Raw genomic sequence first — 144,179 nt, 5'->3', positions numbered from 1 at the left:
ATAAAAATATTTTTTTAATAATCATGGTTTTGAATTTCGGTTTTGATCATTTTAAAACATGACATTTATTATAAAATAATAATGACATTATAACGATTTTATAACTTTTTAATGGAAATTCCAAAAACAAAAATTGTGAACATTCAATTGTCAGAATGTTGAACATATTTCATTGTCTCTGTCAGGTCCATATTGGGTAGACATTAACAGAAAAATAGGACATTACTATGAAGTAATAAAGTATTTCAGTTGTGTATATTACTTAGTTTTTATTTGATTATTTATTATTTTTCATTCCTTAAAATAATCATCTCATCTCTCCTCAGACAGTAGCAGTCAGCCAGCCAGCCAAGCCATCTAACGTTATGTGCTCCCCACACTGTACTGTCTTTAGTCATCCTAATTAGCTAGCCTGCCTAAGTATGCTGCAGAGCTGTCTGACAACATCAATTTACTAGTTCTTCAAAGTAGATAAGGTATACAGTGCCTTGCAAAAGTATTCACCCCCTTGCCGTTTTTCCTATTTTGTTGCATTACAACCTGTAATTTAAATTGATTTTTATTTGGATTTCATGCAATGGACATACACAAAATAGTCCAAATTGGTGAAGTTAAATGTAAAAAAAATATTATTATTTTTTTAAATGGAAAAGTGGTGCGTGCATACAGTATGTATTCACCCCCTTTGCTTTGAAGCCCCTAAATAAGATCTGGTGCAACCAATTACCTTCAGAAGTCACATAATTAGATAAATAAAGTCCACCTGTGTGCAATCTAAGTGTCACATGATCTGTCACCTGATCTCAGTATATATATACACCTGTTCTGAAAGACCCCAGAGTCTGCAACACCACTAAGCAATGGGCACCACCAAGCAAGCGGCACTGCGAAGACCAAGGAGCTCTCCAAAAAGGTAAGAGACAAAGTTGTGGAGAAGTACAGATCAGGGTTGGGTTATAAAAAATATCAGAAACTTTGAACATTCCATGGAGCACCATTAAATCCATTATTAAAAAATGGAAAGAATATGGCACCACAACAAACCTGCGATGAGAGAGCCACCCACCAAAACTCACAGACCAGGTAAGGAGGGCAACAAAGAGACCAAAGATAACACTGAAGGAGCTGCAAAGCTCCACAGCGGAGCTTTGGAGTATCTGTTCATAGGACCACTTTAAGCCGTACCCTCACAGAGCTGGGCTTTACGGAAGAGTGGCCAGAAAAAAAGCCATTGCTTAAAGAACAAAATAAGCAAAAACATTTGGTGTTTGCCAAAAGGCATGTGGGAGACTCCCCAAACATGTGGATGAAGGTACTCTGGTCAGATGAGACTAAAATTGAGCTTTTTTGGCCATCAAGGAAAATGCTATGTCTGGTGCAAACCCAACACCTCTCATCACCCTGAGAACACCATCCCCACAGTGAAGTATGGTGGTGGCAGCATCATGCTGTGGGGGTGTTCTTCATCGGCAGGGACTGGAAAGCTGGTCAGAATTGAAGGAATGATGGATGGCACTATATACAGGGACATTTTTGAGGGAAACCTGTTTCAGTCTTCAAGAGATTTGAGACTGGGACGGAGGTTCACCTTCCTGTAGGACAATGACCCTAAGCATACTGCTAAAGCAACACAAGTGGTTTAAGGGGAAACATTTAAATGTCTTGGAATGGCCTAGTCAATGCCCAGATCTAAATCCAATTGAGAATCTGTGGTATAATTTAAAGATTGCTGTACACCAGCGGAACCCATCCAGCTTGAAGGAGGTGGAGCAGTTTTGCCTTGAAGAATGGGCAAAAATCCCAGTGGCTGGATGTGCCAAGCTTATAGAGACATACCCCAAGAGACTTGTAGCTGTAATTGCTGCAAAAGGTGTCTATACAAATTAGAGGGGGGGGGAAATAGTTATTCATGCTCAAGTTTTCTGTTTTTTTGTCTTATTTCTTGTTTGTTTCACAATTTGTAATGTTTTTTGCATCTTCAAAGTGGTAGGCATGTGTAAATCAAATGATACAAACCCCCCCAAAATCTATTTTAATTCCAGGTTGTAAGGCAACAAAATAGGAAAAATGCCAAGAGATTTGAATACTTTCGCAAGCCACTGTACTTTTACAAACTGTTTCTGTCCCTCTAATCGTTGGGTTGTGTAGGCCTACATTCCTCTCTCATGTGGTCAATGTGGTCTCAATGACGAGATGCTCATGTCTATGCCCTAACAATGGGAGTTGTTGTCTGAAAGGCGGGAAGGCAGGCGACATGATTAGGTCCAATATAAGCCCATAGAAATGCATTGGGCTTATTTTGGACCGATTTTGGTAAGAGTGAAATGTCTCGCTTCACCTCTTCGTCTCTGAGCCGGAAAATAATGGCACAATGGATTATGGTCATTGTAGTTAATTACCACGTTTCTGCACTGAACTAGGTTGAATATTTGCCTAATAAAAACTACAACTCCCTTCAGCCCAGCATCCCACATAGTTCTTGACTTGATTTCTCTCGCGAATTATTCAATTTCTCTCTATAGAAACGATATGTTGGGCGCACAAAAAAACAAACTAAATGGAATTCAAGTCATTGAAAGGTCATGGAATTTAAATGTTGGTTCATCACTCAGCAGTACCGCACGATAAAATAGCCTCCCAGCTAGCGCATTTGGTTCCTTTTGAAGTTGGGGTAACATACATTTTTAATTTCCCATTAGTTTTAGGAACGAAGCCATAAGTTTCCTGACACGTAAAACGGAAAGTTTTTTTAATTTGCAGTGAGATTCTGAGAATGTTTTACTATGGTTCCCAAAAAGTTTTCCTGGGAGGTTTTATTAACATTCTGAGAACGGACATTAGAAGTTATTTGAAGGTAACAAAATAACATTCTGAGAACATGTTTCAGTAAGACTTTTAATAACACTGCTAGCTTAGTTTGGGATAAATGTTTTGAACTCCAAGCACAGATAGGACACATGCAAATGAATTTGCTTAGGCATTAATCATGCAAACACATTTCTTTTTTATTGTGGCACATCGTCAGTGATATGATCTTCTGTTCTCTTTCCATGGAATTAGTCCACTGTGCCACCAGGATGGCACTAGCACACCATGTTTTTTAATTCACACAAAGCTGTTCATTTTAGTCTATTTTATACAGACCCCATTTCAAAGGAAACAATCACTCATTAAGATCAGGTGTGGCCAAATAGTGGGCACAGCCAACACACCTGAACATACTTAGCAAGATAGAGGATAGAGAGAGTTTTGTTGATGCTGAGAACAGATTGTATTTGATTTAAAATAACATTCTTAGAAGGTTCTCTGTGCGTTACTAAAGTTTTCTTGTGGTTTTTATGGAAAGTATTCTTATTGTTCTGAGAACCGAATGTATGTTTTTAAATGACTTTCTGAGAACCGAATGTATGTTTTTAAATTACTTTCTTAGACTTTCTAAACATTACAGACGTTTTCGGGTGGTTATTATGGAAAGTTTTAACGCTCTCGGAACAATTTGAGAGCATTACTTTAAATAGAACCATGAGGAAACGATACTGAAAATCTCAAATAAGTACGTTGTTTCTTAACATTCTCAGAACAATGTGAGAACATGACTTTAAATAAAACCATTGTAGTGGAAAAATGAAAGAAGGTGATACTCGCGAATAACGACTTGCAGGCAGGCGCCAAGGCCCAACATGATGACTCAATCACAATTTATGACATTGTTTGGATGGCTGTCCATTTGTGGGCTATCACAGGGGCCAAACACACCTTATCTGTGGGTTTTTTCCTGGGAGGGACGTTCCCACAGAACCCTGGGAGCACGGACACCATTGGAGGTGTGAAGACAGATGACAACATGAATCGAATAAATTATTATGTGAATTCAAATGTAATGTTTGGATTGTTTTAAGAGTTCATAAAGAGCTATAAATGTTGATGTGTTTTATTGTACTGTAAGTGCTATGGATTTACAGGGAAATTGTGTTATTTTGTTCAGCAGACATCAGACAGTTTAAAAAAAATAGCAACACTGGTGCGCTTTTATCATTTAAATTGAGTTGATTAGAATCTGGGTGTGTTTTCCGGTCTTTTGTTTTTACTAGCAAAGTGCAAAGAAATGTTCATTCAGGTTGGGGGTGAGTTTCTGCTTGAATTTGATTAAAAGGACAGTGAATTTGTTCGTACTTTGAGAACTTGCTACCAAGCTCCTGTCTGTATTACGCACATCATTTTTTTTCTCTTCAAGATCTTTCTGAATTGAAGAAAGGTGTAACCACGTTAAGTCTTAGCCTATTGGTGATCCTTTACTCTGAGTAGTCTGTAATGTATCATGTATTTCATGCATACTGTAATTGTTTGTGTTAATTATATAGTTGAATTGAGTAAATGCATTCCTCATTTTACAGAGTAATTCTTTGATTGACTATGCGTTCATAATTTAGTAGGTCTATTGGTAGTTGTTCTATAAACTACACATGCTTGGGTACCACCTTGACATCTCTGATCTGCTTGCCTCAATAAATTAATGCTAGAACATTGGTCGTAAGGATGACCATTTTGTATCTAGTCTTTTGCATAACGGTGAAAGTTAGACACATGTTCATTACAATCATACTGAGAGGTGAGCAAGGCTCCCTACCTTGACTAGATTCCTCCAGAGACACACAGGGCCGGTTGCATTTATTCACATAATAATGGGGTCAGGTTGATAAATGTAGTTTATTATTATATTTAACATAATGTCTACACCCCTACACATTGAGCAAACCTGTAGGAAAAACGTTATGCTGAAGTACTGAAATTCCCACAGAAGCACGCTATTTCTTAACGTTCTCAGAACAATGTGAGAACATAACTTTAAATAGAACCATGAGGAAACCTGTAGGAAGTACTGGAATTCCCAAAGAAGAACATTGTTTCTTAAAATATTTTACTGCACTGGGCTAAATCAGCATCACACCGAGTGTTTCTTGGTAGTCTTAAATAAATCTGCTTTGAAACTAACGTATACAGATCACACACATGGTTATGGGCTTACAAAAAAGAAGACAGCTGTACCATGTCAGATGTAGAGTTGTAAATGTATTCATTTTTGAGTTTGCATCCCAATATTACACTTTATATACATCACAGAAGACTGAAATACCATTTGACATAGAAATGTCAGATTTTCGGTGGTTAAGAAAAATTACTGTTTATTAAATAGGATTATTTTTTAAATAGCATTCCACCCATGAGGCCACTAGGTCATTTGACTGTAGGAAAGGGCTACCTACAGTGCCTTGCGAAAGTATTCGGCCCCCTTGAACTTTGCGACCTTTTGCCACATTTCAAGCTTGGGAAATCTTTTTGTATCCAAATCCGGCTTTAAACTTCTTCACAACAGTATCTCGGACCTGCCTGGTGTGTTCCTTGTTCTTCATGATGCTCTCTGCGCTTTTAACGGACCTCTGAGACTATCACAGTGCAGGTGCATTTATACGGAGACTTGATTACACACAGGAGGATTGTATTTATCATCATTAGTCATTTAGGTCAACATTGGATCATTCAGAGATCCTCACTGAACTTCTGGAGAGAGTTTGCTGCACTGAAAGTAAAGGGGCTGAATAATTTTGCACGCCCAATTTTTCAGTTTTTGATTTGTTAAAAAAGTTTGAAATATCCAATAAATGTCGTTCCACTTCATGATTGTGTCCCACTTGTTGTTGATTCTTCACAAAAAAATAAAGTTTTATATCTTTATGTTTGAAGCCTGAAATGTGGCAAAAGGTCGCAAAGTTCAAGGGGGCCGAATACTTTCGCAAGGCACTGTATTTGAGAACATTCCCAATTTCAAACCAGTTGGAGAATGTTCCTAGAACATTAACTAAGTTTAAATGAAATGCAACCATGTTTGAACTTTTAGGAAACGTTCTGCTCAAGTAATGAAATACCAAGAAAATAATGGTTTTTTTTCAAGCTCCTTAAATGTGCTGAGTATGTTCCAAAGCCAAGCAACTATCCTGCACCATTCCCACCAAGCTCTAAGAAACATAGTACATAACATTCTGAGAACACTATCTGGGCTACCACCAACTGGCACTCTCCCAAGGTGCACTGAACAAGTGTGGACCCTGGACAGGACAGCAGCAGAGGACCCTGGGAGAGAGAATATTGAGGCGGCCACTGTGGTGCCTGCAACTGATTAACTCCATTTCAGGAGTCATTAACATTCCTCCCGGATCATCACACGCACACTTGTTGATGAAAATCACTACTGACAAGTCTATAATTATGGGACACTTTGGAATTGGCCTGGCCGACCGCCTCCTTTCAGACTGGGGCCGAGAAAGAGAACCAGTGGCTCAACAAAGAAAGAACAAAAATGACATTACAGACGTAGGCCAATTTGCATTGATTGCTTGTCAACACATAATCTCAATGTGATATTGGAAGAGGAAGGTCGTACATCTGTGAAGGCCCGCAGGGAAATCTCAGAAATGTAGGTAGCGTAGGCGACCACCACAGAAACGTAATGACGGAGGGAACACAGCCTTTTTCTCTCCGCTCTTCCTGGTCCTTACTCCAGTGCCCTTGTCTTCGCCTCTTTTCCCTCAGCCTTTCAGCATGGCCCACTTTCACAGTGGGCAAGATTCACCCGTTTTTAAATGAGGAGAGAGCACTCTCACTGAGATGAAGGCTATTTATTTCCCCCCTTCAGTGCGTGGCAGATTGAGAGCTTGATATACAGGTTATCAGTGGTGTATCTAGGTTTCCTCCTTTGAGGCTCACAGCCGCATACTGTACTCTAGCCCAGTTCTAGCCGGGGGTTGCACTGCCTGGCTACACACCACCATACATGTGACTTGTAAAGTTCTCTCTCTCTCTCTCTCTCTCTCTCTCTCTCTCTCGTCTATTTGTCTATTTGTAGAGGTAAAAAACACAAGTTGAGTGGTTGCATGTGAGAGGCAAGGGAAGAGTAAAACACAATGTCAAACTAGGAAATGTCCCACTGGGCACAGATGTTAATTCAATATCTATTCCACGTTGGTTCAACGTAATTTCATTGAAATGACGTGGAAACAACGTTGATTCAACCAGTGTGTGCCCAGTGGGATTTGTCTGAGTATGACTGGAATATGTGAAGAAGCTATTCCAGCCAGCTACAGATAGTCTCTTTGGAATTACCATTCATGTCAAGTGGGAAAGAGATGCCGTTCATTTGGGAAACCTTGACTAACAGATGTCCACTCTGACTCCCAGGCATGAGCTGGAGGATGAAACAGATGCCCTGGACCTTGTCTCACATTGGGCACTCTGAACTGTGGCAAGCTCACACATCCTGTGTGAATTTAGCACATGCACAACCTACAACCTACAGCTAACAGCCACTGTTGGAGTCAACCATTGGATAAGGCTGTTTGAATTCGAATCTACATAACCCTGACACAACTTGACAGAATATCAATCCTTTCTGCCCGTGAGAGATAATAGCAACTCTTAACTGAGATTTGGCTTGAGGTTTCTTTGTATTCAGAGCAGTGACTGTTTCTGCTTTAGCTCATCCAAGCTCTCCGTGAGTGAGCTGGCATCACCCAGAGAACACAAAGCCAGACACCAATCAGCAGAAAGCGCCATAACAATATCCACTACAGACACTTACAAAGCTCAAAGGAGGGGAAAACACACTTCATTTGGAGTGTGATCTGGGCAGTGTCATGAGAAAACCTAGCTGTGACTGAGAATTAAGATTCATTTTCAAACAAATGGATTACAGACATACCAGCGTTTCTGGATATATTCTTAGAGGCATTATAGATATAGGAAGACAGAAATGTTCCAGTCTTCTGAATAGTGTGATTTGTAACTGATAATAAAGACGGTTGGGAGGTCTATAGTACCTGGCAACAGAGAGGACAGTTTTATAAGAGGAAGTAAATCTTTGTGATGATGGAGAACTCAGTTGTGGGTGGCTGGAGTGGAAGCCTTGGGGAGATTCTGTATTTTGCCTGGATCTACACAGTGTGGAAAGACAGAAATAGGAATGACATCAGTCGTTGTGTGATGTATCGTATTAATGCAGCACCTTAATGCATCACTCTGTGGCCCTCTGGGCTGGACCGCTGCCCAGAACAAAGTGATTGAAAGTCATTTGGATCCAGGGTGCGAAGCAGAACTTATATGAAATGAATGCTGGCAACTGCACCATCCATGAATACTAATGAGGAAGACCCAGAAGTGCTGTTGAAGGTGGAGAGAAGATGCACAGAGTCGTTCTTTTGGAACTGCAGCTGTGATTGGGTGTCGATGCATTCTGTCTCTTTCTGTGATGTGTGTCCGGTACGGTGCACCAGTAATAACAATATAGAGACAGACTACTGTACTGTACTGTATGTGTCAGATTTGTTAACAGTGTGAAATGGACCAGAGACACTGTACACAGTGGGCTTTTATCTCTCTCTTACTCTTGGTGTGTTTGGCAAACTAACAAATGTTTCTGTGCTAATTGAATGTTGTCCTCTGATAGATGTCTAAAATAATGAGGCCTATTTTACTCTCATTTTCTCCCTGTGGAAGGATCCTCTCTTCCACTTTGGTCCACATCAAAGCACCTTATCGGCATGGAATCTGGGTCTGAGGCAATTATTGATCACACTGAGTGCCCAGGCCTCCATTTTTTCCAGCCCTGCACTGTGTGACATTATGTTGATGTGGACAAAAGTGACTGGACCACAGGGATACTCTCATCTAAGCTAATTCAAGGTACCATCAGGGATCTATTACATCACAGGAGTCATAATAGTCAGTGCAAAGAGAGTAAATAGACTCAAGTAGAGACTGGTAGTCTCTGTTTGTGACACTTATTTTTTTAATCAACAGTGAAAGGAGCAGAAATTCAAAATTAGTTTAAATAAGCCCTTGACAATAAGGCCAATAACAGTTGACCTTATGATTGTTGTCACGTTCTGACCTTTATTTCCTTTGTTTTGTCATTATTTAGTATGGTCAGGGCGTGAGTTGGGGTGGGCAGGCTATGTTTGTTTTTCTATGATTTGGGTATTTCTATGTTTCGGCCTAGTATGGTTCTCAATCAGAGGCAGATGTCATTAGTTGTCTCTGATTGAGAATCATACTTAGGTAGCCTGGGTTTCACTGTGTGTTTGTGGGTGATTGTTCCTGTCTCTGTGTTTGCACCAGATAGGGCTGTTTTGGTTTTTCATGTTTCTTGTTTTGTTAGTTTGTTCATGTGTAGTTGCTTTATTAAAGAACCATGAATAACAACCACGCTGCGTTTTGGTCCGCCTCTCCTTCACCTCAAGAAATGCTGTCTTGAGAATGATCAGCACCCTAAAATGACTTTGCTTTACGGCACATGGCTTTCTTAGAGTTTTGCAATACTACTTTTTTAAAAATGTTACTATACGTCATTACTTGATTCTGTTTAATATTTTAGCTAATTTGTTCATATTTACAGACTGCTGTTACCAACGTTGTTGCAAGGACAAATAGCTGGTGAGGGAGAGTAGAGAGCAGGTCAACACTCATGTTCCTGGTGGATCTGGAGCCTCAGCCTGGTCTGTTGGTGTCTGTTAGCTCAGGCAGGGAGGGAGGATGGCAAAGATCGCAAACTCTGGGGTAATGACCTATTTAGTGTGACTCACCTAAAACCCCATAATGAGACTGATGGATGATTTACTGGGGCCACAACTATGATCTTCTGATGTAATTTATGTGCATGGGGTATTACTCTCTGAAATAGATGTAAATAGTAATTGAGCAGGCCCTTGACATACGGAGTTATGGAAATGTAATTGTTTTTAGATGATGAGCTACCTGGAAGCAGATCTCTGGCTGGGTGATACAGAAAGCAAATGTAGTCAACTAAATGGGATGGGGACTCTCCAAATAGGTTTATATAGGTTGATAGTGTTAGCACTACAGGATCAATAATGAGACACTAACACTTCGGGTAAAATGATCTGCTCGTAAATTCCCAGCATAAAAAGCTAGTTAAAATTACTTCATTACAACCTGTTTACAATCTTGTCACCCGGTTGGGTTTTGGCTGGCTAAATAGCCATAGCGTCATAGTGAAGTCGAAGAACGAACAATGAAAAAGCCAAATGCTAGCAGACAGAGATCATGGTAGAGGGCACAGAGATTGACAAAATAGGACAACACAGGCTGGAAAGAGCAAGGGACTAATTACGGCCATGCAGAATAGGCCTATAAATAGCTCTGAAGTCAAGTCAAAACCAGTATGACGCAGGTAGACATGAAGGAGGCGCAATGGAATGCATTAATGAGTAAGTGGAGTTTCTGAGCACCCAATAACACAGACTTTGTATCTCCTATATTCCAACCCATTTCACCATAATCTAAGCCATCCCGAATGGCGCAGCGGTCCAAGGCACTGCATCTCAGTGCTAGAGGTATCACTACAGACCCTGGTTCGATTCCAGGCTGTATCACAATTGGCTGTGATTGTCCCATAGAGCAGCGCACAATTGGCCCAGCATCGTTTGGCCGGGGTAGTCTGTCATTGTAAATAAGAATTTGTTCTGAACTGACTTGCCAAGTGAAATAATTTGTAAAAATTAATTCTGGCCCAAATCACTCACTGTGTTTGGCTATAGCTGGCTGTGGAGCCCCTTCAGTGTTTTTGGGACGTCAGTAGAAAACCGCAGCTAATCAATGCAGTCCATTTGGAGCAGAATGTCAACCACTGCTCTGCCGTCTCCCAATACTCTGTCTAAGTGTATTGTTGTACACCCAGGACACAAGGGGCTTACACCTTGACAAATAACCCTTATGCATTAGCCTTAAAACTTGAGAAATGTACCTGTCAGAACCTAGGGTACCGAGTGGCTCACATCAAAGAGTACATTTACCAAAATGCACAATGAAATGTGTGACGTTTTAGAGCAGGAGTAAATATCTTAGTATGCTGATCCATTAGTTATATTTAGCTGTGTTCTGTTGTCTTACCCAATCCCAAAACATTTGCTTCGGTCAGCACCAATGCATCGTCCTTTCAGTCTTATTCAGTCATACTCAGGGACAGCATCTTTCATGTGCTGTTGTGTGATTGTTGATTACCTTTCCCTCTCACTGAGATAACTCTCGCACTGCAGAGAACGGAAGCTGTTATTGAAGGGAAATGGAAGTCAGCCACTAGAGAGAGAAAAGTATAGAAAATCAAGTAGATGTCTGCAAAGATGCCGCTGAACTTTTTAAAAGTAATTCATTCAGCAGACAGGAGCTGAACAAGATTGATGTTCATATTTCACCCATCAATGGTTTTCATAATTCAGTACACTGGTGCGTTGGGCACAGTCAGAGCTTGTCATCAACTATACCAAGTAGATTGAATAGCTGGCTTATTGACAGCCAGATGATACAAATAAACATGCCTAGTGGCATCAGCTCAAGATCAGGATAAAACCTCTGGCCTGGTGGACATGGGGGCCTTGGATCAGTGTCTAAAAAGGACATGATGTGATATCCACGCTAGCTGACAATGCTAGAGCTGTTTTCTCCACTATCATGTATAACCCACAGATACAGGCCCAGGACACAGGCCTCTGCTACCCACAGATACAGGCCAGGGATACAGGCCTCTGCTACCCACAGATACAGGCCCGGGACACAGGCCTCTGCTACCCACAGATACAGGCCTGGGATACAGGCCTCTGCTACCCACAGATACAGGCATGGGATACAGGCCTCTGCTACCCACAGATACAGTCCAGTGAGCTCCTTCTGTCAGTGGAGGTAGAGCATGAACTGCTATCCACTGATACAGGATGCTTCTTACGCCAAGAGGTAGAGCACCACCGTCATCCAAGATTATCATCCAGCTTTTCACAATCTCTGCTTGCAGGTCAATTGTTCAGGTAATGATGAATTCCAAAACTATGGAAATTAGTTCCGCTTTTTGATTTGCATTTATTTGAAAATGTACTTATTGGCACACGGTAGACTGTTTGTACTAACCACCCACAGTGCATCTCCCAGAAATAAATATCTAAATAATAATCATTCAAATGCAAGGGAGCTCAGGACAGTCAGTTAATATTTAATGAGCAATACGCAGCCTCGCTCAGAAGAAAATGGAATTATTGATGGAATTACTTTCTCTCTCTTAATATTTTCCTGAATGACAAAGAGGACATGGTGTGCAGTAAACTTTCCTAAACAAAACCTTAATGTTTTAAATATGAAAAAAAGTTTCTCGGAAGTAGTACTTTCTAGAAGGACTCAGAAATGTCAAAGGTCAGCAGCAAAGCGAGTCCTCAGTGTTTTGGCATTGTCACAAAGCCTGTCTGGAGAGCGTGTCACATGCTTGCCAGCCTGTTTTTGCAGTTGTCTCCTTTTGTAGAGTCCAGCAGGGTTCTGTCTAACTGGGGCTTCTGGAACAACTCGTGTCATCTCTTTGTCTCTCTTTTCAAACATTCTTTTCAGCTTGTGGACAATTAATTGCCCAACCAATGCCAATAATTTGTCAATATATATTTTTTTATCATAAAAAGCCTTCTCACATCAAATATGCAAATGCCACAATATTAGCTTTTTCCAGTTATGTTCAGGCCTGTCAACTCCTCTCTATTCAACCCTGAGATGCCATTACATGTGGATGGTTCAGGCGATTTATCACTTTCCACAAGTTCCAGTTGTTCAAATCTCTTAATGGTTTTGTTGAATGGATGTGCGTATAAGACAAATGATAACAAATTACTGGCACCAAAACTGAATATCTATATTCTTGGCAACTACTTCCACTTCTGTGGAACTCATACCAATACATTTAGCTTAATTGTCTCTGACATAATTTCACCTCCTTTCGGAGATAAATGACAGTATACGTTCACGTCTTGCCAGTTATAGTATTCGGCAGTGAAAATACTTGGACCTGCTGTCTCTATTTAGATATATACTTCTGTTACACCCCAAATGGGCCACTGCTGATTTGCTTACCAGTAAATCTCTCCATGCCGTCAATCTTACTGCAAGTTTGTTTTTTATATATATTTTATCCTAGGCAACCATCGTAATTACGATACATATCTAATTCACTTAATCTTCTCAGTGCCTAAATGACAGCCTATCTGGAGAAAGTATCCTTAGGTAGACAACTTATGAGTATCCAAGATTGTGGAATTATACCAGACCGTGCAAAGAAACCAAACTTTTTCTTAATGAGGAGAGAAGGCCACTCAGGGCAGAGCTTTAGTGTGAAACCCAGGGAGGGAGGAGAGGAACTACTGGTGCATGCAGCAGCATGGTGGTCTAGTGTCTCCAGGGCTGTGCAGTCTGCGTGCCTCCTATCCAAGGATCACTGGATGCAGCTTAGTGGGGCCCATCTGTATCTGCTGAAATTAATTTGACGTTCCAGATCATGATATACTGTAGAGCCGCTTTCACATCTGTGAGACTGTCATGAACTTTAAAAGGGAGTAGTGTACATTTACAACTGGCAAGGTATCACTACTATGTTACAGGATGTCAATACTGTCCTGTTACTGTATATCCCTTTCATACACAGACCAAAATCCCACAAATGTATCACGTCTGCTTTTTTGATACCAGATTTTTTTCATAAGGGGTAGGTAAAAAACTTGATCAATTAAAACATGCCTTAGGGAGACCGTTGTGGTGGAGTACTGAGTAGGCAGACAAGATGCTGCCAGTGCAATGCCCAGGATGAGGGTGAAGGAGAAGCTGACTGTACACTATATATACATAGCACAGGAGGTTGGTAACACCTTAATTGGAGAGGATGGGCTTGTGGTAATGATCAAGAGAAGAAAAAGCCTGGGAGGAGGAGAGATGACTAGAAATGATTCGGTTGACCTTTTTAAGTGTGGATTCATTGGCGGAGTAGAGGACCTTCTGCATTTCAGGTAAAATAACAACTCAATGTTTATATCCCAGGACAAATTGGCTAGCAAGTGCAAGCTAGCTAGCTAAATTGCCATAAATGTTTCATGCTTTCGACCTGTCCCCAAATTAATATAATTGGTTCAGAGTTTGTTTTGGTATTTTACCCAGCGTGTCGTGATCACGTTTGGTATGGGGGGACAAATTACATTTATGCACGATGGCGCACGATGTCGAACATACGCAGCCATTTTGGGTTCCGTGTCAGGCTGAAAAATCTAAACAAACCCATCAGAGAGAAAGCAAAAACATTAGGTGTGGCCAAATCAACTATTTGGTACATTCTAAAAAATAAAGAACGCACTGGTGAGCTCAGGAACAACAAAATCCTCGGAAGACCATGGAAAACAACTGTGGTGGATGACAGAATAATTATGCCCCTGGTGATGAAAAACCACCTCGCAACAGTTGTCCAGATCAAGAACAACCTCCAGGAGGTAGGCATGTCTGTGTCAAAGTCAACATTCAAGAGAAGACTTCATGAGAGTAAGTACAGAGGGTTTACTACAAGATGTAAACAATTGGTAAGCCTCAAAAACAGGAAGACCAGATTAGAGTTAGCCAAAAAAAACATATTGAAAAGCCTGTACATTTCTGGAACAAAATTATATGGACAGATGAGACAAAGATCAACTTGTACCAGAATGATGGAAAGTGAAGAGTATGGAGAAGGGAAGGAACTGCTCATGATCCGAAGCATACCACCTCATCTGTGAAGCATGGTGGAGGTAGTGTTATGATGTGGGCATGTATGGCTGCCAATGGAACTGGTTCACTTGTATTTATTGATGATGTGACTGCTGACAAAAGCAGCAGGATGAATTTTGAAGTGTTTAGGGCTATATTATCTGCTCAGATTCAGCCATATGCTTCAAAACTCATTTGACGGTGCTTCACAGTCCAGATGGACAATGACCCGAAGCATACTGCGAAAGCAACCCAATACTTTTTTAAGGCAAATAAGTGGAATGTTCTGGAATGGCCAAGTCCATCACCTGACCTGAATTCAATTGAGCATGCATTTCACTTGCTGAAGACATAACTGAAGGCAAAATGCCCCAAGAACAAGCAGGAACTGAAGACAGCTGCAGTAAAGGCCTGGCAGAGCATCACCAGTGAAGAAACCCAGCATCTGAGGATGTCTATGGGTTCCAGACTTCAGGCAGTGATTGACTGCAAAGGATTTGCAACTAAGTATTAAAACTCACAATTTAATGTATGATTATGTTAGTTTGTCCAATTACTTTTAAGCCTCTAAAATTGGGGGTCTGTGTATAAAAATGGTTGTAATTCCTACACGGTTCATACAAACATTTTGACAAAACCCTTAAATTAAAGACGCAAGTCTACAATTAAAGCACATCTTGATTGTTTTATTTAAAATCCATTGTGGTCGCATACAGAGCCTAAATGATGCAAATTGTGTCACTGTCCAAATACTTATGGACCTGACTGTATGTACAAAACAAAAATAACAAACATTGCATAGATTGAGACAGGAACGAAACTGGAATGGAGAATAACTGAAAGTAGGCCTAAGTCCAATAATAAGTTGGGCTCAAAATAGCCAGGCCTCAATCATGGCTGTAACTGGCAGCACGCCAACCTTACCCTGACTCACAAAGGCCTCAATTTAAAAATACTGATATTAACCAATCATTAATTAACAAGTTCAAATAAGGCATGAAAGTACAAATAACATATTCAGGCAATTATCAGAAATATACACATTCTCAATAATAGTGTTCAACCCTGCTTTAAGCAGTAAGTCAACCAGGGAACACATTTATCTCCTTCTTCGGATTAAGCAACATTGCATTAACCATACAGGATAGTTCAGCCCCCCCCCCCTCACCCACTCATTCCTTTTGGATTGACAAAAGGATTGATTAGAAGAGCTAATGGGCGTGTTTAAGCGGATACATTTTGTAAAGTCGTTGACAAAGTCAGTAGCATTACGACGGAATTAACTTTACAAAAAACATGATAAAAGGTTATCAATTGCACCATGCAGCCATCACCTGCATTTTGGGAGCCACTATTTGTCAACCAATCTTTAGGGTGTTTTTGGTTGGCCCACACGAATGTGACCAAAGAAATGACTGAAACAGGAACCAACTTTGCCGCATTTCTAAAGCTATAGGGGATACAAATGAAAGTGATACTTGAGAGCTCTCTCTAACCAATTAATTGTACAGGCGTTATGCGTTCAGTTTAAAAATATATATTTTTATTTCACCTTTATTTAACCATGTAGGCTAGTTGAGAACATGTTCTCATTTAGAACTGCGACCTGGCCAAGATAAAGCACAGCAGTTCGACACATACAACAACACAGAATTACACATGGAATAAACAAACATACAGTCAATAATACAGTAGAAAAATAAAAATCTATATACAGTGAGTGCAAATGAGGTAAGATAAGGGAGGTAAGGCAATAAATAGGCCATGGTGGCGAAGTATTTACAATATAGAAATTAGATACTGGAATGGTAGATGTGCTGAAGATGAATGTGCAAGTAGAGATACTGGGGTGCGAAGGAGCAATATAAATAAATACAGTATGGGGATGAGGTAGTTGGATGGGCTGATTACAGATGGGCTATGTACATGTGCAATGATCTGTGAGCTGCTCTGACAGCTGGTGCTTAAAGCTGTGGGTGCTGCTATGGTGACCAGTGAGCTGAGATAAGGCGGGGCTTTACCTAGCAGAGACTTGTAGATGACCTGGAGCCAGTGGGTTTGGCGACAAGTATGAAGCAATTGCCAGCCAACGAGAGCGTACAGGTCGCAGTGGTGGGTAATATATGGGGCTTTGGTGACAAAATGGAAGGCACTGTGATAGACTGCATCCAATTTGTTGAGTAGAGTGCTATTTTATAGATGACATCGCCAAAGTCGAGGATCGGTAGGATGGTCAGTTTTACGAGGGTATGTTTGGCAGCATGAGTGAAGGATGCTTTGTTGCGAAATAGGAAGCCGATTCTAGATTGAATTTTGGATTGGAGATGCTTAATGTGAGTCTGGAAGGAGAGTTTTGTAGTTGTCCACATACAGTATTCTAAGGCGTTCGGCGGTCGACGTCACCAGTCGTCTAGCCATTGCCGATTCACCTTTCCTTTTCCATTTTGTTTTGTCTTGTTTTCCCACACACCTGGTTTACATTCCCTCATTACTTGTCGTGTATTTATCCCTCTGTTCCCCCCCATGTCTGTCACGTTCACTGTCTTCAAACTCCCTGTCATAAATGAGCCAAGGTGCAGCGTTCATGTAATTCCACATCTTAAATCGAATTGAAACTTTCATAAAAAAACATGTAAACAGAACCCGAACGTGACGCAACCGTGGCACACACAAACACACACAGAAAATAAATAATTACCCACAAACACAGGTGGGAAAAAAGGCTGCCTAAGTATGATTTCCAATCAGAGACAACAGCTGCCTCTGATTGTGAACCTTACCCGGCCAACAAAGAAACAGACAAACTAGAATGCAAATCACACCCTGACCTAACCAAATAGAGAAATTAAAAGGCTCTCTAAAGTCAGGGCTGTTGTAAAGTGCTTGTGCACTCTGACTGGTTCACAACAGGTTATTTTATACCCATATATTTTTTTTTACATTTTAAAAATTTGACCCCTTTTCATGGTATCCAATTGTTTTTTAGTATCTACTATCTTGTCTCATCACTACAACTCCCATGCGTCACCCCATGGACCTCCCGGTTGAAGCCGGTTATGACAGAGCCTGGGCGCGAACCCAGAGTCTCTGATGGCACAGCTGGCGCTGCAGTACAGCGCCCTTAACCACTGCGCCATCCTCCTCCGTGTCGTTTGAGATTCCCAAAGATTGGAAAGCAGCTGCGGTCATCCCCCTCTTCAAAGGGGGGGACACTCTTGACCCAAACTGCTACAGACCTATATTTATCCTACCCTGCCTTTCTAAAGTCTTCGAAAAGCCAATTCAACAAACAGATTACCGACCATTTCGAATCCCACCATCCCTTCTCCGCTATGCAATCTGGTTTCAGAACTGGATATGGGTGCACCTCAGCCACGCTCAAGGTCCTAAACGATATCTTAATCGCCATCGATAAGAAGCAATACTGTGCAGCCGTATTCATTGACCTGGCCAAGGCTTTCAGCTCTGTCAATCACCACATCCTCATCGGCAGACTCGACAGCCTTGGTTTCTCAAATGATTGCCTCGCCTGGTTCACCAACTACTTCTCTGATAGAGTTCAGTGTGTCAAATCGGAGAGTCTGTTGTCTGGGCCTCTGGCAGTCTCTATGGGGGTGCCACAGGGTTCAATTCTTGGACCGAATCTCTTTTCTGTATACATCAATGATGTTGCTCTTGCTGCTGGTGAGTCTCTGATCCACCTCTACGCAGATTACACCATTCTGTATACTTCTGGCCCTTCTTTGGACACTGTGTTAACAAGCTCCAATGCCATACAACTCCCCTTCCGTGGCCTCCAATTGCTCTTAAATACAAGTAAAACTAAATGCATGCTCTTCAACCGATCGCTGCCTGCACCTGGCCGCCTGTCCAACATCACTACTCTGGACGGTTCTGAGTTAGAATATGTGGACAACTACAAATACCTAGGTGTCTGGTTAGACTGTAAACTCTCCTTCCAGACTCACATCAAACATCTCCAATCCAAAGTTAAATCTAGATTTGGCTTCCTATTTCGCAACAAAGCATCCTTCACTTATGCTGCCAAACAAACCCTTGTAAAACTGACCATCCTACCAGTCCTCATTTACAAAATAGCCTCCAATACCCTACTCAATAAATTGGATGCAGTTTATCACAGTGCCATCCATATATTACCACCACTGCGACCTGTACGCTCTCGTTGGCTGGCCCTCGCTTCATACTCGTCGCCAAACCCACTGGCTCCATGTCATCTGCAAGACCCTGCTAGGTAAAACCCCCTTATCTCAGCTCGCTGGTCACCATAGCAGCACCCACCTGTAGCACACGCTCCAGCAGGTATATCTCCCTGGTCACCCCCAAAACAAATTCCTCCTTTGGCCGCCTCTCCTTCCAGTTCTCTGCTGCCAATGACTGGAACGATCTACAAAAATCTCTGAAACTGGAAACACTTATCTCCCTCACTAGCTTTAAGCACCAGCTGTCAGAGCAGCTCGCAGATTACTGCACCTGTATATAGCCCATCTAGAATTTAGCCCAAACAACTACCTCTTTCCATACTGTATTTATTTATTTTGCTTCTTTGCACCCCATTATTTCTATCTCTACTTTGCACATTCTCCCACTGCAAATCAACCATTCCAGTGTTTTACTTGCTATATTGTCTAAACTTCGCCACCATGGCTTTTTTTGCCTTTACCTCCCTTATCTCACCTCACTTGCTCACATTGTACATATACTTATTTTTCTACTGTATTATTGACTGTATATTTGTTTTACTCCATGTGTAACTCTGTGTTGTTGTATGTGTCGAACTGCTTTGCTTTATCTTGGCCAGGTCGCAAATGTAAATGAGAACTTGTTCTCAACTTGCATACCTGCTTAAATAAAGGTGAAATAAAAAAATAAAAAAATCTGGTTCACTGTCTGTGCTAGGCCTAAATCAAATCAAATGTATTTATATAGCCCTTCTTACATATGCTGATAACTCAAAGTGCTGTACAGAAACCCAGCCTAAAACCCCAAACAGCAAGCAATGCAGGTGTAGAAGCACGGTGGCTAGGAAAAACTCCCTAGAAAGGCCAAAACCTAGGAAGAAACCAGGCTATGAGGGCTGGCCAGTCCTCTTCTGGCTGTGCCGGGTGGAGATTATAACAGAACATGGCCAAGATGTTCAAATATTCATAAATGACCAACATGGTCATCATGTATCAGGTTCACTGTCTGTGCTAGGCCTAGTATCATCATTATCTGGTTCACTGTCTGTGATAGGCCTAGTATCTTCATTGTCTGGTTCACTGTCTGTGCTAGGTCTAGTATCATCCTATCATTTTACTAGGCAAGTCAGTTGAGAACAAATTCTTATTTTCAATGATTGCTTAAGAACAGTGGGTTAACTGTCTTATTCAGGGGCATACCGACAGATTTGTACCTGGTCAGCTCGGGGATTCAATCTAGCAACCTTTCGGTTACTAGTCCAACGCTCTAACCACTAGGCTACCTGCCGCCCCAGTACTATCCTAGTATCATCCACTCGTCCCTGAGCTGTCTCTGCTAAGCATAATTTCTCACAGTACTGATACCAGAACACCAGGGGACCACACTGCCTGTACTGAGCCCAGCAACATCCTAGTTGTGAAAGAATAAATACGTTAATTTGATTTTTTAAATGCCTTAAAGATCAAGTGTTCTCAAAGTGTGGGTCGCAAGGTTTTGGAGGGTCAGTGTGCAACTGAAACAATTTAACAAATCACTATTATTATTATTTTTTAAGAGGCTACATACCCTACATTACTCATCTCATATGTATATGTACAGTGGGGAGAACAGGTATTTGATACACTGCCGATTTTGCAGGTTTTCCTACTTACAAAGCTTGTAGAGGTCTGTAATTTTTATCATAGGTACACTTCAACTGTGATAGACGGAATCTAAAACAAAATCCAGAAAATCAAATTGTATGATTTTTAAGTAATTAATTTGCATTTTATTGCATGACATAAGTATCACCTACCAACCAGTAAGAATTCCCGCTCTCACAGACCTGTTAGTTTTTCTTTAAGAAGCTCTCCTGTTCTCCACTCATTACCTGTATTAACTGCACCTGTTTGGACTCGTTACCTGTATAAAAGACACCTGTCCACACACTCAATCAAACAGACTCCAACCTCTCCACAATGGCCAAGACCAGACAGCTGTGTAAGGAAATCAGGGATAAAATGGTAGGCCTGCTCAAGGCTGGGATGGGCTACAGGACAATAGGCAAGCAGCTTAGTGAGAAGGCAACAACTGTTGGCGCAATTATTAGAAAATGGAAGAAGTTCAAGATGACGGAAAATCACCCTCGGTCTGGGGCTCTATGCAAGATCTCACCTCGTGAGGCATCAATGATCATGAGGAAGGTGAGGGATCAGGCCAGAACTACACGGCAGGACCTGGTCAATGACCTGAAGAGAGCTGGGACCACAGTCTCAAAGAAAACCATTAGTAACACACTACGCCGTCATGATTAAAATTCTGCAGCGCACGCAGGGTCCCCCTGCTCAAGCCAGCGCATGTCCAGGCCCGTCTGAAGTTTGCCAATCACCATCTGGATGATCCAGAGGAGGAATGGGAGAAGGCCATGTGGTCAATAGAGCTTTTTGGTCTAAACTCCACTTGCCGTGTTTGGAGGAAGAAGAAGGATGAGTACAACCCCAAGAACACCATCCCAACCATGAAGCATGGAGGTGGAAACAACATTTTTTGGGGATGCTTTTCTGCAAAGGGGACAGGACGACTGCACCGTATTGAGGGGAGGGTGGATGGGGCCATGTATCGCGAGATCTTGGCCAATAGCCTCCTTCCCTCAGTAAGAGCATTGAAGATGGGTTGTGGCTGGGTCTTCCAGCATGACAACGACCCGAAACACACAGCCAGGGCAACTATGGAGTGGCTCCGTAAGAAGCATCTCAAGGTCCTGGAGTGGCCTAGCCAGTCTCCAGACCTGAACCCAATAGAAAATCTTTGGAGGGAGCTGAAAGTCTGTATTGCCCAGCGACAGCCCCGAAACCTGAAGGATCTGGAGAAGGTCTGTATGGAGGAGTGGGCCAAAATCCCTGCTGCAGTGTGTGCAAACCTGATTAAGAACTACAGGAAACGTATGATCTCTGTAATTGCAAACAAAGGTTTCTGTACCAAATATTAGGTTCTGCTTTTCTAATGTATCAAAGACTTAAGTCATGCAATAAAATGCAAATGAATTACTTGAAATTAGATTCCGCCTCTCACAGTTGAAGTGTATCTATGATAGTGTACCTATGATAAAAATTACAGACCTCTACATGCTTTGTAAGTAGGAAAACCTGCAAAATCGGCAGTGAAACTAATACTTGTTCTCCCCACTGTATATCCTACAATTTGTATGTCATAGTTACACCTTTGCCTATTCAATCTGGTCACTAACATAGGCCTACGGCATTGCACCAAATTCTTGTCTCCAAAACACCTAATCTGTGCTTCAGAACCAAAACATTGCAACCTGACTGTTAACCAATGACCAGTCATCAGTATTGGTGTGCAAAGGCAGTACATGTACAGATTTGTGACCAGAAAGCACTTGTTTAATTTTCTCATGTTTTGCCTGCTCAACTGAGGGACATTACAGATAATTGTATGTGTGGGGTACAGAGATGAGGTAGTCATTCAAAAATCATGTTATACACTATTATTGCACAAGTCCATGTGACTTGTTAATTACATTTTTACTCCTGAACTTATTTAGGCTTGCCATAACAAAGGGGTTGAATTCTTGTTGACTCAAACGTTTCACCTTTTCTATTTTAATTGATTTGTAAACATTTCTAAAACCATGATTCCACTTTGACATTATGGGGTATTGTGTGTCGGCCAGTTGCACAGAATCTCAATTTAATCCATTTGAAATTCAGGCTGTAACACAACAAAATGTAGAAAAATTCAAGGGCTGTGAATACTTTCTGAGTGTGCTGTATACACCGAAGGACACGTGTATACACCCACTCGATCTAACAAGTATGACAGTAATGCTGTCTTGCTTGTTCAGTTAATGCTTCATAGTTACAGTATAATGATTCATGCTTCCTGTAAAGAATAACCATTGTATTAGCCCTGTTTTTTCAGCCCATGCTTTTCATGCTCCTAATTAAAGTGCATAGTGTTCCACTGCATTGTCTTCTATTGTCTTCCATTACTTTTACATTCTTGGTTTTTCTTCCTTTCTGATTCAATACTAGTTTGATTGACAGTTTCTTGAAAGCATCAGAATCTTGGGATTTATTTTGTATATATATATATATATATATATATATATATATATATAGAGAGAGAGAGATAATGTGACATAGAAAGGGTCAAAGCTAAATGAGTAATTCATTATGAAATGTTGCTCCTCATGAAAGGATCTCAGTCTTCCTGTGTCCTCTGGATGTGTGGTGTCATGAAGTACTCAAAGGAAAATCCCATTGTTAATATAGTGTTTGGCGCCGGAGGATTCCTCTTTATTTCTTTATACTTAAACATTTATCTCTGTGCCTTTGTGTCTGCTCCAAGCTGCATAGACTTTGCCCAGCATCGCAAATGGCGAGATAACAGTCTAGCTCTACACATGAATGCAAAACTGGAATAGAGGTAAATCCCAAGTTTCTGCTGCCTTCAAGAAACTGTCAATCAAACTGGTATCGAATAAGAAAGGAAGAAAAACCAAGAATGTAAAAGTAATGGAAGACAATAGAAAACAATACAGTGGAACTTATAGAGATATGCACTTTAATTAGGAGCATGAAAAGCATGGGCTGAAAAAGCAGGGCTAATACAATGGTTATTCTTTACAGGCTAACCTGTACAGGAAGCATGAATCATTATACTGTAACTATGAAGCATTAACTGAACAAGCAAGACAGCATTACTGTCATGCTTGTTAGATCGAGTGGTTGTATAAATTAAATCACATTTTATTTGTCACATACACATGGTTAGCAGATGTTAATTTGAGTGTAGCGAAATGCTTCTGCTTCTAGTTGCAACAGTCCAGTAATATCTAACAAGTAATCTAACACATTCACAACAACTACCTTATACACACAAATGTAAAGGGATGGAATAAGAATATGTACATATAAATATATGTATGAGCGATGGCCGTGCGGCATAGGCAAGATGCAATAGACCGTATAAAATACAATATATATACACATATGAGATGAGTAATGTAGGATATGTAAACATTATTAAAGTGGCATTATTTAAAGTGACTAGTGATACCTTTATTAAATCCATTCATTATGTTTACACGTGTCCTTCAGTGTAAATGTATTGCAATTATTTTTAGCCACTATTTCATCCTTGTCTACAGTTGGTTGATGTAGAGTATGTGCATACAGTGTTACATTCCTTATAGATATATACAGTATCTCACTTTTTTTCACCTTTATTTAACCAGGTAGGCTAGTTGAGAACAAGTTCTCATTTGCAACTGCGACCTGGCCAAGATAAAGCGTAGCAATTCGACACATACAACAACACAGACTTACACATGGAATAAACAAAACATACAGTCAATAATACAGTAGAACAAAAGAAAACAAAAAGTCTATATACAGTGAGTGCAAATGAGGTAAGTTAAGGAAATAAATAGGCCATGGTGGCGAAGTAATTACAATATACAGTGGGGCAAAAAAGTATTTAGTCAGCCACCAATTTTGCAAGTTCTCCCACTTAAAAAGATGAGAGAGGCCTGTAATTTTCATCATAGGTACACTTCAACTATGACAGACAAAATGAGAAAAAAAATCCAGAAAATCACATTGTAGGATTTTTTATGAATTTATTTGCAAATTACGGTGGAAAATAAGTATTTGGTCACCTACAAACAAGCAAGATTTCTAGATCTCACAGACCTGTAACTTCTTCTTTAAGAGGCTCCTCTGTCCTCCACTCGTTACCTGTATTAATGGCACCTGTTTGAACTTGTTATCAGTATAAACGACACCTGTCCACAACCTCAAACAGTCACACTCCTAACTCCACTATGGCCAAGACCAAAGAGCTGTCAAAGGACACCAGAAACAAAACAGTAGACCTGCACCAGGCTGGGAAGACTGAATCTGCAATAGGTAAGCAGCTTGGTTTGAAGAAATCAACTGTGGGAGCAATTATTAGGAAATGGAAGACATACAAGACCACTGATAATCTCCCTCGATCTGGGGCTCCACGCAAGATCTCACCCCGTGGGGCCAAAATTATCACAAGAATGGTGAGCAAAAATCCCAGAACCACACGGGGGGACCTAGTGAATGACCTGCGGAGAGCTGGGACCAAAGTAACAAAGCCTACCATCAGTAACACACTACGCCGCCAGGGACTCAAATCCTGCAGTGCCAGACGTGTCCCCCTGCTTAAGCCAGTACATGGCCAGGCCCGTGTGAAGTTTGCTAGAGAGCATTTGGATGATCCAGAAGAAGATTGGGAGAATGTCATATGGTCAGATGAAACTAAAATATAACTTTTTGGTAAAAACTCAACTCGTCGTGTTTGGAGGACAAAGAATGCTGAGTTGCATCCAAAGAACACCATACCTACTGTGAAGCATGGGGGTGGAAACATCATGCTTTGGGGCTGTTTTTCTGCAAAGGGACCAGGACGACTGATCCGTGTAAAGGAAAGAATGAATGGGGCCATGTATCATGAGATTTTGAGTGAAAACCTCCTTCCATCAGTAAGGGCATTGAAGATGAAACGTGGCTGGGTCTTTCAGCATGACAATGATCCCAAACACACCGCCCGGGCAATGAAGGAGTGGCTTCGTAAGAAGCATTTCAAGGTCCTGGAGTGGTCTAGCCAGTCTCAAGATCTCAACCCCATAGAAAATCTTTGGAGGGAGTTGAAAGTCTGTGTTGCCCAGCAACAGCCCCAAAGCATCACTGCTCTAGAGAAGATCTGCATGGAGGAATGGGCCAAAATACCAGCAACAGTATGTGAAAACCTTGTGAAGACTTATAGAAAACGTTTGACCTCTGTCATTGCCAACAAAGGGTAGATAACAAAGTATTGAGATAAACTTTTATTATTGACCAAATACTTATTTTCCACCATAATTTGCAAATAAATTCATTAAAAATCCTACAATGTGATTATCTGGATTTTTTTTTTCTCATTTTGTTAAGTCTCATCTTTTTAAGTGGGACAACTTGGTGGCCGACTAAATACTTGTTTGCCCCACTGTAGCAATTAAACACTGGAATGGTAGATTGGCAGAAGATGAATATGCAGGTAGAGATACTGGGGTGCAAAGGAGCAAAATAAATAAATACCAGTATAGTGATGAGGTAGGTAGATAGATGGGCTGTTTACAGATGGGCTATGTAAAGTTGCAGTGATCTGTAAGCTGCTCTGACAGCTTGTGCTTAAAGATAGTGAGGGAGATGTGAGTCTCCAGCCTCAGAGATTTTTGCAATTCCTTCCAGTCATGGGCAGCAGAGAACTGGAAGGAAAGACGACCAAAGGAGGAATTGGTTTTGGGGGTGACCAGTGAGATGCTACGAGTGGGTGCTGCTATGGTGACCAGGGAGCTGAGATAAGGCGGGGCTTTACCTAGCAGAGACTGGTAGATAACCTGTAGCCAGTGGATTTGGCGACGAGTATGAAGCGAGGGCCAACCAATGAGAGCGTACAGGTCGCAATGGTGGGTAGTGTATGGGGCTTTGGTGACAAAACAGAGGGCACTGTGATAGACTGCATCCAGTTTGTTGAGTAGAGAGTTGGAGGCTATTTTATAGATGACATCACGGAAGTCGAGGATCGGTAGGATGGTCAGTTTTACGAGGGTATGTTTGGCAGCATGAGTGAAGGATGCTTTGTTGCGATATAGGAAGCCGATTATAGGTTTAATTTTGGATTGGAGATGATTAATGTGAGTCTGGAAGGAGAGTTTACAGTCTAACCAGACACTCAGGTATTTATAGTTGTCCACGTATTCTAAACCAGAGCCGTCCAGAGTAGTGATGCTGGACGGGCGGGCAGGTGCGGGCAGTGATCGATTGAATAGCATTCATTTAGTTTTATTTGCGTTTAAGAGCAGTTGTATTGAAGCTCGTCTGGAGGTAAGTTAACACAGTGTCCAAGGAGGGGCCAGAAGTATACAGAATGGTGTTGTCTGCGTAGAGGTGGATCAGAGAATCACCAGCAGCAAGAGCAACATCATTGATGTATACAGAAAAGAGAGTCGGACCGAGAATTGAACCCATAGAGACTGTCAGAGGACCGGACAACAGTCCCTACGATTTGACACACTGAACTCTATCAGAGAAGTAGTTGGTAAACCAGGCGAGGCAATCATTTGAGAAACCAAGGCTGTCGAGTCTGCCAATAAGAATGTTGTGATTGACAGAGTCGAAAGCCTTGGCCAGGTCGATGAATACGGCTGCACAGTAATGTCTCTTATCGATGGCGGTTATGATGTCGTTTAGAACCTTGAGCGTGGCTGAGGTGCACCCATGACCATCTCTGAAACCAGATTGCATAGCGGAGAAGGGATGGTGGGATTCGAAATGGTCAGTAATCTGTTTGCTAACTTGGCTTTTGAAGACCTTAGAAAGACAGGGTTGGATAGATATAGGTCTGCAAATTTCTGTTTGAAAAACCTTGCCTTAGCTTTTCTAACTGCCTGTGTATATTTGTTCCTAACTTCCCTGAAAAGTTGCATATCACGGGGGCTATTCGATGCTAATGCAGAACGCCACAGGATGTTTTTGTGCTGGTCAAGGGCAGTCAGGTCTGGAGTGAACTAAGGACTATATCTATTCCTAGTTCAATTTTTTTTAGAGGGGCATGCTTATTTAAGATGGTGAGGAAGGCACTTTTAAAGAATAGCCAGGCATCATCTACTGACGGGATGAGGTCAATGTCATTCCAGGATACCCCGGCCAGGTCGATTAGAAAGGCCTTGATCACCACATTCTTTTGGAGAGATTGGAAACCCAAATTGGTCTACACGGACAAGTTCTGGCCTGGTTTAGATCTTATCTGTCGGAAAGATATCAGTTTGTCTCTGTGAATGGTTTGTCCTCTGACAAATAAATTGTACATTTCGGTGTTCCTCAAGGTTCCGTTTTAGGACCACTATTGTTTTCACTATATATTTTACCCCTTGAGGATGTCATTCAAAAACATAATGTTAACTTTCACTGCTATGCGGATGACACACAGCTGTACATTTCAATTAAACATGGTGAAGCCCAAAAAATTGCCCTCGCTAGAAGCATGTGTTTCAGACATAAGAAGTGGATGTCTGCAAACGTTCTACTTTTAAACTCTGACAAAACCGAGATGCTTGTTCTAGGTCCCAAGAAACAAAGAGATCTTCTGTTGAATCTGACAATTAATCTTAATGGTTGTACAGTCGTCTCAAATAAAACTGTCAAGGACCCCTGGACCCTGATCTCTCTTTTAAAGAACAAATCAAGACTGTTTCAAGGACAGCTTTTTTCCATCTACGTAACATTGCAAAAATCAGAAACTTTCTGTCCAAAAATGATGCAGAAAAATTAATCCATGCTTTTGTCACTTCTAGGTTAGACTACTGCAATGCTCTACTTTCCGGCTACCCGGATAAATCACTAAATAAACTTCAGTTAGTGCTAAATACGGCTGCTAAACTCCTGACTAGAACCAAAACATTTGATCATATTACTCCAGTGCTAGCCTCCCTACACTAGCTTCATGTCAAGGCAAGGGCTGATTTCAAGGTTGTACTGCTAACCTACAAAGCATTACATGGGCTTGCTCCTACCTATCTCTCTGATTTGGTCCTGCCATACATACCTACACGTACGCTACGGTCACAAGATGCAGGCCTCCTAATTGTCCCTAGTTTTTCTAAGCAAACAGCTGGAGGCAGGGCTTTCTCCTATAGAGCACAATTTTTATGGAATGGTCTGCCTACCCATGTGAGAGACGCAAACTCGGTCTCAACCTTTAAGTCTTTACTGAAGACTCATCTCTTCAGTGGGTCATATGATTGAGTGTAGTCTGGCCCAGGAGTGTGAAGTTGAACGGAAAGGCTCTGGAGCAACGAACAGCCCTTGCTGTCTCTGCCTGGCCAGTTCCCATCTTTCCACTTGGATTCTCTGACTCTAACCCTATTACAGGGGCTGAGTCACTGGCTTACTAGGGCTCTTTCATACCGTCCCTAGGAGGGGTGCGTCACTTGAGTGGGTTGAGTCACTGATGTGATCTTCCTGTCTGGGTTGGCGCCCCCGCTTGGGTTGTGCCGTGGCAGAGATCTTTGTGGGCTATACTCGGCCTCGTTGGTGGTTGAAGATATCCCTCTAGTGGTGTGGGGGCTGCTTTGGCAAAGTGGGTGGGGTTATATCCTTCCTGTTTGGCCCTGTACGGGAGTGTCATCGGATGGGGCCACAGTGTCTCCTGACCTCTCCTGTCTCAGCCTCCAGTATTTATGCTGCAGTAGTTTATGTGTCGGGGGGCTAGGGTCAGTTTGTTATATCTGGAGTACTTCTCCTGTCCTATCCAGTGTCCTGTGTGAATTTAAGTATGCTCTCTCTAATTCTCTCTTTCTTTCTCTCTCTCGGAGGACCTGAGCCCTAGGACCATGTCTCAGGACTACCGGGCATGATGACTCCTTGCTGTCCCCAGTCCACCTGGCCGTGCTGCTGATCCAGTTTCAACTGTTCTGCCTGTGATTATTATTATTTGACCATGCTGGTCATTTATGAACATTTGAACATCTTGACCATGTTCTGTTATAATCTCCACCCGGCACAGCCAGAAGAGGACTGGCCACCCCACATAGCCTGGTTTCTCTCTAGGTTTCTTCCTAGGTTTTGGCCTTTCTAGGAAGTTTTTCCTAGCCACCGTGCTTCTACACCTGCATTGCTTGCTGTTTGGGGTTTTAGGCTTGGTTTCTGTACAGCACTTTGAGATATCAGCTTATGTACGAAGGGCTATATCAATAAATTTGTTTTGATTTGATATCATTGCATATGTAGGAGGTGGAACAACATGATTGGTTAAGGCATATTGAGCAGGGCTAGAGGCTCTACAGTGAAATAAGACAGTAATCACTAACCAGGACAGTAATGGACAAGGTATATTGATATTAGAGAGAGGCATGCGTAGCCAAGTGAACATCTGGGTCCAGTGAGTGGTTGGGCTGGCTGGGGACACAGCGATTCAGACAGTTAGCAGGCCGATGCTAACAAGCTAACTGTTTGTAGGCCAGGGCTAAACAAGCTAGCAGCGAGTAGACCGGGGCAAGCTAGCAGTTAGCAGGCCGGGTTAGCAAGCAAGCAGTTAGCATGGGCTAGCAGTTACAGACCGGGCAGGTAAGCTAGCAGTTAGCAGGCCGGGGCCGGAAACTAGCACTTAGTAGACCGGGGCAAGCTAGCAGTTAGCAGGCCGGGTTAGCAAGCAGTTAGCAGGGGCTAGCAGTTAGCAGACCGGGTTAGCAAGCAAGCCGTTAGCAGGGGCTAGAAAGTTAGCCTTTGGGGGACGTCGCAATGGGGGTAAGTCTATTTTTTCCTCTTCGTGCGGTGACGTCGATAGACTAGTCATGGAATTAGTAGGGTTCTAAGTAGATCTAGGTAGCTAGCAGGCCTAGCTGGTGAGCATAATGGACCTTCAGCGGGCGTCGCGCCTAAGGGGCCTGTTGGGAGTCCTCGGGCAGATTATGTAGGTATTCCAGTCGTAGGGGATCTGCGGGGTTCCATGCCCTGTACCGGCTGTAGAAGGGGTCCGGATATTGTAGCCCAGGAGTATACTTCGGTGGTAGCCCAGGAGTATACTTCGGTGGTAGCACAAGATCCCTGGCTAGCTTCAAGCTAATTTGTGCTTGCTCTGGGATGGAAACGCTAGCCAGGAGTAGTCATCCGGGATTGCGGTTAGCTAGTTGTGAAGATCCAGATGAAAATGTTCAGTTTACGGTAGGAATCCGGGGATAAAAATAACAGGTCCGTTATGCTCTGGTTAGAGTCACGTTGTTCGAACTGACGATAGCTTTCCGAGCTGAAGGTTAGCTGATGACCGCTGGCAATGGTTTGCTGACTGATAGCTGGTAGTTAGCTGGCTAGCTTCAGTTGAGGGTATTCCAGATCCGAAGTAAATATAAATACTTTAGGAAAAAAAAAGCAGATCCACGCCACATTGGGTGAGGCGGGTTGCAGGAGAGTATTTAGATGTTGAGGTTAAGCTAAATATTTTAAAGGATATCGGACAAAAAAGATGTAAAACGATATATACAAGGGACACGACAGGACAAAGACGTCTGACTGCTACATCATCTTGGATTGCAAAATGTATTCAATACAAATGTATCGAATGCTCCCTTAGCTCTATTCCACCATTTATGTGTTCAGTCTATGGGAAACTGCCCTTCAAAGTTCTCCTGGGGTAAAACTGAGAATGTATGCAGTTGATAAAGACAGTGGGCTATTGCACTTCTCCTCCACACCGTCACAGCAGTGCTTCTTGTTGCAGAGATAAGGAGGTGGTTGCCTTGTGGGATCAGACGCCTTCAAATCACAGATCAGGAAGAGGCTGTCGAGCAGGAAGAGGAAGACAGGAGGCAGGGAGTGTGTGTGTGTGTGTGTGTGTGTGTGTGTGTGTGTGTGTGTGCTTGTGTGTGTGTGTGTGTGTGTGTGTGTGTGTGTGTGTGTGTGAGTGTGTGTGTGTGTGTGTGTGTGTGTGTGTGTGTGTGTGTGTGTGTGTGTGTGTGTGTGTGTGTGTGTGTGTGTGTGTGTGTGTGTGTGTGTGTGTGTGTGTGTGTGTGTGTGTGTGTGTGTGTGTGTGTGTGTCTGTGTGATGTGTGTGGTGTGTGTGTGTGGTGCTTGTGTGGTGTTTGTGTGGTGTTTGTGTGTCTGTGAGTGTGTGTGAGTATTCACTCTTGTAATCATGAAGAGACAGACCTATTGATAAGCTGCTGTCCTTGTCCACCGACACTGAACATCTGGCCTGACCTAGTATCCCCCAGCTAAGTGAACAGGGCTGAATGATAATCATATTTTAACAGCCTCCCCACCCACATTAACCTTTATGAACAGGTGTTTGTACAGACCTCTGTTTGTTTGTCTACCCTTCTGCATTTTCGCTAACATTGTTCTATGAGGTCTAACTGCTACCTGGGGGCATTTTTTAGTACGTACTGTGACTATTAAACTCTCATACCTAGTGAGGATGAATGGAATTGTAGTACTTAAATAGGATATACAAGTAAAGTGGAAATAGTTGTAAAATATGATCTTCTCTGTTGTTTTTCATGATGCAGGATGTTGAAACAGACAGAATGGGCCAGAACAGGAGCACCTGTAACTTGGCAGCCATGGAGGAGAGATTTAAAACAGGAGGATGAACTGGATGTCCTGGTTATGCCAGCCTAACAGTGACGAACAGCTACATTAATCAACCCTGTCCAGCAGACAAGGGTTGAGTCAAAAATGAACACTTCACCATATTTAGCCGCTACTGAAAGGTTGCTTCCGCCTCCCCAGGAATACCCTGGCCCACTTCTCCCTCTCCCTCCATATGTCTCCCCCTGCACTTCTCCCTCTCCCTCCATATGTCTCCCCCTGCACTTCTCCCTCTCCCTCCATATGTCTCCCCCTGTACTTCTCCCTCTCCCTCCATGTCTCCCCCTGCACTTCTCCCTCTCCCTCCATATGTCTCCCCCTGTACTTCTCCCTCTCCCTCCATGTCTCCCCTGCACTTCTCCCTCTCCCTCCATATGTCTCCCCCTGCACTTTTCCCTCTCCCTCCATGTGTCTCCCCCTGTACTTCTCCCTCTCCCTCCATGTCTCCCCCTGCACTTCTCCCTCTCCCTCCATATGTCTTCCCCTGCACTTCTCCCTCTCCCTCCATGTCTCCCCCTGCACTCTCCCTCTCCCTCCATATGTCTCCCCCTGCACTCACCCTCTCCCTCCATGTGTCTCCCCCTGCACTCTCCCTCTCCCTTCATATGTCTCCCCCTGCACTCTCCCTCTCCCTCCATGTGTCTCCCCCTGCACTCTCCCTCTCCCTCCATATGTCTCCCCTGCACTTCTCCCTCTCCCTCCATGTGTCTCCCCCTGCACTCTCCCTCTCCCTCCATATGTCTCCCACCGGAACTCTCCCTCTCCCTCCATGTGTCCCCCCCTGCACACTCCCTCTCCCTCCATATGTCTCCCCTGCACTTCTCCCTCTCCCTCCATATGTCTCCCCCTGCACTTTTCCCTCTCCCTCCATGTGTCTCCCCCTGTACTTCTCCCTCTCCCTCCATGTGTCTCCCCCTGCACTTCTCCCTCTCCCTCCATATGTCTCCCCCTGCACTTCTCCCTCTTGTGGTTGGATTGATTACACAATCTAGGCTACTTTGCATTGCTGCTTGTCATATCGAAATAATAGAGCCTACATTGTCATGGTCAAAATACATAATCTGTAAACAAGTGTATAGAAGAAGAGGATCTGATGCACCAATAGGATACCATTTACAGTGTAAACACATTGCAGCACCAAACCTACCCAGAATCTCCCTTTAGGGAAACTGGCTCCAGAGTGACCAATAGGATTCCATTTACAGTGTAAACACACTGCAGCACCAAACCTACCCAGAGCCTGGCTGCAGAGTGATGGGCCTGATTGTTCTGGGGAGATAAGACTCAGGCCTCTCTGATGTAGACAGCTTCCTTTCACACAAAGACACAAAGAAGCGGACTGCATTGATTTAGAATCGATTCAAGGACCCAGACTTTGGAGATCTCTCCAGTTAGTTCTCGTCTAGCTGGGAGTGTGTTGAAGGAAGCAGATAATATTGTGAGAGAGGTGAGACAGCCAGATAACATAGTTAGAAAGCAATAGAGAGGAATTATATTATTGTGGAGCTATGATTTCCTCGCCCATCTAAAGGCTCCTGGTAGCGTCCCAATGGCCAATGAGATGTAATTTTGTCACGGTAGAATGAGCACCTGTCTGTTGAGCCTACAGGCTGCTGGTGGCCCGTTAGTTATGGTGAGAGAGAGTATGGCCATTTATCAGCTTGGGCGGTTTCTTAAATGAGGACATATTGGGACAGGTGACAGAGCAGCACGAGAGGAGATTAGGTCTGTAAATCGGCTGTAGCCAGAGAGCCGAAGTGACAGCAGGCATCTCCCCTGGATCTAATAGGAGCTAGGCTGTCTGTGGGCTCCTACTGCACATGGTCTGTTCCACTATTCACAGTCAATTCCGGGGGCAATGGAGAGCAAGGTGCTGGTATCACGTTCTGAGGTATGACCCAGGTGCAGACAGTGTTGAAGAAACAAAAGCTTATTCTTTAAACAGGGGCAGGAAAACGACAAGTCAAGGCAGGCAGGGGTCAATAATCCAGAGAAGGTGTAAAGCACCGGAACAGCAGGCGGGCTCAGGGTCAGGTCAGGCAGAGGTCAGTAATCCAGAGTAGTGGGGCAAAGGTACAGGACGACAGGCAGGGTCAGGGCAGGCAGAACAGTCAGAACCGGGAAACTAGAAAACAGGAGCAAGGAACAGGCGGGAGCAGGGAAACAGAACGCTGGTACGTTCTACAAAACAAAACGAATTGGCAACAGACAAACAGAGAACACAGGTATAAATACACAGGGGATAATGGAGAAGATGGGCGACACCTGGAGGGGGCCAGAGATGAGTACAAAGACAGGTGAAACAAATCTGGGCGTGACAGCTGGAGTACCTACAGTATCCACGATAGGGAAGAACTGGGGACAGAAGGAATGGAGTTGTCGCTGTTGTAATAATGGCATGCATGAAGGGGCCCTAGCAGAATTTTTGTCATGGTTTCTAATGCTAAATCAGAACAAGGGAAACAGACAGTCCATCATGACAATGACCCAAATGTAGAAACTTAAATTCCGCACAAATGTGAACTTGGAATTCAGAGAACTGTGTATCCCTAAAAACAAATGCAAAAACAGGAACCTCATTGTACAATGGATGTTTTCATATTGCCAGATTTGTGACTGTGTCTGTTTACAGATGATAAATCCCACACTTGTATTTTGAGTATGACTGCAGTCAGCCTGTTATTAATTGACGTAGGTTTTGCTAAATGGGGTTACTTGAAGAACAGCACAGCCTTGGCCATGCAGAGCATGAGAGATGTGACAAGGCCACTGATTCATTTAAAACAATAGAGTCGACCAAGGAAAGAGGATCATATAATAAGTCATACAGACATGATAAGTATGGGGGATCAATTATATTTGCCGCAGATACAAAGTTTGATGGATTATGGCTGTTCCCAAACAGTACATTAAAATGCAGTATATTTACCTCTCCAAGTGCCTCTTCTGCAAATATATGTGATTGGGGCAGTCAGCAGGACGGAATTATAAGTGTCTTTGGCGGTTGGTTAAGATTCATTAAAGAGTTCTATAGTTGAGATCCTACTGAGTCTGTGTGCTTCTGAATAGCCCAGAAAATAAATATTGTGTTTCACCCATAATTTTTTCTCTCCTAGGGATTTATATTAAAGAGAAAGTGGGCGTGCGGCAATCAGCTAATGGCTAGGCTGGTCGCAAGCTGAAGGCTATTAGCTGTGGTGTTGCACGGCAATTAGCTTGTGATTGCAAGAGACAGCTGAGACATGGCTGGTTTTCTCTGTGGACGATCTACTGTAGCGTTCCACTTAATGGGATGTTACTTAAAATGTTTCCCTATATTTTTACTACTAAAACTTTCCCAAACGTCATAACATGGACAAAATGTATATTCCTTCACAGTTCAAAGGGACATTTGCAGATCTCTTTCACAAAACAGCTATGAATTGGCAGTAATCATTTAGAACTGAAAAAACATTCCCTGATAATAGTATGCTGTTGACCTCCAATGGATCGTCATGACTCTGTCATCCATATGGGTCATTCATGTTCACTACTCTCCATTCTACCCCCTCTCTCCTTCTCTATGCCTCTGAACATAACATGTTCTCTGCCATCGAGCTGTCACCACTCAACTGTAACCATGAAACATTGCAATTTCTGCCTTTTAGAAACATGTGCAAGCTGTTTAAAATATATATGTATGTATATGTATTGTCGTGTCTTTGGCTATGCCGGATTAAGTGATATGACATGCTATTCTATGAAATAATTTCTCCGTAATTAATATTACCTGATTGAGCTAATCATGTAAATGTAATTAACTAGAGAGTCGGGGCCCCACAAAATAATATTTATAGAGCTGTTATCTTCCGAATAAACTCCTAGTAATATTTTACATCAATAGCAGTCAATATTAATCGTCATCTTAATTCATCTGAAAGTTGTCCATTCTTGGTTATCTGCACGAACCCTGGCTAACAAGTTGAATCAGCAATACAAAATTGGGTTTAATTATTTATTTACTAAATACCTAACTAATCACACAGAATTACACATACACATAATTAATCAACTTGATTACATACTACGTCCCTTGCGGGCGGAAAACGTCCCTTGCGGGCGGAACAGATATGACTGCTGGTTACACAAACAAAAAGGGGCTGGGTTTGAGTGAAAGAGCGGGAAGACTGAGGGACAAAGGCCGAAGCTGTGCTATCGTAAATACAGTATCTTATGCATTCTAAATTACCGGCCATTTGGAAAAGGAAAACTCTGAGCTGTGCTTTGGTAGGTTGGTGGTAGATGGAAGACCGTGTTGCCAAACCGAGTCCTTTGTCCTTTGAAGAATGTCTCTGGTGGTCAATTGGATACGTTGTAGTAACGTCGTTGTGTGATAGACGGGATACTCTGTCTGTTCCTTCCTAACCCTCGTTTGCCGTTGCTGTTGCAAACTCAACGGCTAGGAGGTATCACTTCTGTAGTGAATAAGAGTTCAAAGTTCATACCATTCGCAACCAAAGCTCACACTGATGTTGGCTTCATTCTGTAGTTATTATCTGAACCATTCTGACATCGGACCGTCGTCCTCACATCCTCGGAACAGGAGGTTATATTGTCGTCAAGGCTTTATATAGGAAGGGAGAGGAGGGCGTGTTTGAAATGTTTTATAGCCCATGTCCCTTCACAGGGGTGGGCCACTGATTGAGCAGAGTATTATGAAAACCTTATGAAAACCCTAATCTCACATTTTAGAAGCTAAAATCACATTTCATCCCATCACGAATAATTTCATATTCAAACATTTAAATTGAACAACAATTCCATGTGAATCCGATAACTCTGATGTGTAGAATTTTTTAACTTACGTAAGTTAGGATCAACAATTTATTTTAAGAATGTGAAATCTCAGAATAATAGTAGAGAGAATGATTTATTTCAGCTTTTATTTCTTTCATCGCGTTCCCAGTGGGTCAGAAGTTTTCATACACTCAATTAGTATTTGGTAGCATTGCCTTTAAATTGTTTAACTTGGGTCAAACGTTTTGGGTAGCCTTCCTCAAGCGTCCCACAATAAGTTGGGTGAATTTTGGCCCATCCCTCCTGACAGAGCTGGTGTAACTGAGTCAGGTTAGTAGGCCTCCTTACTCGCACAAGCTTTTTCATTTCTGCCCACAAATTTTCCATAGGATTGAGGTCAGGGCTTTGTGATGGCCACTCCAATACCTTGACTTTGTTGTCCTTAAGCCATTTTGCCACAACTTTGGAAGTATACTTGGGGTCATTGTCCATTTGGAAGACCCATTTGCGACCAAGCTTTAACTTCCTGACTGATGTTGCTTCAATATATCCACATAATTTTCCTCTCTCATGATGCCGTCTATTTTGTGGAGTGCACCAGTCCCTTCTGCAGCAAAGCACCCCCACAACAGTGCTTCACGGTTGGGATGGTGTCTTCGGCTTGCAAGCCTTCCATTTTTTCCTCCAAACATAACGATGGTCATTATGGCCAAACAGTTCTATTTTTGTTTCATCAGACCAGAGGACATTTCTCTAAAAAGTACAATCTTTGTCCCCATGTGCAGTTGCAAACCGTAGTCTGGCCTTTTTTATGGCGGTTTTGGAGCAGTGGCGTCTTCCTTGCTGAGCAGCCTTTCAGGTTATGTTATGTTACTGTGGATATAGATACTTTTGTACCTGTTTCCTCCAGCATCCTCACAAGGTCCTTTGCTGTTGTTCAGGGATTTATTTGCACTTTTCGCACCAAAGTACGTTATTCTCTAGGAGACATAATGCGTCTCCCTCCTGAGCAGTATGACGGCTGTGTGGTCCCATGGAGTTTATACTTGCATACTATTGTTTGTACAGATTGACGTGGTACCTTCCGGCGTTTGGAAATTTCTCCCAAGGATGAACCAGACTCTGATGTACCAACATAACTGTAGTGGAGGGACCAGGGCTCTTATGTACCAACAGTACTGTAGTGGAGGGACCAGAGCTCTGATGTACCAACAGTACTGTAGTGGAGAGACCAGGGCTCTGATGTACCAACAGTACTGTAGTGGCGGGATCAGGGCTCTGATGTACCAACAGTACTGTAGAGAAGGGACCAGGGCTCTGATGTACCAACAGTACTGTAGCGAAAGGACCAGGGCTCTGATGTACCAACAGTACTGTATTGAAGGGACCGGGGCTCTGATGTACCAACAGTACTGTAGTGGAGGGACCAGAGCTCTGATGTACCAACTTAACTATAGTGGAGGGACCAGGGCTCTGATGTACCAACATAACTGTAGTAGAGGGACCAGGGCTCTGATGTACCAAGAGTACTGTAGTGAAGGGACCAGGGCTCTGATGTACCAACATAACTGTAGTAGAGGGACCAGGGCTCTGGTGTACCAACAGTACTGTAGTGGAGGGACCAGGGCTCTGATGTACCAACAGTACTGTAGTGAAGGGACCAGGGCTCCAATGTACCAACAGTACTGTAGTGAATGGACCAGGGCTCCAATTTACCAACAGTACTGTCGAGAAGGGACCAGGGCTCTGATGTACCAACAGTACTGTATAGAGAAGGGACCAGGGCTCCTATGTACCAACAGTACTGTAGAGAAAGGACCAGGGCTCCGATGTACCAACAGTACTGTAGAGAAGGGACCAGGGCTCCGATGTACCAACAGTACTGTAGAGAATGGACCAGGGCTCTGATGTACCAACAGTACTGTAGAGAAGGGACCAGGGCTCCGATGTACTAACAGTACTGTAGATCAGGGACCAGGGCTCCGATGTACCAACAGTACTGTAGATCAGGGACCAGGGCTCCGATGTACCAACAGTACTGTAGAGAAGGGACCAGGGCTCTGATGTACCAACAGTACTGTAGAGGAGGGACCAGGGCTCTGATGTACCAACAGTACTGTAAAGAAGGGACCAGGGCTCTGATGTACCAACAGTACTGTAGTGGAGGGACCAGGGCTCTGATGTACCAACAGTACTGTAGAGAAGGGACCAGGGCTCTGATGTACCAACAGTACTGTAGAGAAGGGACCAGGGCTCTGATGTACCAACATAATTGTACTGAAGGGACCAGGGAAATCAAGTCTTCCTGTTTTATCTCCAACAACTAACTTAGCTTCAAAGATAATCTTGAGCTGAATGCAAAGAGTCCAAATTAATACTCTTCTTGAAGCTATCATATAAAGCCCTCAAAGCATTAAGTCATGGTTTGATTAAGTCATTTAGATATTAGAAGTACATGAGATTTTGTCTTGATGATAATCCGTGGTCTCTGTGTAAATGCATTTTTTCTTGTTAAAGAAGTTTAACTCTTTCCAGTGACTAGAAAATGACCACCTCTACCTGAACTTTCTCTTAATCTATTTTCCAATTTCACAGTGACTGGTGATACCTCAATATTGTATTATAAATCATGCTATATAGGCTTAATCTTTTATGGGTATCAAACATTCACTAACACAAGCACACAAATATAAGTGTATGTACTGTGTAAGGTAACTCATTATTCATTTAACTGCTTTGTTACATCTTTCCCCTCACGGCTGCCCCACGCCATTCTGTTCTTAATGTAACCTGAAATGTACACTCTTAGAGAAAAGGGTTCCAAAAGGGTTCTTTGGCTGTCCCCTTAGGAGAACCCTTTTTGGTTCCATGGAGAACCCTTTCTGGTTACACATAAACCCCTTTGGGTTCCATTTAGAACCCTCTGTGGAAAGGGTCCTACATGGAACCCAAAATGGTTCCTCAAAGGATTCTTCTACGGGGACAGCCGCAGAGTCATTTTAGGCTCTAGATAGCATATTTTTTTCTGAGAATGTACAAGCCCTTTGATGTTACATGGTCTGATTGATTGAGTCATGTAGGCTGCGTTTAGACAGGCAATTTAGCTATTTTTTTCACTAATTGGTCTTTTGACCAATCCGGTCAGCTCGGAAAAAGATCTGATGTTAAAATATTTGATGTGATTTATGAGAAAACCAGTTGTCACGTCCTGACCTTAGTTCCTTTTGTATGTTTCTATTTTAGGTTGGTCAGGGCGTGAGTTGGGGTGGGCATTCAATGTTTTTGTTCTATGTTTGGTATTTCTATGTGTTTGGCCCGGTATGGTTCCCAATCAGAGGCAGCTGTCAATTGTTGTCTCTGATTGAGAACCATACTTAGGTAGCCTGTTTTCCCACTCTTGTTTGTGGGTGGTTGTTTTCGCAGCTGTATAGACCTGTTTCTTTATCTGTATTGTATTCTCAGTAAATATTGTAGTTGTAGTAAGTTGAAGAAACCCACAGTGTCTTTACTCTAAATGCAAATCATCAGTGAGAGCCATCCATCTGGGGCTTCTCAGTGACAGAGGCAGGGGTGTGAGTGACTTTCTTCAATAGGATCCACAAGATTCCTGTCTCTGATGATTCCTGGAGATGTTCCTGGGGAACTTGCCCACGATGCAGCCCTTATCCTTGGCCAATTCCCAGAACAGCGGAGGAGCCTCGTGAAGAAACCCAGATATTGTGTGATTTATTTATATATACTTTTTTGTCTACATTCTTTTTTGTCCCTCCCTCTTCTTCGTGTGCCATGTCGAGGTGCCTGGGAGAGCAGCTTCAGTGCCATCAGCTTCATTGTGTACTTTACATGAAAAGAGAGTGAGATGCCTCCCCTGCGGTGGATTAATGATTTATTGCACAGCCTTCTTGCTCTTCTCATCTCACTTGTAAGGGGGGGGGGAAGAGAGTTTAACAAGCACACTTGTTTTCACCCAGCCCTCAGATAGTCCCCATTTAGAGCAATGAGAAATGTGCCATGGTGCCACTCTGTGCAGCTGTGACCCAGTTCATAGACTCTCACCAGCACAGTGCCAGTGAGGAGGACACCAGATCCAGAGTGGGCACACACATTTGATTTGCTGGGGCATACACACCATCCCCCTACACGGGCACTGCCACAGCTTTCTATAGCGCCAACCTTCTAATGACAGACGAAGGCAAAAACGGCATTTGTTGACTTCTGATGTGGCCATCATATCTTATGAAAAAAATTGTGAACTTAGTTATTTTTTATTTCTTAGCTTGTCAAGAGACTTGCTGTATGTAGCAGCAGTTAATTCTGTATAAGACTAGTCATGGCATCCATTTTAGCAGAGGACCTACAACCTGGCAGAAGAACACTGCATTTTAGAGAAAGACTGTATTCATGGTATCTGTGCCCAGGTACTCCAAGTCGGAGAAAGGAAGCGACTGCACCTTATGAAACCGAACACCCCATTGGGATTCTCACTAGCTGACAAGATTTAGCACTTACAATACTGCATATTGATTTCATACCAAGTTTAAGGGACTAGGGCAACCCAATTTCACATTTTGAAAGGAACATCAAATAAAATGAGCTTATTAAATAGAAAAAATACTTTCAAAAGTTTTAAATAGATTATAACAGTAAGAGAGATGAACAGGGCAATATAGCACCTTGCTGCTATGTCTGTGAACTCATATCTACCTTGTTAAAATGATAACAATTAAGCCCATATTTTCCCTTTGAAAGTTTGAGATCTTGAAGTTGAATGCAGTCTTGACCATTCACTCTGTTCTATCTTGTCTCATCCTGTCCTCAACTTAAACTATTCTGAATAATAGTTGCTAGTGAAATATTGAAAATTATTTCCTTACCAGCATCTGATAACCATCCATTCTAATCCTTTAGTGTGATTAGATCCAAATTCAATTAGTTTCAAATGAACCCCCCTCTCTCTTAAAATGAATGAACCCCCCTCCCCTCCCCCTCTCTCTTACTTTTCTGGCTAATTATCTTTCATTCATTGTGGGAACATCGTATCTTTCATCAGTAGTTTAGAGTCTCCATTATTAGAGCCTTAGAAACAGCTGGCCATGGGGTTGGTTTACTATGGGCCTTCTGCATTTAAACTGGGGGATAACTTTACTGACTCTGGCACAGGTTGATTCTGTGTCAATACACTATTACACTTGTGTGGATGTACTCAGTCACAACCGTGTTGGAGCCAAAACCTCTCAGCATTTTATGGTTTAACCAATGGTGCAATACAGTGCTCTCTACATGCCAAATTAATTCCTAGATCTATTTTTAGCTTCTTTAAAAAATCCTTTCCTACAGAAGCAATACAGTGATCTCCCTCATCTCTATATGAACTATGACCACACCATTCAACAGATTCAACAGTGCATTGGATATAGGAACAGCTTGTGTGTAGAGCTCAGTCATCCATGGGGACAGAGTTGTTGATGCACCTGTCAGTTCTGTGTCCTGTGCCTGGAGCTGTCTGAGTGGAGATACCTGCCCTTATTAAGACTCATGTACAATCACTGCGTCTGGCTGATGGACCTTTGTGTTTTGATGTAATTTTTTCATTCCATACAACACAGGACTCCCCCTTGATGATCTTTTTCATATGACATTGATTTATAAGGAGGTTATTACAACTGACAATGATGGATAATGCTCCTGTATTTATGATAATTATATTGAGATTAAACATGTTTCAGAAATTTAAAATGTCAAAAACTATTAAAAAGTAAAAGAAGTGAAAGAAAGACCTGTTGCTATGGTTCCTTGATCAGTCATTTATTTGAAAGTAAACATTTGAAGAATGTGAGGTTTACTCTCAGGATATTTCCTCTTTACCCAGACACCATTTTCTTCTATTTTGTCTTGACTGTAGTTGACAGCCTTCCAACAACTTCCATATAGCATAGCCAGCAAAACCTATCCAACAACATATCGTTTGTAAACACATTGCAACTACATGAAAATGACTGTCATGTGAAAACACAGTTTGTCACGCAGTTCAAGTTTTGCAATCAGAAAATATCTAGCTCTCGAAAGGACTCACAGGTTTCAAACAGGCTGTGTGATTGAAGGCTGTCAGAGCTTCAATTACTAGTGCAGATAAATGTAGAAACAGTGACATGGGAGCAAAGAAAAGACTGAAGTGGACAAGCCAAGACAGGCTTCAGTGAGCCTGTCAATGAACCACATACTTCAAGAGAAAGCTTGAAAGTTTCCTGGGCTGAAAAACCTTCCCCTAGAATGGCATGGTCTTAGTGCCTAATTGGGCTGATTAAGGGAACTCCTAAGCTGGCACTTTTGATTAAGTGGAGTGATGGGGGTGATAAAGCCTGCCTGTCAGGTGGGCCAGGCCTATTAGATGGACAGAATGAAGGGGAGTTCACATTTTCCTCCATCACCACATCACAGGGAGAAAAAGAAATGAACACATCAATCGTTATGAAATCATTATGGGCAGTAGTGTCACACCCTGGCCTTAGTTATCTTTGTTTTCTTTATTATTTTGGTTAGGTCAGGGTGTGACATGGGGGATTTATGTGTTTTGCCTGGTCTAGGGGTTTTGTATATTTATGGGGTGTTTACTAGTCTAGATGTTTATGTAAGTCTATGGTTGCCTAGATTGGTTCTCAATTAGAGGCAGGTGTTTATCATTGTCTCTGATTGGGAACCATATTTAGGCAGCCATGTTCTTTGGGTATTTTGTGGGTGATTGTTTCCTGTGTCTGTTTGTGCCACATGGGACTGTTTCGTTGCCAGTTCACTTTGTTATTTTGTATTTGTGTTCATTTTTCCCTATTAAAACATGGACACCTACCAAGCTGCGTATTGGTCCGATCCTTGTTTCACCTCTTCAGAGGAAGGAGGAAATCTGCCGTGACATGTACCCATCAAATGTACAGTTACATCTAAAAATATGAAGTCACATCTACAAATGTACATCTACAGTATCTACAAATATGAAGTCACTTCTACAGTATCTACAAATATAAAGTCACATCTACATCTCCAAATAGAAAGTCACATCTACATCTCCAAATAGAAAGTCACATCTACAAATATAGAGTCACATCTACATATATGTAACGCTCGTCGAAATGGGTAGACCAAGGCGCAGTGTGATTTGGGTTCATAATTTAAATGTGAACCAGCAACAAAATAAAAACAAACGAACAGCCTTGTAGGGCTCAAAAGCAACAATACAAAAACAAGATCCCACAAACAGGTGGGAAAAGGCTACCTAAATATGATCCCCAATCAGAGACAACGATAGACAGCTGCCTCTGATTAGGAACCAGGCCAACATAGAAATACAAAAACTAGACTACACAGAAATAAACTAGAACACCCCCCAGTCACACCCTGACCTACTCCACAATAGAAAATAAAGGCTTTCTATGGTCAGGACGTGACAATATACAAATATAAAGTCACATCTACATCACCAAATAGAAAGTCACATCTACATCTTGTTAAGGATTTCTTCTGACGAAAGAGGACCAAAATGCAGTGTGGTTATTTATAAACATCTTTAATAAAGATGAAAATGAACAATATACAAAAACAATAAAAGTGAAAAACCGAAACAGCCCTATCTGGTGCAAACAAACAGAGACAGGAACAATCACCTACCAAACACTCAAAGAATATGGCTGCCTAAATTTGGTTCCCAATCAGAGACAACGATAAACACCTGCCTCTGATTGAGAACCACTCTAGGCAACCATAGACTTACCTAGACTACTTCACTAAACCACAATCCCATAACCTACAAAAAAAACCCTAGACAAAACACACCACATAAATACCCATGTCACACCCTGGCCTGACCAAAATAATAAAGAAAACACAAAATACTAAGGCTAGGGCGTGACAGTACCCCCCAAAGGTGCGGACTCCCGGCCGCACACCGAAACCCATAGGGGAGGGTCTGGGTGGGCGTCTGACCACGGTGGCGGCTCTGGCGCGGGACGTGGACCCCACTCCAACAGTCTTAGTCCTCTTACTCCGCGTCCTTAGATTGGCGACCCTCGCCGCCGACCTTGGCCTACTAACCTTAACCAAGGGCCCCACTGGACTGAGGGACAGCTCGGGACTGAGGGGTAGCTCGGGCAGGTTGATGGCTCTGGCAGATCCTGGCTGACTGGCGGCTCTGGCAGATCCTGGCTGACTGGCGGCTCTGGCAGATCCTGGCTGACTGGCGGATCCTGGGTGAATGGCGGATCCTGGCTGGTTGGCACCAACCGCCCTGGCTGGATCTTTACCCTAGCCCGGCAGATGTGAGGAGCTGAGATGTAGCGTACCGGGCTAAGCACGCGTACTGGGGACACCGTGCGTTCCACCGCATAACACGGTGCCTGACCAGTACCACGCCCGCCACGGTTAGCACTGCTAGGCGCACTGTAGCACTGAGCTGAAACAGGACGTGCAAGGCTAGGGAGGTGCACAGGAGGCCTGGTGCGTGAGGCTGGCACAATCTTCACCAGCCGACTAGCACGCACCTCAGGACGAGTATGGAGAGCTGACCCAGGTGCCATCAACTCCCTGACACGCTCCGTCGGGCGAATTCCGTGCCTCATTCACCAACACAGCAACTCCCTCATAACGCACTCCTCTCTGCTTCGCTCACCTCCAACACCAGCTCTGGTTTCCTCCTTACAATAAACAGGGGGAGTTGGCTCAGGTCTGACTCCTGACTCTGCCACACTCTCCCTGTGCCCCCCCCCAATACATTTTTGGGGCTGACTCTCGGGCTTCCATCCGCACCGCCGTGCTCTCTCCTCATACCAGCGCCTCTCCGCTTTCGCTGCCTCCAGCTCTTCTTTGGGGCGGTGATATTCTGGCTGAGCCCAGGGTCCTTTACCATCCAATTCGTCCTCCCATGTCCATTCCTCTTTGCACAGCTCCTGCTGCCTCTGCCTGTCACCACACCACTTGGTCCTGTTGTGGTGGGTGATTCTGTTACGGATTTCTTCCGTCGAAAGAGAGGACCAAAATGCAGCGTGGTTATTCATAAACATCTTTAATGAAAGATGAAAATACAAACAGTATACAAAAACAATAAACGTGAAAAACCAAAACAGCCCTATCTGGTGCAACAGAGACAGGAACAATCACCCACCAAACACTCAAAGAATATGGCTGCCTAAATATGGTTTCCAATCAGAGACAACGATTAACACCTGCCTCTGATTGAGAACCACTCTAGGCAACCATAGACTTACCTAGACTACTTCACTAAACCACAATCCCATAACCTACAAAAAAAACCCTAGACAAAACACACCACATAAATACCCATGTCACACCATGGCCTGACCAAAATAATAAAGAAAACACAAAATTCTAAGGCCAGGGCGTGACACATCTCCAAATATAATGTTGCATCTACAGTACAGTATGTAGCCTGCTGTATCTGTTTCTCTATGAGCTTCTAGGAACTGACAAACCACATGTCATTCCTGAGCTGATGCTAGAAGGTATCATTCATATAATATGCATAATCTAACAGCTCTCTAGTACATCTTGTTTTGGTCAACTCTTCACTATTCGCCGTATTTTTCTCAAGTCTTATGATTTGAGAATAATCTTCTTTAAACCAACGTTTTTCACGGCACAATACAGCACTTGTAGTTGGCAGATAGCATACCATTTTCTTTGAAAGATATTGAAACAAAAGTATGATTCAATTTAAAAACAATAACAAGAAAAGGAGAGGAGAGGCTTCTATGAGATCCTGAGGGCATGTGCCATAATTAAATTTGGATGCCACAAAAACAGTTTGTTACTTGGCTCTATTCCAATGACTTACTGTATGTGTATGTGTGCTGTGTACTCTGACTTTGTCAGTGTGTCCCTGCACCCCTGCTGGGTCCGCCTGGTCCCTGTAGGCCAGAGCCTGCATGATCTTCTGGCCATCTTGATAGGACATTCTACATTGCCAACACACAGCAGGGCACACACAGACACACACACACTAAACACAAAGGGCAGGTTTCTCTTGAAGGGCAGGGATGAAACTGAGCCTGTCAGTATAATTTAGGAACAGCAGTCTCTGAAAGAAATTGGGTAGTTAGAAACTTGGCATTGACAGGTTGGGGTGGGATGAAGATTTGACATGTGTGGAGAGAGTCACATTGAGGCTGTGGGTCTAAGGTATCTCTCACACCTGGTTGAATTGGTCATTTCAGATCAGATTTACCCTGAAAAATGTGCCTGCTAGTTTTTACACATTTTGTAGTGTGGAACTAATGCAGGCAAGTTGGGTAAAAATAACTTGCGAATGACCTCTGATCTGATCAGGACTTCAAATCAAATCAAACTCAGCAAACGGTATGTGTGAAAGCCACATTAGACCAGAGAGGATGTGCTCTCTCTCTCTCCTTCCCTACTATTCATCTCATCCACTGTCTGTCTTAAGTAGCACTTTGAAAACTCCGCCAGATGCATTTTGCAAAAGCTACTTAATAATGCCTTGTGATCTGAGGGAGAGGGAGAAAAAGAGAGGAAGAGAGAGAGAGACTGGGGTATAAGAATAGCTGGTAGTTCAGGATTAACAGATAACTACTCTTTCATATGAACCACGTCATGACAAGACGCCCATTATGTGAATCATTGAAGTTACAAAGATCTGTTTTGCTACTGCCGCAGACATTGGGAAAAAAACTGTCAGTTAAAAATCCAGAGCCCAAGAACAATTTATTGAGAAGATGTGAGAGGGTATGGCCACTATGGAAACAGGCCTATTCCTAGTCATACTACTGGAGCTGCTTGGTTAAAGCTGTACAACCCTCTAAACTATCCTACTTCAACACCTCCTTACAATAACCATTGGCATTTCAATCAGTTAACTTCCTTTTCTTCAATTCACTGAAAATCGCGTGTCTTATGAAATTCCCTTTGGCCCTATTTTTTTTATAAAAACGTTAATTTGGAGAAAAAAAAGCTTTACCTTCCTGGTTGCCTATAGCCTCACTCGTCACTTATCACTACACCATTAATTATTCATATACAAATGCAGTGTCTTTTGTAAGGTTTTGATGTGTACATAAAATATAAGGAACTGCCAGGGCTAGTCATGGTTACTGTCGCTCCAAGTGCTAAGGTAATTTGAGATGTATACGGTTTCATGCATGTTAAACTGTGTGCAAATTCCCACAGAGATTCTCTTTCCACCAGGCATTGGTTTCCTCTCAATCCTGGTCCAGCGACAGTTTGTGATGTAATTCCAAAGCTGTGACATTTACGTCCAAATGGTAATTGATTCAGAGGAAGCTGTTGGTATGCAGCTACAATTTAACAACCCATCTCAGGGGGTGTCAAGCTGTGGGAAGGAGAAACAGGAAATGAGTTGTACTGGATGTTTACTGAATGCCAATTTGAGACTGCCCACGTTCCACACCACAGAGAGGGCAGCCAAGCCCGGGCAACTGTGTAAGAGGAGATTGGAACAGATTTCTTGTTCTCCACGTTCTGCTTAGCAGCTTTCCTTACTCTACAAACATCCAGGCCCAGCACAACCCTGGTAGTGAGACAACCCTGGTAGTGAGACAACCCTGGTAGTGAGGCTACTATTGATTGGGGCCTGCAGGAATAAAGGAACCTAGTGCATGCTATCCAAGCTCTGTGCTGTGTTTACTGGTGCGGCATAGTCTCCACCACTGCAAAGCCAAGCCGCCACAACAGGGACAGACAAGCAATAGTAATCCTCCAACTTCCACAGACGCTGTCAAGATTTTCCCAAGGAAAGTCTGGCATCAATCTCAGTACAAACCACCCAGGATTCCAAAAAATGCTGAAAGAGTCCTTCACAATTACTTCTCAACAGTATTGACCATGGTCATTTATAAAGCTGATATCGTAAAGACGAATGCAGTAATGACGGTCATTAAACATGACCCTTGGCGATCATCAGCAGTGGTCATTTTGTGCTATTGTCCTCATTACACTTCTCTATAACAGCTGTGTATACCAATGTGCTTATAGCTACTCATTTATCACAAACCACATTAAGCGACAATTAAGGAAACATAATGTTATCACGGCAGAAGAAAATTGTATATCTGTTCTCTTAATGTTGTTCAGAATGATAAAAAGAGAACACTCATAATGGTCCTGTAGACATTTTCACTGTGTTTGTGTGTCTGTAGCCTACTTGTGCTGGAGGTAATGGACTGCCAGTCTCAGTTAGCGAAGGACCAGGTTAGTGTACAATTGTCTTTCCCTGCAGTGGTTGAGTTATTAAAATGGTGTTTTCCTCCATACAACATCCAATCTTAGCTGCCATGATGCCTTCCCAGAAATGCATGTTTGTTCATCCAAAAGCAACTATGACACACCGTGCTGCCTGTCCTTTGTTCCCCCACCGTCCCCTATTACTGTCTGGGGGGTTGTTTCTGTTTTACTAGTGCTTTTTACACTCACATATTTTGTTTCCTTTCAGTATGTTTTGCTGCACTGAGGTTCCACAATGTGTGCAGATAAACTCTTATAATGTGTTTTACCATTACAGATTTATTTTTTTTACCTCAAAGGTCGACATGTCCACATCCAATATGTCCACCTCGATTGTGCAATGATGTTGTTATGTCTCCATTAACTGTGTCCTGGACTTATCATGATGTTCAATACCCAAATAGTGAACTACATCACACAGTGTCACGTCAAGTAAGTAACAAATCAGTCCACATGGAAGTTTAACCGACCCTTCTACTATGCCCTTCCTCTGAATCACAGAGCACTGACGTGTTGGAGGGAGATAAGGTTTTGCTGGCGTTAACCGCTAACAGCACACCACACAGACAGCCACTCCTTTCATGGTCTGAGCGTGCCAGCAGCAGCAGCAGTTGCCTCAGTCAGTGCTGGCTGTGCAGCTTTGCTGGGGCAGATAAAGCGAAAGAGGGAGAGAGAGGCAGTGCTGCTACAGCTTTGCTCTAATTTTCCCCAGACTGGCTGCTGTTCCTCTTTACTCTGTCTCTCTCTGATAGCATGGTGTGGTGGAACAGACACAGGCCAGAACCGCCTCCTCCCCCTCCTCCTCCTCTCTCTAACCATAACACTTTCCCTCCATCCCTCCATGCTCACTTTCTCTCCACATGCCACATGGGTCTTAACTTTCTTTGACACATCCCACTGAACCATGTTGTGGTTCTTTACTATGTGTCGGTGCATTTCCCGAAAAACGGCATGAAAGCAACCATATAGATACGGCAAAAGTGTTTGAAGTCAGTAACAACTATGCCCTTCTGGCTTCACTCTGAAATTGGAGATAAGTAGTAGGCCACACAGAAGCTGCCTAGTATGCCCCAAATGACTAACTTTGATAACATCAGCGCTGATAACATCGGCTAATTTCCCCATGCCTATCTGCTCTTGAGAGGAGATCGCTTGGGCCTGTCAAAATGAGGGAGATAGGGTGCCATTACATATGTTCTCATTAAATTGAAATGTGTATTGGTAGTTTGAAGTGGGTTTACTTCTACATCTCAGAGGACATTCATGTAGATTTAGCATAACCCTTCCAGACTCAATGATTTTGTGACTTTGGAATACACGGATGTGGGCTGATGGTACTTCTAGGAATTCAAATCTTATAAAATCTTATACAAATGCCTTAAACAATTCATTTTTGAAATAGTATTTGCTTTTTTGATTAATTTTTTTTTGACAGTTCCATTAACTCAAACGTACCCAAACATTTCAACATTACACACTACTCTGTTTTGCATAAGAACTGGAGCAGACATTTTGGTCATGCTCTGAGCTGAAGCCCAAAAAGAGGTCCACATACAGTCCCTGATTGAAAGAGCAGGTTTTTAGACACACATCAAACAGATGTTGTACAGTAGGTGGGGCATATTCATGATGTCATAACAATGACACCTCATTATTGTCACTTAGTCTTCTGTTTGGAGAAAATATAACATTAGACAGTATTGTTTCCAATTAGTTGTTGTTTCAAGATGTTGCTCATTCCACTTAATTGAGAGAAAACAAAAGAGCAGAATTCCCAGGTTGGAACCCTAATGATTTCATTCTTCTGAGGAATAGTCTCATTATTCCTGAGCCAATGTCGACCCAGTCGTTACCTGTCAATGCTTTTTGCTGAGGCTAGCTTTCTCCACACTAAGCTGTTAAACATTAATGGACAATCCTTCTTCCCTTTGTGCTCGATATGACATCTGATGTGTCATTTTGACTGACAGAGAGTCGGGGGGCTAATTTGCAAATGCTGCCATCCATAGCATCCAGTGAAGAAACACATTTATCAAAAGCCCTGTGCCCTTTTCTTGTCTCCTTGTCATATTAGCTTCTGAACACTGTCAGGGCAGCGTGGAGTTTATGGATTTCATTTCAAAGGCCTCGCTGTTTTCAACATGCAACTCAACGTGTGGACAAGGTTAAAAAAGGCTACCTCATTCAACCATGGGCCACAAAGTAACTTAGTGTGCTTGGAGAGTAACAGTAGCTCATCATAGCCTTATACTCATACTGTAATATGGGGCAAACACAACTGAAAGTACACAAACCTGTCAAATGAAAACTGAGGGTGGAAGTACATCAAATATGTAGAGTTGTCTGAAACGATAAGGATTGTTAGATTTAGATTGCACAAGGTCTCCCAGGAACCTCCACTGAACTAGGGGCTGAAGTCAATTATGTAGGCCATTGTTCTTTTTCAGTCTCCACTGCCTCATCCAAAATTACATGGAGGTTGAACATGATGCAGTGCCTTTCATTGAAAATTAGGCTACTGCGGTTTCAGGAGCCTCCTATAAGTAAGTGTGTTAGCTTTAATGCAGCTTTTTTACTGAATATTAACCAACTGCTTTCCGTTGTAATGTATGTGGTCTCTCTTTCCAAAGAGCCACATTCCAGATTAGATATCAATGTCTAAGGAAATATAGCCACTTTTCTGAACACCAGAATGGAACATTCCAATAGCGTGGAGACAAACTCTGCTATCATGGCATGTTAAACTGTGTATTAGCATCATATTGTGGCATGTTATTGTATTACCTAAAGCAGATCATTCCCAATCTCTCGCATAATAGGCCATAATAAAAGCCAACTATATAGAAGCACCAACAATTGCAACATGCTGCTGTTACATGGTATGAGTGAACGCAGCATTGTGCAGTAAAGCGAAGATTTACACCACCAACGTCGCACTCTGAAAGGGAAAACTCTAATGCAGTTCTAGAATGGTCCAGATTACTGAGTGCAGCCTGTAGGCATGACCGAGAGCACTGCTGTCAGGGGCCGATTTCTAATTAACTGAGGTACCTGTATTGGTGACGTAGACGCGCTCATGTGGAGGGGGGAGTCGGGTCGGAGCAGAACGGGGTCTCACGCGGAGCTGAGGTACTTTGGTTCAGTCTGTGGCAGAGTCGAGACACTCAGTTTCCGGACACCATCAACGGGTAAGTGTTTTTCTGTTTCGTTGCTGTGTGATTTTGGTTGTCTTGTTTGTACAAAAGTTTCGTTAGATTCGTCTTCTTCTCTCCATGAATAGAGCTGGAGGAAAGTAAACCTCACACAATAAAAGAGGGGGGAACTACCAACACTGAATATGTTAGGCTATTTCTCTGTAAAATGAGTTAAGACTTTTTATTTGTCTGCGTTATAACTTTGAAGTGGACATTCAAAAATAGAAAGCATAGCACGAAGAACTACTCAGGGATATATCCGCATAGTGTCCGCGCTGGGTTGCGCTGTCCATGGTGCTGAAACAGTTCGTGCGTCTGCGAGGGAACGTTTGTTTGACTGAGCAGAATTGTTTTACGCGCGTTCATTTGCGTCTGTTAAGTTGGCATTGATACGCAATTCATAAAATTAGATTCAATTTGGTGCAGATGGTTATGTTATTTTTCTTATGCAAAATGTTTGGTCCTTTTTTTTCTTTTAACAAAGTATTTTTTTGCAGTTGGAATTGACTGAATCCTGTCTTTCTCTCCTTCTTTCTCTACAGAAAACAATCAACGTTCAACTGTGCAAGATTTAGAGCTTTGCTAATAAATACATACTTATGGTAGATGGCATTGTCTAAGACAGCCGGAGGGGATTCTTCAGCCCATTTCTCAAGCTGAATCCAAATGACAGTTCCTCCACCCAAAAGTCCCCCGATGACCACAGAACTCCACTTATAGTCGGAGGATGCTGCACAATGTGTGACACGGTCGTCCGACTGCAATTGATTGGTGCAAGAAGCGTCCTTCCCTCAACCAGAGCATGACACTCTCGGCAGTGGACAGTTGGAAAAGGGCTTCGGAAATGAACCCCTGTGGACAGCCACAAGACTGGGTCAGTGGCAGGAGCACGGCTAGGTGAAGAAGCAGAGGTCTTCGTGTGAGGAGAGAAAGCATACAACTAAAAAAAGTGGGGGGCAAACGATCGCATCAGCAAAGACATACAACCTCAAATCATGGGGATACAGCATCTTCTGCTTATTTTGATTTACTTGGACCCGCTGAATGTACTGTGCGCGGCTACAGCCAACAAGAAGAAAAACGCTCCAAAGCGGAATCAGAAGATGAAGGAGGTGAACGGCACGGAGGCGCCTACTGCGGTTCCGCGGCGAAACACTCAGGTCCAGGCACCTTCGATCGCTACCCATGACACCTGCCTGGGCTACTATGACGTGAGCGGAGCGTACGATAAAGTGTTCGAGTGCAACAATACCGAGCACCGCTACTGTTGTGGAAGTTGTTTCCTGCGCTATTGCTGTGCAGAAAAAGGGAAACGCATAGAACAGAAAACCTGCACAAATTATAACACCCCAGATTGGATCAAAACGCAGCCTCCCTCCCCGGCACCAACAGGTGACACTTACGACCCTGACTTGGATCAGACTAACACAACGGTATACATCACCTGTGGTGTCATAGCTTTTATCATCCTCATCGGAGTTTCTGCAAAAGTTGCCTACGACAAAGCAACCAAGCCCCCTCAGGAAATGAATGTCCATAGGTAAGTCACCCTGACATTCAGGTTAAGAAATAGTCATTTATTATGGGGGCCACTTTTTTCCTGTGTGTGTGTGTGTGTGTGTGTGTGTGTGTGTGTGTGTGTGTGTGTGTGTGTGTGTGTGTGTGTGTGTGTTTGTGTGTGTGTGTGTGTGTGTGTGTGTGTGTGTGTGTGTGTGTACATGATTGTGTGTGCAATCACTGTTAAGAAACACCAGCTTCATTTTTCACAGACATGAAAAGTCTGCTGATGACAGTAAAAATGTGTACAGTGGGTATAGAAAGCTAAATTAGATTTGTGAATAGACTAAATCACGAGCACTTCATCCCAATGATGCATATAAATCTGACCATCACAGGTGTGCAGCTATATGCTCAACTTTTGAATATGGATGAAGCCATAATTCACAATGATGATCAATTTCATTCCTCTCTGGAAAATAGTGTTACATCACCTGCAAGCCATTATGCAAAGGCCAACTGATGATTACAATCAACTCCTTTTCAAATACCTCTCTTATGCAGATATACACAACCCCCATCTGACAGTCAACCCGATTCACCACTACCACCACCACTACTACTACCACAACCACCACCATACATTGGAACATTAAATGCCTCTTGTCAACTAAAGTATTGTTCCGTTTTCATCAGCAGCACAAACAAACCTCCATGAGGCAGGTGTGGAATTGAATGGCTCTGTCAAAGAAAAGGCATCACATTCATGGTCACGGTATAACATTCAGACTAGAAGCAAGGTTGGGTTGCTTCACTGCTAACAACCCAGAGGACATACTGTACAGATGTCACTCTCCCTTCTTTTGATTGGCTTTGTATCTTACGGGATAATGACCCATGGATGGACTGCTGTTGGGAAAGTATAATCAATGTCTCAATGTATTCATTATATTATGTCCCTATGAATGCATACTGTACCAACAATCCTTATAATCGTGCACTCTGCAGTCCTACAATTTCCAAGTATTTGGATAGGTGCTGAAAATAACAAATTGCCTCCGCAATTATTGAAGCTGGTGATTTTTTCCATGACACATTAGAAGCCTTGACTATATTGTTAAGCACTTCCTAGAGCTAGGAGAGTAACTAATGTACTGTAGTCTGAATTGAAAGACAGTTAACCTTCTGAAGTGGAGGAGTATGTTAGGGATTTTGTGCTCTGACATCAACCCGCCATGATGAATTTAGCAGATTAAGCCAGCAGCTATCTCATTCACTCACAGTGTTATATGTGAGTAGTATACCTATGCCTTGCAAGAAAAGCTATAACAAGACAGTACCCAAAGAGATGGTTTGGGTGGAGAAACCACATGTGGTCAGCCAATCATTGTGGTTGTCTAATGGTGGTCTGGTGTCTATTAGCCCATAGCAGAGGGGGTTGTCTACCTGTTCAGCCAAAGCTAAGATCTTGATAAAAGCCCATGTGAGGCTAATTGTGCCTTGCTAGGACTGGCTTCTGTACCCTCGTTACCTGCTGGCTCCATAAAGGCAGTGAGTGGAATTCAGATTGATTGTTCTCAGACTCCATGCAGCATTAATTTGTACCCATTCTTAAGCAAGCACCTCCCATGGCATCAACCCTAGATAGAACATTTATGTTTCTCCACTAGAGATAATTTGTACCACAAGCCTAGTGGATATAGTGGCTGGTCTAGCAGACTGGAAGAACTTTGTCTGGAGTTAAATGCAGCTTGAACTGTAGCGGTGGCCAGATGTTCAGTATGGGGTAAGCTCCAAGGATGACACTGTCATCTTCTCATGACAGGGATCTACAACCATAGATCTGTCTCTCTTCCACAACATCCATTAACCTCGGCACCTGTTTTCTGCATTAATACTTCTGCTGTTAGATGAGTCCCACTCACACTGTTGTTAGAAGTCCATACTTCAGCCTGTCAAACGTCATTGACTCCTAGCTGAACAATGCATATCAAAGCATTAGAAAGGAAACCTTTTTGTTCCCCTCAGTTTATTAAACGCCTGGTGGACGGTTCTGTTGACAAAATATAGACACGAGAACAAGGCTTGGATAAGTGCCCCCCATTCATTTTTCCTTTCGAAAATTCATGGTTATGTCTACAACTTCAATAGCTATTGATTTAATAGTCACACCAAAAGATGGTGTCAAGTACAGGTCTTTGGTTTAAGAGATAATGCTCTCAGACACATTTTTCTGCTCATAGAGTGACATTCAAATATAGAATCCTTAAATGCAAGCCAAGCCATTACCTTGACAGTTTCAACGATGACAGTACAAGTAGAAATATGATACCAATATCTGTCTGTCTCTAGTGTATTCCTACAGTTCTAGTCAAAGCTATTTCATGCAACCTACCAAACGACTCACTTTGATCCCACTAAAGACTATTAGACTTCTGAGGCTGTGGCAGTACCTCCATCTCAGTACCCAGAACTGAGGAGACTGTGAGGATTTCTGGCCCCTTAATGCTCTCCTATCCTAGCCATGGGGCGTACTTTCAAATGGATATGCTTACTGCCACCACCACATCAGTATGAGTGGTGGTGAGAGAGATGAGACAGATGCTGCCCAATTCTGATTTTTTTCTTTACTAATTGGTCTTTTGACCAATCAGATCAGCTCAAAAAATATATAGTGTGAAAATATCTCATGTGACTGGACAAAAGACCAATTAGTGTAAAATCAGAATTGGGCTGCCTGTGTAAATGCAGCCAGAGTAGGGATGACTACACGAGGTGACATTGCATAGTGGACATTCAATAGCTTTTTTAATGATTTATTTCCAACAATCATTTGGCACATTTGGTAACAATGATCTCTGCCGGGGGGAAAAAACGACTTCTGTGGCTGGCTTGAGACATCCATGCTGATAACCCTGTCTAGAAAGTAGTATTGGAACATGGGATTAACTATATACTAGGCAATGGTTTAAATGTATTTAGCCCTGTGAAGTGACTCAGAGTTTTATCTCAGTGACTGGGGATGGATTGTGAGGGGAATGCTAAGGCATTGGCAGACATTTGTTGTTTCTTCTGTGACCTTCACGGAGGCACAATAAATGTCGAGTGAAAGCCAAAGCCAGGGATTTGAGTGGTCTATATTGATCACTTTCTCGAAAGCAAACCTGGATGCAATTTAAGATGGATCTGTTGCAAAAAAAGTATCTACTCTCAGATTGAGTACGTATTAGGTTTTGTTATGCCGGTGAGAGTCAGTTCCAATACATTCAAAAGGGATTTCTAAATTGACCTGCATGCAGTGAGATTGAATATGTCATTTTTGAGTGATTTTACCATAATATTGGGCAGAGAAAGCAGATTGGGTGAGGTAGGTGAGATAGTATGACTTTGCAATGTCTCTTGTATAACTTTAATGCATGAAAGCACACCTACATGGATGTATTTCTTCTCCAGTCTCTGCTTTTACTCCATTAGTGGTTGGCATGTCAGTGATATCCTTCTCTCTGCTCACATTGGGAATATTCATTTCTTTGGTGTTCCTGGCAACCTAATCTCTCATGGACAGACTACATATACCTAATTGGTACTGGTACTGGTCCTCCAGCATCTGACCAAATTACAAGAGTTTTTAGTTCTGCGTTAAACCGAAATTACTGACAACCTGATAGGCAGGGTCAATGCTGCAATACTTTTATAACATATTCATTCAGCCATGAATCATGGCTTGACAAATATTTTGTGGAGTTCAGGATCCAAGGCGAGTACAAATTCACATTGGTTTCCATTTTTTTCTCCCCAATGCTTTTGAACCTATTTTAATTGGTAAATGGCCCGGTGCAGCAAAGAAAGACCTAGCAAAGCTGCAGTTGGCTCAAAACAATGCAGCACGCCTTGCCCTTGACTGTACACACAGAACTAACATCAACAGCATGCATGAGTCTGTCATGGTTGAGGGTTGAGGAGAAATGTGTTACTTCCCTTCTAGTCTTTTTAAGAAATGTGTGTGTGTTGACCACTTGTATAATCTATGTGCATACACTTCAATGAGACATACTGTACATACTCCACCAGATACGCCACTATGGGTTTCTTCACAGGACCCAAACCAAAGACAGATTTAATGCATCGCTCAGTTACTGTATGTTTAGAGCCATGTCATTGTGGAATGCTCTGCCACAAGACGTTACTCAGGAAAAAAGTAAGTTTAGCTTTAAAAAACGGAAGATTTTTTTTTAATGTTGTATCACATCATCTCTCCTATTTCTAAAGATGTAATGTATGTATAAGACTATGAATGTGTATATGTGAATACTATGAATATATATGAATACTATGAATAATATGAATATGTAAATACTATTTTTGTTGTCTCTTGGTCTCTTTCAAATATATAACTCTTATTTTATGTGCATTTTTAATTTTTAATTTAATGTAATATCTTGTGTTTTTCTTGTCTATACAGTGCCTTGGAAAGTATTCGGCCCCCTTGAACTTTGCGACCTTTTGCCACATTTCAGGCTTCAAACATAAAGATATAAAACTGTATTTTTTTGTGAAGAATCAACAACAAGTGGGACACAATCATGAAGTGGAACGACATTTATTGGATATTTCAAACTTTTTTAACAAATCAAAAACTGAAAAAATGGGCGTGCAAAATTATTCAGCCCCTTTACTTTCAGTGCAGCAAACTCTCTCCAGAAGTTCATTGAGGATCTCTGAATGATCCAATGTTGACCTAAATGACTAATGATGATAAATACAATCCACCTATGTGTGTAATCAAGTCTCCGTATAAATGCACCTGCACTGTGATAGTCTCAGAGGTCCGTTAAAAGCGCAGAGAGCATCATGAAGAACAAGGAACACACCAGGCAGGTTCGAGATACTGTTGTGAAGAAGTTTAAAGCCGGATTTGGATACAAAAAGATTTCCCAAGCTTTAAACATCCCAAGGAGCACTGTGCAAGCGATAATATTGAAATGGAAGTAGTATCAGACCACTGCAAATCTACCAAGACCTGGCCGTCCCTCTAAACTTTCAGCTCATACAAGGAGAAGACTGATCAGGCCCATGATCACTCTGGATAAACTGCAGAGATCTACAGCTGAGGTGGGAGACTCTGTCCATAGGACAACAATCAGTCATATATTGCACAAATCTGGCCTTTATGGAAGAGTGGCAAGAAGAAAGCCATTTCTTAAAGATATCCATAAAAAGTGTTGTTTAAAGTTTGTCACAAGCCACCTGGGAGACACACCAAACATGTGGAAGAAGGTGCTCTGGTCAGATGAAACCAAAATTGAACTTTTTGGCAACAATGCAAAACGTTATGTTTGGCGTAAAATCAACACAGCTGAACACACCATCCCCACTGTCAAACATGGTGGTGGCAGCATCATGGTTTGGGCCTGCTTTTCTTCAGCAGGGACAGGGAAGATGGTTAAAATTGATGGGAAGATGGATACAGGACCATTCTGTAGCCATACTTTTATTTTATTTTATTTCACCTTTATTTAACCAGGTAGGCTAGTTGAGAACAAGTTCTCATTTGCAACTGCGACCTGGCCAAGATAAGGCATAGCAGTGTGAACAGACAACACAGAGTTACACATGGAGTAAACAATTAACAAGTCAATAACACAGTAGAAAAAAGGGGAGTCTATATATACATTGTGTGCAAAAGGCATGAGAAGGTAGGCAAATAATTACAATTATGCAGATTAACACTGGAGTGATAAATGATCAGATGGTTATGTAGAGATATTGGTGTGCAAAAGAGCAGAAAAATAAATAAATAAAAACAGTATGGGGATGAGGTAGGTGAAAATGGGTGGGCTATTTACCAATAGACTATGTACAGCTGCAGCGATCGGTTAGCTGCTCGGATAGCAGATGTTTGAAGTTGGTGAGGGAGATAAAAGTCTCCAACTTCAGTGATTTTTGCAATTCGTTCCAATCACAGGCAGCAGAGAACTGGAACGAAAGGCGGCCAAATGAGGTGTTGGCTTTAGGGATGATCAGTGAGATACACCTGCTGGAGCGCGTGCTACGGATGGGTGTTGCCATCGTAACCAGTGAACTGAGGTAAGGCGGAGCTTTACCTAGCATGGACTTGTAGATGAGCTGGAGCCAGTGGGTCTGGCGACGAATATGTAGCGAGGGCCAGCCGATTAGAGCATACAAGTCGCAGTGGTGGGTGGTATAAGGTGCTTTAGTGACAAAACGGATGGCACTGTGATAAACTGCATCCAGTTTGCTGAGTAGAGTGTTGGAAGCAATTTTGTAGATGACATCGCCGAAGTCGAGGATCGGTAGGATAGTCAGTTTTACTAGGGTAAGTTTGGCGGCGTGAGTGAAGGAGGCTTTGTTGCGGAATAGAAAGCCGACTCTTGATTTGATTTTCGATTGGAGATGTTTGATATGGGTCTGGAAGGAGAGTTTAGAGTCTAGCCAGACACCTAGGTACTTATAGATGTCCACATATTCAAGGTCGGAACCATCCAGGGTGGTGATGCTGGTCAGGCGTGCGGGTGCAGGCAGCGAACGGTTGAAAAGCATGCATTTGGTTTTACTAGCGTTTAAGAGCAGTTGGAGGCCACGGAAGGAGTGCTGTATGGCATTGAAGCTCGTTTGGAGGTTAGATAGCACAGTGTCCAAGGACGGGCCGGAAGTATATAGAATGGTGTCGTCTGCGTAGAGGTGGATCAGGGAATCGCCCGCAGCATGAGAAACATCATTGATATATACAGAGAAAAGAGTCGGCCCGAGAATTGAACCCTGTGGCACCCCCATAGAGACTGCCAGAGGACCGGACAGCATGCCCTCCGATTTGACACACTGAACTCTGTCTGCAAAGTAATTGGTGAACCAGGCAAGGCAGTCATCCGAAAAACCGAGGCTACTGAGTCTGCCAATAAGAATACGGTGATTGACAGAGTCGAAAGCCTTGGCAAGGTCTATGAAGACGGCTGCACAGTACTGTCTTTTATCGATGGCGGTTATGATATCGTTTAGCACCTTGAGCGTGGCTGAGGTACACCCGTGACCAGCTCGGAAACCAGATTGCACAGCGGAGAAGGTACGGTGGGATTCAAGATGGTCAGTGATCTGTTTGTTGACTTGGCTTTCGAAGACCTTAGATAGGCAGGGCAGGATGGATATTGGTCTGTAACAGTTTGGGTCCAGGGTGTCGCCCCCTTTGAAGAGGGGGATGACTGCGGCAGCTTTCCAATCCTTGGGGATCTCAGACGATATGAAAGAGAGGTTGAACAGGCTGGTAATAGGGGTTGCGACAATGGCGGCGGATAGTTTCAGGAATAGAGGGTCCAGATTGTCAAGCCCAGCTGATTTGTACGGGTCCAGGTTTTGCAGCTCTTTCAGAACATCTGCTATCTGGATTTGGGTAAAGGAGAACCTGGAGAGGCTTGGGCGAGTAGCTGCGGGGGGGGGGGAGCTGTTGGACGAGGTTGGAGTAGCCAGGCGGAAGGCATGGCCAGCCGTTGAGAAATGCTTGTTGAAGTTTTCGATAATCATGGATTTATCGGTGGTGACAGGACCATTCTGGAAGAAAATCTGATGGAGTCTGCAAAAGACCTGAGACTGGGACGGAGATTTGTCTTCCAACAAGACAATGATCCAAAACATGAAGCGAAATCTACAATGGAATGGTTCAAAAATAAGCATATCCAGGTGTTAGAATGGCCAAGTCAAAGTCCAGACCTGAATCCAATCGAGAATCTGTGGAAAGAACTGAAAACTGCTGTTCACAAATGCTCTCCATCCAACCTCACTGAGCTCGAGCTGTTTTGCAAGGAGGAATGGGAAAGAATTTCAGTCTCTCGATGTGCAAAACTGATAGAGACATACCCCAAGCGACTTACAGCTGTAATCTCAGCAAAAGGTGGCGCTACAAAGTATTAACTTAAGGGGGCTGAATAATTTTGCACGCCCAATTTTTCAGTTTTTGATTTGTTAAAAAAGTTTGAAATATCCAATAAATGTCGTTCCACTGCATGATTGTGTCCCACTTGTTGTTGATTCTTCACAAAAAAATACAGTTTAATATCTTTATGTTTGAAGCCTGAAATGTGGCAAAAGGTCGCAAAGTTCAAGGGGGCCGAATACTTTCGCAAGGCACTGTAACTGTTCTGTACTTTGTCATGTATTTGTACATTGTATGTGTACCCCAAGAAGAGTAGCTGCTGCATGTGCAGTAGCTAATGGGATCCTAATAAACTAAACTAATCCGTTTAGAATGCAGATGATAGACTTGTTGAACATCTACACCACATGCTCATAATAATTAAATCTCTGTCTCAGTCTGAAATAATTGCAAATATGTCGCCATATCTGTAAACACATTCTAGGCTTCCTTATCTCTTCTGACAATGTAGAAATGTGTTAAAATAGAAAAAAAGAGAGAAAAAAAATCAAATTTCACTGCGGAGGCAAGTCCCTCTGATAACCAACAAGACTGAACTACATCCTCTGTCATGTGCTGCAAGTGCAGTGTAAAGGGAATTACAATTTATTTTCACTTCTCTTCTTTACAGTATTTACTTCACTCCCTCGATGGATGATGGGTGTATCGTTTGAAGATTATTTTATACGTTCCCATTTCTTTTCCCTTCCCATACATTGAAATGTACTGGTGCTATTGAAACATGATTTACCTAAGATATTTTTTAGGAGAGGAAACTGTGACAGGTCTAGACTTTGGGGTTTTCAAACACAATATTTTTAAAAAGCACCTCTATTCCTCCACTGTGTGGGACTGGTTGAACGTGTTCCTGCCATACAAGACACAAAGTAGTCAACTGGGGCGATGAAAACCAGGTCGCCTCAGTCTGTGAAAAGGATATGGTTAAAGTGTGCCCATCCTAGAAGGGAAAGGCTATTAATATATAGCTCCCAAAGTCACAGAGAGTTATGGAAAGACGTTGACTCAGGTCGACTTTGACACAGTTGCATTACCCTTTCAGCTCTTTATAGAAACCAATATGTCCACCATCCTCACCACTATACTTCAATGGGGACCAATGTTGAAAATGGTGATAGCAAGATGCTTTGTGTGAAAAATTGGTAACTTGGTAGGAGTTAGATTCCCATTTGAACTTTAGTAGTGGGGGCGTATAGCTCTAGCAGAACGTTCTTCAAGGAACATTGATGAATGGCTTTAGCTGTCTTTCCTTGGCCTGAAGGGAAAGGCACATCTGTACTCAGTGTGGCTCAGTATTGAAACCTGGCCTATCGGCCACCTTGGGTGTAATTACACTTCACACTGTGCCTGGTTTTGGAGCTCCACCAACATAATTGAAGCTGTATGTAACTAAATAAATTAAGTAGACCTTCTGGGGATGTTGATAATAATGGTTGTCGGTCATTGAAAACAGGAAATTATTTCTGTTTCTGTTGGTATAGTCTGAAAACTATTAAATTACATCTGTGTTTTTACATTTCTTTTGCAGAGCCCTTGCAGACATTTTGAGGCAACAAGGACTAAATAAGGAGAATGAAAATATTGCAGCATTGGAGGGTTCACCCAAAGACATGGACACACCTCTCCGAACGTCCAAGAACCATTACACCCCAGTTCACACCATGCTAGCAAACCACGGTGGGTACCTGCACTGTTTTTACTTCACATATCCAAGAATATCTTGCAAAAATGATTCAAACTGTACTTGTCCTAAGCATAGGTTCTGAAATGGTCTTTACCTCTAGTACGCTGCATGGTGCACTATGAGTTGAATCAAAGTCCTTTCTCTGTATAAAATAGATACCCATGATGACAGAGTTACTATGGAAACAGAGGTTATGTTAAATAGTTAGATCAAATGAAACGAGGTTCAATGTAAATGTCATGAGAACATAATAGAGAAGGTGTTATTAAAGCCATAGTCTTTGCCCTCAGTTACATTCTCTGAGTGGTGGAGATCCAGTCTGAATTTCATATAGACAGTAGAGATTGGTAGGAATTGTGGAGGTAGATTATAGAAATCCCATAGAAACGAGACAAGCAGGGATGACTGAATCAGGAGACATTCTATTATGGACTTTCAATAGCTTTTTATGACTACACAGTAATCTCCATTGTACACGCTTCTATGTAACAGTATATATAACTACTGTCATTATACTTGGCTGACATGTGTACAACAATGTTATTTCTATGGTATGCAACCTTTGCATGGTAAAGTGGGACCTTATTGCTTTCAGTAATGGTTAAAATGGTCTTTGACACACACACTGAAATAGATGATGGGCAGTGTTGGGGAAGCTACTCTGAAAATAGAATTAACGAGCTACCAGTTACTTCACACTATTGTAAGTTAAACTACACTAAAGCTAACCTTAATGTTACTTTTGAAAAGTAGTTCACTACATCCAAACTACTTAGCGAAAAATACCTGAATCTGAAATGTCACAGACTACAAATTGCAAGAACATATCACGCTGGAGTCAGATGTTAACAGAATGTGTATTCTGGCCTATTAAACTCAAACATGTGGAATTAGGCACACAAAAAGTGTTTCAAGTGAGAATTAGGCAGGTTTGATGCTGAAAAATTAAGGCAATTCTTGCCTATACCAATATTTTATTTTTGCAAAAGTTGTGTGTAGTTCCAGTAGTAAGCTACACCACAACATGGCAACAAAGTAATGAACTACTGAAAACACTACCAAGATTTGAATTTAGGTCAACTACCACAAAGCTACTGCAAAAATGTATTTAAATTGCAAGTTAAACCACATGTAGTTCACCACTGCCCCAAACTGATGATGGGGCCCTGCTACTTAAGTATATTTTTTTAAGACTGAAAACGATATAGCAGTTTAGACAAAGGGCCTCGGCTGAGTCTATTTTCATGCTGGGGTTCCATAAGCCTACTCAGCATTGGCTCAAAATGGAGATGCAAATTAATATGTTCTTCGGGAGACACATGGCTTTTGTCCTGAGATAATTCTGTCTTGCATCGTTGTTCCTCCTTCTTTTATCCGGTCTCCAGATCCCTGCTCCGGGGATCACTTGCTAAGTGCCCTAGTATGGTGTCCCAGATTCAGTGTTATGTTTCACTCTCGTGTCAGTAGACACTCCTCCTCATCCAGGGATTGGGTCAGAGGAGAACTGTTACGTGCTACACCATGGGATGTGAGCCGCTTTTCTCAGACTTGACTCGAGCCACAAAAGCCACAGCTGCTGGTATGTGCAGTTTATTAAATGAAACTACTGTAAGGGCTAGCCAACAGAGGTAGTTACAGTTATGTTTGCCTGAATTCCAACACTTTGACTGCCATTTTACAGTTGCCCAAAACCAGGATTGTCTAACCCCTTATCGGCTTTCATCCCCTCTAACAGCTCTCACTGTGTTTCATTAATCCATAATGTTAACCCTGAAGTGACCTCCAGACTACCATGACACCCCAGTGTTTTACATTAAGAGATTATGGACTGTGCTGCATACACTGGGGAAGTATGCAGCACAGTCCATAATCTCTTAATGTAAAACACTGGGGAAGTATGCAGCACAGTCCATAATCTCTTAATGTAAAACACTGGGGTGTCATGGTAGTCTGGAGGTCACTTCAGGGTTAACATCAGGGTTAACATTATGGATTAATGAAACACTTTTACATTAAGAGATTATGGACTGTGCTGCATACTTCCCCAGTGTTTTACATTAAGAGATTATGGACTGTGCTGCATACTTCCCCAGTGTTTTACATTAAGAGATTATGGACTGTGCTGCATACTTCCCCAGTGTTTTACATTAAGAGATTATGGACTGTGCTGCATACTTCCCCAGTGTTTTACATTAAGAGATTATGGACTGTGCTGCATACTGTTGGAATCGGCTCAACTTTGAACATTGAGATATTAAATAAATGATAGAGACGAAGCCTTGAATAGAAAGTCTCTGTAGCAACCCAGAAGGCTTTGGAACATGTTTGATGGAGGAGAGGAGAGTGTTGTGTTGATATAGGGAAGACAGATGGATATCTGTGGATTAGGTGAAGGAGGGGTTGAGGTCAGGAGTTGAGGGGTGAGGTCAGTTTCCCTTCAGGGATTAATCAGGGTTAGTATCTGGTTACCTACTTTCTCTTGGGCATAAACTAAGGATGGAGAGAGGGAGTGTCTTAAGTAGGGTGTATATAATTGTGATGTCTAAAATGTTTTGCTGTCTGATTACAGCTGTACAGAACCTTTGGGAATAATTAAACTTGGTGAAAGCTTCTCTAGTGTCCGTGAGTCATTTACTCTGAAAAATAGAACCTGCCAATACTTCCCCAGTGTTTTACATTAAGAGATTGTGGACTATGCTGGATACTTCCCCACTGTTTTACATTAAGAGATTGTGGACTATGCTGGATACTTCCCCAGTGTTTTACATTAAGAGATTGTGGACTATGCTGGATACTTCCCCAGTGTTTTACATTAAGAGATTGTGGACTATGCTGGATACTTCCCCACTGTTTTACATTAAGAGATTGTGGACTATGCTGGATACTTCCCCAGTGTTTTACATTAAGAGATTGTGGACTATGCTGGATACTTCCCCACTGTTTTACATTAAGAGATTGTGGACTATGCTGGATACTTCCCCAGTGTTTTACATTAAGAGATTGTGGACTATGCTGGATACTTCCCCAGTGTTTTACATTAAGAGATTGTGGACTATGCTGGATACTTCCCCAGTGTTTTACATTAAGAGATTGTGGACTATGCTGGATACTTCCCCAGTGTTTTACATTAAGAGATTGTGGACTATGCTGGATACTTCCCCAGTGTTTTACATTAAGAGATTGTGGACTACGCTGGATACTTCCCCAGTGTTTTACATTAAGAGATTGTGGACTATGCTGGATACTTCCCCACTGTTTTACATTAAGAGATTGTGGACTATGCTGGATACTTCCCCAGTGTTTTACATTAAGAGATTGTGGACTATGCTGGATACTTCCCCACTGTTTTACATTAAGAGATTGTGGACTATGCTGGATACTTCCCCAGTGTTTTACATTAAGAGATTGTGGACTATGCTGGATACTTCCCCACTGTTTTACATTAAGAGATTGTGGACTATGCTGGATACTTCCCCAGTGTTTTACATTAAGAGATTGTGGACTATGCTGGATACTTCCCCACTGTTTTACATTAAGAGATTGTGGACTATGCTGGATACTTCCCCACTGTTTTACATTAAGAGATTGTGGACTATGCTGGATACTTCCCCAGTGTTTTACATTAAGAGATTGTGGACTATGCTGGATACTTCCCCAGTGTTTTACATTAAGAGATTGTGGACTATGCTGGATACTTCCCCACTGTTTTACATTAAGAGATTGTGGACTACACAGGATACTTCCCTAGAGGCTGACTATTTTGTTTGGGTTCATGTCAGTCCTGCAATTGGTCTTCATCCCTTGTGGCCTCCTTCTGACACAACTCATCTTTCTGTTGTGAAATACTGTATGCGTCTCCCTCAAGTCTGGCATCAACTGTACTATACTGGGTTAAACTGGCCTTGACTGAACTAGCCTCAACACATACAGTATTGCATTACATACTGTATTACAATGCTAGTTGATGTCTTTGGTGGCTCATGTAGATTATATGTGGATATACCTGGGAATCTGCAGTAATACATGAGATCCGCATATGAATATATCTGTTTTTCACAATTCAAATTGTATTCTATGTTGTTTTATTTTCACACTTGTGATTTTGTTGTCAGCACATTCAACTATGTAAAGAAAAAAGTATTTAATAAGAAGATTTCATTCAGATCTAGGATGTGTTATTTTAGTGTTTTCTTTATTTTTTTGAGCAGTGTATATTTATACACTGCTCAAAAAAATAAAGAAAACACTAAAATAACACATCCTAGATCTGAATGAAATCTTCTTATTAAATACTTTTTTCTTTACATAGTTGAATGTGCTGACAACAAAATCACACAAAAATGATCAATGGAAATCAAATTGATCAACCCTTGGAGGTCTGGATTTGGAGTCACACTCAAAATTAAAGTGGAAAACCACACTACAGGCTGATCCAACTTTGATGTAATGTCCTTAAAACAAGTCAAAATGAGGCTCAGTAGTGTGTGTGGCCTCCACGTGCCTGTATGACCTCCCTACAAAGCCTGGGCATGCTCCTGATGAGGTGGCGGATGGTCTCCTGAGGGATCTCCTCCCAGACCTGGACGAAAGCATCCGCCAACTCCTGGACAGTCTGTGGTGCAACGTGGCGTTGGTGGATGGAGCGAGACATGATAGCCCAGATGTGCTCAATTGGATTCAGGTCTGGGGAACGGGCGGGCCAGTCCATAGCATCAATGCCTTCCTCTTGCAGGAACTGCTGACACACTCCAGCCACATGAGGTCTAGCATTGTCTTGCATTAGGAGGAACCCAGGACCAACCGCACCAGCATATGGTCTCACAAGGGGTCTGAGGATCTCATCTCGGTACCTAATGGCAGTCAGGCTACCTCTGGCGAGCACATGGAGGGTTGTGCGGCCCCACAAAGAAATGCCACCCCACACCATGACTGACCCACCGCCAAACCGGTCATGCTGGAGGATGTTGCAGGCAGCAGAACGTTCTCCACGGCGTCTCCAGACTCTGTCATGTCTGTCACATGTGCTCAGTGTGAACCTGCTTTCATCTGTGAAGAGCACAGGGCGCCAGTGGCGAATTTGCCAATCTTGATGTTCTCTAGCAAATGCCAAACGTCCTGCACGGTGTTGGGCTGTAAGCACAACCCCCACCTGTGGACGTCGGGCCCTCATACCACCCTCATGGAGTCTGTTTCTGACCGTTTGAGCAGACACATGCACATTTGTGGCCTGCTGGAGGTCATTTTGCAGGGCTCTGGCAGTGCTCCTCCTGCTCCTCCTTGCACAAAGGTGGAGGTAGCGGTCCTGCTGCTTGGTTGTTGCCCTCCTACGGCCTCCTCCACGTCTCCTGATGTACTGGCCTGTCTCCTGGTAGCGCCTCCTTGCTCTGGACACTACGCTGACAGACACAGCAAACCTTCTTGCCACAGATCGCATTGATGTGCCATCCTGGATGAGCTGCACTACCTGAGCCACTTGTGTGGGTTGTAGACTCCGTCTCATGCTACCACTAGAGTGAAAGCACCGCCAGCATTCAAAAGTGACCAAAACATCAGCCAGGAAGCAAAGGAACTAAGAAGTGGTCTGTGGTCACCACCTGCAGAACCACTCCTTTATTAGGGGTGTCTTGCTAATTGCCTATAATTTCCACCTGTTGTCTATTCCATTTGCACAACAGCATGTGAAATTTATTGTCAATCAGTGTTGCTTCCTAAGTGGACAGTTCGATTTCACAGAAGTATGATTGACTTGGAGTTACTTTGTGTTGTTTAAGTGTTCCCTTTATTTTTTGAGCAGTGTATTACGTTCTAACATAATCTTCTCATTGATGTTGGTTGGTCTCTGCTTGGACCCTAAAGTCTTCTGCTAATGGAAAATCCGTTAAATGACCCTTTCGAGATAATGTATCAGTGTATTTCAGCATAAGAACACAATGTATCATAGTCAACGTCTCCTACAGTAGAACCTGAATATAGCCCTTAGGCGCTGTCCTTAGAGTAGACCAAGGTTAGAAAGTTGATTATCCCCATCACAGCTTGTCAAACACTGCCGGAGATACAGTGCATTCGGAAAGTATTCAGACCCCTTCACATTTTCCACATTTTGTTACATTACAGCCGTATTCTAAAATTGATTAGTCCGCCTCTGGCTGGGCCACTAAAGGGTATTCAGAGACTTGTTCTGTAGCCACTGCTGCATTGTCTTGGCTGTGTGCTTAGGGTCATTGTCCTGTTGGAAGGTGAACCTTTGCACCATTCTGAGGTCCTGAGTACTGTGGAGCAAGTTTTCATCAAGGATTTTTCTGTATTTTGCTCTGTTCATCTTTCCCTCGATCCTGACTAGTCTCCCAGTCCCTGCTTCACCATAGGGATGGTGCTAGGTTTCCTCCAGACGTGACGCTTGGCATTCAGGCCAAAGAGTTCCACATTTTTTCTCATGGTCTTAGTCCTTTAGGTGCCTTTTGGCAAACTCTAAGCGGGCTGTCATGTGCCTTTTACTGAGGAGTGGCTTCCACTCTACCATAAAGGCCTGATTGGTGGAGGGTTTCAGAGATGGTTGTCCATCTGGAAGGTTGTCCCATCTCCACAGAGGAACTCTGGAGCTCTTTCAGAGTGACCATCAGGTTCTTGGTCACCTCCCTGACCAAGGCCCTTCTCCCCCGATTGCTCAGTTTGGCCGATCGGACAGATTTAGGAAGAGCCTTGGTGATTCCAAACTTGGTGATTGGTGATTTGGTGATTGGTGACTTGGTGATTACAAACTTAAACTTCCATTTAAGAATGATGGAGGCCACTGTGTTTTTGATGACCTTCGATGATGCAGAAATGTTTTGGTACCCTTCCCCAGATCTGTACCTCGATACAATTCTGTCTTGCAGCTCTACGAACAATTCCTTCAACCTCATGGCTTGGTTTTTTCTCTGACATGCACTGTCAACTGTGGGACCTTAAATAGACAGGTGAGTCACGCCTTTCCAAATCATGTCCAATCAATTGAATTTTCCACATGTGGACTCCAAGTTGTAGAGTTGTAAGTTGTAGAAACATCTCAAGGATGATCAATGGAAACAGGATGCACCTGAGCTCAATTTCGAAGTCTAATAGCAAAGGGTCTGAATACTTATAAGGTATTATAAGCTATTTCTGTTTTTTTTATGGGGTATTCTGTGTAGACTGTGTAAATTAATTAATAAATTTTAGAATAAGGCTGTAATGTGGAAAAAGGGAAGAGGTCTGAATACTTTCCGAATGCACTGTATGTGTTGTAGTTGTTTTCCCTTTGGAATTATTCTAAGCCAAGAACACTTCATGAAGGCATATTTCGGATAGATTAAAAAAACTTGCACATAAACGCCTCTTTTTATTCAGCATAAATTGGACACAGTCAACTTCTTAAATCCTGAGAGTCATTAAGTATTTACTAGTTTCTTAGTATGAAAATCCCAAAGTAACAGTGATGGATAAAATGTTTCAGCAATCAGTTTACAGTATCCGTTGGGCTTGAAAACAGAACCAAACAGGCTTTAGAGAGCTCAGGCCTGTGTCAAACGTCAGTGTAATGAGGACCAGGGCTAATGGTCCCAGGTGTTCCTTCTCATTATGATAATTTGAAATGTGGTTCGATCTCTGCCTCTAAGGCCCAAAGGTCTGAGTGACGCTATTGACTTTGAAGTTGCTCCATTGAGATGAGGCTGTTGAACTATTTGCCAGCTAATGCAGACTGGCACTTACAGGAAGGAAGAGAGCTAGGGGAGGGGAACTCAATAGGCCTTTGTAAGACAGACCGTCATGTTGTTTCTCCTCTATTTTCAGCTTAAGCTTTCACTGTCTGATACACACTCACTTTCTCAGCCTACCTGCATCTTTTTGTGCACAATATTTTGGTGTTCGATTGGCAGGACAAATGGAGGTTGTCAGACTGCTGGCCGGCACTTTGACGGTCCATTGTGGACCTCTGCACTCTCAATTACAGAACTTGTTCCAGCCAGACACAATATATCATCTTGGAACAAATTATGTTACATAGTGATCTTAAAGACCAAGGAAATTCAGGATGAAATGTTTTGTTGCAAAGCACATTTTGTATAAACTGACATTTCATAGATACAATACTACAATGCAGCTGTCATGACTGTGAAGATAGATCCAATTACACAGTTTATGAATCAATTATACAAGGTCCCTCCATAGTGTAGGTCTATGTGCGGTAAAAGTGTTCTACTGTATAAGTTGAGGATGGAATGAATCAGTTTTAAAACACAGGAGAGTGTCTCGGTTAGAAGGGTTATTTTGTATCTCTTCACTGATCTTCAGGTTCAAGTGCCCATGCCTGAAAGACATTTTGCCATCCAATTAAAGTTGGAATGTTTTACCTGCTTTGGCAAAAGGGCAGGGCTTTTGGGTAGCCATGAGAAAGACCCCTCCCATAGCGATCGACTATCACGCGATGTAGGCTTATACACAATCGCCCAACCTTAACACACAACACACAAACCCTCTCTGTGTGGTTACAGTAGGCTAACGTATGTCAATGGATTTAGGAACAGCAGTAACATCAGGCAGGATTTAGGCTACAAACTGCCTAGCCAGTTGTAGCTCAATCTTGGGTGCAATGATGACGTTCCCGCACTGACAGACTGTATGGAGGCTCATTGACTTAAGACAAGTTAGACAACATGCTATACAAGCAAAGTTATATATACAGTGCCTTGCGAAAGTATTCGGCCCCCTTGAACTTTGTGAATGGCCAAGTCAAAGTCCAGACCTGAATCCAATCGAGAATCTGTGGAAAGAACTGAAAACTGCTGTTCACAAATGCTCTCCATCCAACCTCACTGAGCTCGAGCTGTTTTGCAAGGAGGAATGGGAAAAAATGTCAGTCTCTCGATGTGCAAAACTGATAGAGACATACCCCAAGCGACTTACAGCTGTAATCGCAGCAAAAGGTGGCGCTACAAAGTATTAACTTAAGGGGGCTGAATAATTTTGCACACCCAATTTTTCAGTTTTTGATTTGTTAAAAAAGTTAGAAATATCCAATAAATGTCGTTCCACTTCATGATTGTGTCCCACTTGTTGTTGATTCTTCACAAAAAAATACAGTTTTATATCTTTATGTTTGAAGCCTGAAATGTGGCAAAAGGTCGCAAAGTTCAAGGGGGCCGAATACTTTCGCAAGGCACTGTAACTCTGCATTTCTCTCACAGGGCACTACGGGAAAGAGAACTTCCGCCAAGGCCAACTTGATCATAACTTCATCTCCTCTGGATTCGTGACACTGGGACGACCGCACCTAAAAGGTATTGTCCATCTCCATTGTCTGTTGGTCTGATGACAATTACTATGTCTTCAAGAGTAATGACAGCGTTGTGGTACAAACTTCTAACACAAATCTCACTCTCATTTTCACCTTGCCTCTCACCTCCACACATTTCCTTCACTCTTTGTCCAAAAAGTCTTCTTTCATTTTTCGATCCACTGTTTCAGTAGATCAGGGGGAAACAGTGCAATAGCCCATCCAATTATTTTACTTGCTCACTTCTAAGCTGGCAGTCACCTTGGGAAATGGGACTGAAGCTTTTGGCAGAACAATAACGGCATTTCTCAAAGCTAATTGAAAAGAGAAAAGCCTCAGATGCCTGTTCAGATGTGAAAAGTACTCTCTCCTTTTTGTTATGTTTTTCCCCTTGACTGACTCATAAAGGCATTTACACAATGGCCATGTGTGGATGAAATAACACTCAGCATTACCAGCACTGCATGCTGTACTTGTCACATCCTCCAACTCTTCTTCGTGCCAGATCACTGTGTACAGAACTGTCTACTGTACGAGAACAATGCGGTCAGTTGAGCTGACAGAGTCTTGTTTCCGCCCACTAAGGAGGCTTAAAATCATTGATGATAGTTGTACATAAGTGACTTCCTGTCAAATGCCAAGAAAACTACATTATGATATACACCTATTGAATTTATCAGTCGAAATATAAATAGACTGAATTGCAACATAGAAAACGAAATGTTCTTAATCTGAAAGTATAGGATGATAATAAGCTAGAGTTGGTGCATAAGGCTAAGTAGTAAACAAGTGGCTGTTCTCTGTCTTTGCAGCGCAGCACTCTGTAGACGATTTAGGGCAGCTGTCCTGGCAGGGAGATCTGGATGTTCCTAATATCTCCTACAGTATGTAACATATTCTCACTATGGAGACCCCTGCTTCCTGCCGGAGAACAGCCACACACCTGCTTTCTGCTCCCGCCAGATAAGACCACTCTCACACACTTCACACACCTAGACCCTGGGCCCATAGAGTGGGTTTGGCAGCTGATGCCCTGCGCTCCTCATAACGCAGGGCATCAGAACAGACGCCCTGCCACTATCATTAACCAGCCCAGTACAGCTTTCAGAAAGTATGGCTGTCTGGTGTCCCTAATGCTGAACATAGAGAAACAACTCCACAAGGAGGAGTGGAAAACAGGCTTGAATGTCTGTGCTGGTCTGTTCTCCAAAGTATGAAGCAGTCATGGGTTCTGTAGATGATTAGGATAGACAAGGAGGGTGACAAGCATTAAAATGGTTGCTATGTCATGATTAACAGTGTGTGTGTGTGTGTGTGTGTGTGTGTGTGTGAGTGTGTGTGTGTGTGTGTGTGTGTGTGTGTGTTGTGTGTGTGTGTGTGTGTGCGTGTGTGTGTGTGTGTTTCTGTGTGTGTGTGTGTGTGTGTGTGTGTGTGTGTGTGTGTGTGTGTGTGTGTGTGTGTGTGTGTGTGTGTGTGTGTCTGTGTGTGTGTGACGAGACACATTCTGATGTTGTTAATGTGTCTGCAGTTTTATAACCACTTCTTGTAAATTTTAGGTGTCTGCAAGGTAAGTGGTATTTTACCAAGTGACAAAAACAAGTACTGTTTTACATTGGCTTCTAATTCAAATTCAAATATTTCCTTGCATATCTATATAGTTGTTTATACAAAGAATGTATGTGAAAATTAGTTAGTCTAACTGGGGTTTGAACAGCAATCCTCTGCCTTCCTGTTGGGCCACATCACTGCTGCCTGGTGTTACAGTAACTGTCATTACAAAGCCGAGGGCTTTTCCACCTCAAACAGCTGGCTGTCAACAGGCTCTCTGTCTGCTCCCTGTACCTCCTGTTACTATCACCAGTTTGACATCCAGTATTGGCACTGACCCAGTATATAGCTTACTCTCTTATTTCTTATTTCTTATGTTTTCTTTATTATATTTATATATATACTGTTCGTTGGTTGTGTTGTACTTACCAGTACCCAGTGTTCACGGGATCCGACATGCCAGTCAAACTGCTATCTGCAGTTTGACTGGCATGGGGGGGGGGGGGGGGGGGAATTGCAAACCGGTAATTTAAATTAAATTGGTGAAGTGAAATTTAAAAAAATAACTTGTTTAAAAATGTTTTTTTTTTTAAATAAAGAACGTAAAAGTGGTGTGAGCATATGTATTCACCCCCTTTGCTTTGAAGCCCCTAAATAAGATCTGGTGCAACCAATTATCTTCAGAAGTCACATAAGTAGTTAAATAAAGTCCACCTGTGTGCAATCTAAGTGTCAAATGATTCTGAAAGGCCACAGAGTCTGCAACACCACTAAGCAATGGGCACTACCAAGCAAGAGGTACCATGAAGACCAAGGAGCTCTCCAAACAGGTCAGGGACAAAGTTGTGGAGAAATACAGATCAGGGTTGGGTTATAAAAAAATATCTTAAACTTTGAACATCCCACGGAGCACCATTAAATCCATTATTAAAAAAATGAAAGAACATGGAGCCACAACAAACCTGCCAAGAGAGGGCCGCCCAACAAAACTCACGGAACAGGCAAGGAGGGCATTAATCAGAGAGGCAACAAAGAGACCAAAGATAACCCTGAAGGAGCTGCAAAGCTCCACAGTGGAAATTGGAGTATCTGTCCATAGGACCACTTTAAGCCGTACACTGCACAGAGCTGGGATTTACGGAAGAGTGGCCAGAAAAAAAGCCATTGCTTAAAGAAAAAAATAAGAAAGAACATTTGATGTTCGCCCAAAGGCATGTGGGAGACTCCCCAAACATATGGATGAAGGTACTCTGGTCAGATGAGACTAAAATTGAGCTTTTTGGCCATCAAGAAAAGTACTATGTCTGGTGCAAACCCAACACCTCTCATCACCCCGAGAGCGCTATCCCCACAGTGAAGCATGGTGGTGGCAGCATCATACGGTGGGGATGTTTTTCATTGGCAGGGACTGGGAAACTGGTCAGAATTGAAGGAACGATGGATGGCGCTAAATACAGGGAAATTATTGAGGGAAACCTGTTTCAGTCTTCCAGGGATTTGAGACTGGGACACAGGTTCACCTTCCAGCAGGACAATGACCCTAAAGCAACACTTGAGTGGTTTAAGGGGACACATTAAACGTCTTGGAGAAGCCTAGTCAAAGCCCAGATCTCAGTCCAATTGAGAATCTGTGGTATGACTTAAAGATTGCTGTACACCAGCGGAACCCATCCAACTTGAAGGAGCTGGAGCAGTTTTGCCTTGAAGAATGGGCAAAAATCCCAGTGGCTGGATGTGCCAAGATGAAGAGACATACCTCAAGAGACTTGTAGTTGTAATTGCTGCAAAAGTTGGCTCTACAAAGTATTGACTTTGGGTAAATAGTTATAAATGCTCAAGTTTTCTGTTGTTTGTGTCTTATTTCTTGTTTGTTTTACAATAAAACATATTTTGCATCTTCAAAGTGGTAGGCATGTTGTGTAAATGATACAACAACCCCCCCCCCCCCAAAAAAAAAAATAATAATTCCAGGTTGTAAGGCAACAAAATAGGAAAAAGGCCAAGGGGGGGTCACTGTATATATTTGTTTTTAAAATAACATTTACATTTAAAAGCATTTCACTGTACTTGTACATGTGACAATAAAGCTTACATTTTAACTTGACAGACATGTTACGTGTCCCCACCACATCATTATAACCCTGCTACAATACATCATACTGTAACTCTGCTACAATACATCATACTGTAACCCTGCTACAATACACCGTACTGTAACCCTGCTATAATACACCGTACTGTAACCCTGCTACAATACATCATACTCTGACCCTGCTACAATACATCATATTGTAACCCTGCTACAATACATCATACTGTAACCCTGCTACAATACACCATACTGTAACCCTGCTACAATACATCATACTGTAACCCTGCTACAATACACCATACTGTAACCCTGCTACAATACATCATACTGTAACCCTGCTTCAATACACCATACTGTAACCCTGTTACAATACATCATACTGTAACCCTGCTACAATACACCATACTGTAACCCTGCTACAATACACCATACTGTAACCCTGCTACAATACACCATACTGTAACCCTGCTACAATACACCGTACTTTAACCCTGCTACAGTACATCATACTGTAACCCTGCTACAATACACCATACTGTAACCCTGCTACAATACACCATACTGTAACCCTGCTACAATACATCATACTGTAACCCTGCTTCAATACACCGTACTGTAACCCTGCTACAATACATCATACTGTAACTCTGCGACAATACACCATACTGTAACCCTGCTACAATACACCATACTGTATCTCTAGCATCTATCTTCAGTCCCTAAATTCCTTTCAAGTGTGTATTATGATATTCTGGATCTTTTCCCCATGCATTCACGTGGAACTGTAAATATGTATTAATATCCCTATGCTAATGCTTAATATCCCTATGCTATGCTACAATCAAGATAGTTACAAGAAAAACAACTGCTTAGCACAATAGGAATCACCTCAAATTTTATTGAGCAAAATCCTTTAGTTCTCTGTGGGGGCATACACTCTACTCATACAGACACTATAGGGCTGCAGGCTAACGCACAGTAGCAAGCTCATATAGCTCACGGTAGATCGTTTATGTGGCTGGCTAGTGAAGTGTCTGTTGGAAGGCTTGTGCAGTGAGTGTGATTTATAAATGATATCAGTGAGTGGTTTGAATTGGCAATGTCTATCCATCTCCACTCTTCCATGATGTATTGGCCAGGCAGACGTGTCCATTTAGCCACTGTGGACCACAACAGATTTATTAGACACAGCTAAAGGCCAAGCCGCTGCCACACAGGAAATGCTCCAGGAGATTCTACTTCATTCATCTAAAATGACAAACATTGAATTGATCAAATATGTTTTTGAAGCTGGTGAAGATATCTCTGCCAGCTGATATAAGTATTTCCATTTGGGGGAGTTTCTGAAGAGGGGTGGGGTTCTTCCTGCATTGTTTGGTGGTCATTGCGTGCTTGTTGGAGAATTTGAGAGAGAGAATCTTATTGTTACTATAAAACTATCCAAGATGTTTGACAGATTAGAGGTATGTTGGAATGGAACAGTTAGAAATTATTTGTCCTCAAATGAGACATTAACCTTGCAAATGAGTAATTGGTTGTGAAAATAAAAATCTTACCAAAGCTAAGTTATATCACGAATGTAATAAATGCTAATCTGTTTGTCCTAACTGATTTAAGACAAAAATGTGAGGTCATTGCCAGTGGGCGTAGACTAATGTGGGTCGACTATTTCATAATATTGTTACAAATGTAATTTCGTCATTCTGAACCCCAGGCCTTTTTCCTTCAAAAGTACCTCCTTTCACAAAACCGAACTGTTTTTGAGGTCAAAAGAATTATCCTTTGTCCATTGTGATGCTTTCAGATATCAAGTGAACAAACATTACCCTTGTCTTAAGGATTTTTTTGTGGCCCCCCTCACCCTCACCCCTCTGGCTGTGACATCCACTGATGTGCATCCTGCGTAATTATTTTTTCACAAGTTGCTCCCTGATTTTGTCCCAGGGGGAATTGGTTTCTTCTCATCCCAATCCATTTAAGGTGACCTTGTCTCATAGGGACAGTGCTGCAGCCCTCCCACATCCCTCCCTTTTTCTCTAATCCCTGAGGCTCCACATTGGTAGGGGAGGTCAAGTACACCAAGCAGGTGTCACCTGCATGACAACCTCCATTATGTAGATCGCTCCAAGTCTCAGATCTAAAGGCAGACATTTCAGCTAAGTGATATCCCAGAAAGGAGGGGTGTAAAGAGGAGGTAGGTACTGAAGAGGAGACTGTATACAGTATATTTCTATTTAACTAGGCAAGTGAGTTAAGAACCAATTCTTATTTACAATGACGGCCTAGGAACAGTGGGGCAGAACGACAGATTTTTACCTTGGCAGCTCAGGGATTCGATCTAGCAACCTTTCTGTTACTGGCCCAACTCTCTAACTACTAGGCTACCTGCTGCCCCACTACATCACTACAAGGGACAGTAAAAGACCCAGTGCAGGGGAGTAAAGGGGTACCACGCCCTGTAGTGAAATGTTGCGGTTTCAAGACAAGTGGAAAAGGAAATGGCTGGGCAGGGTGTCTTAGCTGTGACCTCTACTGTTCACGCCAGACTGGGAGGGTGTTAAAAGCTTGACCCCTGAGGGACCTCCCAGTAGCGTGAGCCGCCCAGCCGTCCATCACCCCTCCTGACCAGTCTACTGTGACCACTTCACTGTGCCCTTCGGCTGTGTGATAGCCAGGGGAGGAGGAGAGGCATGCCACGCATGGCCCTGCTAGCTAGATCCTAATGGACAGGCCCGAGCACCAAGACGGACTGTACATTTAATAATAGTGGGCCATTGTGACGGAGGCACAGAACTCTCTACCTTCACACACATACGACTCTCTCCCCACTATTGTGAGTTTTCTGTCTAAAAAAATACAGGAAGAAATTCTAAAGGATTTATTCATGGTGATATACCGTAGTTGATGGGAGAATATTCTCTTTGTTGCCTGTCTTTGGAAAGAGGCGCAATCCATTTTTATTTTAAGAACCAGGGCACTATTCAGATTTGGGGCTCTTGCAAGATATCTAAAGTGCTTCTTGTTATGGTAATGTCTGCTGTGATATAACAGTTTGTGCCATAGCATACCAAATGTTGCGTTAAATATGGAAATGTGAACAAATTGTTTGCAACTGGTAGTTTAGATAATCTTGACATTATTTCAATCAATGCAGCATGGTGAAGGTAAATCATGGATTAATTCAGATGTATAAAAGATCCTTGTGAATAGTTCACAAACCCAAAAAGGCTATCGAGCGACACTGCTCTCACTGACCTTGTTCCTTCTGTTCTCAGCAAGAGCCACATTGGTAGAAGCTGTGTTTTCCTTCTCTCTCCTGATGAGCATGTCTCTGAGCAGAGTACAGCCTCTGCTCTGTGCTGTAGGAATCTGGGACAGCCAAATGCACAATATGAATTGATTATAATCCTTATATCCTGTCTATTAAAGAAGCAGGCTAAAGGAAGTGATTAGGTTGGCTTCATGAGTCTCATGCTCCCTTAGTCCCACATGCCTTTAACAGTGGCTTTTATTTAACAGTGGCACATTTATTTAACTAGGCGGTTAAGAACAAATTCTTATTTCTTTATCTTACTGATAAACACACTGATACCCTCACATCATCTCTAGTGATCCATTATCATTTCATGCATTATGCACTGCTTTTGTGTGTGTTTGTCCAGTGAAATCACATTTGAAGGGCCGGAGATGGATCAGCATGTACGGTGTGTGTGTGTGTGCGCGTGCAAGAGCAATATGCATATTGATGCCATCTGAGTTTTGATGGTACTCTGCATTATGAATTGGCATGGAAACAGATAGATATGCATTAATTCATTGCTTACTTATTCCAAAGAGTCTTTATGTCAAATTGGAAATATAATTATCTTTCTCCCATCTCCATATCAGGAGTTGGTGCATTTATTCTTGAGAACGTACCACTTCAGAATCTCAGAGCCTCCTTGAATTCCAATGTGCCTGTTGAGCTTGAGTTAGGATTCAGTGGGTACGACAGTGTTTACTATTCAGTTAAATGATTTTCACATTTGTATCATGTTGTGTGAATGTGCTTTGTGAAAATGATACACCAACTTGCACAGCAATACAAACATAACTGTATAGCCTTTTGTAGGGAATTTGTATTTGTGATCTCACACATTAAAGCACATGTTCAAGTGTGATGCAGGTAAAAAGTCCTTGGGAGGCTAGTATGCCTTATTATTTTCCTCCTCAGGTTTAAGAGACTCCTATTCATTCTATCCTTTACATAGCATTCCATTCATAACTGTCTGTATCTCTTACTATGTTGAAAAGCAAGGACACTGGACGCTATAACGTTGTGATTGTCTCTGTGTGACTTAATGTTATGAGCTCCTGAAGGGGCGGAAGGTAGCCTAGTGGTTAAGTCAAATCAAATCAAAATCAAATCAAATGTGTTTATAACGTCCTTCTTACATCAGCTGATGTCACAAAGTGCTGTACAGAAACCCAACCTAAAACCTCAAACAGCAAACAATGCAGGTGTAGAAGCACGGTGGCTAGGAAAAACTCCCTAAAAAGTCCAGAACCTAGGAAAAAACCTAGAGAAGAACCAGGCTATGAGGGGTGGCCAGTTCTCTTCTGGCTATGCCGGGTGGAGATTATAACAGAACATGGCCAAGATGTACAAATTTTCATAGATGACCATCAGGGTCAAATAATAATAATCACAGTGGTTGTCGAGGGTGCAACAGGTCAGCACCTCAGGAGTAAATGTCAGTTGGCTTTTCATAGCCGATCATTCAGAGAATCTCTACCCCCCTGCTGTCTCTAGAGAGTTGAAAACAGCAGGTCTGGGACAGGTAGTACGTCCGGTGAACAGGTCAGGGTTCCATAGCCGCAGGCAGAACAGTTGAAACTGGAGCAGCAGCACGGCCAGGTGGACTGGGGACAGCGAGGAGTCATCAGGCCAGGTAGTTCTGAGGCATGGTCCTAGGGCTCAGGTCCTCCGAGAGAGAGAGAGAAAGAAAGAAAGAAAGAAAGAAAGAAAGAAAGAAAGAAAGAAAAAAAGAAAGAAAAAGAGAGAGAATCAGAGAGAGCACACTTAAATTCACACAGGACACCAGATAAGACAGGAGAAATACTCCAGATATAACAGACTGACCCTAGCCCCCTGACACATAAACTACTGCAGCATACATACTGGGGGCTGAGACAGGAGGGGTTGGGAGACACTGTGCGTTGGGCCAGTAACTGAAAGGTCCCTGGGTCAAATCTCTGAGCCGAGTAGGTGAAAAATCTGCCGATGTGCCCTTGAGCAAGACACTTAACCCTAATTGCTCCTGTAAGTCACTCTGGATAAGAGCATCTGCTAAAATGTAAAGCATTCCTCCTGTCTTCCCAGCATAGCTTTTTATTTCATTAGTTTGCTCATACAGTTGGAAACATCACACCATATTAAAGACAATGTCAGGCGGGTTATCTGAAGGATTAATTTACATCTATATATTGTATATAGATACACAGCCTTTTATTAGGGCAGGGATATATTGCTGTCTCTATCTGCATTAGGGCTGCATGCTCCAAAAGCTCATTAATAAGAGACATGCATTATTCATCAACTGTGCATTTTGATGGCAAGGTATAAAACAGCATTTTTTTTATGTAAACAGGGAAACAGTTGGACACTAGCGAGAGATGAGGGGACCATACAGCCTTCAGCTTGGGGGTTGAAGTAAAGATGAAGTATAAGACCACTGGCGGGCTGGAGCACGAGGAACCAGAGAAGAGAGGAAGGGTGACAATTACACAGCCATTCAGCTACAGGGCACGGCGTATGCTAGCATGAAATGCTATTAGGGGGCCGACAAAGTTGTGAATTGAATGCTATAATGATGAAAAAGCCCTCTATAACATATCCAATCATGTTAGGATGGAGATTAGTGTTATCTGCACTCCACCTGTCAATATATATTATGAGGAGAGAGCAGCACAGGGCAGTGGTGGACATGGAATTGCTTCTGTCAGCATGACGCCAACGAGCTAGCCAACACCAGAAGAGCAGCAGTGACCATACCACACCTGTCTGAATACTAATACCAGGGAGAGCAGATCTAGCATGCATAGTAGGACAGCTACAGTACTGTGCTGTACGTGGCCCAGACACTCAGTGCTGCTATTGAAGAAAGGCTGTTGTTCTGTGAAGGGAGGTTCTGCCATTACGTTGAAGGGATAGCTCATTCAAACCTGGACCAAAGCTGACACAAATGGAGCAAATGGCTGAGAGATACAAAGCATCTGACATCCAAATGCCAAAATGCTGCAACAAGCCCAGGACAGGCTGTGTATTTGGGGGTTTGTTGGCTGTGATGTGTACAATGTCTTAGCTAATGTGGAAAGCCAATGGAGTGTCTACATTTTTCAGAATGTATTTACTCATAAATAGAGACACAGGTGCACACAAACACACACACACACAAACACACAGGAATATACACAATCAGCTCATCAGAGAGAGAGAGGAAACTGCAGTGAGTGCAAATCAGTGCCCAGTAGGGTGGAGAACGAGCAATGAGATGTGTGTTTTGTTATGCACATCGAATCCTCTAGCTTTTCGGCATAATGGTGGTGGTGGAACATTGAGCTGCAAGCGACAAGCTCTCATTCCAGCCACAAATGGCTGGTAATTGCAGCTCGGTGGGAATGGCGTCCCAAAATCACAATTGCGGCTGATGCATAGTCATCACACACTCTCCGCTGGCTGCTTCATTAGGCAACGCCTCAGAGTAGATTTAGAGTGACAAGAGGAGGAAGGACAGGTCCATACATTAGAGCAGTACATTTTCCCTCACATATATCCTGTATATTTATATATGTATATACACTGAGTGTACAAAACATTAGGAACACCTTTCTAATATTGATTTGCAGCCCCTTTTGCTCTCAGAACAGCCTCAATCCGTCGGGCATGGAATGTGTCGAAAGCGTTCCACAGGGATGCAGGCCCGTGTCGACTCTAATACTTCCTACAGTTGTGTCAAGTTGGCTGAATGTCCTTTGGGTGGTGGACCATTGTTGATACACATGAGAAACTGGAGCGTGAAAAACCCAGCAGTTCGTGGCACACTCAAACCTGTGCGCCTGGCACCAAATACCATACCCCATTCAAAGGCACTTAAATATGTTGTCTTGCCCATTCACCCTCTGAATGGCACACATACACAATCCATGTCTCAATTGTCTTGAGGCTTAAAAACCTGTCTCCTCCCCTTCATCTACAATGATTGAACGAGATTTAAAAAGTGACATGAATAAGGGATCATGTCTTTCACCTGGATTCATCTGGTCAGTCTATGTCATGGAAAGAGCAGGAGTTCCTGATGTTTTGTTCACTCAGTGTATATCCTCTGTATCCTGTAGTGTTCACTCATTCAGGGAAGCACAGCGTGTCAACTCTCTCTCAGACCTGTAACACGAACATAGTATTGACATCCTAAACAAATCCATAACCCATTCAGAAACACAGCTCTGTGTTGTTCACATTGAAGACACCCTGATGAAGGGAGTTGTTGCTTAGGGAAATGAAAAATCTAATATTTGTGGCATGAAGGAAAACGTGGGTTGACTTCAGAACTGTGCTATTGAATAAAATAGAGGTGTGAGAGCCGAGAGTGGGCCAGTATGACAGGCCTGTTATCAGTAGACCGTCCCTTGGGTGTTGTCCTGGAAAAGCAGAAACCAGGCTTCAGCAGCAGGCAGAACTGACAGAGAGAATGAGAGAGAAGTAGAGAGAGATGGAGAGAGAAGGAGAGGGATAGAGATTGGGAGAGAGGGCAGGAGAACCAGGCAGAAGACAAGGGATTTGGATTTCAGAGGGGTGCAATCCCCAATAATGTGAGACATCAATCAGGACCATTTCCTCGTGCCGTGTGGCCACTTTTTATTAAAGCTCATTAAGAGAATGCAAGGAGTATTTTATGCTAATTTCCCGTTCATCATGTTGCAGTGTGATATCGGCAAGAGGCTGGTCCCATTAATCTGGCCATGGAGAACAGTGGCTTTGAAGGCCATATCTTATAATAGCAGCTATTTGTCTTCAAACAAATCATTGTGGTGCACGTTCTCAGGAACTGTCGACACCGCCCATCAGTAATGGCATTTTCTAACACCAAAATCTTAAGAATTTTTCTTTTTTATATAGCCAAGTTGGTTACAACATTTAAAAAAAATATTGCCAAGTTGTTGACAATGGCAAACTATGATTTACTGGTAAAAAAAAGTTACCTTTCAACTATAATTATAAGTCAAATTACAGTCTTAAGCATCGGTTTGGGTTTAGATTACCACATATCAGAATATTTTTGGTGTGATATGGTTCAATAATATAGAGTAAAATACAGAAACATGACTAAATAATATCTAAGATGTTTTTATAGGAAAGGAAAATAAATAATTTGACTTTATGGAGCAGTAATGATGCATTTAGCACTCTCATCTCCTCTTGTATCCTTATCATTTCAGGTGTCTGGACACTCTCATCTCCTCTTGTATCCTTATCATTTCAGGTGTCTGGACACTCTCATCTCCTCTTGTATCCTTATCATTTCAGGTGTCTGGACACTCTCATCTCCTCTTGTATCCTTATCATTTCAGGTGTCTGGACACTCTCATCTCCTCTTGTATCCTTATCATTTCAGGTGTCTGGACACTCTCATCTCCTCTTGTATCCTTATCATTTCAGGGATCTGGACACTCTCATCTCCTCTTGTATCCTTATCATTTCAGGTGTCTGGACACTCTCATCTCCTCTTCTATCCTTATCATTTCAGGTGTCTGGACACTCTCATCTCCTCTTGTATCCTTATAATTTCAGGTGTCTGGACACTCATCTCCTCTTGTATCCTTATCATTTCAGGTGTCTGGACACTCTCATCTCCTCTTGTATCCTTATCATTTCAGGTGTCTGGACACTCTCATCTCCTCTTGTATCCTTATCATTTCAGGTGTCTGGACACTCATCTCCTCTTGTATCCTTATCATTCCAGGTGTCTGGACACTCATCTCCTCTTGTATCCTTATAATTTCAGGTGTCTGGACACTCATCTCCTCTTGTATCCTTATCATTTCAGGTGTCTGGACACTCATCTCCTCTTGTATCCTTATCATTCCAGGTGTCTGGACACTCATCTCCTCTTGTATCCTTATAATTTCAGGTGTCTGGACATTTTTCCCCCTGTTTCTGGACACACTCATCTCCTCTTGTATCCTTATAATTTCAGGTATCTGGACACTCTCATCTCCTCTTGTATCCTTATCATTTCAGGTGTCTGGACACTCATCTCCTCTTGTATCCTTATAATTTCAGGTGTCTGGACATTTTTTCCCCCTGTTTCTGGACACTCTCATCTCCTCTTGTATCCTTATCATTTCAGGTGTCTGGACATTTTTTCCCCCTGTTTCTGGACACTCTCATCTCCTCTTGTATCCTTATCATTTCAGGTGTCTGGACATTTTTTCCCCCTGTTTCTGGACACTCTCATCTCCTCTTGTATCCTTATTATTTCAGGTGTCTGGACATTTTTATTCTCTGTGTCTGGACACTTGTAATCTGTGGCAGATAGGCAAGCAGGCAGGCAGGCGAGCGCAGGCAGGCAGGCGAGCGCAGGCAGCCAGGCAGGCAGGCATGCAGGCAGGCGAGTGCAGGCAGACAGTCAGCCAGGCGGGCAGGCAGGCAGTGAAGCAGGCAGCACAGCGGTTCTATCAGACCAGATCTGTCCCTGGGCGAGTTGAGTCTTCATGGGGGGAGAGACTGCAGCTCGAGGCACATCATATTCTTCCATCTCTCTCCAGCCCCAGACAACAGGCTGGGCAAAAGGACTGTGGGTGCCGCCAACTGTGAAATGAATTGAACTTGTGATCCGAGGGGTAGAGACTAGTATTCACCCTGAGGAGGCATGCGTGTGTCCACGCAAACATTATCCCATGACAAAGGAACAACAGAGCCCAGAGGCAATGCATCCCAGGTCAGTTTCTTTCCACACCAAGATGTCTACGGACATGGCTGGATTACTGCTCCAGTTGACTTGCGTGACATTGCAGCTTTTTCATTTGGCTCTTGTGTGGGATAACATTTTGGGGGAAAAAGTCATGTTCAAATCTGTAGTGTTAAACATGTCAGATATTTTTCAATCATTAATATTCTTTCAATGATAATTTTTCAAAGAGCCACATTATTGTTGTAGGAATAGACTTTCAACCAGTAAATCAATGATTACACAGGGGACCAGAAGGTTAAGAACACCGCCTGAACACACGCTCACCATTTTGGGGATATAATAGAATTTTATCAGTGGACTCAAGAATTCAATTACAGTACAGCCTGCTTCTGGACACACTGATAAATATTTGTAGGGGGGCTGTTACATTTGAGTGGAAAATGTATTTTCATTGTCTGCCCACCTGACACAGAGGGGATGGATGGAGGCTTGAAACAGACTGCTGATGCATGCAGTGTGGCGAGTAGGCCATCACAAGTGCATTGCTTTAAGAAGTTTGTGTGCCTCCAAAGGTTCCCAGAACTGCAGTCTCTGGCAGGCCCCATGGATACAATGCAATCTCTGCTGCCCCACATTAGATAACTACCCTGAAACCTACATTAAGGTCACATTGCAGCAGTCACATAGCACTGAAAGACTCTGCCTTAAGATGGATGGTTGTGGTTTAGAGTTTAGAAGTGACAAAAGGCTCTATCGGGCAAAAAAGTGTCTAAACTTGCAACCAATAGAGCATGACTTCACTAAGTATATATTTACATCCACTGATTCAGCTCAGTGTAAAGGACTTTAATGCAAGGATACATGGTGAGAGGAGCAATAATATAACAGCTATCTAGAACCTGGAAGGGTTCTTTCCATAGGAGAACCCTTTGAAGAACCCGTTTTGGTTCCAGGTAAAACCCTTTTGGTCCCAGCTAAAAACCTATTGGGTTCCATGTAGAACCTGTTGTGACGTTGCCTTCATTAATCTGATGATTGTTATTCATTTAATCCACAAAATATGTTTAATTGTTACACAATTAAATGAATCATGTAACAATTAACTCATTAGGATTTGGGGCACCATGGAATAAATTGTTAAACGAGTTAACATCTCCCGAATTAAACTCCAGAAGATATATAAGTTATATATGGATAACAGTCATTTATTAATCATTACCTCATATCAGTCTCATAATTCTGAATGGTCGCAACCTTCTTGGGTATGCAAAAACCCCCACCTTGAGTACTACACAAATTAGTTTCAATATTTATTTATTAATAGCTAACTAAATAATAACACAGAATACACATACACACTTCCATGAGACAAAGGTCCCTAGTGGACTGACAAGATATGACGGCTTGTTACATATATGGAGAGGGGGTGGGTAAAAGAGTGAGAAAAAGGGACATTTATCGTGGATACATTCTAGGACTGGCCACACATTAATCATACATCTTGCACACGAACCACCAGCCATTTGGAATAAGAAGTAATGAATGTATTTACGTGTTGAATACCATTCGCCGTTTGTCTGTCGGAACAAGCCCTCCTTCGGAAGAATGTTGGTTTGGTGAGCCTTTCCTGTGGACCACTTGTGCATGCTCTGATTGTCCACCAGAAGTCAAAATGTCTTTCTTCTTAGTTGTCTGGTCTCCAATGAGCTGTTTCCTAAGAACAGCTACTTAGCCGTACCAGGGATTGTCTGAGAGGAGAGTTTTCTTCTCCTCTTACTTGAGTAGATAGTCAAGGTTCCAAACCACTTTACATGCGCAGCTGCAGACTGGCGGTGTCCTGGTCTAGTCTAGTGAGTTTCTTCTTCACCTCGTGTTGAGGTTAAATTCTAACCATTTAAAACGTGTGGACCACGGTCTCACGTCTTTCTGGTCTGATGTGATAATTCCTGGCCAGTCCTTTTAAGCACTCTGGTCGAAAAGGGCAGTTCCATCACACTGACACGCTTTTCTGACCTCACTCGGGGTGTGGATAGTTTCTCTGCAAAGGAGATGCTTAGAGGTTATCCCTTATGACTCCTAAAATCCCATTCCTATCTTAACACAGCTATAATTTGATATATCCTATGCACAACGTATTGGATGGAAACTTGACATATAAAGGGGGTATCCCTTCAAAGTTACAGTATTTGGTCCATACAGTTTTTAATAGCATCACAAAATGAAAAGCAATATCACATTAGTTTTCTACATCTCCCCACTGACCATTTCCCACATTCTTTATGATATAATTATTGTTCCATTATCCACTCTTTGGACGTCAAAGGTTTTGGCGGGTAAAAGTCTTCTGGAGACGAAGGACGTTTCAATCCCAGTACTAGAGAGACAGAAAGAGAGTTCTCTCCTGGTTAAATTTTACGACCGGGTGTGAAGGTGTCAAAACCCCCACCGTTCCCTACTCCCCCCTTTGCGGATGGGAGAGAGTCTGGTGATTGTCAGTCATTGCCAAGCTGATCTGACCCATTGTGATCCTCACGTTTAGAAATGACATAAGCCTTTCCCAAAAGTGTTCCACCTGGAACCTCTTATGGGGAGAGAATAACTCTTTTGAAACCCTTTTTTTAAAGAGTGCATAATGAAGGGTAACATTTAGTTGAAAACAGTCAAACCTTGCAAGTAAGAACATCCTGATAAAAAGGATAATGAAAAGATAATGAGACAAGCCTTTAACAACTCTAAGTACAGTGGAATTGCAACATACTGTAATTAAGACAAAGTAACAAGAGTGATAAAAAAAGCTGTGACATTAGACTGGAGAATGAGTGGTAAAATACCCCTCTACTGCAAGAGTATGTACTCCAGGCTAGCCTACAAGTCATGATTAACAACCTTAGTGCTTCTCCCTGATCTGAACAGTATTTCAGTTCAAAACTGACCACAGATCATTTGTCAAGGAGAGATTTTTACCTCCAAAAATGGCTTGTGCATACATTAAATATTAATACCTCTCCAGAATACATTGTTATGGAAAATTTTCAGGAAGGTAGTGAATAAGTTGCTTTACTAGGCATATGATGTTCATGTCTTAAGGCGATGCTGGTCGAATATCATCTTGGTGTTGCTTTCCCGGACTAAGGAAAGGCAGCATGACATTCACTTATATACAGTGCATTCGGAAAGTATTCAGACCCCTTGACTTTTTCCATATTTTGTTACGTTATAGCCTTATTCTAAAATGGATTTTAAAAATGTAATCAATCTACTCACAATACCCCATAAAGACAAAGCGAAAACAGAAACTCAAAATTGAGCTCAGGCACATCCTGTTTTCATTGATGATCCTTGAGATGTTTCTACAATTTGATTGGAGTCCACCTGTGGTAAATTCAATTGATTGGACATGATTTAGAAAGGCACACACCTGTCTATATAAGTTCCCACAGTTGACAGTGCATGTCAGAGCAAAAACCAAAGCAGTGATGTCGAAGGACTTGTCCGTAGAGCTGAGAGACAGGACTGTGTCTGCAGCATTGGAGGTCCTCAAGAAAACAGTGGCCTCCATAATTCTTGAATGGAAGATGTTTGGAACCACCAAGACTTTTCCTAAAGCTGGCTTCCCAGCCAAACTGAGCAATCTGGGGAGAAGGGCCTTGGTCAGGGAGGTGACCAGAAACCCGATGGTCACTCTGATAGAGCTCCAGAGTTCCTCTGTGGAGATGTGAGAACCTTCCAGAAGGACAACCATCTCTGCAGCACCACCAATCAGGTCTTTATGGTAAAGTGGCCAGACGGAAGACACTCCTCAGTAAAAGGCACATGACAGCCCACTTGGTGCTTTCCAAAAGGCATCTAAAGGTTACTTTCAGACCATGAGAAATAAGATTCTCTGGTCTGATGAAACCAAAATTGAACTCTTTGGCCTGAATGCTAAGCATCACGTCTGGAGAAAACCAGGCACCGCTCACCACCTGGCCAATACCCTCCCTACGGTGAAACATGGTGGTGGCAGCATCATGCTATGGGGATGTTTTTCAGCGGCAGGGACTGGGAGACTAGTCAAAATTAAGGGAAATATGAACGAAGCAAAGTACAGAGGTATCCTTGATGAAAACCTGCTCCAGAGAACTCAGGACCTCAGACTGGGGCAAAGGTTCACCTTCCAACTGGACAATGACCCTAAGCACACAGCCAAGACAGCACAGGAGTAGCTTCGGGAGAAGTATCTGAATGTCCTTGAGTGGCCCAGCCAGAGCCCGGACTTGAACCTGATTGAACATCTCTGGACAGACCTGAAAAGGTGTGTCCTGTAACGCTCCCCATCCAATCTGACAGAGCTTGAGAGGATCTGCAGAGAAGAATGGGAGAAACTCCCCAAATACAGGTGTGCCAAGCTTGTAGCGTCAAGCTTGTAGTGTCATACCCAAGAAGACTCAACCCTGTAATCGCTGCCAAAGGTGCTTCAACAAAGTACTGAGTAAAGGGTCTGAATTCTTATGTGAATGTAATATTTCATTTTATTTAAATTATTTTTTGAAAACATTTCTTAAAACCTGTTTTTGCTTGTCATGATGGGGTATTGTGTGCAGATTGATGAAGGGGGAAAACGATTTAATCCATTTAAGAACAAGGCTGTAATGTAACAAAATGTGGAAAAAGTGAAGGGGTCTGAATACTTTCCGAATGCGCTGTATAGCATTCAGAATATAGCGATATTTAATTAGAATGCTTTGAATATGGCGTTCAAATATTATGACCTTCATGAACACAACCATCTGTGTTGCAAATGGAGGCTGCTTTACTTAATCAATTAAAACTTCTAAGCTTTTAAGCCGCATTCCTCCAAATATCTGAGATATGCATAATAATGACCTCATTACAGAAGGCACGGCAGAGTGCTTGGGCATTGTGTTGGGGAGATTGGATGCAAAACCCACTTTTATCATTTGTAATCTATCCTTCAGAGGACCCCGAAGAAAATGAAGAAGAAAATGGAGGAAGGCAGATTGTAGGGGAACAAGATAGCGTCAGGCCTTTCTTTGAGAAACCAGCCAGTCAGTTCAAAATTGAAACCAGGCTTATCCATTCTGGGCACGAATGCAGTTCCAGCCATCTACGGTATTTGTGATGCGGTCTAATGCCAGGTTCATGAAAAGACACTTTGTCAAGGACATGGGCTCCAGCATCTACAAATAAAACGAATCAACTGTTACCAATTTCGAAAAAGCAGTTAGGCAAATAGATCAGAAGAAAATAGTGGTGTTCACTGAGAATATCTTACATATTTCCCCTTTCACCCTAGACTTCTCACAGTTCTTTAATTTCTCTAACTTTAAATGTTTTGCAGCTGTGTTTTGGTCTTAAACATTTAAACCATTCATTGACATGTGCATATTTACTATTATTCAAACAACAACAAATATTATTTGACCTATTTTTTGTAATATCCAATTGGTAGTCCCATCGCTGCAACTCCTGTTCGGACTCGGGAGATACAAAGGTTGAGAGCCATGCGTCCTCCGAAATGTGACCCTGCCAACTGCACTGCTTCTTGACACACTGCTCAGTTAACCTGGAAGCCAGCCTCACCAATGTGTCAGAGGAAACACCGTACAACCGAAGTCACAAGGAGTCACTAGAGCATGATGGGTCAAGGACATCCCGGCCGGCTAAACCATCCCCTAACCCGGACGATGCTGGGCCAATTGGGCGTCGCCTCATGGGTCTGCTGGTCGCGGCCAGCTGCAACACAGCCTGGGATCAAACCCGGGTTTGTAGTGATGACTCAAGTGCCTTAGACCGTTGCGCCACTCGGAAGGCCTAACAACGACAAATATCAATGTACCACAGTAACTACAGCTTGTGGATAGATATGCTCTCTGACCTGAGATCAGCCAGGTGACATTTAAACATTGATACATAGAAGAGTACTGTAAAGGAGACTTAGTTCTCATGCATTCCCCATCATGTGTCACCCTCAGAGGGAGGTTTTCCCATTAACACTCAGATTACTGCACTCCATCATCTGAGATAATATTTCAAATAATTTGCATACAGTGTAATGCTGTGTTATATTCGGGAGGAGATTATCCTCTCAACAGCTCTCTGGTCTTACAGTGCATGATGCCCAATTTCCACTTACTAGTCTGTGTGTTCGTCATATGTGCAGTGTGGTAATGTAATATGTAAAAAAATATATCAAAGTTTCTGCTTTACTTCGAGGCTGAAGGATCTCCATGAGCCAAACTAACAAATTCTCTCTCCTCTTCTCCAATGCCCTCTGACTCCAATCAACTCTTCACCACATCTATCTCCATAACATTATTTCACCCAGTGTTCCACAGAATACCAGGTATGGTCCACTTATTCCATTTCAAAATCATGTTACTTGTGGTGCGTAGCGTATGGTGCTCAATGACCACTTTAAAGTCTTTCATACACAGCAGGAGATTGATAATTGCCAGACATGCTAGACGAAAAGTGATCATCATAAGCCCTATTTTGCACCAGAGAATGATCAGATGATGGAAAGGCCTATTCATTGTGGTGGAGGGAAGTGAATAATAATATCTTTCTTCAGTCATCTCAACATCTCAGTACATAAGACAATCACCCCACTCCTACTCCACTTCTAAAGCTTAATCGTCATTTCATCTGATCCAATAGCTCCAGTCAGCAGATGAAAAGTCAACCTGAGGCCTGATCCAGTTGGCCATGCAAACATGAATCACTTTCACATTCATAAAAAAAAACAATTAAGTCCATTACTGTGATTGTTTTCAATCTAAAAGTCACAAAAAAAACAATTAAGTCCATTACTGTGATTGTTTTCAATCAAAAAGTCACAAAAAAAACAATTAAGTCCATTACTGTGATTGTTTTCAATCAAAAAGTCACAATAAAAACAATTAAGTCCATTACTGTGATTGTTTTCAATCAAAAAGTCACAAAAAAAACAATTAAGTCCATTACTGTGATTGTTTTCAATCAAAAAGTCACAAAAAAAACAAAAACAGAAACAAAAACAACTTCTTACCAAGAGTGGTCTGGGAGTGTTCTGAGTGGGGAGGGGAAACCTGTGAAAACTAGCTCATTTACCACCTGGTGATGTCACCAGGCAGGCCAAAACTCCATCCCACCAAAACAGGCTGACATTTCAAGTGGTCTTTTCAAACAGCTCTTACACTAAAATGGCATTATCATAATTTTCTTTGTTTTTGATTGCACCGGGTTTTCGTGTGTATGCACGTACACACACACACGAACACACACACACACACACACACACACACACACACACACACACACACACACACACACACACACACACACACACACACACACACACACACACACACACACACACACACACACACACACACACAGTACGCAGCATTCAAAATAATTTACCGAACTTGTTCCGGAGTGTTGAACTTTTCATAGGTGACAACGTAAATTTTGATCAGCAACATTGTTGTAATATCATAACCACTGACAAAGAGCCAGGGTTGCTCATGAGAGAGTGTAGTTTATTACAGAAAGACCTCCGGCTGGCCTACGTAGAATAGTGTATCATAACACATCACATTCAACCCCATCTGACGAAACCAGTTATGCTCTGCTGGTTTTAACATGATTGTCTTCTCTTTGAAGACATCACCATTCTCTATTGGACTTGATATCATAACATTAAAAGGCCTCAGACTGTGGCCAAAGTTTGCTGTTAGCCCAAAAAGTCAGGCAGAGCGAACAGAATTTCATTAGCTGCTGTCTGTTCACGTCTTCTGACATTGTATGCATCGAGGCACTGTGCTGTAGTCGTATGGGCATCCTCTTCTCTGAGCCCGGCATTGCATGCACAGTTAATTAAATGTGTACACACCCTGGTTTGATAAATCTGCCCACATGGGTTTGTCAACGTTATTTATGATAACCAAAATAATGCAGTTCAGCTCTACACATCCATGTTGGGATGTAAGAAAGCAGAAACAAATTCCAAATTGTAAATGTTTTTTCACAGAAAAAAAACGTTTTAATATTGCCTAGCATTTTAAATGCATAACATTTTCTATATGAAATGAGTAGTAGACCAACAACAAGAAAGAAATCTCCCTCAAATTGTATAGACTTACTGATTACCGCATATTACATCACATGTTGGTATTTAGCAAATGAAAGCCATTTAGAATACGATTACACACATTACGATTTAAAGGACTTCATCGGGATGCATAGGTGTCTGACATTTTGCCTTGGCAATGCCAGTACTCAGTGGAAGTGACTAGACAGACAATTAAAATGTCCGAGCCAAAGAAACGGCTTAAAAACGCAGACTGACAATAAGACGCAATGAAGCCCAAGCCAGATAACGAGATCAGGGAGAGGAAATGAAATCTACAGTGAGTGCTGGCACTTGACCCCATTATTCAGAGTGAGCGGAGAGGTGTGTCTCAGCTTTATTGCCCTTTGCACTGACTGTGTTCATTTGAGAAAATTATATGATCTTTGTTGCTGCTCATGGCCTAGTTTCAACACTGAAACGAATGAAGTTATGATTGGACACCTCATTGGAGATTTTTATTTGAAATGACCTCCGATTTGATTATTTTAGAGTGTTCAAAGTTGTTCTGTTTTACCACTCGAATCTACCAATATGTAGTAGAACTACAGAACTTTCTGATTCATGTGTTTTTGAGGAAAGTTTTAAACCTAACAATTACCAACAATGACATAACTTGTTTATTTAGGTGTGTGCATAGAGATCATACAATTTATGACATGTTTTTATTTATTTCTGTGGGTGTGTGTTTTTCAGGGTGCAGACTATCACAGCAGCTGCCATTCTTATTTCAACACCTCTATCACAGGCTGTCACCATATATGAGGTTACCATAGAAACACGGCCCAGGAAATTGTGTTTTCATACTATTTTGCAATAGATTGATGTTTGATATACCGTACTTGGGGTTGGGTGTGGACCTGAAGTTTACACTCAATATGCATGGTAATATCCCTCTGGTCCTGCCTGGGTTGTGTGCCGAGAGGCTCCAAGACATGTTCTCACAGCTGCAGCCAGCCTGTTGACATACTGTGTGGAATGGCTGGATTCTAATGAAACCAGGGGATCCACAGGCTTAATGAGGTGGAGAAATTATCGAGTTTTCCCACCATGCTGCCAGGGAAGACAGATGCTCAGTAGGCAGAGGTTTAGCTTTTCATGTCGGGAATGCAGAACACATTTCAATGCACACTACGTTGTCTGGAGTGGTTATTGCATGAAACATATTCTCATTACCAGGTCTTAATGGAAGATAGAGTGATCTGATGATAATTGACATTCACGTTGGCTGTGTTGCATCGGCTGAACAGGGGTACATTTATGGCAACGTTTGGTTACTGGGGGACCACAAATCCAATAATCTCTTCAATTGGTTGAGAACAGTTCTTTTTATAGCTTGCCACAAGAGATAATTCAGCCAACCATCTTGTTGGTTTCAATAACGTTGAATATGAGAGATCTCCGGATTTTCTAAATTTGAAGGTTCTTATTATTATGTGGTCAAATAATTATCCTAAAATAAGTCCCTCTGTAAATTCGATCTGACATACACAAATGTTTTTAGTATATATTTACAAACGTATTATACAAGTAAACGCATTAAATTAATATTTATATTAAACTTTATCTTCTTAGTGTTACCAGCACCATGCTCCTACCAGCTGAATCATTTTGACCTAGTTGATCTTTGAAAAAAGGACTGGTAAGAATTGGGTGGGTGTTTTTGTGAATCTTAGGTAATGTAGCAGAGGCCAGGACCAGCCCATGGTTGGCACTGTGTGGAAGACAAGTCAACAGAGTTTTGTGGAGTGCAATGCCAGGCTATTACCTAGAGCTGGGGAAAGCATGACTCACATTAGATTAGAACAGTCCTCTTTCATTGTTCCCAAAGGAACACATTTGTCTTGTGGCAGTCACAAAATATTGGCTAATTGTGACAAATGCGTCCTGCACAGCACAACACTTTACAATTTATACTGTATTCTCCTGTACAGCGCCTGTTCATTACTAGAATTCATTATGCACTGCGGACAGGCCTAGCGAATTGAAAGGTACCAATTTACTCTAACAATATGCAGGGCATCCTTAATCCCTTGCTAGACCTCATCAATGAAATGGATGGCTGTGAATGCGGAGCCCATGCATCTTTAAACACCCTACTATATCAGCTGGGTTTAGAGTCCTGATTACAGAACTTGCTTAGTTGGCAACCTAAACTTTAAAATGGAAGTGCCAGACTTTATCTTTGCCTCTACCTGGTAGCTTTGGGGGCAGCTCACTTGTATTTGGGTTCCAAAGTCATGACATCTGTGAGTGACTCGTGGCACTCACCCCTCCCCTTGCACCTTTCTATGGACCATAAGGTCCTGAGACGTGTTGTGTGTTATGTAAGTGCTGTCCTGGGTCCAGACAAATCTCGAAATGAGTTTGTGAGATCAAGTTGCTGGGTCTGTGGACAGGTTGTTGGCACTGCGGGTCGATGCGGGTAGTGGTAGTGCAAATCGACCCCAAGCCTCCTCGCGCTGCACAGGCTGCCCTAGTTAAAGGGGTATTTTAAGACTTCCCAGATGGGTTTATTTGCCCTCTAACGGCGGTCTGTCTCTTTCTTAAGTTCAGCCTCTTCTTCTATCTGAATCATCCATCTCCTACAGATTGAAGGAATCAGCGTAAGAAAGTCAGCCTCGTTGTACATATTGTGGCACCATGTACCTGTCTTCTCTCAGTGAATTGTATGCTACAAATACTGCTACCAAAACAGAAGGTCTCCCACTGGGCACACACTGGTTGAAGCAACGTTGTTTCGACATAATTTGAATGAAATTACGTTGAACCAACATGACTAGACACTGTAGACGTCTGTGCCCAGTGAGCTGTCACTGTCAGTGATTATCTGTTCTACTCAATAATATTGCTGTCTGCTAAACAAAGAATTCAAATAAAGCGCGTATTACAAGAATGAGATTGGGAAGGCGACATTGTCTTGCATTGTTGAAGTGCTTGTATGATTAATGGTATGAAAAGTAATTGAATGACTTGCAAAAACTGCATGATACATCAATAACTGAACCTGAATCAGAAGAAACATGTTTGATGCTTTTAGAGGGTAGTTTCTATAATAAGTAGATAAACGTGCACATTTGTTGTTGAATACTGAGTCATCGGGGTGAAAGTCCTTGCATTAAGTATCCTGATGAAAAAGAGGAAAAAGTGAATTGATGATCGTCATGACCCAACACAGTGGCTTTCAGTTCAAGTATTTCACATAGCACCATTTTGTCTTCTGATGAGTTTCAGACAAATGTGATTTCAAAATCAAATCAAATCTAATTGTATTAGTCACATGTGCCGAATACAACAGGTATAGTAGATCTTACAGTGAAATGCTTACTTACAAGCCCCTAACCAACAATTCAGTTTAAAAAATACGAATAAGAATAAGAAATAAAAGGAACAAGTCATTATAGAGCAGCAGTAAAATAACAATAGCGAGACTATATACAGGGGGTACCAGTACAGAGTCAATGTGTGGGGGCACCGGTTCCAAAACGCCACAGGTCCATATTGCACGGGTCCATATTGCTGTCATTTTGAATAGCCTTTACCAGACTTACATATGAGAACATATTGAACATATTGCCTATGCCGTTCTGTACCATCACTCATTCATATCTTTATGTACATATTCTTTATCCCTTTACACTTGTGTCTATAAGGTAGTAGTTTTGGAATTGCTAGATTAGATTACTCGTTGGTTATTACTGCATTGTTGGAACTAGAAGCACAAGCATTTCGCTACACTCACATTAACATCTGTTAACCATGTGTATGTGACAAATACATTTGATTTGATTTGATTAGCAGGGCATTGTTTGAAATGGTCTCTCCCATTGTGCCCTGTTGTTTGTGTTTCCATGCTCAACACTCTCTCCTCTGACTGCCTCTGTGAATGATGAGCCGCTCCCCGTTTTTCCCCTCCATTTTTTCATTCAATGTCCCAAACGGGGATGTGAATGATGAATTTCCATATCCACCGTTGATTGTTTAATCTGACAGACTGATAATAGATGTTTAATGGCGTCAGCAGAGAGGGCGGTGTCAGCCAGTTAAGTTCTTAAAGACCCATTATCTCTAACACACTTATGATCAGCGTTTCCAGAAAGTTTCTGAAGACCTTTGTAATTGGATTCACATCGCCTTCTTTGACTATTTGGAAGTCCTGACAGGTGTGGAGTGTCAGCTATGTCATTTCCAACACTGGTGTTTAGAGTGGTGTATTCTGTACCCTATGAGACATGCTGTGTGTAAGACTGACTCAACAGGCAGTTCTTTGTTTCCCCCCAAGTTCCCCTTAGTACATTGTGTTCTGAGTTCTAAGGCAGGAGCAGACAGCACAGCTATGAGATTGAATGATCAGATAGATCATAGTAATTTTATGCCTGTTGACTATTCATCTCCGAGGAGTCAAAACCCACAAAAAATAGATGTGCCTTATACCGCAAAATTTGCAAAAAGGAGTGTGGTGGAAATATGAGACTTTGAGGAATACCTGTAAAATCATCCCACTCATAGTCATAGGGGTACTTTCGCCTCCAAAACCCCATGCCCTCAAGCCATTTTAGCCCATACAGTCTGTGTTCAAAGTCATCTCAGCTCGATGAGGTGTCATTTTCTATTAACATATTTCTATTAACATTTATAGCACCCTCTATCTCTCTCTGATCAAAACATATTAGCTACAGACCTATACTTTCTGTAACCTTGCTAAGCATGGTCTCTTTTCAGTGGAAATGGGGTTTTCAGGGACATCTTGAAACAGGCAGCCTTGAAAAGGCACAGTGAATTGATCTCTTCCTCTTGTCTAATTAAAGAGCTGAGGTTCTGGCTGGGAGAAGAGAGAGAGGGAAAGAGAGAGAAAGAAAGAGAGACATAAAAGAGAAGGGCAACATTTGACCTGTGCAGGCATATTGACAGCAGAAGTCTTCAGACGGAAGACAACAAGAGCAGTGTAGAGATAGCAAGTACTTCAATTACCCTGCAGTTTGATGCCTTCCTAAACACGTCACAGATCAAAACAAATCGTTCCCTCAAATTGTTGTTTGATTTCTTCTATATGTGTGCTCAACCCTTTACACTTGTGGAAAATGGCCCATGTGGACAGGGACTAATTAAAACATTTCGAACAGAAAAACTACACAAAGCATATAAACGACCATGGTAGCAATTGAAAGAGAACACTTTGGAGATTATAGGGAAATGATCAGACCAAAGGTTAGGACACAACAGTTCACCTGGCACAAGACTGAATCCAAACGTTACACTGTTGATTTTTTGTGCATTTTACATTAACTATACTTTTCACAGCATTTGTCAATAACGAAATCTGAAAATTCTCTGGATACATTCAGTAACATAATAAGAATATTTATTGACATTTTGGACTAGGTGCAAGATCAGAATAAAACTAATACAAGGGTTTGAGGGAAAGGTCTAACTGGTGGTCCATGTGCCCACACACCTCTCCAAACTGTACATTTCCTGAGTAATTCTAACTCACTTTTAAAACAAGGAAAGAGCCTTCAACTGTAAGGTGCATTTCTGTGCTCTCCTAGCTTTCCCATTGAGGAACTGAAGCAATCATCCTTGTAACTGCCCACATACACTGGTTGAATCAACTTTGTTTCATCATCATTTCAATTAAATGTGTAGGGGATGGTAGAAACAATTATGTCAAGTTAGGTTATATCTACAGTAGCTTTGATTGGACTGATACTTTCAAAATCTTAGCTAGCAGTCATCATCATGAATCAAGTCGACAATCTACTGGCAAATCCTTTTTAATCCTTGTCATAAGAAGATAAACAATGGAGAGAAATTATAGACAAAACGTATTGGTGCTCATCGGCCATTGAACATAAACATTACACAACAAGTTTGAAACCGCAAATTCAACGATGAGTGGTTTGGAAGGAATCAGTGGCTAACTGCAAGAATTGCAAAACAATCACTAGCTTGGTATTTAGTGGAGTGTTTGTGTGGGACCCAAGTCTGGTTTTAAGGGTGTCTTTTCCAAGCTTAAAATGATAAACATTCAACATTGGTCATGCTGTCAATCCAGCATGACTTCTGACGTGCTCAAAACAACTGGAAACTAGGAACTGGGAAATCTGACTTCAGTGAGGTTAAGACAACCGGGAAATCTGAAGAAAAAAAAACGAGCTCCGGCAGAGAAAATACGCTTTGAACGGCATCCAACTCGGAATTGTAAGTCGGGAACTCAGGCCTCTTTCTAGAGTTATGACCTGAAGATCACTGGCATAATCATGATTCAAGCTTGTTTTTTTTAACTTCCTAGTTGTCTTGTAAGCACCATAAATGCAGAGAGTGCCAAACTTTGATGACACATTTTGATTACAAAATTTGACCACGAAGGACCGCCGCTCCACCTTCCTGTTCAAGTGAGCACAGCACAACAAGGTGAGTCCAAAAATGTATTGTATGCTGCTGCATAAATGATGTAATATGCCCTGGAGATATGTATACTGTAACAAATAAAGTAATAATAAGTGTATGTTGTGTAGTAAGCTGTTAGTAGTTCATGTGCCTCACCCTAATAATTTTGCCTATTGTTCTGACTTGGTGGTGCACATGTAGCCTATAACCTGTTTTAGAGAAACGTAATCATTGAATATTGTAAGAGCTTTCATTGTCTCCTTATATGCCCCCTTTGTTTATCCTACAGATCTGACTTGATGTACAGGGAGAATACTGTAAGAACGGCCCATGTTCTGAATTCTGTTGCTGTACATGTGTTGGGACTGCTGTTGGGACTCTGCTGTTGGGACAGCTTTATGTAGGCCCTAACAGTTTGTGGACACCGTTTGTCACCATTATAGTGCAATTAATGTATTGATCAGTGTTGTGTTGTTATGTGTAGTGGCTTTGCTGGCATGCAAAATAATAATGTTTGGGGGGTTTGCCCCACCAAGATTTACACTCTAAAATCAACAATGGCGGGAGGGATGGGGGCTTCATCTTGTCGTGCGCAGTGCTCAAGTTTATAACTTGGGACGGCAAGGAGCCTAGCGATTAGAGTGGCGGGACAGTAACCGGTTGCTTGTTCAAATCCCTGAGCCGACAATATGCAAAATCTGCCGTTCTGCCCTTGACCAACCCCCACAACAGCTGATCCCAGGCAGCCCCCTGCAACTTTCTGATGCTGACTAGGTATCCCCCTTCCCTTTCCCTAATGGCTGTCAGTCAAAACCAGATGAGCAGAGAACCTGAGCTCTGATGTCATGTATATCATTTTACTGTACAGCCACTGCGTTCCAATTAAAGCGCCTATTAATGACAAAATCTGTCATTTTCAACCCGTATAAAGGATGACAAGGGCTGTGAGTAGAAAGGGCTACTGAGCACTTTGGGGTCTCCCAGTGTTAGCAACGTGTACCTTTCAGGTATAGACTGGGATGCAGATAATTATGTGCGATGAGTAAGCATGGTTTGTCGTAGCTTATAGGCATTGCTGGAAATGGTGTACCGCCACATTTAAACGTTTAATTTAACGCCTAAACTTACACTCATCATAGAGGTAAATTATTTAAATAGCTGCAATCACACAGAACATCACACAGATTTTTTTGATGATGGATGTCTGGCTCAATCTGGAGGTGAAAAAAGCCTCTCAGAAATGCTTTTAGGGCCACTTTGCTCTTTGATTTTCCCATTGAGTCGCCACATCAGGTATCTGACTCAGGCTCTCCTGAAGAAGAAAAGAAGGTTGCAGGGGGGATGTGGTGATCAGAGAAATGCCATTACTAGAGGAGAACATAACAGAGAATGCTCGATTCACCGATACTCACAAAGAGATGTGACTTCTCTGGGGTTTTCTTGTTAGAAATGTTGATCCTTTTCAGACAATGTTTAAGTAATATGATCAAGATCAGAGCTAAGCAATAATGGAGACTGACTGCTAGTCATTGATGTCAATCACATGAACTTCTGTTTGTGACTGACATATGCATAATATAGATCATGACTATAGCTAGAGGTTTGTGGTCTTATCAGTAAATTACAAGGTTTCATTTTTTTTTTTGTGTGTGATTACTCCATTCAGAGACATGTAGACATGAGTATTTCTGCTTCCTTCACAATCAGATCACATTTCATCCTCATCCCCCTTAGCAGACAGCAAGCATATGCTCAATGTATTCCCCTTCTGGCATCTCACCATCAACCTAAATTGTCTTTAGCTTCTCTATGAATGTCCCCTTATACTGCTGATTGACTTGGCTGCCATTTTCTGCCCACAAATATTTCTGATTCTCTTTGTTTAGTCATTTCCTGCTCCCTACACCATATGTCTTTGGTAAATTTCACCCTTCTGACTGCCCTCATCCCCTTCACTAAATACAAGATGGCGTAGCAGTCAGACGTCTTTGTCCTGTCGTGTCCCTTGAATATATTGTTTTTTTACATATTTTTCTTCGCATATCTTTTAAAATATTTTACTAAACCTCAACATCTAAATACTCTCCTGCAACCCGCCTCACCCAATGTAGCGTGGATCTGCTTTTTTTTCTTCTAAAGTATCTATATTTACTTCGGATCTGGAATCCCTCAACTGAAGCTAGCCAGCTAACTACCAGCTATCAGTCAGCAAACCATTGCCAGCGGTCATCAGCTAACCTTCAGCTCGAATAGCTCTCACCAGTTCGAACAACGTGACTCAAACCAGAGCATAACGGACCTATTATTTTTATCCCCGGATTCCCACCGCAAACTGAACATTTTCATCTGGATCTTCACAACTAGCTAACCGCAACCCCGGATGACTACTCCTGGCTAGCGTTTCCATCCACTTAGCTTGAAGCTAGCCCGACCAGAGCTCCTGTGCTACCACCGAAGCATACTCCTGGGCTACAATATCCGGACCCCTTCCACAGCCGGTACGGGCATGGAACCCCGCAGATCCCCTACAACTGGAATACCGACATAATCTGCCCGAGGACTCCAACAGGCCCCTCAGGCGCGACGCCCGCTGAAGGCCCATTATGCTAACCAGCTAGGCCTGCTAGCTACCTAGAGCTACTTGGAACCCTACTAATTCCACGACTAGTCTATCGACCCTATCGCGACGTCCCCCAAAGGCTAACTTTCTAGCCCCTGCTATCTGCTTGCTTGCTAACCCGGCCTGCTAACTGTTAGCCTGCCCCGGTCTACTAACTGCTAGCTTGTTTAGCCCCGGTCTGCTAACTGCTAGCTTGTTTATCCCTGGCCTACTAACTGTTAGCTTGTTAGCACAGGCCTGCTAACTGTCTGAATCGCCATGTCCCCAGCCAGCCCAACCACTCACTGGACCCATATTTATTTTCAATCTCTTTTAGATTTTTAATTTGATTATACCTTCCGGTAACCTGCCTCACCCAATGTGATACGGAATCGCTATTATTTTTAATTTTAGAATACATTCAAGAACCTCCAGAAGCTAACCAGCTAATTAGCTACAAGCTGTTTAGTCGTTGTTAGCCACTGCTAGCGGCTTTTACCTTCTGCACAGCCAGCCCTGTTTTTAGCCTGGATAATACTCGCCAGTGTACCAGTATCGAACTGTCTCTCCACAACAACGCCGGATTCCTGCCGTAATCCCTGGACCACTACTTCTGATCTTCACAGCTAGCTTGCACCCAGTACCGAAGCTATCCCTGAGGCCCACCTCCCCACCACCCGGCCTACCTAGCTGTTCACCCAAACCCCACTCATACACGGCTAGAGCCCAATACTCCACCGGATCCTTGCTGTAAACTCTGGACCTTGGCTAACGCCACTGCCACGAAGCTAGCACCAGTTAGCCGTGAGCCAGGCACATCTCCCTGCTAGAAAACTAAATTCTACAATACCTCTTTCGCCATCTGGCTTGGATTCTCTGTCGACACGCCCCCCCGCCACACCACCATGACTGGTCTGCTGACGAATACTCCATCCGCTGTGCCTTCAACCGGCCTCCGTCCCCCTACCACCCCCGGGCTACCAACTTTAACCGCTGTGTCGCCCGCGTGCTAGCGTAGGCTTCCCTGTTCCATCCACTGCTGCCCCCTGGACACTATGATAACTTGGCTACATAGCTGATGCCTGCTGGACTGTCCATTAATCACGATACTCCATTCTGTTTATTTATGTTTTATCTGTCGGCCCCAGCCGCGAACTCAGAATCTGTGTGTAGTTAATCCGACCCTCTCTGCCTAGTCATCGCCATTTTACCTGCTGTTGTTGTGTTAGCTGACTAGCTGTTGTTGTCTCACCTGTTGTTTTAGCAAGCTCTCCCAATCAAGACCTGCGATTACTTTATGCCTTGCTGTATGTCTCTCTCAAATATCAATATGCCTTGTATACTGTTGTTCAGGTTAGTTATCATTGTTTTAGTTACAATGGAGCCCCTAGTTCCACTCCTCACACCTCTGAAACCTCCTTTGTCCCACCTCCCACACATGTGGTGAACTCACCCATTATAACCAGCATGTCCAGAGATACAACCTCTCTTATCATCACCCAGTGCCTGGGCTTACCTCCGCTGTACCCGCACCCCACCATACCCCTGTCTGCACATTATGCCCTGAATATATTCTACCACGCCCATAAATCTGCTCCTTTTATTCCTTGTCCCCAACGCTCTAGGCGACCAGTTTTGATAGCCTTTAGCCGCACCCTCATCCTACTCCTCCTCTGTTCCTCGGGTGATCTGGAGGTAAACCCAGGCCCTGCATGTCCCCAGGCACCCTCATTTGTTGACTTCTGTGATCGAAAAAGACTTGGTTTCATGCATGTCAGAAGCCTCCTCCCTAAGTTTGTTTTACTCACTGCTTTAGCACACTCTGCCAACCCTGATATCCTTGCCGTGTCTGAATCCTGGCTTAGAAAGGCCACCAAAAATTCAGAGATTTCCATACCCAACTACTGCAGAGAGAGCATGCAAAGTTCTGTCATACTTTCCAGGTCTATGCCCAAACAGTTTGAACTTCTAATTAAAAAAATTAATCTCTCCAGAAATAAGTCTCTCACTGTTGCCGCCTTCTACCAACCCTTCTCAGCTCCCAGCTGCGCCCTGGACACCATCTGTGAATTGATCGCCCCCCCATCTAGCTTCAGAGTTTGTTCAGTTAGGTGACCTAAACTGGGATATGCTTAACACCCCGGCAGTCCTACAATCTAAGCTAGATACCCTCAATCTCACACAAATCACCAAGGAACCCACCAGGTACAACCCTAAATCCGTAAACATGGTCACCCTAATTGACATTATCCTGACCAACTTGCCGTCCAAATACACCTCTGCTGTCTTCAATCAGGATCTCAGCGATCACTGCCTCATTGTCTGTATCCGCTACGGGTCCGCGGTCAAACGACCACCCCTCATCACAGTCAAACGCTCCCTAAAACACTTCTGCGAGCAGGCCTTTCTAATCGACCTGGCCCGGGTATCCTGGAAGGATATTGACCTCATCCCGTCAGTTGAGGATGTCTGGTCATTCTTTAAAAGTAACTTCCTCACCATCTTAGACAAGCATGCTCCGTTCTAAAAATGCAGAACTAAGAACAGATTTAGCCCTTCGTTCACTCCAGACCTGACTGCCCTCGACCAGCACAAAAACATCCTGTGGCGGACTGCAATAGCATCGAATAGTCCCCGCGATATGCAACTGTTCAGGGAAGTCAGGAACCAATACATGCAGTCAGTCAGGAAAGCAAAGGCCAGCTTTTTCAAGCAGAAATTTGCATCCTGTAGCTTTAACTCCAAAAAGTTATGGAACACTGTAAAGTCCATGGAGAGCAAGAGCACCTCCTCCCAGATGCCCACTGCACTGAGGCTAGGTAACACGGTCACCACCGATAAATCCGTGATAATCGAAAACTTCAACAAGCGTTTCTCAACGGCTGGCCATGCCTTCCTCCTGGCTACTCCAACCTCGGCCAACAGCTCCGCCCCCCCCGCAGCTACTCGCCCACGCCTCCCCAGCTTCTCCTTTACCCAAATCCAGATAGCAGATGTTCTGAAAGAGCTGCAAAACCTGGACCCATACAAATCAGCTGGGCTTGACATTCTGGACCCTCTATTTCTCAAACTGTCCGCCGTCATTGTCGCAACCCCTATTACCAGCCTGTTCAACCTCTCCTTCGTATCATCTGAGATCCCCAAGGATTGGAAAGCTGCCGCGGTCATCCCCCTCTTCAAAGGGGGAGACACCCTGGACCCAAACTGTTACAGACCTATATCCATCCTGCCCTGCCTATCTAAGGTCTTCAAAAGCCAAGTCAACAAACAGATCACTGACCATCTCGAATCCCACCGTACCTTCTCCGCTGTGCAATCCGGTTTCCGAGCCGGTCACGGGTGCACCTCAGCCACGCTCAAGGTACTAAACGATATCATAACCGCCATCGATAAAAGACAGTACTGTGTAGCCGTCTTCATCGACCTGGTCAAGGCTTTCGAATCTGTCAATCACCATATTCTTATCGGCAGACTCAGTAGCCTCGGTTTTTCTAATGACTGCCTTGCCTGGTTCACCAACTACTTTGCAGACAGAGTTCAGTGGGTCAAATCGGAGGGCATGTTGTCCGGTCCTCTGGCAGTCTCTATGGGGGTACCACAGGGTTCAATTCTCGGGCCGACTCTCTTCTCTGTATATATCAATGATGTTGCTCTTGCTGCGGGCGATTCCCTGATCCACCTCTACGCAGACGACACCTTTCTGTATACTTCTGGCCCTTCCTTGGACACTGTGCTATCTAACCTCCAAACGAGCTTCAATGCCATACAACACTCCTTCCGTGGCCTCCAACTGCTCTTAAACGCTAGTAAAACCAAATGCATGCTTTTCAACCGTTCGCTGCCTGCACCTGCACGCCCGACTAGCATCACCACCCTGGATGGTTCCAACCTAGAATATGTGGACATCTATAAGTACCTAGGTGTCTGGCTAGACTGCAAACTCTCCTTCCAGACTCATATCAAACATCTTCAATCCAAAATCAAATCTAGAGTCGGCTTTCTATTTCGCAACAAAGCCTCCTTCACTCACGCCGCAAAACCTACCCTAGTAAAACGGACTATCCTACCGATCCTCGACTTCGGCGATGTCATCTACAAAATAGCTTCCAATACTCTACTCAGCAAACTGTATGCAGTTTATCACAGTGCCATCTGTTTTGTTACTAAAGCACCTTATACCACCCACCACTGCGACCTGTATGCTCTAGTCGGCTGGCCCTCGCTGCACGTTCGTCGCCAGACCCACTGGCTCCAGGTCATCTACAAGTCTATGCAAGGTAAAACCTCGTTTGGCCGCCTTTCCTTCCAGTTCTCTGCTGCCTGCAACTGGAACGAATTGCAAAAATCTCTGAAGTTGGAGACTTTTATCTCCCTCACCAACTTTAAACATCTGCTATTTGAGCAGCTAACCGATCGCTGCAGCTGTACATAGTCCATCGGTATATAGCCCACCCAATTTACCTACCTCATCCCCATACTGTTTTTATTTTATTTACTTTTCTGCTCTTTTGCACACCAGTATCTCTACCTGCACATGTTCATCTGTTAATTTATCACTCCAGTGTTAATCTGCTAAATTGTAATTATTCACTCCTATGGCCTATTTATTGCCTACCTCCTCATGCCTTTTGCACACAATGTATATATATATATTTTTCTACTATGTTATTGACTTGTTTATTGTTTACTCCATGTGTAACTCTGTGTTGTTGTCTGTTCACACTGCTATGCTTTATCTTGGCCAGGTCGCAGTTGCAAATGAGAACTTGTTCTCAACTAGCCTACCTGGTTAAATAAAGGTGAAATAAAATGTTAAAAAAATATAAAAAATTAACCTCTCTCCTCTCTGATCCTGTCAAACTCTCCTCTGATGCAATACACAGCCGTCCACCCACATCAGTCTCTTTCATGCACTCTACCCTCCTTCTCATCATTTCTCTAGCCTCTCTCTCTCTCTCTCTCTCCTATCCCTCATCTCCCTCATTTCCTCTTGTCCCTTTTCTCATCTCAGCTTCTCTGATTGAACCTTTCACATTTCAGAATAAAAGTGTTCTCATGATATGCTCTCCCATTTCATGAAAGCTAATATTTTTTACCTCCCCCTCCCTTGACTCACCCTCAATCTGGCAGGACCTGTCTTTTCCTGTTTCCCTTGGAAATATTGTCTGTCCATCAACATCTCGGCATCAACATGCATACATTTAGATAAGCCTCAACCTAAGAACCTCACCTCTCTTCCCTGACCTCCATCACATGTTCAATGTCTTCTAATACTTCACTTGCTTCTTGACGTACCATCTTCTCTAAAGTTATACTAGTTAGATTTTAGACTGATGTCTAAACTATGAAACCAAAAAGGACAATGTTCCATGATAAGGAACTATGTGGATGGAATCAGCCCGTATCCTACCAGTCTGGTGTGAAAGCCCCTAAAAACATCACTGCATTTATCTATGTTCGATCAATATCTCCCAGTGCCATCTGTCAATGTTTCTCCCTCAAATATAATCAGCCACTGGTTCAATCACTTCCATCTCATCAATACCATATTTTGAGAAACAGATTCTCCCTTTCTGTCTCTCTGCCTCCCCAGTGGTAAGGAGAAAAGGTGATTAAAATAACTGTTATGAGGAGAGGAGTGGTTAGATATTTGAACAGTTACCAGGCCTGTGTTTCTCAGAGCTACTCCGCTGTTATTTAATTAGTTGTCACTCCTCAACACAGAATCAGAGAAGGGGTTACTGGGTAGAACACTGGACACCCAAACAAACACTCCTCCACCAAACAAGTCAATTAATGAGCCGCCTCTACGAGCCGACAGTAGCCGATAGTTATCACCTTGATGTGTGCACACTAATAAGTGCCTATTGATGCCAAATTTCTGTGGTTGTACATTTAGAAAGCATGGGGATAGAAGGGTGACACAACCCTCACCATGGGATGTGGAATGCCAGACGAGCTGCGGCGCATTGTGCCACCACCCGCTACGGTAGCATGGGGGACAGGCATATGGCGTCAATTATTTCCCTAGTATGCTAATTAATGGGAGACCCAACACTTTCCAAAGAAGCCTCTCCAATCCTGCCAGTGTGCAGGATCTGTAATTAATATGGGCAGAACTGCGCTGGAGTGCAGATTGCAGACACTGGTATTCTGAGATACGTAGAAGTGCGCTCATCATTATGGGCGAAGGCACATGGAAAGGCGACTAATCAATGTGGTCCATATATTCTCGAGCGGCGCTCAAGTGTGGCCTTCTCTCCATCACTCGAAGTCTGGGGCTGCAGCTCTGGCTCTCACCCTATCAGAGGACAGCACACCATTAATCACAAGTGTCTTAATAAATGCTAGGAGACGAATGTCATCCAGTGCAACACGTCACACATAGCGCCTCACTGTGTCCAACGACTATTAATTAGCGTCATCAGCGTCCCCAAATGTTTGCGGGCTGTGAGCGATCATTTCATTAGCAAACTTTAGATGGGAGATACGAGGTAAATATTTTGAAGATGGGATAACAAGATGAACAGCAAACAATTAATGCAGATACTTGGCCACGATAAACAAGCTGAACTCTGTAGGACTAGTATCTATCACAGTCATTATGTAAATAGATACAATCACCTCATGTACTCATCTTGTGGATTGATTGTTGCAGGATTGGTTACTCGCAGGAGGGCTGGGTAAGAAATTGGGTTGGGTAGGAAAAGAGGCCAGCCATCATCTGGAAGGCTGGGATAAAAAAAAGCGAGATGAAGCGACTGATAAACAAAGGGATACTGAGCCAAGTCATCTTTCACTCCCTGAAAAAGTAGTACAATAACATGAAGCTTCCTGCTAAGAGTTTCTATAAGTAATTGTCAAACGGTTGGGCATTGATGGCATATCACCATCCTTTATTGTGGCGTGTCAAGGTGAGTGAAGACTATTTTTACTAAGGGGGCTAAAACCTCCACATTGCTCTTAAAGTGCAGTTTAAAAGCTAATCTGTCCAGGGCTCAGTGTCAGATGTGATTCCCTCCAGTCCAATGATCAGCGTTAGATGTGATTCCCTCCAGTCCAGGGCTCAGTGTTAGATGTGATTCCCTCCAGTCCAGTGATCAGCGTTAGATGTGATTCCCTCCAGTCCAGGGTTCGGTGTTAGATGTGATTCCCTCCAGTCCAGGGCTCGGTGTTAGATGTGATTCCCTCCAGTCCAGGGCTCGGTGTTAGATGTGATTCCCTCCAGTCCACGGTTCAGTGTTAGAAGTGATTACCTCCAGTCCAGGGCTCAGTGTTAGATGTGATTCCCTCCAGTCCAGGGCTCAGTGTTAGATGTGATTCCTTCCAGTCCAGGGCTCAGTGTTAGATGTGATTCCCTCCAGTCCAGGGCTCAGTGTTAGATGTGATTCCTTCCAGTCCAGGGCTCGGTGTTAGATGTGATTCCCTCCAGTCCAGGGTTCGGTGTTAGATGTGATTCCCTCCAGTCCAGGGCTCGGTGTTAGATGTGATTCCCTCCAGTCCAGGGTTCAGTGTTAGATGTGATTCCCTCGAGTCCAGGGCTCAGTGTTAGATGTGATTCCCTCCAGTCCAGGGCTCAGTGTTAGATGTGATTCCCTCCAGTCCAGGGCTCAGTGTTAGATGGGATTTCCTGTACATGAATCACAAGGTCAGGCTGAAGGGGAGAGGAAGGCTTTAGCCTCCAGTTGACTGGAAGCAGTATGCCACCAGAGCATGATTCACCTCAGCCTAAGACAGTCAGGAGGTGATAGGGAAGGCGATACAGAATCGATGGAAATGGATCAAAGAGCCTCATTCCCGGGGGCCCATAATGGGACGACGTCATGTGGAACGCTAGACCAGCACTCTCAACCCGCTGTCATTGGCCTCTCTGAGGGAAGGGAGGATTGACAGAGAGATTCAGAGCCACACACTGATCTGTCATTGTAATAGATGGACCTCACAGCACAAAGCTGCAGTAGAGGTGCTCAGAGATCTCAATACTCACGCTCAAGTTTGTTGACCGGCCTACCTTAGCTACACAATTGACTTTGTCTCTTCAAAATGTGGGTGAAAACAAATTATCCGAGCTAAATGAAAGCAAATGTAATTGAAATGTAAACATTTACACTTTGCATTCCATACCTTTGTGATTAAATGCCAGTGTGCGGTCAACCCAAGCTCATAATTGCAAAGTAATTTCAGTTGTTATTTTTCCAGCTTGTTGTGTCTTCACAAAGCCTGGCATTTCTCCTTCATTAAAATGTTTCATCACCTCCCCCATTAACATTTGCCTTATGCTGAAAATACAAATATAATTGTGGGAAAACATAGAAAGTAATTATAAAAAAATAAAAAAAAGAAAGGGAAATTAAAAGGGAAATTACTTGATAATTTGCATTCGGTAGGATTTTTGCATCTCTTTCATGAAAAACTGACTCCTTTCATTTTTAATTAGCGTCACTGAAAATGAAATGAATTCGGTTGTTGAGCATTCATGAATATGGCTTATTCAATGAATATGAGAGCTCTTGTCACGACTTCCGCCGAAGTTGGTCCCTCTCCTTGTTCGGGCGGCGTTCGAAGTCACCAACCTTCTAGCCATCGCTGATCCTCTTTTCATTTTCCTTTGGTTTTGTCCTGTCTTCCATCACACCTGGTTCCAATCCCATCAATTACACGTTGTGTATTTAACCCTCTTGTCACGCCCTGACCTTAGAGATCCTTTTAATTCTCTATTTTGGTTAGGCCAGGGTGTGACTAGGTTGGGCAATCTAGTTTTCCTATTTCTTTGTTTGGCCTGGTATGGTTCCCAATCAGAGGCAGCTGTCTATCGTTGTCTCTGATTGGGGATCATACTTAGGCAGCCTTTTTCCCACCTTAGTTTGTGGGATCTTGATTTTGTATAGTTGCTGTGTAGCCTGCAGCACTTTACGTGCGTTTTGTTTTTTGTTGTTTTTTCGGTGTTCATTTTAATAAAAGTAAGATGTTCGCCTACCACGCTGCACCTTGGTCTCCTCATTCAAACGACGAGTGTAACACCTCTGTTCCCCCTCATGTCCTTGTCGGTGATTGTTTATTGTGCACGTCTGTCCTGGTGTGCGTTGGGTTATGTACCCATTTATTTTATTATTCTGTTTTCCGGTGGGTTTTGTTAATAAACTGCACCGTTGGAAACACAGTTATTTCTCTCCTGCGTCTGACTTCTCTGCCGCCAGTTCGCACCCCTTACAGCTCTTTAGTATAGACATCTGTTAGTAATAGAAACAGCCATAGAGAGTGTGTGCAAAAGGCTGATATTAGTCTGATCCTCAAATCTTATCTGGGGAAGGTTATGGGAGAAATGTTCCTGTATGCAAAACAATTGGTCGGTTCTGGATTACCACTTAATACGTAGAGCTCAATAGCAAATTCTGTGTCTTTGAGCTTCATGCATTTCTTTTCAGAGTTTGAAAATAGCCTTTCCATTAGAACTGATCCAATCCCATCAATTCATATCATATGACTCTGTATAGCCATTATAATTGTAGTTTTTAAATGTTTTTTTAAATTATTTTTTTAGTTACATATCCAATCTATAGAGTGCTGTTTTTGCAAGTGGATACTGTATGCTTTTCTCCTATGACTCCTACATGATTCCAGGTGTCGCTGTTCCATTCAACGTGGATCCTTCAAGAAGATGATAAGATGCTAAGGCAGGGATAAAGGCAGCTTTGAATGATGTTACTTCTTTCGAATTGAAGGAGACATCAGATAAATCTGTGCTTATCCTTGTTAGCAAGTCACGAGATCAACAAACTTCAGGCCACCGGAGGAGGTTTGGTAAAGTTGCAACATGTTTCTGGTTTATGTCATGCAACTGTTGGTTTTTATGTCTCTCCCAATATGGTTGTTACATTTTTATACTATGCAATTGTTGTATCACTGGGATCTCTTTGCAGTATGTGATGCAGAAAACTAACAGATGTTGTGATGGCATTGGCAGATGAGCTTGATGAAAAATGTCCCGACCCCCTAAAGATTTGTCAATGTAGGGCAGATACAGTTATAGACCAGCATTAGTTCAAGCTCATGTGGCTCAGTGTTTCTTAAAGCAACAGTGATGTATCCAGGCATGCCTTGCAACCTGTTCAAAGTGTCATCTTTCATTGTGCCTCATGACGTGTGCCACATGACGTGAGGTTTACTCTCACAGTATTGTTTTGTCTTCTCTTCCGAGCCTTATTGTTGTTTTGTCTGTAGAGTGACTAATATTCTTTCTTTGAAGCACAGGGATTCAGTTAGTCATCTTGAACTTAACAATTAGAAGTCCCGGATTTCTTCTGAATGTGTGAAGAGCTGGGATATTCACGTATTATGAACTTTAGCAACAACTACACTGCTGTACACTGAAACAAAGCAGCACCTGCAAACCATAATCACACCCCAAAAACATCCTGCATTGTGCACAATAGAACCTCTGGTCTCAGCGCATATCGATACAAAGCCCATATTCATGCAGAACCTGTCTGCGTTGATGGTAGGTTCTTGCAGTGCATCTGCCCCAGCAGGCTCCTATCCCTCCCTCTACCACCGCAGGGTGTAAGGAGGAGAGATGAGTTGAGGTGAGCCTCAGCCCCAGCCAGCCACCCTGCAGGGCCCACATGGCACTTTACACACGGCCAGGGTAATGACACAGCGTGGGCTCTCATCGTTACAGGCAGTCCATCAGGTTTCACTGACAGAGGCAGAGTGAGGCTTTCAGAATGGATCTGGGTAACAGTGGGATCCCCCCTGTCTTGTCCAGCTGCTGGAACCTAGACGGGTTTCACTCAGTGGTGCCCAAAATGCCTGCATTATGTTCAACCAAGCATGTTTGACATGTTGAGGTGATGTTAAACCATTAGATATGTAGTATGTATGTAGTTCCTATGTAATAACAAAGTGTATTCATTATAATAACCAGAGATATCGGTTTGAGGGTATTGACAAAGTACAATGTGGACTCATAATGGGTAAAATGCGAATAATTATTGGTATCAAGTAAAGCATTGATCTGTCACGTCTGAATGAAGACTTTCACACCAAAACCATTCCAAATGAGCTCTATTAGAGTAGATAAACTACACCTGAAGTGCAGATGTGTATAACTCCAACAATACTGTTATATGGCATTCATTATTTCAAATTCTCACAAAGCCCCTCCACTGACAGGCTCCAGAGCATAGAAATAAGAATGAATAGAATGGGTTTCCCATTCAAGCCAACGACGGCAATATGGGTTGGGCATGGAGGTCTTTGCGAGTGTACCCAGGAGTTTACCAGTAAACATACCAGATTTAGAGGTTCCAAGCCTGTTCTATTCATTGTTATTTTTATGATCCAGAGCCCTGCAGGCAGTACAGCTGTTCATCCAAACATTCCTGTACCTGTTTCTGGACATGTTACAGACTGGAATGAAATGACTGGACACCTCTGAATTTCTGAGAGTCGTGTGACTTTTCTACTGTACATCTGATTCATGAGTTGATGCATTTACATAGTGGTGGGTGGATATGGGAGTCCTGGGGCATGACATCTTCCCACCTCCTTACACACAACAGACAGGATGTGGGTGTTCTTCAGCAAACAACATCATCTGCGGTTGTTCACATTTGCTTAACTTTTTAAGGCGTGCAACTGTAGGAGGTCCACTCTGAGAAGATAATCAATGGTGATGCAATACAAAATGGATGCTCATACTGTATAAGAAAAACGGAATGTTACCAACGTTTATGAAAAGCCAAAAGAAAGCCAATACAACAGGAAGGCATATATAGGGGCAGTCACTCCAATCAGTTTTTGAACAACGTTTAGAAACCTGAAGTATTCCAACACGTTTTTTTTGGACGGCCTGATTGTTAGACAGTTTGTAGATAGCAGGGAATCTCTTCTTTTCAGTGTAAAACGTTTTCCCTGGCAAGCTCAAAGCAGGTTAGTTTAGCTCAGCCATCTGAAGATCGTGTAATTGGTCCCTTGATCAAACAGGGTGATTGAACAGGGCAATACAGCTATAGTGTGAAGGGAGATTGGGCACAAATCTCGTTTTATGTTCGTAAAGGATATTGGGATTTGGAATACCTGTACATTGCCATTTAATTGGATGATGTTGTCCATTGGTTGTTGTTCTACTCCGTTGTATTGTTTCTAAAAAGCTATTCCTTCAGAACTGTGGTAAAATCCAATTTAACAAGGTACTTTACCCTACTGTGCTGATTGCTTTGACATAAATCTCTCCAACAGGAGGCAATTTTCCCTGTAAAATGTATGTTATGCGCAGTTCCAGCTACTTATCCAAAACCAGCAGACGAAATGAAGGCTTGTGTTGCCACACATCTTTTTTGTAACTGTCACAACTCTCCATTAGCAAGTCACAGTGACGGAAAGAAGGCAACTGTTTTTCTAACGCCACGGAGATGCTCTCCTGTCACTTCACGTTAAACATTCGAAAGAGTTCACATTTTATTTGAGTTTCTTTTGTGTTTAGGGTTCTAATGGGATGATCAATGAATTTGTTGAAATGCAAATGAGGTACAGTGTCCTGCATCTGCTGCTGTAGTAGAGGAGAAACTGTGCTCTACATTGACCAAATAGACCTCATTGAATAAAGGGAACATATTCACTCTGTCACATGACATTTAGTCCCACAGATGTCAGGAAGTTGACGATTCTGATGAAATCTGTCTTACCTCATTCTTCGTTGCTCAAAAGGGAATAGCACAAAATGCCTGCCTTAAAATGCGACTGTGTAGTAGAGTAAAGATGCACATAATCCACTTTAATCATCAGTCAGATATCAAAGCACACCACTGCTATCTCTGGACAGATCTCCTACTTTGAATTTAGTAACGCAAAGACAATTTACTAACATGTCTGTCAAGGGGACGTAGGTTTATGTGATCATTCACAGTGGTGTCCAGTCAGCCTGCATTACAAGAGTCAATGATCACAAAACTTAGGGAAAAGTTGATCATATTGTTATGTATTAACAGCCATTTATTTGACATGAAATGCACATAATGTGAATCTATGGTAATGTTTAATTTGATTTCCAAACCTAACCTTTTCATTGTTTTCCCAATAGGCAGCCACCAACATGATTATCAACATAGTCACCTGGATCTTACCCAGGCCCACACACCTAAAATTGGTAAGGATATTTAAGGTTTGCATGTTCACATAAGTACAGTATATATAACATGACTGTGGTTGGTTGGTAATATTTCACTCTTTCCAATGAGTAATAAAACATTTTAGATAGTAACTAACCGTCTGTCGAGATATATGGTAGATGGAAAGTACATTATGGATACTAGCCATGCCCTTTTAAGTGTGAGATTATACTGCCACACAACACAGTGGCTCTTGGGTATGCTACAAATATGTCTTCATTTACCCCAATAAAGTTGAGGGAGGATTAAGTCATATTGATTTCCTGAATGCATGGTTTTATCAGCTCCAGTACGACACATGAACTTTGACTAAATTCGAAATAAGTCAAAATATGCTTTTTTAGAATTCAAGAGAGGACAAAACAAAATTTTTTCACGGGAAATGAATAGCTTGGATAGCAAATGAAACGGGGTCTTGTGGAAAATTAATTATAATGGCATCTGTACGGCTTACTCAAGTTATTGAAAAACTTCAATTACTTATATTGTGCCTTATCTAGTTTCCTAAATGAGATTTTCTATGAAAAGAGAGATGCTTTTTAGCATGAAATGATTGAGTGGTCACAGCTCTAACACTGCAGAGAAACACCATGAGTTCAGAAATAAAAGCTATTTGTGCATCATTTCACAATGCACTGAAACGCTACACCATGCTACACTGTCTGTTTCAACATCAGTGGAGCTGTGGACTCCAACCTCATGGCAGGATAGTTTTCCAATTGCATGTTTTGAGGCCAACATTTTCAAAGGCAAAGGGACTTTTGAAAGTACCCATAAGTAGATAGATCTCTCCAACACAGACACCAAAGGATAGCTTTCAAGATGGATCAAACCAGAGCTGATTATGAATAACTACTTTTGAGAATGGCCACAATACATAGGAATCTGATTACTTTATTTGACTAGTACGATCATTATAAATAACATAGACTTTCAACAACTAATTTGAAACAGAAAATGTCAGACACATTGGTTTGGTTATTAATACATACTATGAATAATGTTTGTTATTGTACTGATCCATTTTCTCTTACTTGGATTTGTTATGTAGCCCACAGACAAATGAGACATGGTAAGTAATACGCATATACACCTGCTGTACATGTGTATTCCCTTTCTCTTTTACGTACTGTATAAGTCGACCTCTTGTTGTGACAGTTGGTGACAGTGACGTCTTGTATATCGCTGGGGTCAAGGCGGAGGTTCACTCTTCCTTTTTGTTCAGACTGAATGAACCAAAGTTGACACCAAACTCTCACTTACCTTCTCACTCTGCTCTGCTCTCTTTCTCTCTCTCTCTCCAGTATCTCTCTTTGTTGGGTTAGCTGCCACATAGTGTTTGCAATGGTAGAGTCTCATTAAGATCTGTGGTAACGCTTCAGAACCGGACCTTTGTTACACAAAATACACATTCTACTCCCTTCCATCTTTTCTTGCTCACACTCACACTCTCTTTCACTCTGTCTCTGTCTCTCACGGAATGCCTCACTTCTGTTCCACATGGTCCTTGGTGTTGTGTGTCCCTGTCCTCGCTATCACAGTAGTCACCCAGCCCTATTTTTAAACCTGCCACCGCTGACCAGCACCTCAGAGGACTGGCAACGCCCCACCCCACCCTAACGCTGCTAACGCTCCAGCTGTCTGCGCCACGACCACTTGTCCCACATAACCATGGCCACAGCAGGCAGGCAGGCAGCTTAGCCACCCGCAATGGTGCCACGCATACTAGTGACAGCTAGTGTGGCGAGTGCACTTGCAGTCGCAACTAATCCTAGCACACCAGAATTGCACTCTGAAATAACATTTAAAAACCCCCACAACAAATCATGTTAAATCCCGGTTAGAAGAGTCGAACATAACAGTCCCCACTTCATCTATCCTCACCCACATACCCCCACCGCACCCACACACCGTCCTCACACCCACACTCTGTATCCCCCTGTCTCCTCCAGTGAAGACCCCCTGTGTACGCGCCCCTCTCTGTGGCATCCTCCAGACTGTCGGCTGTCTGATTGTAGCCTGATTGCACTGCGTCAATCTCTCCTGTCTCCCCTGCAGAGAAGCCCCAGCGCATGAACAACATTCTAACCTCGCAGACAGAGCCATACGACCTGGACATGTCCTTCTCACGCTCCTTCCAGAACCTCACCCACCTGCCTCCCAACTACGAACTGGCGGCAATGAGCAAAGCTGACTTAAGTAAATACTCCTCTCTCCACAAATTAAGTAGGTGGTCTTTCATTACATACACCATCATGTTTGTTTGATCTCCTGCCTGGACCCCGCCAGTCCACAGGGGGGAGAAAAGGTTGATCTTAACACATTGTGTTGAAGACCACATTGCATTCAAGTACTGTGATGCAATAGTAACCCTGTATGGATGCCTATTACAGGGATGCAAACATAAGTCATGAGCACAAAGTCATTGGGGTTATGAGCTGAATCCAGAGGAAGACATCTCTGTGTGGGAGATGGGTTTCTTGAAGTGCACAAGCACATGTTAAAGTCACTGGATTCAGCCCCATTGTCCCCATCTACCGACCCATTGACTGACATCTAATTGTCGTGTAATTTGGCTCCATCTGTGGCCCGTGTCATGTAGCTAATGTCTGGTAATGACATATTAACAGCCATTTCTCCATACCCACATGAGTATAGACGCCAACAAGATGGGACTAATGTCTCTGAGATGAGATCTGGGTCAGCCCGATTATTATCATTATACTTCCTCTGCATGATGTCTTGACTTTCACCATTCTCCATATCCCCTATGACAGCTGCATGCTCTACAGTATGCTCCTCCTCTAGTATCCTGTGGTTGGTTGCGTTGCATGTGTCATGTGTCATGCAAAAGCATTAGTTCCTTCCTGCTCGAATGTTCAATAGTGCTGTATTAAAATAAGTAGGGTGTGGTATTCTAGTGCATGCTTGTATGTTATGCTCAGTGTGGACACAGAGAATCAATGTGACGAAACTTTTGATGTGGACAACATTGATAACATCTGAATTGTCTATACTCAGCAACGCTGAGTAGAGTAGATGCTTCTTCATCTAGTACTGCTCAATAGAAACATTACTCACTAGGCACACACTGGCTGAATCAACATTGATTCCTCCTCAATTCAATGTAATTACATTGAACCAACGGGGAATAGACATTGAATTGATGTCTGTGCCCAGTGGGTAGATATAAGACCGTAAAATAATCCAAAGATTTCATAACCTTGATGAAAAAATGAAAAATCTCATACATGTTGTATTAGTTAATGTGACGACTGTTGTTCATCGAATGATTAAAGTTTCTAATTGCGTGATTAACTGAATCAAGCAATGATTAACTCATTAACCTGGGGCACCATGGAAAAACTAGTTTTTATTGAGTTTCTATTTCCCAAATTATAAAGAATATCAGAATATCGATTTTACAACAGCCGCTAATTAACCAGTTGCCTCTACCAATCTCGTTCTGAATGTCGATTAGCCTGTGAATCTGCACGGACTCTGGTCTCACCAATGAGTTCGTACCACACCAATCTTAGTTGAATGTTTACTTACTAAAAACCTAAAATGATGATAAAAGATACACATAGACAAAACACATGTTCGCTGACGCACTACTCCGGCGCACCTCCCTGATCGTCCTCCCGATGTCAGTGTCCTTTTGGCTTAGGAGTCTGTTCCCGCACCCTTTGCTCTGGAAGGGGTCTTCTGAGGACAGACAGCTCTGTAGCTCAGAGCTCACAGCATAGGAATGAAACCCTTTATATACCACGATTCCCTGGGATTGGATGCTAGGTGGTTCGACTTGAATTCACCCGCTTAGACACAGCTACTCATCCGTAGCTTGGGTAGAAAAGGATTTCTTTGTCTTCAAACTTGCGTTGCGTTCTGGGTTCGTTGACTTTTTAGACCTTGCTGCAGCTTGGGTCACGTAGTCTTCCTGTAAGTTCTATACTCACAGGTTTTATACCCTTTAGTCAGAAGTGGGCGTAACCGCGTTTAAGGCAATTCTCTGGCGTTAATGAGGCAAGGTCTAGATTTTATTCAAATCCAATTTTAGACAACTAACTTAACATTTCATCTTCCCCAAAACATTCACTTTGATTTGGATATTTTCCATACAACGTACAATGTATAAACATCAAACATATACTAGGAAAACTCTTCACATTACAACGTTTTCGTAATAACGTCATCTATTAACCTTTAATAACAAAACAAAAATGACATACATTTTCATATTCCATCTATCGTCATGACCACCATTGTGGCTGACGGAAACCATTGTTCCAAAGTCCCTTTATTTCATGTTTAATGTTCTGAGGCTGGTTCTCCATAGTAACAGGACAAAGGAATGTGTCTGTGGCCTGAGATTTACCAGGGGCGTGAGGGGTCATAAAACCCCCCACATCTTCAGACCCCTAGATCTCTCCTCCTCTGTTGGGTTTGAAAGATAATCTGTAGGGTTGTGGTCTCCTGTAACCTGACCTGGTCAGGACAGCCATGACAATGTTATGCACCAATTTAAACTCCCTTCATAGTATGTTACATGCCTTTAGATCGTAGATTGTGTCTCTCCCTTATCAAACCAAGGGGTCTTCACTTAATATCATAGGGCGTTGTAAACACACTGAAATCACAGGGAGGAATCCAATTAAATGAAAAACAGTTTGAGCTGGGACCCATAAACCCTAAAGTATTTGTCAGAGAAGTGAATATTTCAGTTCTCTACCTACCTACAGTACAGCGACAGCTCTTCTGAGAGGAGAGGTCCCTCATACCTCTGATAGATGCTGTGGCTTTGTGCAAGGAGAGAGGCTTTGGAAAAATGCCAAAAACGTATATAATGATTTGCTTTTTTAATGAAACCATTTCGAGAGATGATGATGAAAATCAAATTAATATGGTTAATTTGTGATTCTAAATGCACATGCTGTAGTCTGTGTGTGATTCCTCCTCTTCCTCCTCCTCCTCCTTCGTTCTCCCCTGTCCGTTAGACAGGACTGGAGGGAGCCGGGGATGGAGATGGAGGACACTACTCTAAAATAACCTGCTCAGACCCTCCAAGGAGCTAGTGGGTGGAGGGGAAGGGAGGAGGCAGCAGCAATCTTATTTGGCTCGGTCTTCTCCTTGCCTCTGTAATCAACTTAAAAGGCATTAGAACACTTGTCAGAACAACAGAGCCCCTTTAATCCCCATGCCAAGCAAAAAGCTAAATTATATTATTGTGGGCCCCTTTCTCTTACCACGTCTTATTTTAATCCCCTCTAAAGATCCCTTAATAATTGATGTTTCACAAGTTTTTCTACAAGTGTATGTGCATTATGTGATTACTGCTCCGTCTGGGCCGGATGATGGCGTATTGGGATCAATAGCTGCCACAGATGAATATACTCACCATATTGAATTTAATCTGGGAGAGGGGAGACTTCAGTTTAATTAAGGGTAAGGAAAGGGAAAGGGGATACCTAGTCAGTTAGCCACAGCTAGCAGGTTTGTGGTTTCACCTCACCTTCGAGACCCCGTGCCCTCTCAAAATCGAATGCATGTTAAAGTGCAACGTCTTATTCAAAGCAGCAAGGAAATTAATCCAGCATCTATTTCTTGAACATAAAAGTAAAAAGGAAGGACATACATTTGTTCTTTGTAACATCATGAGCATGGACACAAAACACACGAGGTTGCAAAGTTGCATCTTTCATACTAATAATGTGGCCTAATGACCTATGTGAATTATTTACGAAAGGCCTAACATTTTTAACAGCAGTTAAAATGTCAAATTTAAATTGATTCCAAACTTTAGATGTCAAAACTAAAGCATCCGAGGAGAGTTGGTGGAAATGTCTCTGAGTACAACATGAAATCAAACCCTATTTCAACATGGCATAGTATTTTCAATGCAATGATGTCAATTCTAAATCTGTGATATATAGGTTTAGGATAAACTGAACCCTAATCCTTATAACTCTTGGCAACGAAGAGGAACTTAAATGAAGCTAAGGGACATGTCCTGTCTATTGTGGGCAAGCTATAGCCTCTGGGTCAGTGTTGTTGACATTTCTGACCATAATGTCACATCTAAAAGGACCCCTGGAGAAAAAGACAAAACGCAATTGCCAGAAGCCTAACCCAGGTCTTCTTCATTAGTGATGCATGCTGGGGGAAATAAATCCCTTATGTAGAGAAAAAAAGGTGATCTTCTCTATCCAGGCGTAGCATCTATCTAAGGAGGAGGGTTTAAATATCCATACCAAAACAAAATCCTTATCATCCAAATCTTAGTCAAGCACAGTCTTGTTCAGACATGTTTAGACCACCTCTGTGTGTTCCTGAGGCCTTGGGAAATTAGCTTCCGCTGAGGTATCTAACCCCCAGAGATGACAGTTAGTCACAGTAGTCTCAGGGTGCCATTAATCTGATGTTGCCAGGCCCAGCCGGTCTAAAAGCCTGTTTAAAAGTCATTTGAGAGGAGCCCGCCGTTTTCCTCATGCAGATGTAATGACTTTAACATCAGGAGAGTGTTGGCACTCGCTGTAGAGCCCCTCTGCTTTTGGCAGAGTCAAACCACTGGCTACCCTGCAGTGCAACACTCGCACCACTGACAGTTTGATTGTTTTGCCTCGCGGCAGGCGTGTAGTCCTTTCCACGCCAGAACAGGAGTGGAATTATTGTGATGTGAGAGAGCCCCTGACTTCTCCCATGAAAGCAGAACGACAGAAAATGCAATCATAATCAAAGGGGAATGGTAGGAGTTGTCACAGTAGAACTGCTGAGCTGATCCACTCAGGAGGAGGTATAGAATCATTCTTTATATAGAGTGTAATGTTTCTCCTGTCCTTCTCCCTCTCTCCTCCCCCTCCCTCCTTTCCCACTCAGGTGATAAGGACATAGATGAGTACTACATGCGGAAGCGACACCAAGACTTGGCAGGTCGGCAGATTCTGCAGCCGCCCCACATGGTGAAGCTGAACACAGAGCCCCACCAGCAGCACCGTCAGCGGCCTCACCGTGTCCAGAGGGCCATGTCCCAGGACCATGTGCTGTCCCCAGAGAGGACCCCACGCCATGGCTACGGCCTCTCAGCCTACAACATGGGCGTCTCTTCCTACGGCAGCCGCATTCTCTCAGAGGAGCAGCTGCTCTCCGCAGACCGCCTCCAGTCCCAGGACCCCCTGCTCTCGCCGGACAAGATGCTGTCGCTGCGGCGCTCCAACTTCCGGGAGAAGGCCATGTCGCGGGCCATGTCCCACGTAGACATCAACTTTGTGCCCACCACACCTGTCATGGACCGCAGTGAGCGCTACGCTAAGATGCAAAAGATGCACTCCCATCCCACTACCATCAACGACTCATACAACACGCTCACCGTCAACCACCCGACCACCAACAAGAGGCAGCAGTTTGCCTCGCGACGGACACACACGGTGGACCATCTACAGTACATCCCAGGCCACCAGCACAACAACCAGTACCGCACAGCCAGTAAGAACGAGGTAACTGTTTAACGAGAGGGTGGCTGGCCAAGGATTCCTGTGTCAACAGACTGTCAACAGATGAAAACAGCAGATACTTCCAGAGGTGTGCAACCTCACCTTAGGTCTTCTTTTCAAAGTAGCCAACAACTAACCCTTCTTGCTTTCAGCTCAAGCTCTCTGTTTCATTCAGATTTGGATTATCACAACTAGAATCAACCACAAAGACATCTGTACTTTATCTATAAGGCAACATAAGGGCTTTGCACGTTGACACATAAGGAATGCTTTATGTGAGGTTATCCGTAAGAAGACAATATTTTTTAAAAAGGGGAATTGGAAAGGAACTGGATCAACTTTATAAATATATACATATATTTACTATTTGTATTTTCAGTCCTTGTTATAGCTTTAGAGATTCTTATTGAACTTATCTGGTGTTAGAATTTCAAGAGGTGCCTCTCGAAATTGTTCCCATTTCAACGATGAAGTGGATTTGTGGGTTAAAAAGCACAATTAATGGGTTTCTTTCTCTGTTGATTTATTCTTGTTTTTTGGTAACGGCCAGCACATATCAGCTTATTAGTGGATATAGTGGCAATTTCCGTTGCATAAATGATTGTAAATAGGCTATATTAGCAGAATTATACACTAAATGAGAAGAGCTGGACAAGTGGAATTGTTGAGTTTCTACCCAAGAGTCTACAGTCTTTTCACAATTAAAGATCACAATTTCAGATTAGTCCAAACCCCTCAACAAATACTTGATACCAACAAACATGTTCAATAATGTGTGTGCGTATGTGTGTATATTTTTGTAGCTGTGCTTGTTGGATGATTGTGTATGGGTAGGGTTGAATCAACCTCACGCCACTGTTAATTGGCAGCTTTAGACTGTAGGCACACTACTCCACAGGTGACCATGTTAACTAATGCTTCTTTCAAATGGCTTCATTTTCTGCACTCATTCCCTCGCTATATAATCCAAGTGGATGACATCCATTTTGTTTTGAGTTAGGAAAAGCTGCTTTCATTCTGATATTGTATATTTGACTCCATTCATCAGAGTTGAAGAATAATAGTTGTTGTTATGTGTTTACAATTGTTACATTGTTGCAGGTGTGTTGACGTACCTGACACAATCGACAAAGAGGACATCAATATAATCACTAGCTAAGCAAGGATTAAAACTGTGATTTTTATGTCCAGATGTTTTCATTAAAGCAATGCCTTATTGTGTGGAAGCCCATACTCATGTTCTTAATTGTACAATCACGCTTGTGTTTTTATGTCGATGCGTAACCAGCTTTGTATGTCATTTTTTTTATCATGGATGATTTACCAGCACTATAGAAGGACAGAATCAGTTTCGGTGTTATACCTCAGAATCTATAGGGCACACATTTTACAAGGATGAAATTCTTAAATTAACAAAATGTTCTTTGAAAAGAAGCAAAGGAAATTATTATTTTAAGCAAAAAACATAAGAAACTAGAATTGAAAAAATATTTCACATGAGAAAGAAAAATGTCTTCCACATTTTCAAATTCATCCAGACTTCCTTGTGGACTCCCACTGCGTCCTCTTATACTTATAGAGTAACAGACACATCAAGTACATGATTTGTCGTTGTTTTTACTTTTCAACTATCTCTTCAGTTAACAAGAAAGTCCAAATATTATCGTAAAATCCTGGGTCATGGAAATGGGTATATAGACATTTACTGTAGAGATGTTGTTATATACATTTGCTGGTCATTGACAATTTAAAGAATTGTCACTGGTGTACTACCTTAAATGTTAGGAGCTTGCATAATATTGTTACAACTTGTGCAGTGTGTCCGTATTTAAGACTTAATTTTGCCATTTGTCATTACAACAGAGGCTAACATTACAACAGAGGCTAACAGAGGCTAACATTTTTCTTGGTAAATGATATGCTTATATCATTATATGACTAGCTATACTATACTGTATGTTCACATGCAATGTAGACACAGTAGAAATTGATGCACTTGAAATATTAAGAGCAATTATTACACTAGTTTCAAGCCCCAGTATCAGCTAAGATATTGAGAGGATGGCAACTAAAATGTTATTTATTTTGAGGTTCAAGTTAAGGCCAGAGTACCAAAAGAAAACGTGATAGGTCAATATGGAGTTTCATAGTCCTTGTCAAGCTCCAATGATAGTTTTATCATCATTTATTGTTGTAGCTATGTCAGAGCAACAACAAAAATTGAGCAACAAAAAAATGACATTTGATGGCCCTGACTCTGACATGGTGGAGCTGCAACACTGTGTTGTACTGATGTTGCACCACCGGAATCTTACAGACACGTCTCTAAGCAACCATCTATCTGGCTCAAATACATCCACCCCATCGCAGACCTCCGGTTTTACTTTCCAGTCAGTCAATGATAGTGTCCACAAGAAGCTTTTCCCACACACATGAGGCTAGAGCTCAGTTTTTGCCGTAGGTTCTGAGACTAACGTGCTGCTAAGTTGTTGCGTCCCATGATCTATCTGCTGTAAAAGCACTGTTTACTTTTGTTGCAAATATTCCTTGCCATTTATTAAGCTTGTATCTTTATGTGTCAATGTGGTATGAATGAAAATTCCTTTGTGTCTTTGTTGCACAAACAATGGAGGACTCATTTAAAAAGCTTCAATGCAAGCAGTATACGACTGTTCCTGTGCAAATGTTTTTGTTTACAAATGAATTATTAAAGCACATCCCATGTGTATTGTACAAAACAATAATCAGTTTAGTAAATATGGAGTCTGGGGGAATTTTTTCACATGTTCATTTAAACAATATTCACGAATTAGAGAGTGAATTGGTAATATTGGTATTATGTTTTTTCATGGCTAAGGTATAAACATAACTGTTTGTAAAGAACCCACATCTACTGTATATATGGAATTATACAACTTGTTTGACAGTCTAATAAATGTATAAACCTAAACATTTCAACATCAAATTAGCATATACCCCATAGATATAATACTATGGACCCCCAGGTTAAGTTACAAATCGTTGTTATCCTGTCACCTATATTTAACTAGACTAAATGCTACTCTGCGATTTTTGCAAGAAGTTGCCCAAATTTTAACCTCACCCACAAGGTCTTACACACCACACATTTGGAATACACATGAAACAAGATAAAGAAACAACATTTTTATCCACTAAGGGGACTGATGACAAGACATGCTATATAGTATATCCCTTTGTCCTTTGTCATTCAATAAAGCTTCCAGTGCTCTTCCACTGCTGCAGTTTGTATAATTCTATTAGTAGGTAAAGTTAACTACACATTAATGATTCAAATCAATAAGGGAGCATTATGAACTCTTTTTTCCCCCTCCTCTTCCACTGAGAGTTTGAATCTACTGTATTGTACTATCGACAGAGGTCATTGACCTAATTGCACTCACAGTAACAACAGAATACATTATGACTGCCATTACTCTGATGACACACATATTAATACCCACTGTTTCCAGAACAGCCAGTGCAATTTCAAAGCCTCTTTAAATTCATAGAGTCAGAAGAAAACATTTCCTCGCAACATGAAAACAAAAGCCTTGTGGTTACAATTGTGTACAGATAAATGGGAAACAGCAATGTTTTTCACTTTGTGTAGGACCCTCCCATTTGCATTTAGATGGGAAAAGGTCATGGCTATTGGAACCTGTGAGGTAAGAAGGAAACAGCAGTGGTCAAACACGTTAACAGACAGAAAGGAAAATGAATCTGCGCAAATTGGTCCATGGCAGAGTACATTAACCAACAGAACTTGTTTTCCACTAATAGTTTTTAAAATGAAAAGAATAGTCCTGACAAAAACGAACTTACAGATAGATGTAGGATCAATTTGATCAATCTTTTGTGGCTGAGAATTGTCCTGCGCCGCTTTATGATTGACATATATTCACTGAAAACCCACACTAACAGTATTGCATTTTCATGTAGTCTACCTTTGGCCAGCTAATAGCCTAACCACCAATCAAGCAACATTATAGAATAAATGTTCAACTCCTGTTGCTGCAAGATTATTTTGCTCTGACAATATAGGTCAAACATCTGTATATTCTAAGCCATACAACTCAAGGGAGTTCTCTGATATCAGAGAAGTTGTACCTTTACCTCAGGGTAAACAGTTCAAAGGAAATGCCACTGCCAACAGGAAAACGGCCATGTTGTTTCTGCCATGGCACTTGTCATTCACTGCACATTTCGCCAGACTACTGCTTTGAGGCCAGGTTTTTTATGGTTTGACCTTTCTATCCTTCTGGGAAGAATTTGAGCAACATGACAACTTAAGAGTATGACAGACTTCTCGCTGTATTTCATTCCTCTGTATTACAGTTGGATCTGTTGGTTAAGCTGACTTGTGAGGTGAAGGAATTCAGAGAACTGGGGTTGACCTTCTGTCTCAGCACCTACGTACCTGATCAGATCAGAATCCACAACACCATGGAGAATAGGTTGACTAGGATTGATAGCACAGTACAGGGAAGGAATACTATGAGGAATGGAGACGGGGGTACCACACTGCCCTGTCACTTACAGTAAAAACTCAAATGACAGGTGTTGACCAACCAGAACGGAAATAGTAGCCATTTCCTCCACAGCAATTACACTTTAATAACCTATTCAGAAACATAGCAAAGATTGGACAACATTGATTGCATGTGTGTAATGTATGGGTCACCACTGCAGCTCCAAGGCTCATGGGTGCAATTTAGGCTATGAATGTGGGCAACATGTAAATGCAGAGAGTAAGTGTCGGTGCTAAGGGAGACCTGTGTGTGAGGAGTGTTAACAGCATGACATTCAGCGCTGACCAGCCCACCATGTGTGTCAGAAGATGAATGCACCTAACGGGGCCCGGCACTGCTCCCAGCACTAAATCCCCAAAGCTCACACATAGCCCCACACAGCCCCACACAGCCCCACACATAGCCCCACACAGCCCCACACAGCCCCACACAGCCCCATACAGCCACACACAGCCCCACACAGCCCCACATAGCCACACACAGCCCCACACAGCCCCACATAGCCACACACAGCCCCACACAGCCCCACACATAGCCCCACACATAGCCCCACACAGCCCCACACAGCCCTGAAAGTATTGATCCCCCCCAACACTGCCTCGCCACCACTTAAATGAGAGCAGTCAATTGGATAACGTGCAGGCTCATAGGCGGCCAAGGTATTCTCTCTTGGGAATGGTGTGGTTGGGTGGAGGAAGGAGAGGGGAGAGGGTAGAACGAGTGTAACTACAGTTGGTAAGGTTTGGTGTTGTAAAAGCCTGTAGGCGTCTATGATGATGTTCGACTTTCAGTTAAACCAATAATGAACCTTCAGTCAACTCAAGTCAACGGCCACTCAGCTGCTTAGCCAGCCAGAACTTCCACTCATCGAGTGGTAAATTAATGGACGATCATGAGAAGTGGCTGTATGCAGGTAATGATACATAATGGATATACTATTAGGGTCATTTCATAATGAGGCTTGACGAAGCGCCACCAGACCACGGGCGGCCAACCATGTTCTCTCACATCGTTGATCTGGGATCTCATCACCTTGGCTGCTTTCAGCCACAGTGTGAGGTTAAGAGCCTACTGTGAGAGAGGACTAAGTGGGAAAGGGCATCTGCCCAGCAAATTATGATGATGATTACTGTAATAACCCTAATTACAACAATCAGGGGAGTAATTATGGAAAACCTTTCTACTGTACAGCTCATGAGAATAGCTGTTCAATGGAGCACTGCAGTAAGAGAGAGGGGTTTAGGAGAAACCACATTACATAGACCATAATAATAAATAAAGCATCATCACATAAACATTACAGACGTGGGTTTCATCCTTCTATGTTGGTTAATATATTAAAACGTTTACCTTGGGGTAAGTTGAGCCAATGTTTGAGCCAATGGCAAGTTGAGCAAATTGAAGTGTTTTCTTCCCAGGGGTAATGTAGGGCATTATCGCTGGGATATGAGGTAACAACTGGGCCTGGCCTATGTTAAAAGTGTTTTTAAAAAGTACAATGTCTTTGTTAGGTGTTAATCCTGTGTTAAAAGATGCTTAAAATGATTAAAAGGCCAAAAAGTGATTGTGGTCATGTTGAATTGTGTTTGGGAAATAAAGACAGACATGGTTTTAAAAAGGTTCATTTAAAATGTAATTCAGTACAGAAATTTGTAGGGCGACTCAACTCACCCTGTCCTAGGCTCAATTTACCTCGTACCCAGAGTAAGTTGTGCCAATAGATCACTTTTTGGTGATATGCTATGTTTTCAAAACTGTAATGTTTCAATGAAATCTGATTATTTCCAGCGATACACAACATCCTGCAATATATATAGATATCGATTTTAGAAAGAATACAATATTTCCCTTGACGGAGGGATGCTGAATGTAAAACATTGTTAGTCTTACCCCACTCTCCCCTACCTATTTCTTTGGCGTTGCACACAACAGACTGCTATTGCCTAGTTATCATATTAAATAGGCTATATTACATAGACGTGTACACCTAAATGTAGGCCTACAACGTTTTGTCTGCATTTTAAGAAACATCTGCTTTGTCACATATGCTTCATTTGGCACGAGGAGGATGAGCATTACAAAGTGTACGTAAAGTAGGATGGTAGTTTGCACTCTAGTTATCGTCCTACAGATGGCAGTATTGCAGTTATTTTAAAGAAGTTTATTGCAAATCCATAGGACCTGAATCGACAGTCTTAATGTAGGAAAACACTTCCTATTAGTAGCAAGTAGCCAAGTCAAAGACGCGTCAATGCAATGTTGGCCCACAACATTTTGTTACAGACCAATTGAACAAACCTTGAATTTGTAGATTTAAAATGTTCCTCTAGTGGCCAGGGTTGGCCTATTTTAAGAAATTCCATTGGTTGGTCGATATAAAACCTCAGATCTTTGATAGGCTGATGAAGAATTTGTATAGGGTTAACATATGTCATGTTATCTGATGGGACCAGCTACAATTTTGCATTCTGTCACATGCAAGTAAATCAAGTCTGCTGTGCATTTTGTGCAAGAGAACCTGTTTAAATGTACATAAATGTTTGCTTATGTTCGCAAGTAAGCCTATGGACCTCGTGCATTTAGGTCAGAACACTCATGCCCGGTTTGAGGTGGATGTCTGCTTTACCTTTTTAAATATTCTCATATTACATCATATGGTGTTATGTTATATTAGCACCTTTCTGACACCTTTCTGACACAATGACTATATCAAATACAGTGGAGGGGGAGGTTTTCGTCAATGTGCCCTTGGGCGCTTGAACCTGGTTGCTGCTAGAGTGTCTGCTAGATGATTGAATGTACTGTAAATGTTGAGTGGCTTCACTGCAGGTAGATTGTATGTTTTGAAATCAACCCCCCACCCCCAAAAGAAAAAAAAAGAAATGCATCTAAATATATGCATGTTCGTCTCTGTTTCAGCACCAACTGGTAGATTTAAAATACTCTGATTTTGTAGATTATTGAGGCACATTTTGGGGTGAGGAAAGTATGTATGAATCATAAAAAAAAACAGGTTTGGAGAGCCTTTATACACAAAATATACTGATTAATCAGAAATACAGTGTTGACAGTGCTGAAAGTTGTTATATTCAAGTTCAATCCATTTGGAAGTTGGAAAAAAGTGTACAATAAGGTTGAACAATAGTCTTATAAATCTACCTTAATCCTCACTAATCATGGAATTGTGACGTCAACGGTCCAGTAGTGAACTGTGCACCAAGCTCCAGGTTTAAATCGCTACATGTGTTCAGAGTTCCATAATGATTCAAATAAGCAATGTGTTCCCAATTATTGCACAACATTAGCCTATTATGATCCAGTATTGCTAGCAATCCTCAGGAACAATTTACACAGGTTGACAGAGGAAAGAAAGGTAAATGGAATGGAATGATGCAAAATGTAAGCTACAAATTTAAGAAAACTAACACTAAAGTCACAAATGTCTGTGGGTATTACTGACGGTGGCTCCTGATAGTGGCTAATATTTAATATGATATAAATTGTAAAATTAATTAAAGTCTGGGCATATAATTTAAACATTCTAAAGTGCATTCATCAACTCGGCAGGTTCAGCCCTACAGAAGCCTCTAGCTTGGGTCTACAAATTTCATCCACGCAAATTATGAGGGCATACAATACAAATTCTGAATAATGGCACAGCTATTTATAGCCTACTTCACTTTGGAAATGGGGCCGCCACACATGTCAGGTTAATATGATTTTCAGTTAGCTTCCATATGACTGGTTTCACATTCGTCTCTAGGGAAAAATCATCTAAACAATTGCTATGTGTATTTACAAGCCCCTTCTCCAAACAGATTACTTATTTACCTAGCTCTTATCAATAGCTCTTATCATTTTATAAATTACAGTCCTTTATTTCTATCAGAAAAAATAAAGTAGATGCTTTTTCCACAGCTTTTTCCACAAAGTTGGTGGAATTATGAGGGAATTAAGTCAAGGTCAGAATACGACGTATCTGTAGACACACCTCCACCACACCTTCATTTCTTAGATCTCCACCCTGACCAAATAGTGTGTGAATAGCATGCTATTCTTATGCTTCAATTCAATGTCAGAATAGGCATAGAGAGAAAAGTGCAGTGGCGACCTGTCATTCGGGGCAGGTGGGACAGAGCCGTCATTCGGGGCAGGTGGGGCAGAGCCGTCATTCGGGGCAGGTGGGGCAGAGCCGTCATTCTGGGCAGGTGGGGCAGAGCCGTCATTCGGGGCAGGTGGGGCAGAGCCGTCATTCTGGGCAGGTGGGGCAGAGCCGTCATTCAGGGCAGGTGGGGCAGAGCCGTCATTCAGGGCAGGTGGGGCAGAGCCGTCATTCGGGACAGGTGGGGCAAAGCCGTCATTCGGGGCAGGTTTTGAGCACCACATTTTTGGGTTACCTGTTTTGTCACATATCAGTTTGCAAACAATGTAAAAAATATATATTAAAAAATCATTGAGTTAATAAGACTATTAATAATAAGTCTCTTTTATGCTTCCTTTAGTAAGGCAGCTCCAAAATGCAGGTGTTTCAGCCTAAGCTCAGTGCTTTATGTGATGGTGGGGCAGCCAGCGGAAAATATGGAGCATAGGGGTTGGTAATGTTCTCTAGTTGCGTCGTGATTGGGGACACTACCTCACCGCCAAAAGGGTAGGGCTCGAAAATCCAAGCCCTTTGGGTGCTGCCATAGAGTTACATTAGAAGTGCCCATCCAAGAAGGCTAAAGGTCATTGTCCACAGAAAAAAATATGTAAAATCATGAGCTCTGGGAGCTCTGACTGGGAAAACAAGTTTTGAACAGTCATCCAACTCAGAGGAATTGTACGTCGGGAACTTGGGCTTCTTTCTAGAGCTACGACCTGAAGATCACTGGCGTCATCATGATTCTACCTTGTTTTTTTTTCAAAATTCCCAGTAGTTTTGAAAGCCCCATAAATCCAGAGAATGGCAGACTTTGATGGCAAATTTACCCACAAAGGACCGTCGCACCACCTTCCTGTTCAAGTAAGCACAGAAAGTCCAAAAATGTATTGTATGCTGCTGCATAAATGATGTAATATGCCAGGGAGATATGTATACTATAGCTAAGAAAGTAATACTAAGTGTACGTTGTGTAGTAACATGTTAGTAGCCCATATACCTCACCCCAATCATTTGGTATTTTTCCCCTCTTAATTTCACCTGCTGTTCTGACTTGTTAGTGCACATGTAGCCTATAACCTGTTTTAGATAAAAAATAAAATAAAAAATTGAATATTGTAAGAGCATTCATTGTCCCCTTTATTTATCCTACAGTTCTGACTTGGTGTACAGGGAGAACTCTGTAAGAATGGCCCATGTTCTGAACTCTGTTGCTGTACATTTCAAAAGTGCTGAACAAATAGTTATATTGACTATGTCTGTCCTAGATCACTCCTTTAATGTCTTAATCGAAATTACAGATGGCCTCTTATCCGCTTATCGTCCCCTTATGCCATAGTTTGTATATCTCAATTGTCCGTAGAAACCACATTTGTTTAAGCAAGTCAGCCATATCAGCAATGTTTTTTAAAGGCAGTTAATGAGGCTGAATGAACTGTTTCGCTGCCAGACAAGGCTCAGATGATAGCCAGGTGTTAGCAGTGGTAAGGGACTGTTGGGACAGTTTTATGTAGGCCCTAACAGTTTGTGGGCACAGTTTGTCACCGTTATAGTACAATTAATGTATTGTTTAGTGTTGTGTTGTGTAGTAGCTTTGCTGGCATGCACCCCCCCCCCCCCCCCCCCCCCCCCCCCCCCCCCATCAAAAAAAATGGTTTGCCCCACCAAGATTTACATGCTAAAATGACTACTGGAAAAGTGCATAAAAAGGGAATTACGTTCCATTTACATGCACTTAACAGGTCGGAATGCCTCCCCTTAAGGGTTAACTCATGTTTAACAAAGTCAGTCATGAATTCTGTAATGTTGTGACTCAGAACCTGTCAAAACAACTGCAGTCATATGGATTAATTATGCATGTACTGCTGAAGTCAAAAGTCTCGCAACTGCTTACATTTCTCCACTCTCAACTTCTCCACTACTCAGGAAGTGTTTTTAATTATTGTCAGTGGTTTCTGCCACCTTAATGAATACGCTGTCTGCTTTGTCTTATTGACAACCGCTTCCATTAATCACCACACATACATACACAGTCCACAATTCACTCTCCTTCTGGTCCTCCTCCTCTCCCTCTCTCTCTCGCTCTCTCTATTTTTCTCTCTTCTCACTTCTTTCTTTCCTTTCATCTTTTTTTTTTACCACAGCAAAGTCACTTTGAATTTCCGTGTTAAACTTCAAGTCAGGAGCTTCACCTCCCATCCAGACTTCACATGGCCAGGGTCAAGAAACGGATCAATGCACCTCAGACTGGAGATGAGGCAATCCCTCAAGTCATTGGTGTGTGATTGGCAGATATTTCCATTTGATCAAATGCCAGCAAAAATCATTCAACGAGAAGGCCCCACTCACCTTATGATGCAGGAACATCACCAGGAATGTGTTCAACCACTAGCATGCTATTTTGTTAACAACAAACTGATAGGTGTCATTCCTTGGTGGGTATTTGTTTTACAGTTTCTTATGTAATCCCAGGCAGGTAAATACATAAAACCCATTTTGTATACTATAAAGTGAGCTCCAAAACTATTGGGCAGGTGACACATTTTTTGTTGTTTTGTCTCTGTACTCCAGCACTTTGGATTTGTAATGATATAATGACTATGAGGTTAAAGTGCAGACTGTCAGCTTTAATCTGAGGGTATAGCCTAGTAAGGCATTTCTCGTTTCATTATTACTTAACTCTGAGTAATTATTTATAGGCATGTTGTTGAAGTGCTGTTGTTGATGTGTTGTTGAAATGCTGAGTTCTCCTGCCAGCCTGTAGCGCGTCACAAATGCTTCACAATTGATTTCTTAAATGGCAGGCTATAGCCTTGAAATAATAATATTAGAAACATAATTAGTTATTTCCGTTCCTTCTTAGGCTACCTGGCTTGCTCCTGACTGATTTAGAGTCAGTATGTTGTTATATAGCCTGTTGAAATGTCAAACATCAATTGATAGTGACAGAATCACACATCACTTCCCAAGCAAAGTACATTTTTTTATCTCCTAACAAAGGTGCCCCCCGCAGCCTCTGAATATCATAGAGACAAATCAAAGATATCTTATATGCATCTGTCACGTCTTTCGACACATTTTACAGCTTGTTTCTTACTTAAAGCATTGCGGACTAAAGTGTTGTTCCAGATCGCGTTATATAATCAGCCATTTCCTCACATACCCCCTCAATTCAGCCCTGGTTTTAACTTAACACACCAAGCTCTTCACTGACACTGGGATATTAAAGGAATGCATGGAGACTAGGGTTGAATAGCAGGAACTGGGTTACTGAGATTTACCACCCAAACCCACCCCCTTTTCCAGGAATAAATAACTGTGTGAAACTGGTAAATTATAATACATCATTTATATGAACAGCATGATGTAAAATGGAACTGTTAAATCATATGCAATGTCTAAATCTGGCTTCTCTATGGCCTTCTCTCTGCTATCTGCATGATCAGTCATCAACGCCCAGGGTGGGCACAGAAAGCACATCTCAGTCTGGAACGCAGTTCACAATGCATTTCGACCTATCATCTCATCATGGTAACTTTTTTTTCTTGTGACTGGTAGGCCTGCATTTGCTGCAGCATAGCCTATGCTACAGTAATATAAGGACTGAGTGTGCGTCTAATTTACACATCTCCATCTGACTTTTGAGGGTCACCTTATTTTGTTATTGTAAGCATACATTTTTTGATTGCAGCTGCAGAGTTTTAAAACAGCCTATCACACGCCGGCTTCCACCCGGTTACGTAACCCTGCACCTTAGTGGGTGCTGCCCTATATACATAGACATGGAATCACTGGCCACTTTAATAAGGGAACACAAGCCACTTTAATAATGTTTAAATAATGCTTACATACTGCTTTACTCATCTCACATGTATATACTGTATTCTATTCTACTGTATTTTAGTCAAATCCACTCCAACATTGATCGATCTAATATTTATATATTTCTTAATTCCATTATTTTACTTTTAGATTAGTGTGTATTGTTGTGAACTGTTAGATACTACTGCACTGTTGGAGCTAGGAACACAAGCATTTCGCTACACCTGCAATAACATCCGCTAAATATGTGTATGTGACCAATAACATTTGATTTGATTTTAGTCTTTCTCTCTCCATCAGTTCCATTCAAATTGCATCCAAAATAGATAATCCACTTCAAGATTATATATATATATATATATATATATATATATATATACAGTGCCTTGCGAAAGTATTCGGCCCCCTTGAACTTTGCGACCTTTTGCCACATTAATGTGGGAACGTTTAAATTGTCTCATTGGTTGGAACAAACTAACTTGGTCCTTATCCAAACTATCAACCTGAAAGAAGGTTAGTTTGGCAATTTATCTTCCTTGTTAAATTGAATGAGACAACATATCCAGTCAGTTGAGATTGGTTGGATATCATACAGTGCAACTCGTTGTAACAGAGGTGAGAAGGCGTGAACTCACATAAAATGTTTTCTTTCAAAAATGACTGTTGAACCTTCACCGCCAGTGGTCACTTATCCCTGAAAGCTGAAATCAAAGGGATTTCCACATGGTGGGGGATTTCAGTGTGAACAAAGGAAAGATGGCTGCTCTCCCTTTCTTTTAGCTTAGCTACCAGTGCAAAGCTAGCCCTTCTTGTACAGGAATCTCACTTTCAAGCACAACAAGGTTCCCTTCATCAGACTCAGGTAGCATCAGGCTGGAATTTTCATGCCAATCGAAGCTCTAATCAAATCCAAATATACAGTAGTTATATGCGTTTGAATGACACTTCTGGTTTTGTCGGGAAATACCGGGAGAAAAGTGATTTATTTTCGGGATGGAACATTTGTAAAATACCAGGAAAATATTAAACCCTAATGGTGACTGAAGGAGTTGGCTGACAAAATCCATGGATAATAGACTATAACTTTGTCTGTGAAATATTTTCTTGAATAGGAAGAAATAGACTCCTTCACAAAGCCCTCATGTTGTCGGTAGCCTAGTCAAATTAAAATGAAGACTGTTTAAATGAATTCGGCCTCCTCGAATTAGCCTACTTTCAGCACCCATGTGCTGTCATCTCAGCGACTACCGCTTCATAGTAATGTAAGTTATGTAAAATACTAGAATATGGCTCATTGTGAGGTCAATAACTCTGATAAATAGCTTCATTGTGGGCAATGAAACATATTGTTTTTATTTAAATTAATTATAGCTGTAGCATGCTTACCTTCGGTCCTCCTTCTCATCTTCACACTCTCCCTCTCAAACTGAACAGGACATCAGTCGGCCTAGTCAGCGTGCACAGATATTGTCTCTTTTTTGTTGTGCAAATTGCCTCTCCTCCTGAAGTGCCACCATACACAGCACAATCATTGGATTGGAAGCACAAAGCAAGAGAAGGGCAGGCCGTGGCTCATGATTGGGAATTGCAGTGTGTAACGTAGTGTAGCCTATTTTATATACACGATCCCAGCAGCTCAAAAACTTGAGAAGGAAGTACAATTTCTAAGGAAATATAACTTTGCCCTGTGCTTCTCCGAGCATGCTCTTCGTATAACCTAGGTATATAGCCTATAGAATAGGCTATGGATCATTTAATTGAGACCACACTAGGCGCAGTTGATATTGTGCGCCCAGTCGAGAATCAGGGATGAGGGGCATCATCGGGCAATAACCAACTAATTCTCAAACCCTGAGCAATTTTATAGGTTCCTGAGTGGGGCAGTGGTCTAAGGCACTGCATCTCAGTGTCAAGAGATGTCACTGCAGTCCCTGGTTCAAATCCAGGCTGCATCACATCTGGCCATGATTGGGAGTCCCTTAGGGCAGCGCACAATTGGCACAGTGTCGTCTGGGGTAGGCTGTCATTGTAAATAAGAATTTGATCTTCACTGACTGGCCTAGTTAAATTTAAAATGTTTAATCAGTTACAAATTATATGATCCTCCCCTGGACTAAATTTTAAAAAAATACTAAACCTGACTGAAATTTAGAAAGCATGACCCTCCCCCATCTTCCTCTGGGTAACTGCTGTGTAAATTTCCATCTCTCCTTAACTGAGCAGGATTGTTTAAATCAACTACACTGTTTATGATGGTAACAGAGGAGCAGGGGAGCTGGGACCTGTTTCCTCTGTCTAAAGAGACAACTAAAGTCCAGGTGTTGGCCTCCATGTAGTTTAATATGATGTAAATGGAGCGTCCACAGCACCTTCCTCTGTCAACAAGATGCGGGACTAACCACCAACAGAGGTGTGTGTGCGTGAAGAGAGAAAGAGAGAGAAATCCTCTCATGACTCACTGTATTACATAACTTCTTGTGGTTCCACTTGTGTGCACAGCATGCAACAAACACATTCTTATCAAGGGCCATGAAGGTCTTAAGAAGTGTGTTCACTCCATATTTTTTAATATTTGCAAAGGGGGCAATTTACTTTTGCAAGAGCTCTCTGCTTGTTTAACAGCTCCCCTCTACGGCGGAACAATTTAATCTAGGGAACTAGGCTGAGATCCCTCAGAGGAATTCACTGCAGGAGCACACAAAAGGAAAAATACTATTGTTCCCTTTTAAGTTTCTCTAAAGCAAACAACGCTGAAAGGCCTCCAGCAGATCGGTAGTTCAAAAGTTCACAAATCCAATCCATTAATCAACAATGCTGGAGTGGAGAGAGCAACATGAGGCCTAAGACCCATTCGCCAAGCACTAGGCATATTTAACACACACGCACGCACACACAAATGCACACACAGGTTTATGAAATTCAGCTAGAATGGTTGGCATATATGCACAAAATTCCACTTCAATCTACCAAAACTCCTATCAAAGTCCCCATGTCCCATTTCACTATTCCCTGTGCAACAAATATCAGACTAATATCTGACTAACACAGACAATAAACATCCTGTTATCTCCCCAATTGCAACTGACATAGCAGTATTGTGGTACACACAGTCTACACGTGTTGGACCCACCGTTCTACCACCACACCATGATAATAGGTGTGAGATGAACGGCAGGTCTCACAGGGCGAGGCGTCCTAGATTCTGAAGACACTCCGTGACCTTGATTTCTGCAGGAGTGAAATCCATGGAGTGCGGATGATTAAAAAGCCTAAACACCACCTCTAAAAGACTCACTCTTTCACCATTATGAGTCCACACTGGAGAACACACCTTTCATCTTATCTTAATTATTGAATGTGAAGAATCCCTTTAGTATTGAGTCAAAGTACACTGAAGCTGCTCCGTCAACTCTGGAGGGAAAAGGAGAGGGTAAAACTTAAGATCTTCTGAGAATAAATTGTATACTGACCTTTAAAATAGGTTTGAAGCTATGACTATTATGTTATTTGATAAACACCACAACACCACACAGAAGTAATGAATGTGCGTTTCCCATTGTGAAAAGATAACAGCGTTAAGGTCAAATGATGTTTTTTTATTATGGCTGAGCTGTCCCTGAAGTCTAAAGAGGCTTAACAATGATTAAAATACAGGAAGACAGTTTGTAGAAGGCAAAAACTGATACAAAGAAGAAAAAGGCTCTCATGAATTATTCAGTATCTTAGTCCCTCAGTAAACACCACTTTATAATGAACTGTGAGAGCAGAAAAATTAAGGCTTCCTAGAATATGTTAATACTGACAATGTTCAGCATGTTATTATGTACCACCAAAAACTGTTTCTCATAAAACAAATCCCTAGAGTACTTTGACAAGGCTATAAATCAAAAAGCTGTGACTATCATATTTTAACCCAATATGAAATGTGTTACAGTATGATACATAGATTGAATGCATGATATACATCAGTTATATTCAGATTAAGACAGATATATTATGTAATAACATGAGGAGATTTGACTTGAGGGGTCACTGTGATGACATTTTCATTCCCTTTTTGGTGAGGAAATAAAGAAATCTATTTTCTCTCAAAAAAAGGATGAAGATAAGAGACAAAATCTATATTATCGACATAATCCTGGGGCATGAGTGTTCCTTTGTCTGGACAGATCAGAATTGGAGCCTGAACAGAACAACAAAGTCTTTAAACTAAAATGTGAGTCTTCCACAGCCAATGGAATTGATCAATGTGAAATATTATCCAAAAGGTTCAATGAGTGGATCAAACATTGGACCATTCTTGATACACAAGGGACACTGTTGAGCGTGAAAAAAAACAACAGCGTTGCAGTTCTTGACACCCCGTTCAAAGGCGCTTAAATCTTTTGTCTTTCCCATTTACCCTCTAATGGAACATACTGTATACACAATGCATGTCTCAACTGTCTCAGGGCTTAAATCCTTCTTTAGCCTGACTCCTCCCCTACATCGACACTGATTGAAGTGGATTTAACAAGTGACATCAATAAGGGGTCATAGCTTTCCCCTTGATTCACCTCGTCAGTCTCATGGAAAGAGCAGGTGTTCATAATGTTTTGTATTCTCAGTGTAAACATTTCATGGTGTTGTCCAATAACCGACTTGCCTGACAACATCCACCATTAGGCTATACAGTATATCTTGGAAGAGTTTGATAGTTACCAGTTTTGACATGAACAACATTCACTTGTCTTCTTAGAACCATTTGTTGCTATTTGTAGGGTTTTTAATCATTGAGGCTATTGGTGCGATCTAAACACTTTGTAAATGGTTGTGAAAACAATCTGCGAAAAACTGTGAATGTCAGCCACCTACACATTTCAAGGATGAAAAGATGCTGACAGCAATAGTTAGACTTTGCTGAATGGGAAGTCCAGCATAATCTAACAAGATGTGAAACAATGTAATGAATTCACCTCATGAGGACACTCATTGGTTTGAGGGGACAGAGAGCCACATCACCTAGCCACCTCTTATTGTTATTGAAAGCTAGTCTCCAGGGTTTCTGTCTGGGCAGTGTAATATCCAACTGCCATGTTGCCTCTCACTTCAAAATGGAGGAGGTTGCACTTGGACACAAGGATGAACCTTCCCCTCAGACTGACATTCAAAAGCATTTGAAAATAAAAATCCATGCACTCACAAATCTATTTCGAGAAGCCATTGTGACAGAGGCCAAGTGTTTAATATATACCAAAATGTTGCAAATCCCCTTTAAAAGCAGAGTGAAAACTTTATACTTACTTTCTACATACTAACATAGGTATTCTTCTAACAGTTCCCTGTTAATTTAACGTCTACAAGGCTACATATCCCATAGAGAATACTAACAGGTAACAGTGTAGCTGCCATATTGGATTTTAAGCATGAGGCAAAATAGGCCTCCTTTGTCTTTATTAGGCTTCAACATCTGCACTACCTTAGCCATCAAGCTGTCATTGAAGGTTAGCCCTGACTAAACTCTGAGCACTCCGTGCCCCTTTTGGTACAAACAAGTCATCGAGGTCTGTAAGAATGAGGAGAGATGGTAGGGGGGAGGAGGGTTTGTTTGTCTCGACACTGCCAAACTATGGCAGTGTCGAGACAAACAAACCCTCCTCCCCACACGGTTGGTAATATACTGTACCCTTTGACCTCTAGTGTCACTGGCAGACCTTTCCTCACTTCATGGGCATCCTTCAAGAGTATAAATCTACTGCACTGGCATGATAAAGTGTTGTTGGTCAGAGAACAGAGATATTTACAGGCAGAGATACGTACTTCTGGGTTGCCTGCACCTTGTTTATCTCTTTGACCCCTTATCGATTGCTCTTATTTCCCATGGCTCAGGAGGGTCTGACCCTTTGATACCATTAGCCTTTCTCTTAATACCTGGAATTAGAGGTCAGATTCTCATGAAGCACAATCATAACTTGCAGTATATTGCTTTACCCGACGTGGACAGCTTGCAACCTCCGAATGAAACTCTCTCAACCCCACTTTGGTGCTGACTCCATACCGGTTTTATTGCTTTTAAGGGGATTATATAGATCCGAAAGTATGGCAGACAATAAAAGTTTGTTAACCGCCAAAGGCCATTCAATCTTTTTGTTTGGGACTCAGAGTGGACTGAGGTCTGTGTGAACGGGAGTTGGGTGTACGGCAGTCCTCTAAGATCGTATTGTCTTTGCTAAATTCATTTTCATTTTCAAGCGTAAGGCTGCAGAGAACATCGGCATCGGCACTCTTGAAAGCGTCTTGATCTCAAATGACATCTAGGGGATGCTGACAGTAGTGTAGGTTGGGATGACTAGAGCTTCTCAGCCTCTTGCGCCACATATCCACCAACACTGGGGCCAAGTGTTCCAACTGACAGTAGGAGTATATCCATGGCCCATCTCAACCACTATGGAAGATGTCGAGTCACCACCGACTAATTAAATGAAAATATTTTGAATCTTCCAACTTTAGAATCTTCCGGAGTGAGTTCATGGACTCTGATGGTGCCATACGGGCATAGCCTCTGCCATAAAGAAAGTCTTCTGTTCTGCCTGAAGGGTTGTATTTCTCATTGAAAGAACTGCACTCATGCAGAACAGCAGTGACAGAGTTTAAACTGAGATGACACCTACAGGGCACGTCCCAAAAAGTTACCTAAGAAACTCACTTTCAAAAAGGCTATTTAGAATCCCTGGAACTCAAAACTGACTATGACCTGGAATCAAACCTTTTTCATAACTCTGTTTGCATATTTCAAGGTTTTACTGCTAACCTACAAAGCATTACATGGGCTTGCTCCTACCTATCTCTCTGATATGGTCCTGCCGTACATACCTACACGTACGCTACGGTCACAAGACGCAGGCCTCCTAATTGTCCCTAGAATTTCTAAGCAAACAGCTGGAGGCAGGGCTTTCTCCTATAGAGCTCCATTTTTATGGAACGGTCTGCCTACCCATGTCAGAGATGCAAACTCAGTCTCAACCTTTAAGTCTTTACTGAAGACTCATCTCTTCAGTGGGTCATATGATTGAGTGTAGTCTGGCCCAGGAGTGGGAAGGTGAACGGAAAGGCTCTGGAGCAACGAACCGCCCTTGCTGTCTCTGCCTGGCCGGTTCCCCTCTTTCCACTGGGATTCTCTGCCTCTAACCCTATTACAGGGGCTGAGTCACTGGCTTACTGGGGCTCTCTCATGCCGTCCCTGGAAGGGGTGCGTCACCTGAGTGGGTTGAGTCACTGATGTGGTCATCCTGTCTGGGTTGGCGCCCCCCCTTGGGTTGTGCCATGGCGGAGATCTTTGTGGACTATACTCAGCCTTGTCTCAGGATGGTAAGTTGGTGGTTGAAGATATCCCTCTAGTGGTGTGGGGGCTGTGCTTTGGCAAAGTGGGTGGGGTTATATCCTTCCTGTTTGGCCCTGTCCGGGGGTGTCCTCGGATGGGGCCACAGTGTCTCCTGACCGCTCCCGTCTCAGCCTCCAGTATTTATGCTGCAGTAGTTTATGTGTCAGGGGGCTAGGGTCAGTTTGTTATATCTGGAGTACTTCTCCTGTCCTATTCGGTGTCCTGTGTGGATTTAAGTGTGCTTTCTCTAATTCTCTCTTTCTCTCTTTCTTTCTCTCTCTCGGAGGAACTGAGCCCTAGGACCATGCCCCAGGACTGATGACTCCTTGCTGTCCCCAGTCCACCTGGCCATGC

At 42.4% G+C, this 144,179-nt stretch overlaps 1 protein-coding gene across 2 annotated transcripts; it reads left to right on the top strand.

The window, feature by feature from the left end:
* The first annotated feature begins 53,181 nt into the window (after nucleotides 1-53,181).
* LOC139422299 (protein shisa-6-like) lies at nucleotides 53,182-124,275 on the top strand. 2 transcript variants are annotated; one of them, XM_071173491.1, is made up of 8 exons: nucleotides 53,182-53,726; nucleotides 63,154-63,302; nucleotides 72,513-72,605; nucleotides 73,414-73,485; nucleotides 116,378-116,443; nucleotides 117,517-117,537; nucleotides 118,524-118,664; nucleotides 123,342-124,275. In XM_071173491.1, the coding sequence occupies exons 1-8, from the start codon at nucleotides 53,182-53,184 to the stop codon at nucleotides 123,968-123,970; spliced, it is 1,716 nt and encodes a 571-aa protein (XP_071029592.1). In that variant the 3' UTR covers nucleotides 123,971-124,275. The 2 variants fall into 2 exon arrangements, with proteins under 2 accessions (XP_071029592.1, XP_071029591.1); XM_071173490.1 differs by having other exon boundaries at nucleotides 118,524-118,691.
* The last annotated feature ends 19,904 nt before the right edge of the window (nucleotides 124,276-144,179 follow it).

This window comes from Oncorhynchus clarkii, chromosome 12 (genome assembly GCF_045791955.1).
Source record: "Oncorhynchus clarkii lewisi isolate Uvic-CL-2024 chromosome 12, UVic_Ocla_1.0, whole genome shotgun sequence".
NCBI lineage: Eukaryota > Metazoa > Chordata > Actinopteri > Salmoniformes > Salmonidae > Oncorhynchus > Oncorhynchus clarkii.
The sequence above is the reverse complement of the archived record's forward strand: the minus strand, read 5'-3'. Positions and strand labels throughout refer to the sequence as shown.

Coding starts and splice junctions, on each gene's coding strand:
- LOC139422299 (XM_071173490.1), top strand. CDS start 53,182: ATGGGGATACAGCATCTTCTGCTTATTTTGATTTACTTGGACCCGCTG. Junction 73,486..116,377: donor TGTTCCTAATATCTCCTACA/GTATGTAACATA, acceptor TTTTCCCAATAG/GCAGCCACCAACATGATTAT. Junction 118,692..123,341: donor CTCCTCTCTCCACAAATTAA/GTAGGTGGTCTT, acceptor TTTCCCACTCAG/GTGATAAGGACATAGATGAG.